This window comes from Pelmatolapia mariae, linkage group LG17, assembly GCF_036321145.2.
Source record: "Pelmatolapia mariae isolate MD_Pm_ZW linkage group LG17, Pm_UMD_F_2, whole genome shotgun sequence".
NCBI classification, from domain to species: Eukaryota; Metazoa; Chordata; class Actinopteri; order Cichliformes; family Cichlidae; genus Pelmatolapia; species Pelmatolapia mariae.
In genome coordinates, this window is record NC_086242.1 from 34,629,079 (window position 1) to 34,752,458 (window position 123,380).

The window sequence follows — 123,380 nt, forward strand, 5'->3', positions numbered from 1 at the left end:
TTGTCAAGACAGACCTATACAAAAGATATGGAGACAGACAACTACACTCTAAAAACTAAAACTGACATTTACTTAAAATTTTTGAGGCAACACTTTTACACTTAAAAATATTGAGTAGATTGGAAACCAGTCAAATCTGTTCAATATACTTGATCAATTGAATAACTAAAGCTTAAACAAATTAAGTTGAAATTATTAATTGTAGTTGTTACACAAACATGAAAATATTTAGTAAATATAACAGAAATCATGAGTTAAAAACAAATGTAAAGTTAAGTGAAAACCACACAAAAAAACTGAGTAAATAACACTGACATGCTTGGTCAATGTAACTGAAATATAGATGGTCAGTTAATCCAAAATTTTGTTCCATTTACTTAATTTTGTAAACTGAACTTAATCAAAATTGTACTTAAAATTAAATATGGTAAATGGCCTGTATTTGTATAGCGCTTTACTTAGTCCCTATGGACCCCAAAGCGCTTTACATTACATTCAGTCATCCACCCATTCACACACACATTCACACACTGGTGATGGCAAGCTGCATTGTTGCCACAGCTGCCCTGGGGCGCACTGACAGAGGCGAGGCTGCCGGACACTGGTGCCACCGGGCCCTCTAACCACCACCAGTAGGCAACGGATGAAGTGTCTTGCCCAAGGACACAACGACCGAAACTGCTGGAGCCGGAGCTCGAACCGGCAACCTTACGATTACAAGACGAACTGCCAACTCTTGAGCCACGATCGCCCCCTAACATTCAAATATGAATGTTATTGTATTTCACTGGTAGTCTAAGTCTAAAAAACCAAACAAACTAATATGTAGTTGTGTGTTTCATAATACATGTATGAAAAATGACCACGTTAACATTTTTCCAAATGAAAAATTTATTTTCATAAACATGGCAGTAACTCGAAATAAACAAGCACTAAAAAGACAAGAGCCTTTTCCCTTTTAGCTCAAAGCCTTACATACTTGAACGATAAATGGCAAACCAGGAGAGCAAACACAAAAGCTCAGATTATTTAAAAAAACAAAATGAACAAAATAATGAAAAAGGCTCATGGTTTATGTTCCATCCCCTAGTAAATTACACAAGAACTGTGATAACACAAGAACAAGCTTAGACCCTCCCTCAGGCTACTGGCCTGTATGAAAAACATCTTTCAGGTTATGGTTATTTTTTTAGAACAATTCCCTTTGTTTTTTTGACATATTTGAGATTTTGTTAGTCCAAAAATGCTTTCTCTACAATGGAAATGACATCACATCAAGGCAATGCATTAACCTTTTGATGGATGTCCATTCAAAAAGTCCCATTTTGTGAAATGTAGTCATCTACAATGCACAGAGGTGATTCTTCAGTCTCTGAACCTTGGCTGAAAGGTTTGCAGGATCCAGCTCCGGGAACACTTTTTGAAATACCTCGAAGCAATATTTGAGATTCTTGGGGTATTTCAGGTCCACAGCATACGCTAGTCCCAACAGATAGCAACAGGCTCTACTGAGATCCCCAAGATTACTGAGAACAGTTATGCCCTCAATAATGATCCCTACATCACACGGTTTGAGTGACCCATCTTGGTTCTCCAGCACGTAAATCTTCATCACCTCCTCAGCCAAAGCCTCTTCAACACAGACATCATCAGCATCCTCCTGTAGACATAAGGAACTAGAGTAAGCTTACTTTTATTCCACATATTTTAAGACATGGATACAAAAAGGCTGTTTTCACATGAAATCTGAAGCTACGAATTTGAACACTTAGATCCCAAATTTTAAGCAATTTGAAGTAAATGCTGTTCTCTGATATACTTCATAGCTTTAGTTTTTCCACTGGATAAGTGGTCTTTCTGTGTGAAATAATATGGGGGGAGTGGTTCTTTTGGAATAAGTGGGGGACGTCCAGCAGTGATACACAACATGATACAAAAAGTTACTGAACAGTTTCAGTCATCCAGTAGTTTGAGTGAAGGAAACTAGAGTTCTTTAGTTCCTTGAAGATGTTTCGCTTCTCATCTGAGGAGCTTTTTTTGCATATCTACTGGACTGAGGAGTCCAGTTTCCTTCACTCAAACCTACTACGAATTGTTAATGCTGCAGTGATGACATTTTCATGTCTGTCATGTTTTTAAATATATCCGCAACATTGATGGGCAAGTCTAAAGCAACATGGAGATTGGTAGTGCAATAACACTGTCTTTTTGTCCATTATTCAATGTGTCAGACTGACTGATCTTTGGATTATTATATACTTAATAATATATATATACACACACACACGCATATATATATATATATATATATATATATATGTATCGATATTGAACTGTTCGATAAAGTGCTTTCGGTTCGGTACACATACTGTATGTATCGAACAATACCAAATTTTTTATTTATTTTATCAACTTTTCTTCTGACGATGCTGTCTGTGTTGAGCGCTCAGTGGATCTGCGTTCGACTACTCCACCTAGGCTGCACTGTCGAGTGCAGATCCACTGAGCGCAGCGCAAGCTAGCAAAACAGAAGCTAAGCTCGTTGCAACATGGCAACTGCCTCAACGCTACCCGAAATTGAACCTCCCCCACCCTCATTCAGATCTGGCCTTTGAAACTATCTTGGTTTTATGTGAAGTATGACCCTGATGGTATGCGCGTCATGGACAAAAGTAAAACAGTATGTCGGATGTGCCACGCAATGCTCAACTGGTGGGAACTAGTGCGTTAGCGCAGTTAGCTCGTTAACGTGTTGACGCCGTCCAGCCCCAAGCACGGGGCGATCCGCGGTAACTTGTTAACGGAGATTTGCCGCGTTATGGCGTTAATGTCACTTTAACGAGATTAACGCTGACAGCACTAGTGGGAACAGAACGAATATGACTGCACATTTACGTCGACATCATCCTAGTGCAAAGACAAGTGGAAGCAGACAAAAACAACAAGCACGCATGCTACAAACTTTACCCGAGTCATTTAGACAGCCGTTAGCACATGATTCTCCTTATGGGGACCTGATATGTTTAATATGCTGCTGAGAATATAGCCCAGAAGAAGCGTATAGTATAGCTTTTATTTTGGAAAGAGCCATTTCTCTGTAATAAACTCTCTTTTCCAAAGATGAGTGATTTCTCGATCAGATAGATATATTTTTTTTATTATTTTGTTGTTTCAGCAACATTAAATTTAAAAACTGTACTTTTGAGTTAAAATATATATTTATAATTTTAATAAATGATAAATTAAAAAGGCATGAACATTTTTTTGTATCGAAAAAATATCGAACCGTGACACAAAAGTATCGAACCGAACCGTGAATCTTGTGTATCGTTGCACCCCTAATATGTGTATATATATATATATATATATATATATATATATATATATATATATATACACATACATATACACACACACACACACACACACATTTATATATACATATATATATATATGTGGAGCATCTGTTCTGTGGTTGAGAGTAACTTTTTGCATTAGGCTATACAAAAGTATTTACCGCACGGTTTAAATTGGTATTAAACAACAATTCAAATAATAAACCAAAAACCTGTAGAAAGTAAAGTAAAACATGCATTTTGCACACTAACTGTTCTTATGCTGGATGCTAAGCTTTAACGGCATGGGCGTTTTACTTTAGAGAACATTAGAAATCTGGACACACCGCCCACGCTGATGCCAATATGAAGCAATGAGGATGTGGCCGAGCAGCATCAGCTCACATGACAGTGACATGTGTTAACGGAATTCACTCATGCAAAATAACATGGAACAACCTTTTTATTATTTGTACTGATAGGGTAAAGATACCATTGTCTCCACCGAACAGGTTTTTCCGTGGTAACAAAAGATATAAACAGAAAAAAAGGCTCAACATACACAGACATTCAAGGAGAGAATCACCTTTGATAAATCGTGATGTGCTGTTATACACAGAATCAAGAGGCTTCAAGGTGGATGTAAAAATATTCATTTAACGATACCACCATAGTCAAGCGCAGAAAAATTGCATTGTACAATCTCATGATCTTTCGACTTGTGAAAGCGAAACAAGATTTGTTTGTACATAAAAACCCAATGATTGGCTCAAAGGTGTCTTCAAAGGCAGATGAAGGAAAGGCAGATAGATAGATGTGTGCATGTGTGTGTATGTGTGTGTGTGTGTGTCTATGTGACAAATTAAGAGCTTTTGGTTTTCATTTTACAGAGCACGACATGCAGTCGTGGGACCTCTCAGAGTTACCACCGCCAGCGCTGCTAATCCAGACCCCCCAGACTCCTCCACCCTCTCCACAATGCTTGCAGGACACCCTCGTATCAGACCTGTGTGAGGAAACAGTAATCGACATCAAGCTCGCAACTCTCCACCTGCTGATGTTGGCGCTGAATGAGTTTCTACAGGAGACGTGTTACGGATGTCAATAAGGTCATCCCAGTCAGGTGCAACACAGCTGCTTGCAGGAATTGCCTGAGTATTTCTTTGAGACCTACTATGATGATGTGATGCTAAGGCTCCAGACTGACCGATTCATCCCTGCCATCTGCCTGTTTGTACACTCATACACCGTAGATGGGACTGGAACACAAATCCGCAGGGTTGCAGAACACATCATGTGTGAACTGAAATCAGAGCGACATATAGTATGCGCCATTAACGACAACATCGCGCACCTGCTAGAAGCAAATCGTTGTGCCCGCCGTGTTAAACCAGCCATGCTTCGCATGATTGGAAACCACTGGGCTGGGTTACATCTGGTTTGATGTGTGTTGTTCAGTATTCATTGTCTATGTGTGTGTGTGTTTGTGTGTGTGTGAAAATTAAATAAAAAGACGTGTTAACATCAACATCTTAGTCATTTGTGGCTTGCACCGATCATGGAAAAATATATCATGATCCTGCCCATCCTGCAGGGTTGGCCAGTTTAAATAAGCTACGTATAGCGGCAGGGGAGGCATCAGGTGTAACGCCTCCACTATCTCAGGTAAAACATTATTTCGAACGAGACGACACTTACACACTCCATAAACCAGCAAGGATCCACTTCCCCAGAAAGAGAGTATTGGTGAATGGGCTCGACAAACAGTTTCAAGCTGATCTAGTTGACATGTCTGAATATGTGGCAGATAATGATAATGTGAGATACCTGTTAACATGTATAGATGCATTCTCAAAATATGCATGGGTTAGATGCCTCACAACCAAGACAGGGACCGCTGTATCAGCTGCTTTCGAGGATATACTTAGTGAGGGAAGGATCCCTATGAAACTACAAACAGATGAAGGCAAAGAGTTTTATAATACAACCTTTAAACAGCTAATGAAGCGATATAATATCAAACATTTCTCAACAGCTAGCGAGGTTAAATGTAGTATTGTCAAGAGATTCAATCGTAGCTTCAAGGGTAGAATGTGGAAGTACTTAACATCTGCCAACTCCCGGAGATATGTAGATGTCATATCTGATCTCATACGAGCATATAACAATGCTTATCACAGGTCTATCCAAATGGCTCCGGCAGAGGTGAATAAGGATAATGAGAAGTCGGTCTTTAACGCGTTGTACAAAACGAGGCCTCAGAGGGAACTGCGCTTTAAATTTAATGTTGGTGACACTGTACGAATATCAAAACTGAGAGGAGTGTTTCGAAAGGGATACGAGCAGACCTACACCGATGAGATTTTCACAGTCAATGAGCATATAGGGAGACACTCCCGCTGAAGGAGACAGAGGGCTCGCCGGTGCATCCACGGCGAGGCCAGCGTCATCCATGGCCTGCGACATGTCCAAATCTAGGGTCATCAATGTGGAGGTATGGTACAGACGACACAGGAGCTGCAACTTTCCATTCCGACTTTATTCATCTCCAAACTACAACTGGACACATTGCGCCAAAAACCAGCAGAACCCCTCCTCCCGACCTGGGTGTGAGTGGAGCCATCTGGTGGGCCACCACAGTATTGTCTTTATCCCTACCTGAACAATTTAACAGGGATGCGCAACCCCAGCCGGCGGACACTCCGCCTGTTTATGGTGATGCAGGGGTGAGGGATTTTGTTGAGGAGAATGTTTTGACACACATACCTAAAAGGAGTAGGAGGAATGCAGAACTTATTCTATCAGCGGTGAGCCGTTCGCCAGACTTGATTTCTTACAATGACAAAGGCGAAATTGTTTACACATTTATGACCTGATTAAAGCCGTCACAACCACGCACACACCTTCTGAGGGTTTGAGACCTATCGGCTGGACAGAGTTTTTAAAGGCTGTTTCAGATTTAAACATACCGTTATCAGCCATATCCAACACCGGCATACGTAATGCCCTCGCCATGTATATAACTGATCACACACTGCCTAAAGACCCTGGTTTTTTAAAACACACACCAAAAAAGAACACCCCTGGGGGACCGCTGCGACATAGTACATTAAAAAAAATAAAGAATAAAAAAAACAAATTAAAGGGGGGTCCTGTTGAGTGGTTGGATTTTTGAATTCAGACTTTTTTCTTATCACAGCTGAAATGTTTTTTGTTTTTTTTATTTCTGCTAAAAATATTTGCTGGTTGTTGTTTCTTCTACTGTAATGGGGGTTTTTTTCACTTATTGCTGCAAAATCGTTATCATTTATTGCTGTTAATATATGTTTTTTTCTTTTATTACTGCTAAATATATTATGTCTTTATTACAGCTTAATGTTTGTTTTTCTTTTATTACTGTAAAAAAAAGTTTTTCCTTTTTTTATTACTGTTAAATATTTTATGTCTTTTATTACTGTTTAATGTTTGATTTCTTTTATTACTGTTAAAACAAATTATGATGTGAATCTATAATATACGTGAAAATTGATAATAAATACCATTGACTCGATTAAATCATGCTCTCATATTGTTTTTATTATTCTCACTAGTACATATCAGTATGCGTGTTGCACGCACGCATAATCGCTGTATACAGCAACAGGCTGTATGTTGTTGAGAAATCGACACACCATAGCATCATTACAAATTAAATCAGTACCATACATGTTAAGCAAATGTGAATAAGATACACCATTTTGTATATGATATAAAAAAAAAAATACACAATGTTGACCGCATGTGATGGAGAAGTCGTTCTGCACTTGTTTTCCTGAATATAAAAAAGTGCAACAGTTTTTTAGAAGAAGCATCTTTATAGCTGGTGGAAAACTGTCTATTGAGTTTCCAAAACTATCAAAAAAAATAACTGTGTCTGTCTCCCAAAATATAATCAGCAAGCCAATGTTTCCCGGGCATTGTAGAAGATTGGGTGTTTACAATAGCCATAGCTGGGAGTCTTTGAAGCCGTCCAGTGGGTAGCTGATCGTAGGCTAACACGCCTAGGAAATGTGTGTTTTTATTGATAATCCTGCTGATCACGGCTGATAGTTCTATAGTGTTCATGACCGTTTTTGTCTCAATAGTAGTCCAAGAGCACCTGTCTCATGTTAGATATTTCAATGACTGAATCAAACACAGAATAGCACAAGAGGTTCATCGTACAGGGTAGTGGATTTCTGAAATGGGTTTCCAACCTCACGTTCCCAGTTTTAATTAACAACACATTCCCTGAATGTCCATCGTCAGCTTCCAGATTGAAACAGAATAAAGTGTAGCCGTTACCAAAGTCGTCACGTATTATGGCCAAGGGTCTGTCCTTTAAATGTCTTCCTGTGGTTTGTATCAGCTGGTAGAATTCTCTGGTATAGTGTTTTCTCTGGAAATTTGGCTGGAATGGTTTAGCAGGATAAGCCTGACTATCAGCATATAAAGACATATATTCTATATCGCAGTTTTCAAAATTAAACTACACCTGTAGCTTCCAGTGTATGCTTCATTCTCAATGAATGCAATGATGACAAATTTAGGTATCCTGCCCATAAATAAATTGTCATTAGTTGATATTCTAGCCCCGGCAGGTACGGAGAAGGTCTTTAAAGATACTCTGTCTACCGTGTATTTTGCGTTTGCATGCTGCAGCGCCTTGCCATGCACTAACCTGACACAGGGTGAGACAGTGACCTTTTCACAAACAAGCTGGCGGAGACAATTTTAACTCTATAGGCAGTGTCGGCCCCAGTCATGAGAGCAAATTCGTCTTCAGACAAATTTCAGCGACAGATTGATTCCATTAAGTAATAGTTTTTCTTGAAAAAACAGGTCTGCGTGTACTGGTGCAATCAATTCAACAATGCTGCTATTTGCTGTATAACCACCTCTGGTCACCAGCCCCTGGTTCTCTCCTTCTATAGATGTGTCATTCATGTGTGATGATGTATCTTTACAGAATAAACCCGTGCTGAACTGTGTGTCTAAAGTCTCATTATTATTATTCATAAGGCATTCTATTATGCCTCTGTATGGATACGTGTTGGATGATTGGCTTATAGGCCTATCGTCCAAATTTATATCTACTTGGGAAGATAGCGTACAGCTTGGATAATTAACAAATCCTACATCAGCGTCCCTAGCTAAGTTTGTGCCATCGGCGTTTGTGATTCTTACACGAGTATAGATATATGAGTAATTTAGATCCAGGTAATCTTCTCCGGACGATGAGATGTAAAACTCGTTCGGCCCTTCATCAGTGATTGCAGATACAGGCGGGATTTCGATAAATGTACTTTTCTCAATGCTGGTTTGTGTGTAGGGAACAGTAAACAGGTCCAGCTCTGTTTTTACACATTCTCCAGAATGACTGTGTAACAGCGCCATTTAGAATATGTCAAACGCTGCAGTTTTTGAACGACTGGTTCTGGGTCTTTTCACTCCGCGTGACGGTGTCCGTTTGGCAGGTCTCCCGGTAGGTTTTGTGGTTTTACGCTTTTTAGACAGCGGGTGCACTGTGGGTGGGGTCTTAGATGGCTTGGGCGTATACACATACAAGCCATTACCGTCCTGCTTAGTGGCCAACCCTGCAGGATGGGCAGGATCATGATATATTTTTCCATGATCGGTGCAAGCCACAAATGACTAAGATGTTGATGTTAACACGTCTTTTTATTTAATTTTCACACACACACACACAAACACACACACACACAGACAATGAATACTGAACAATGCACATCAAACCAGATGTAACCCAGCCCAGTAGTTTCCAATCATGCGAAGCATGGCTGGTTTAACACGGCGGGCACAACGACTTGCTTCTAGCAGGTGCGCGATGTTGTCGTTAATGGCGCATACTATATGTCGCTCTGATCTCAGTTCACACATGATGTGTTCTGCAACCCTGCGGATTTGTGTTCCAGTCCCATCTACGGTGTATGAGCGTACAAACAGGCGGATGGCAGGGATGAATCGGTCAGTCTGGAGCCTTAGCATCACATCATCATAGTAGGTCTCAAAGAAATACTCAGGCAATTCCTGCAAGCAGCTGTGTTGCACCTGACTGGGATGACCTTATTGACATCCGTAACACGTCTCCTGTAGAAACTCATTCAGCGCCAACATCAGCAGGTGGAGAGTTGCGAGCTTGATGTCGATTACTGCTTCCTCACACAGGTCTGATACGAGGGTGTCCTGCAAGCATTGTGGAGAGGGTGGAGGAGTCTGGGGGGGTCTGGATTAGTAGCGCTGACGGTGGTAACTCTGAGAGGTCCCACGACTGCATGTCGTGCTCTGTAAAATGAAAACCAAAAGCTCTTCGGTCGGTCAAAAGCTCACACACACACAAGCGCACACACCTGCACATTAAACCTACCAGTTCATTGTTTAGTTGTCGGACGGTGTTATGATTTTAGGTTTGCACAGGGTAGCAGGCAAACCAGTCTTCGGACAAGTCGCCAGATCGTCAAAAACAAGGCGTTTTCTAATACCCTCGTACGGTGTGTTGAGTCTGTCCCTCTTGATTGCATCATCAATCTGGCTAAACAGACGCGACAAACCTCTGTTGTGTCCACATACTATTACATTTGTTCTGTAGATGCATTCACCAGAAGCGCTAGAGGGCGCTAGTGAGTATGTTGTTGTTGTTGTGGTATTTGGGAAGAAGAAGAAGAAAAAAGAAAAATAAAGAAAGGAGTTATCTCCGGTGATCCTCTGTTCCTACCTGCGTGTGTGTGTAATGCCTGCTGAACTAACACCACACAACAACCTCTCAAGTCGCACCACTGTATAAAATACAAGTTCTTAAACCATCTTGTGCGCTTGTACGTCAGTATGAGCAAACAGCACGTAAGATGGCGGACTACAGGAACCACCTGAGATTCAGCCTCAGATGCCAACAAAACAGCATTACTCCTAAAAGTCTGCAAATGAGCTCTTCAGTTAAAGGCTTCCGGGCAACAAAAATCCTCCAGAAGGCACAGCATCAGTTGCTTAATGAACGGGTGAGGCAAACAAATTTTACCATCGACATGCTAAAATCTCAAGAGGAGCGGATCCGACAGAGACTGACAATGCTTTTAGATGAGAATACTCTTAAAAAGGTGTTTGACTTTACTGAGAAGGCTCGTCTAGCACAGCACAAGAAGTCTAAGACCAGGCAACAAAGGAAGTTTGACTTACTTGTTGTACGTCGGAAACCACCGCAAAATACGGAGAGTGTCCTCAGTGGCCAGAAGAGACAAGGAGGCGACACGGAGGATGTGGACAAGTGTGAGAAGAATTTGTCTGACAGACAACTCACCCAAACAGAGAAAAACATCCTTGCTAAAGGGTTGAATTTTGCTGTCACACCGAGACAAATCCCGCTAGTGGAGCTGATCACAGCCACAGAAACAGCAATTCGTAACAACAATATTGCAGAAGTGGAAGCAGAGCAACTACGGACGAAAGTTTCGGCCTGTCTCAGCAATGCAAAGCCCCCAGCATCCAACATCACCATGGAGGAGAGGAAGGCACTCACATCACTTAGTGATGACAACAACATTATCATCCTTCCGGCAGACAAGGGTAGGTGCACAGTATTGCTTAACCAGAAAGACTATCATGAGAAGATTTTGTCACTACTCAGTGATGAAAATACTTATGAGCCCCTGAAACGAGACCCAGGCAGTGGCTACAGGAAGAGGGTGATAGACTGTCAGAAGCAGTTAGAACGAGACAAGGCTATTGACCGGACCTCATACCACAGACTGTACCCAGGGGAGTCTACACCAAGTCTGTATGGTTTACCAAAGATACATAAACAGGGTGCACCTTTAAGACCGATTGTCTGCATGATCAACTCTGTCACCTATAACATCTCCAAGTTTCTGGCTTCGATCCTCAACCCGCTGGTGGGCAGCTCTGAACACCACATCCAGAACACCCTGGATTTTGTTGAGAAGGTGAGAGATGTCATTATGGAGGCAGATGAAACCATGGTCTCGTACGATGTTACATCTCTCTTCACTTGCATTCCAGTCACGGAAGCGTTGGAGGTAGTCCGTAAGAGATTACAGGATGACACCAACCTCAGCAACAGGACCACTCTCAGCATCGACCAAGTGTGTTTGCTTTTGGAACTGTGTCTTCATTTCACCTACTTCACATACAAGGGTCAGTTCTACAGGCAGAAACATGGGTGTGCCATGGGCTCCCCAGTTTCACCCATTGTGGCCAATTTGTACATGGAAGAAGTGGAAAAGGGGGCTTTGCTATCCTACCCTGGAACACCACCAAGCCATTGGTTCAGGTATGTGGATGACACCGGGGTGAAAATCAAATCTCAGAACGTACTACATTTCACGGATCACATTAACTGTCCACCGAGTTAATCAAATTCACCAGGGAGGATATGAAAAGTGGCAGGTTAGCCTTCTTAGACTGTGAGATTTCCATCAGTAATGGGGGACATCTAAAAGCTGACGTGTACCGTAAACCTACACATACGGATCAGTATTTAAGGTTTGACTCTCATCATCCACTGGAGCATAAACTGGGTATCATCAGGACGCTACAACATAGAGCCAACACCATCCCCACAGACACAGCGGCCAGGGAGGCAGAAGAACAGCACATCAAGAAGGCCCTGAGTAAATGTGGTTATCCCAGCTGGGAAGGCACCTAAAGAAAGCTCCAGCCGATCCAGAAGAGAAGGACAACCGCTGCCCAAGCAAAAACCTGTAGTGATCCCATATGTGTCAGGAGTATCGGAGCAGTTGAGATGCATTTTTTCGAAACACCGGGTCTCTGTGGCTTTTAAACCCCAAAACACGCTGCGCCAAGAATTGGTCCACCCCAAGGATCGGGTCTCCCGACACAAACAGAGTAACATAGTGTACGCTGTTAAGTGCCAGGAGGATTGCCAGGATTTATACATCGGGGAAACCAAACAACCTCTGGTGAAGCAGATGGCACAACACAGAAGAGCTACCTCGTCAGGCCAGGACTCTGCAGTCTATTTACACCTACAGGCCAGTGGACACTCTTTCAATGATGAGGATGTACACATCCTGGACAGGGAGGAACGCTGGTTTGAGCGTGGAGTCAAGGAGGCCATTTACGTGAAAAGGGAAAGACCATCTCTGAATCGAGGAGGGGGCCTAAGGGTACATCTTTCGCCATCTTACAATGCTGTGATTGCAGCCATTCCCCAACTCTCTGTGAATGGTACTCATGGCCATTGATCAGTGGGCTTTGATCAGTGGGCTTTGATCAGTGGTTGTTGATCAATGGTCATGAGAATTTGCATAATTATGATTAAGGAACTGACCTCCCAGCCCATTGTTCCTTCAGTGGGCTGGTTTCAGTCATTATGCAAATGTACTGTTTATAAGATTTGGGGAAACCTGCAGTCCGCTGAGACTGAAGAAGTCACTTGGATGAGTGACGAAACGTTTCTCCCACAAAACGCTACGTCCAGATGAACAGATTCAACTTTTGGAGATTTACTTTCCTGGATGATTGAGAATGCATCAAGACATCTTGTGCGCTCTTTGAGGTTTAGAGGGTAAGGATTTAACCTCCAGTTTTCAAGCCCTCTGGTAGCAATAAGACTATCCCTGTCATCACATACAGTGAGAAAAATAAAGTCGTCAGGGTTGCGATTGAAACGATCAGCCTCTACCCTGTAAAGCTCAGGGCCCGACGGGCTGTTCCACTGGGAAACATACAACAGCTCTGGGAAGCCCACATTGTCCAAGTCCGCACACACTACGGTACGGAAGAGCTTCCAGTTTTTAGTAGACATGACTCGTGGTTCCCCCCAAAACAATCCCTCATCACAATCTACACTAAGCACAACTGCTCCATTGGTATATTTAATGGCATACACATACCCTTCGGCGCCTCGATATTTTAACTTAAATACAGTCCCATCTACGGTGTTTTCACTGCGTTGCTTTTTACGTTGAGGACCCCGACTGCATACTCCTGTAGACGTACCTAGAGCGGCAGCGGCATGGGCAATGTCCTGGCTGGGCGTCATGGTTGATGCTGATGTCATCCTGAGCTCCTAGGTCGAGGTGTCGGGGATCCTTAGGTCGTGGTGGCGATGCTCCAAGAATGTGAAAGCACCACTTTTATACGTATACTACCTAGACCATCCCACTAGGAGGAGTCGTTACCGCCCAGAGGGGTGTTTCCACACACATGAACATGCATAACCCCGAGCACACCTGAATGCGCATATGCACGAAACCTGTCAAACAGGTTGTCAAACCAGTTTGGTTGGCCGCCATATTGGACTGCCGCATCTATATTACTGCTGACGTTCTTCGACTAGCCTGTGTTTATTTGGATAGATGTTTACCCCAAGCCCACCCATTTCATTTAGTTACCACATACATTTTCTAATGCACAGAGCATTACCAGCTACTAGAGAGGACAACGGCCAATCACAGAAGACCTGACCCTCTGTGTGGCTGACATAACCTGACAACAACAACTTGTTTAACAAAAACAACTCATTTAATTCAAAAATAAGTTTTCCACATGGAATTTGTTTACTGGCAAGCAGACGTTGTAACTCTGACTGCTTCCGGTGAGTAGTCTGTGTGATCACTTTTATTGTGAAAGATGCCACATTAGCTGAATGAGATGTCTTCTCCACGTTGCAGGAAGTGCTGACCATATTGAGCAGTCACTTATGAAATGAAATCTCTGGCTTAAAGCAAATCTTTCATTAAAATGCCGCTGTCTTGAATTTGACTTATTCTGTAAATGCCGTTGTTTATGAAAAGGAATGCTTAAACCTATGATCCTCTGAGTATTTGCACCATTCTAACCAGGAAGTCAGTCTGGGCGTGCACAGTGCAGTTTAACAAACTGTGCCCTTCATGCAGACTTACTGTTCTCATAAAATACGATTTTTATCAAGCAATGAAGTGCAGACGCTTGTGACACATTCAAATACAGATGAAATTTGACTGTCATGTTATTGTTAATGTATGTAAATTGAACAAATGCTCAAACATTACTTTCGGTAGTTTGAGTCAAAACTAAGCAAGCAAGATCATAGAAAGCATTTTGGAGTTTAGTCAAAACTTATGTGTTCTTTGAAAATTTTAGTTTCAGTATGATTTAGGATTACTTTTGTTTGTTTTTTAAAGCAAAAAGTAAAAGACGCAGAGCAGACGGCTTTACTGCTGCAGCTGCATGTGACTGCCGCTGCTTTGGGATCACTGTCTGTACACTGAGAACTAATGAGAACAGCAGCAAAGCCTCAGGTCCTGTACTACAAGGAAGTCTGGCATATCAAGGCTATTTTTTCTATTGTCTGGTTTCATTAAACCAGATGATGCAATAATGCTAAATGGTTGAGCGATAGTTGGTAAGTCCAACCAGGATTCTAGTTATGAGTGTGTTCTCATAAAACAGGTGGTGGTGACATTACATTACTAATCACTAGCTGAAAAGCTGTTAAATAATAATAATTGTAAATATAATGCAGAATTAAAGAAACAGTAATTCTACATCCAGGAAAATATTGTGATAAAATGTTGCTTAATAATAGTACTGACCCACTATTAAGGCAAATACATCTCATATTTTCAATTTTCAATTTTATTCCATTAAATTGATACAGTTGGGAATTAATGTTAAATTTGTAAGTTTGCTCACTTACAACGAAATAAACAATCTCTAATTGTATGGCAGCTTCATTTTAATGGAGATAAACAGAATATCAACCAAAAATCCAGAAAAAAAAACACGTTAGATAAAAGTTATAAATGTATTCATGCAAATTCATACAAAACATGAATTTGAACGACTATGAAACCCTTGTTGGCAACCACACTGGTAAGATGTTTCATGTAGTTCACCCGGTCACCAGGTTTGCACACGTCTCCGGAGGGACTTTGGCCCTCTTTGCAGAAGGTTTTAGGTTTCTTGGCTCCCTCTTAGCAATTCAAAGCTTCAGCTCCCTCCACAGATTTTCTATAGGATTGAGGTCTCTCGACCGACTGGGCCACTCCATGACCTTTTTAGCCAATCCTTTGTTCCCTTAGAGCAGGGGTCCCCAATCCCAGTCCACGAGGGCCGGTGTCCCTGCAGGTTTTAGATCTCACCCTGGGTCAACACACCTGAATCACATGATTAGTTCATTACCAGGCCTCTGGAGAACTTCAAGACATGTTGAGAAGGTAATTTATCCATTTAAATCAGCTGTGATGGATCAAGGACACATTTAAACCTGCAGGGACACCGGCCCTCATGGGCTGGGATTGGGGACCCCTGCCTTAGAGTAAGTTTTGGGTCGCTGACATGCTGCAAGGTCCGTCCACAGCCCTTTTTCAGTGTCCAAGATTTTATGGCCCCTCGGTGCAGTGAAGTCATCCTCTACCCTTAGCAGAAAAACAGACCGAAGCATAATGTTTCCACTTCTGTGCTCGACTGTGGAGATTGTGTTCATTGGCTCATACTTGAAATTCTCTTCCTCCAAACATGGCGGGTTGATTTTGGTTTCATCTGACCACTTTTCTGAGTCATTTATGTGTTCACTGGCAAACTTAAGCCAGGACTGTACAGGGCACTATTCAGGCACTGGCAGTTTTCAATCCATTATGGAGTGGTGTTCTTGGTGATTGTGGTCCCAGTTGCTTTCAGATCATTAATAAGCTCTGCCCCTGTAGTTTTAAGCTGATCCGCCACCTTTCTATTGATAATCCTTACCCCAAGAGACAAGACCTTGCATGGAGCTCCAGACCGAAGGTTACCAATGATCATTTTATATTTCTTCCATTTCTATAAAAAATGACACAAGTGGTTTTTCACCTCCTCACCAAACTTCTTGCTGATGGTCTTGTAGTCCATTGCAGCCTTGTAAAGGTCTAAAATCTCTTCCCATACATCCTTTGACAGCTCTTTGGTCTTGCCCATGATGGTGGAGAGGTTGGAATAGAAGAAACTGATTCTGTGGATAGATGTGTTGTATACACATAATGAGTTGAGATCAGCAGCATTGATTGACTTTAATCTGTGGGCTCACAGCCAATTTTTGAGAAACCCGCAATTCTGCCTGAATTGTAGAAAATCAAATGCTTATTTTACTCAATGACATGTAAAACAATTGTAATGTAATGTATTTTTTCTGGATTTTTGGTTGATCTCACGCTACTAAAATGAAGCTACCAATTCAGCAGAGCGTCAAATAATTATTTCCCCTACTGCATGTCGCTTTGATGTATTCTTATGGCGTGGATGACAGTCTTAGCTTTATGCTTTCAGCTCCAAACCAGGCAGTGTTAAATTTCTGGAGCAAATAAAGAACAGAAATAAAAACATAATTCACACTGGGAAGTAGGCTTACTAGCCGAGCTTTTAAGGTCAACAAGTTCAAGCCTATGGTGCTTTAATCAGGTTGTCCTCAGGATTAACTCACTTTCCATAGGCCTATAGAAAAATGGTCGGTAGATTTCTCCATAGAAGGTTTTGTTGGACTTTAGGACTTGCACACAGGCACATTTGCATAGGTTGCATACCCCTCTAACTGTAGTTAGAGAAATACCTAACTACAGTCTCTTGTTGGTTTTTTTTTGTCACCCAAAAACAAATCAAAAATTAAAAAATCGTGACACTACTCAATATTATTAGAGAACAACAATACTATATTAGAGAAATTCCAATCTATACAGTAGCAACACAAACAATTAGAAACCAGAAAGAGGGAAAACCAGAGGAACAATCCCTATAAATCTTTCCCTGAACAAACATTTCAGAGTCCAAGTTATTTTCACAACGTTTTTGCAAACGACAGTGAGAAAGTACCACCTGAGCTCCACCCTGATGCAGGTGAGAAGCATTTGTGATTTGAAGGATAATACAAAAAAGAGCTGGAAGAAAGCCAGTGATTAAATGCACTAGCCAACATGCTTAAAAAGTCATTGTTTCTCAGACCTTTTCTGTTTAATTAGGCTTTGTAACAGATTTGTAACAGTCAAATTTATCCACCACAACTTAATCCGTCTCTAATGGCAAGCTGCATGTGTCTCTAATTGCGGGGATCGCAAGTTCAATTCGCACCCGGTATCCAGTAAGGGTCCTGGCTAGACCCCGCATGCTAAAATCCAGCCCTGAAATGGCGCGGCTACGTCTGCAGCCTGTCCGCAGTTCAGGACACAAGCAGTTCACTATATGTTGTACTGTGTATGTGACAAATAAATTAAATATTTGTAAAAAGTCTCCTCCTTTGACTTCAAAACATGTGATAAATTAACCGACACACAAATCAGAGGGCTGAATATTTAGACGTGATAAGCCGGCACTCCCATGCGTTACATAACCACACCAAAACACTGCAGAGCTTCTCTGCACCTGGAAGCCCAGCTATATTTTCTCAGTCCCCTTGGAGACTCAGATCATCGGGGCCCAGACTTTGCCCCACTCCTTCACTTACAAACCTTGAAATTTCCAGTCACAACCAAACCAAGCTGCAAGGAGCTTTGTACTGATTGTGTGTAGTGTTATGATGACAGGGCAGACTACACATACACATGAATGTCCCTGTGAGATCGCAGCAGGTGTTTGAGCAGTTTGGTTTCTCTTTTTTTTTTACTTCCTTTTTTCCATTGCAACATCACTGCAGGGCAGACACGTGGTAACCCAGTCATGGTTGGACAGAGAAGGGGACACAGCGTGAGCATTTGGTAACATTCTGCGTAAAGATCACTTTAGGAATTGTTGTTGCTAAGTCACATGATTAGGTAATAATATGAAAATCACAGCACAACAGGTAAACTCAAGCATGCACTGAAAAAAAGGGATTGGCCAGCTCTTGGATTTATGTGAGCATCTTGCGTGTATTTAACACAATTGCCTCATGGTTTAAAGTTAAGTGTAACTATATAGTGTAGAAACTACGTAAAATGCAGAGCGGGTAGATTAAATTGTTCATATCATGTTCGAGTGAAGTAAGTCAATGATATAGCAATGTTAAATCTCGCAACACTGCACAGGATTTCAGTCGCATGCGCTTTGGATCGTGGTTTGAGGAAGGCATCCATCTCAGTCAAGTCGAACAGCCGCCTCTACTTTTTTTGGTATACCGAAAGAAGTAAATTGGGTGGTTGTTACATTAAAAAAAGTCTACCTTGTAATTTGAACACAATTTTCATGTTTCTGTCTTGAACGTAATTAAACCATGTAGGATCTGTACGAAATTCAACAACTTAATTTGTTCTTGTTGAGATGACATGATACAATCTAGTAGGAGTGGTTAGTTGCTGGACTCATGAAATTAACAAGATCACATGAGATTTCAAACTGCAGGAAAATCACTACAGTTATAAGAGTCAGATCACTACACACACACAATGTGTTTGCTATCGCTATTTATTGTGGTTTAACCTGTCAAGGACAAAAACGTACAGAAAATTCTGCATCAAGCCTTGAAATCATAGCTTTCCTACTTTTGTCAACCCTGGATTGGTGACATGGTGGTTAGCGCTGTTGCCTCACAGTAAGAAGGTCCTGGGTTCAAATCCACAATATGGCTAATTTGCACTGGTTTCTCTCTGGGTATTCTGGTGTCCTCCCACAGTTAAAAGTCATGCAGTTATTAGAGTTAGCTTAGGTTAATTGGTGATTCTAAATTCACTATGAATGTGGATGCAAATTGTTGTTTGTCTCTATGTGATTGACTGGTGAGCTGTCCAGTGTGTACCCTGCCTCGTAACCTAGCCCCCTGCAACCAGGATAAAGATAGGAGGATGTTAGTTGTTGTGGATCCATTCAACTTTTGTGTTAACCAGACTCTAGACTTTGTGATCAAGTAGTACTGTGGTAAAGGTTATTGAATAGTGTTGAAATAAAATGACAAAATTGTGAAGGATTAAACTATTCCAAGAGCTCAACTTACTTCATCTAAACATGTTTCAATCACGCTTTATGAACACAAAATGCACAGGTTTATTGAATATGAATAAGTTGTGTTGATTTAACTCAGTTGTTTAAGTTTCTGCCAAAGCAAAACATTTGTGTGCAACCAATGTCCACTATTGAATCAAGTAAATCCAACATGGCCTTTTTTTCAGTGTGAGGCACAAAACTAAATTACCTCCATGCTTCGGTTGTCTTTGTTGCAACACAGTAACAACTTTTGTCGTTTCCTGCTTTGCATTTTTGCAGCTTTATAATTACTTTGCAGAAAAAAGCAACATTTTATTATTTATATATTGTATATAATTTAGGTGCTGTTCATATATGAACTCTGTTTTATTTTATTTATTTAGCTTTACTTATGCATATATTTCATCCTATATTTCCATATTTCACACAGTTTCACTTTTGAAAATAATACCGGTAAAAAATTATGCTTTTTAATAATAAATAATAGCACACACAAATGTACTCATTAATATCAGGATTGGGCAAGTTTTTTCTACTAAATGACAGTTAGCTATAGCTATCTACTTATGAGAAAAATGTATCAAATCCTTCAAATGTCAAAGGGTTAAATGAGTAAATTAAATCTGACAGCTACAAATGAAACACATCTGCTTCTGTGAAGCACAACCAGGCTCATAGACATGCAAGCCTCTGGTGTAACTGACTGGAGGATGAAAAAAGAAAAAGAGAAGCACAGAGAACAAGAGGAGAGAACTTACAGAAGCAATAATTTAATAATTTTGCCAATTTTGCAAAAAAGAAAGATGCAGTGATGTTAGAGACAAGTTGCTGTCTCTGTTTACTATCACACTGTGTGCAGTATTGCATCACATGTCATTGTCCTGGCCTTTAACTTGTGGGGAGGTGTGTGTGTGTGTTTTGGCTTCATTAAAAAAGAAGTCTTGGGTCAATTTGACAAGGGTCATGGATACGCAGGCTGAGTGAAGACAACACATACTCATTTTAACAATTCTATCCATAAAAACTATGCAAGAAATAACACTTCATATTGATTCAGTGAGGGACAGTAACAGTTCATTTAAAGGGTCTGTTACCCTTGCTTTCGTCACATTCAAAAAGTTTAATGTACATTACACCAGGCTGGAATAGGGTCAGATAACAAAAGAAATGATGCCTGAACTCTTGTGACATCAGGCTATTCACTGCTAAAAGCTAAGTGCTGCTCCTTTTCATATTTGCTTGGGAAAACATTACATAATTCCAGTGTCTGGTTAAACCAGGACATCTGTAGCTAGTCCACACAACAGGCCTTGAGATAAAAGAGCAGGTTAACATGCACACTTGAAATCAGTCGGCGAGTTGTACTGTCACACTACTCTGCCAAATAGCTGCACTCATAGTAACACACATGCACAACAAACTGTGAGGACCTGCAGTTAGTCACTTTCAAAAATGGCTTATATAATACGACTAAAACAATATTGCTTGTGCCATAAACACCATTTGCCAAAGTAGTATTTGTGGCATAGCGCTGTTCTATGTTGCAACATTAATGATGTCTTCAAATGAAAGCACAATTCATGTTTGCTTAAACTTTAGTGACGCCAAAATGCAAATAAAAAAGAGATACATTAACCATATGAAGTTAGAGCCAAAAGAGGGTTAGCTTAACCTTGACAAGGAATGGCTGGCTTGGTTCTATACAAAGACTGGCATAAATGAATAAATACTAACTAAATGAATTACATAAAAAGCAAATTAATTTTAAAAAGGAACAGAAAATCAACTGGCAACCTTGCAGTGACACAAGGTGTTGAGCTGCTAGCTAAGACTTGCACATAGCTAAAATATCCTAGTTTTACCTTTTAACATTTCATTTACTGGTTAAGGTTAGTACAACTAATTAAAGAAGTCAGTTGTAAAGGTATAATTGGTGAATTATAGTTGTGCTATATTTGAATGGAGACCGGCCCAGCAGTTTTAGCTGCTTGTTTTTTCTTTGCTACGTTATGCTAGCTGTATCTTGGTTTTAGCTTTCTATGTTGGACAGACATGAGTGCTAGACTTTATTCTATGGATTCAGTTGTTTTATGGTCGCACTGAATTATATCTTCATAGCCTATTCATAGGTCTTAGCTGTTTTAGGTAGGGTTTCTTTAAATATATTTTTAAATATTTTAATATAAACCAACTCTCCAGATGTTTCTTCTTCTTCTATTTAATCATAGCAGTAGATGTTCTTAGTAAGGATGTGGTACTTATTGCAAAAGTGAGGGGGGGCTGAGGGACTAGGACTTGATGTCTAATTCTTTTTATATTCTTGTGTTAAGAGCCTCCCTTGAAATAACTTCCTGTTCTTAGAAAGTGGCTGCTGTTGTAGGTCTTTTCCAAGTAAGATAGACAATTCATCAAATAGTGTCTGGGGCCTTTTTATTTTACCTAAACTGCAGACTGCAGCAGGCCTTTATTCTTACTTTGCAGGTCTTTCCTTTTAACTCTCTCTGTTTGATTGGTTTGCTGTATTTTGTTAGCACAGTCCCACTGCTCTGTCAATATTTAAAACTGAAAGCCCTCTTGAGCTTCATTGTGAAACTTTGGCAATATGCTGCAACAGCTGCTCAGAATAAATGTATGAAACTGCATCACTGAGCCTGTGGAAGTTAAATAACACAACTTACTTTCAGAATGTGGTTAATTATAGGGACATTTTTAAGAAGACACCTCTTCCCAGCATCAGCATACTGACTGTGTACCGTTAACTTCAGTTCAAACAGGAAGCTGTCACAGTGAAGGCATTTCTTTAGTTTCCTGTGTTGGATTGAGCTGAGCCACACAGACCACACAGGAAACAAGATGCTCTCAGCAAGCTTTTTTAGCACTCTTGAAAACTTTATCTCAAATTCTGACAAAAGGAAACGACACTTTCGCCAAATCTCGTAAAGTACTACAAAAGTACTACACACATGACTGTGTCAGTACCCACCCAGACAACGCAGTCGTTAAGTTTGCAGATTATACCACTGTGGTGGGGCTCATGTCTGGGGGTGAATGAGATGGCATACAGAGCGGAGGCTCAGAGGCTGTCAGATTGGTGTGCAGACAACAGCTTGGACCTCAATACCACCAAGACAAAAGAGCTGGTAGTCAACTTCAGAAGGAGGAAGTCTGAGCTGCAGCCCATCAGCATCAATGGGGAGCACGTGGAAAGGGTGTCGAGGTTTCAAGTTCCTGGGTGTGCACATAGACACAGACCTCCACTGGAGCTCAAACACCTCGGCGTTTGCGAGGCCCAACAGGGTCTCCGTTTTCTAAAAATCCTCAGAAAAATGGACCTGAAGAAGGAGCTGCTGATCGTCTTCTACCGTTGCTCCATTGAAAGTGTGCTGACATCTCCATGGCACTCAAAAAGGCACTTCAGAGGGTCATCAATACAGCCCAAAAAATCATTGGACATCATCTTCCCTCCCTGAAAGACCTGTACAGCACTCGCTGTCTCAAGAGGGCACGCAGCATCCTACGGGACTGCACACCCCCAGGACACCGTGTGTTTAAGCTGCTGCTGTCTGGCAGAAGATTCAGGCTGCTGAGGTCACGGACAAACAGGCGCAAGGACAGCTTTTACAACAGGGCAATAGCCCTAATCAGTGCTAACAGCTGACCTGATTGGCTACCTCCCTGGACTTTTTGAGGGGGGCAATAATAACAATAACAACAATAATAATAACAACAATGTGCAATGAACATACACTCATTCTTTTATTTATTAAGTCATTCCTTTGCTCATACCTTTCTTGTACTTAAAAAAAAAACCCACCACTTTAAGTTAAGTTACTGTGTTGTGTTGTGTTGTGTTGTGTTGTGTTGTGTTGTGTTGTGTTTTGCATAGTGCCGAGGTGGGACAGTTTCCAATTTTGTTGTACTGTTGTACTAGGTATGACTGTGCAATGACAAAAAAGAGTTATGTTATCTTATCTCAAAAGTGCATAAAGAATTTTTCAACAAATGATTTTCACAGTGAGATTTTTGCTTGATCCTTATTATTGTACTCAAATACTGTACAATAAAACACTGTTTTTTGTTTAAAGGTACTGTAATAAGTGTACCTGTGAAACATTGCTGGCAGAGATGTGCCTTACACTCTGCCCTAATATATCAGCTGTAGGCTAAAAATGGACAGTGACAGTCACAAGTCTGTCATTGTACCTCATGTCTGACAAATAATACAGAACATTGCTAAACTCTTGACCCACCCCTTATTTCTTCGTAATTTCCAAGGAGGAGTAATTTATAGATATATGGGCAAGCATTCATTCAAATACAGTAAATAAGGTAAAAACAGTTTATATAATGATAATGAGCTTTAAAATCAATATTTGGTATGACTACTTTTATTCTTCAACACATCCTGAACTCTTGCATGCATGCTTTCTTGTCATTTCTTAAAGTAGTCTTCAGGAAGGACATTCAAAGCTCTTGTTTGGATGTTGGTTCCCTTTTGTTTGTTCTCAGTCAGGATGATGCCGTCATTCAATTCAATTCAATTCAATTCAATTTTATTTATATAGCGCCAAATCACAACAAAAGTCGCCTCAAGGCGCTTTATATTGTACAGTAGATCGCACAATAATAAATACAGAGAAAAACCCAACAATCATATGACCCCCTATGAGCAAGCACTTTGGCGACAGTGGGAAGGAAAACTCCCTTTTAACAGGAAGAAATCTCCGGCAGAACCAGGCTCAGGCAGGGGACGGCCATCTGCTGCGATCGGTTGGGGTGAGAGAAGGAAAACAGGATAAAGACATGCTGTGGAAGAGAGACAGAGATTAATAACAGATATGATTCGATGCAGAGAGGTCTATTAACACATAGTGAGTGAGAAAGGTGACTGGAAAGGAAAAACTCAATGCATCATGGGAATCCCCAGCAGCCCACGTCTATTGCAGCATAACTAAGGGAGGATTCAGGGTCACCTGGTCCAGCCCTAACTATATGCTTTAGCAAAAAGGAAAGTTTTAAGCCTAATCTTGAAAGTAGAGATAGTGTCTGTCTCCCGAATCCAAACTGGAAACTGGTTCCACAGAAGAGGAGCCTGAAAACTGAAGGCTCTGCCTCCCATTCTACTTTTAAATACCCCAGGGACAACAAGTAGGCCTGCAGAGCGAGAGCGAAGTGCTCTAATAGGGTGATATGGTACTACAAGGTCATTAAGATAAGATGGGGCCTGATTATTTAAGACCTTGTATGTGAGGAGCAGGATTTTGAATTCAATTCTGGATTTAACAGGAAGCCAATGAAGGGAAGCCAAAACAGGAGAAATATGCTCTCTCTTTCTAGTCCCTGTCAGTACTCTTGCACCATTTTGGATTAGCTGAAGGCTTTTCAGGGAGTTTTTAGGACATCCTGATAATAGTGAATTACAGTAGTCCAGCCTGGAAGTAATAAATGCATGAACTAGTTTTTCAGCGTCACGCTGAGACAGGATATTTCTAATTTTAGAGATGTTGCGCAAATGGAAGAAAGCAGTCTTACATATTCGTTTAATATGTGCGTTGAAGGACATGTCCTGGTCAAAAATGACTCCAAGGTTCCTCACAGTGTTACTGGAGGCCAAGGTAATGCCATCCAGAGTAAGAATCTGGTTAGATACCATATTTCTAAGATTTTCAGGGCCGAGTTCAATAACCTCAGTTTTATCTGAATTAAGAAGCAGAAAGTTAGCGGCCATCCAGGTCTTTATGTCTTTAAGACATTCCTGCAGTTTAACTAATTGGTGTGTGTTACCTGGCTTCATGGATAGATAGAGCTGCGTGTCATCTGCATAGCAGTGAAAATTTATGCTATGTCTTCTAATGATGCTGCCTAGGGGAAGCATGTATAATGTAAACAGAATTGGTCCTAGCACTGACCCCTGTGGAACACCATAATTGACCTTAGTGTGTGAAGAGGACTCTCCATTTACATGCACAAATTGGAGTCTATTAGATAGATATGATACAAACCACTGCAGTACCTGTAATACCTACAGCATGTTCTAATTGCGCTAATAGGATATTATGGTCGACAGTATCAAACGCTGCACTAAGGTCTAGCAGGACAAGCACAGAGATGAGTCCACTGTCAGAGGCCATAAGAAGATCATTTGTAACCTTCACTAAAGCTGTTTCTGTGCTGTGATGAGCTCTGAAACCTGACTGAAACTCTTCAAATAAGCCATTCCTCTGCAGATGATCTGTTAGCTGTTTGACAACTACTCTTTCAAGGATTTTTGATATGAAAGGAAGGTTGGAGATTGGCCTATAATTAGCTAAGACAGCTGGGTCTAGAGATGGCTTTTTAAGTAAAGGTTTAATTACAGCCAGCTTGAAGGCCTGTGGTACATAGCCGATTATTAGAGATAAGTTGATCATATTTAAGATTGAAGAATTAATTATTGGCAGGACTTCTTTGAGCAGTTTTGTAGGAATGGGGTCTAAAAGACACGTTGATGGTTTGGAGGAAGTAATTATTGAAGTTAACTCAGAAAGATCAATTGGAGAAAAAGAGTCTAACTTAACATTGATGGTACTAAAAGTAGCTGTAGATGATATTACATCTGTGGGATGATTATTGGTAATTTTTTCTCTAATGATAAAAATTTTATTTGTGAAGAAGTTCATGAAGTCATTACTAGTTAACGTTAAAGGGATTGTTGGCTCAATAGAGCTCTGACTTTTTGTCAGCCTGGCTACAGTGCTGAAGAGAAACCTGGGGTTGTTCTTATTTTCTTCAATCAGTGACGAATAGTAAGATGTTCTGGCTTTGCGGAGGGCTTTCTTATAAATCAGCAAACTATTTCTCCAGGCTAAATGATGATCTTCTAAATTTGTGACACGCCATTTCCTCTCCAGCTTACGAGTTATCTGCTTTAGGCTACGTGTTTGAGAATTATACCACGGAGTCAGGTACTTCGGATTTGAGACCTTAGTTTTCACAGGAGCTACAGTATCCAGAGTCGTACGTAGTGAGGAGGTAAAATTATTAACAAGATAATCGACCTCTGTTGGAGTAGCGTTCAGGTAGCTGCTCTGCTCTATGTTGGTACAGGGCATTGAAGATGATAACAGTGGGTGGATTATATTCTTAAACTTAGTTGCAGCGCTTTCAGAGAGGCATCTACTGTGATAAAGTCTACTCCCCACTGCTGTGTAATCAATTATTGTAAATGTAAATGTTATCAGGAAATGATCAGACAGCAGAGGGTTTTCAGGAAACACTGTTAAATGTTCAGTTTCTATGCCATATGTTAAAACAAGATCTAGAGTGTGATTAAAGTGGTGGGTGGGTTCTTTTACATTTTGAGAGAAACCAATTGAGTCTAATAACAGATTAAATGCCATGTTGAGGCTGTCATTTTTAGCATCTACATGGATGTTAAAATCACCCACAATAATTATTTTATCTGAGCTGAGCACTAAATCAGATAAAAAGTCTGAGAAATCAGAGAGAAACTCTGTGTAAGGCCCAGGTGGACGATAGATGATAACAAGTAAGACTGGTTTCTGAGTTTTACAGCTGGGGTGGACAAGGTTAAGCATCAGGCTTTCAAATGAATTAAAAGTCTGTCTTGGTCTTTCGTTGATTAATAGGCTGGTGTGAAAAATTGCTGCCACACCGCCACCTCGGCCTGTGCTTCGAGGTTTCTGGTAGTTAGAATGATTCGGGGGTGTTGATTCATTTAAACTAACATAATCATCCTGCTGCAACCAGGTTTCTGTAAGGCAGAGTAAATTGATTTGTTGGTCAATTATTAAGTCATGTACTAACAGAGACTTGGAGGAGAGAGACCTAATATTTAATAATCCACATTTCACTGTTTTCTCCTTGGTTCAGATGTGGATACTGTATTGTTCTTTCTTTGTGATTTTTTATGTTTAAATTGTTTATTGCTGGTTTTTAGTTTGTTTTTTGTCTGTTTGGGAGCTGACACAGTCTCAATGGAGATGGGTTTTTGGGGGGGTAGCAGGAGGAGAGAAGCTGCAGAGAGGCGTGTAAGACTGCAGCTCTGCTTCCTGGTCCCAACTCTGGGTAGTCATATTTTGGGGGGTTTAATAAATTGGTCCATATTTCTAGAAATGAGAGCTGCTCCATCCAAAGTGGGATGGATGCCGTCTCTCCTAACAAGACCAGGTTTCCTCCAGAAGGTTTGCCAATTATCTATGAAGCCCACATTGTTTCTGGGACACCACTCAGACAGCCAGCAATTTAAGGAGAACATGCGGCTAAACATGTCACTCCTTGCCTGATTGGGGAGGGGACATGGGGGTCATGCTTCAATAATGTTGCGTTTCAGCCACCTGATAGGCCGATCCCTGACATACATTGGCAGTGTATTTAGGATCACTGTCATGCTGAAACAAAAGAAACACTTTGCAGATGGTATTGTACGGTGGATCAAAACCTGATGGCTCTACTCTGCAACACCACTGGCTGAAAGGCAGCACCAAACCATGACAGAGCCTTCACCGTGTCACTGTTGTATCTCTCTCCTGATCTCTTCCATAGCCCTGTTGCCACTGATTTTTAGTCCTGTTTTTGTGTAATTTTGTAATTTCCCTTCCCTAAGAATACCTTTGACGGTCACCCCTCTGCTGAAACCACTAGAACATGTATCAACTGAAGAGTCAGATACATCTCTCGGGTACTGTGTCAAGTTTTTGCTGGAATTTTCCTTTTTCTTAAGGACATGACTTTCAGCTAGGTCAGTGTTAAAAGGCTTAATAAACAAAAAGACATTGCTTTGAAATCTTCACGTACAAAGACTGGACTGAAAATAAGTGAGAAACCAGACAGTGACCAAAGAAAACCTTTGAAAGACCTCCAGAATGCTTGCAGAGCCTATTGTTCAATATCACTTTTTTTAAAAGTTACTAGAAAGCCTGCCTCCTTGGAAGCAAAATGTTTATTTAAATAATAGGTGTCTCAATACTTTTGCACAGTAATGTATATGTGTTTGCTTTCAGTAAGTCCTGTACCCTATTATTCTAATCCTCCTGGTTGCTGCAGCGCCGCTAATTCCTGTGCCACAGCAGAGTCCTTACTTTCCCCTGCGCTGCGAACCGAATAACCTCTATATTTCCCAATTTCTTTTTCTCCCCGCTGGCAGTGTGAAACGTTAAGACTCGATTCATGTTTTAAAAGCTACTCTATCGTGCATAAGAGTACAAAGTTGCATGTACTGCCTTACAAAGCCACGCAGCTGGAGCTGTGTGAGTGGTGAAACTGAGATAACTAGCTCAAATTTTAGACCCATCGTCAACTAGCCAGCTGAGACACTGCACTATTGTGTTAGCTTCTCTTTTTTAACACAACAGGTTATTAGATATAAAAAGTGTAGTCACCATGAAGTCACCATCTTTGGATCTGACTGAGAAGTTGAAGCACTCTCCATGGGTGGGTAGTGACTTGTCAAAGAGGTAGCCCTGCTTTGGAGTAAACCATGATTTATCGCCCTTGTGGATGCAAATGTGGACCCAACTGAGCTTTGCGTTGCATGCAATAAGAATTAAAACTGAAACTTGAGCTCATAATCATCAAGAAATGGTTTACTTAGATCTCAGTAAGTGAGGTAAAGGCTATTTTCCAATAGACTTCTATAGAACCCCACTTTTTTATTGGACCAGGGGACTCCTCCCCAATATGACACCCAGTGTAAGGCATTATAAGGCGCTTCTGTGCAGGCTTAACCTTTCTGACAAAAGAGCTTTGTCCTTTTCCTCAGTCTGTGGTGGTTAGTCTGTGAACATAAAAACTTGAAGACAGTATCTTCCTGTTTCTGCTGGAACAAGGAAGAAAAACAGTAGGAATAAATGAATGCAGTCACTGTTGTGGTCATTTTTATTCTTCTTTGGTGTCGAAATCTTAACTGGATGAAACCTGTAAGGTAAAAACATGTTTGATGGTTAAATTGCGGCATGACCTTTGAAACAATTCTCCTCCGTTTATCTATGTCTTTCATTGCCTGTCTGTCACTGTATAAAACACACATCCCACAGCAGGGCAGCGGAGGCGAGCTGGGAGTCAGCGGGTTCACAGGGCTGACGGAGGTCCATCTCGGGTGGAAAGTTTTTTTGGTGAGGGAGACGAGCGCCCTCCCCTCCCCTCCGGGGCCCCTAAGGCTAACGTGATCCCCCCATTTGTGCGCCTGTCATAAAGAATGCACCCGCTAAACCACTTTCCCACCACTAAGAGGATTACCAAGGTAATGCTCCAGAATCAAGAGATGCTCCGGTACAAGCGGGCAATGGGCAGATGAATTTAATAACCCATGTACAGGGCTGGATTGAGTTCATCTCGGTGAATGAAACTGGCGCCTTACTTTGATGTTCAGTGTGGCTACCAGCTAGGCAGCCTAGGCAAGGAGGGAATTGGTGCTGATTTTGGACTTTAAACTAATTTTTGATGTCTTTTTCTAATGATTCAATTACAAAATTAGCTGATTGTGATTTCTTGTCATGGTTTATGCATTGTTGCCCTGAAAAAGAGTGCAGAAAGTAAACAGCAGTGCAGCAACAACAACAGCATCACCACTCAGTAGATTCCCACCAATCACTACTGCTATCTTAGGCCATTTGAACATTTTAAATGTTTTTTTAGTTGAGTTTTTTGAGCTCAAGCCAGTTTAAGCAGTGTATTAGTTCCTTGTTCTCATTAATCATCTATCATACCGAGAACATTTCCAGGTATCCATCTGAGTAATCACATACTTTGACATTTAAAGGAGCCAAGTTTTATTTCCTACCTAAAGTGGTTTCCAGAGCCAAATAGTGGTGAGAATTTACTAAAGACAGTGGGCAAGATTTTGCTGTTTCTTTGGATTTGGCAGGAAATTTATTGATAAAATCATATCAGTTTTTAGTGTCTTGTGCAGGAGTCAAACATTTGGCATATTAAAAACCCCTCACCACATTTTTAAGCAGATATGATGTGTAACGCACAACCCTAAATGCCTTGTGACACTCTGCAATATTTAAGCCAACAGTGGGATTGGACTGGCTTGGTTTGGCTTGGGAACCTGTCAGTAAAATTAAACTTGAATGCAGCATTAAAAGCAAATGTCCAAGAGCTCAGTACAAACTGTGAAGAGGCTCCCGCGATGGTTGTTAGACTTTATAGGTTTTCCCACTGTGTTAGGAGGTCGTGTTTAGCTAAGGAATGTTTACGTAGGGACCCTGATCCCGTCAGAGACCTCACGTCCGATCAGGATCAACTATGCCTCTGTTCGAGTGCGTGTATTTGTGCGTGTGTGTGTAGGCGACATGACAAGGTTTCCAAAAGATAACTCACTTCCTCTTCGGTGATTTGTTTGTCTTTCAGTCTGATGGCCACTGGCCTGTTTTGTGTCATCAACGTCTAAAGGCACCTAACATCGACCAAAAAAAGATGCACACACACACACACACACATACGCATGTGTAAAAGCACTTATAGAACAAGCAATCTAGGATGAAAGGAGGAGTTTACTTTATTAAAAATCTCTACTGAAAAAGGCCAAAATTCTACAGATTGTTGGGGGTCCATGGGAACAAATGCGCATAAATTCTTTCCAGGTTGACTCCTACAGTGTCTCCATCCCAGCTTATGCTGCACCCTTCTCTCTTGGTGGAAACAACCTGGTATCTCCTCGCTTTTTTGAAACCCGCCAATCCCTGCATTAACTTTTGTTCGCGCCAAGAACCCAAGGATGAAAAACCCGGTGACCTTTATTTTCTTAATAAAACTTGACCGATCATCAGATCTCCTTCTTGGAAAAGATAACAAATAAGAAAAAAGGCTGCCCGTCTATATTGTAATAAAGATCCTCCTTGGAGGTTAACCGTTCCAAGAACACTCGCAGTAGGGGTGGGGTGAGTAAGGTTGAAGAACAAGAAAATCCCAGTTTAATGTGAGGGAAAATAAAAAGTTAATAAGTATTGTCTTGAGGGATGGGGGAGCAGGTGGGGAGCAATAGTGTTAGTGATCCGGGCTGGTCTCAGGAAGGGGGCTTAGTGGGAGACTGGTGAGACTAAATGTAATGTACTGAGAGCTGTTCACTTGGCAGTGTGCGATGGACTTGCATAAGAAAATGGAAAGCTGCCTGAGAGGTGATTAGCTCAGGGGTGATCAGGTGCAGTGACTCCAGTGAAACGCAGGTATATGTAAAGTTCTACTAAACCAAGAATAGGTCATAAAGGTTAAATATTCTAGCTTTAACTATAACACATTCATGTTTAGAAGGTCACCAGCCCGCCTCTCTTTAACTTCAATCGGTGGGATGAAACTGGAGCACACCTGCTTTCAGCTTACCTTTGTGGCACATGTGCAGGTAGGGTACTTACTGGGTGGGAACTGTGCTTGTGGCCTGTCATTATGTGAAATGAACAATGCTTTAATGTTTTTGAACTTTACTCTGGCAAAAGAAAAGGCAACGCATTTTAGTACAGTTAGAACTTGTGGCTGACTTTAAGAAAACAAATCGTACTATTAGAGTAGGAAAGCAGAAATACTACACCTAAGCTACAACCAGGAACTACCGAACCAGTCAAACCAGCTGGATGCAAAAAAAAATAAAAAATTCCTGTTGTACCAGCACACTTTGTCTTTTATAACCTGCTGATGGTAAATGTTTGGAGCACACAAATGTTTACAGAGACGAGCCAAGCGAATACTTAAATTCATTGTTCAACCATTTTTAATGTGTGTCTTTTTTTTTAAATCCTGATTTCTGAACTGAATTGGAATCTGTTGGTACTTACTAAAGGCAGTCCTAGCATTGAAACAAACTATACCGACAAAAAGCACTACTGGATTTCTCTGTTTAATAGTTTGGGAAAGTTGCACATTCTTGCTAAGTTAGCTTGTATAAGCAGAAACTTGTTTCCTCTTGGAAACAGCTAGCTAAGTTAATCCTGAGTATGGTCTTATTATGGCCAAAGACGAAAGTAACACCAAACTCATACTTCAAAAAATGAAATCCCTTATTGTGTGAGCAGTGTTAGGTAACCATATCTCTCCCGTTAAGTAATCTTTATTTTTTTCTCTGTTACCGACTAAATGAGCAATGTTTCCTTTTGAACTCCTTTCACGAGGAACTGCTGTCACAGATCACGTTTCTCTGTGACACTGGCGCTTCTGAAAGGTCACAGTTCTTTGTGAAAAACAACTTGTGTTTCCTAGGAGGACATCAAAATTAAGATGACTCTGGACAGTTTAAAGAGATTTCTTTTAAAAGGGATTTAATTTGATTTATTTTTGTGAGTGAAATGTCAACATTTTTACACTCTGAGGCAAAAATGTAAACTTTGTCTTCTCATTCATGAAGACCTGTTATCAGTGCTTTACACCTTTATCTGCAAAGGTGTGTGTGCCGCTAAATCCCTCATGATTCGCTCCGAGCACATACACACGCCCATGCAACTTTGGTTTGTTGAATTGCATTGTTAGAGGCTTTGCAGACAGACAGCTCGTTTTTGCTACAGTACAGTGTCTCTGTCCAGTCACTCAGATCCAGTCATTGTTACAGTGAAAGCATTGTTTCTTTAACTTCTCAGAACTGGATCTAATTGAGCTGTCACATGCCAAAGTCAGCAGTTATAGTGGCAGCATCAGTGTTATCTCTTTACACCAAAAATAGTGTGAATTTAGGTTTATTTAAAATGCACATAAACCTGTTTCTGCTAAGACCGCCCATCCCTTTGTAGTTGTTTCTTTAAGTTCTTGAGGTTTAAGAAGAATTTAAAACTTAAAAATATATTTACTTTATAGTATATTCACTAATTGTACATTGTACATACAGAATAACATTAGCAAACTAATTTTCTCTTAACAAAAAAATACCTGTTTTTCACAGAGATGTCCCTATCACACCTGTTTAGGTTCCCTGTCCCTCAGTTTTAAAACCTCTTATACTATACTTTAATATTTTTACAGGAAGTTGTTTATTATTGTAATTGAAAATGGGAGATGTCATTACTCATTGGGTAATGACAATGAGTAATGACATCATTACTCATTGTGAAAGTGAGTGGAAGATGACCATCCACTCACTTTTTTCTGCTTAAAAGAAAATTTCTCCGCCCCATAGCCACCTCCACCGGCTTATCCAGGGAAGCATCAAGGCATTCCCAGGCCAGCCGACAGATGTCCTGGATCTATACAACTGCATACTTTCAGTCACTACCCAAATCGTGCGACCAGAGGTGAGTGGAGGCATAGACTGACTGGTAAATTGACACCTTTCCTTTTACGCTCAGCTCTCTTCACCACAATCTCCAGTGTAAGTTGGAGACCACCACCTGATGAAGCAAACAGAACCACATCATCCACAAAAAGCAGTGATGACATTCTGAGGCCATTAGAGTGGAATTCTTCCACCATGGATAGCAGTGTCCAACGTCCACCGAAAATGAGCCTGACTTATTGCTGGCAATGTGGTCCAAGCCCTTGCAACAGTTGCACAGGGACTGAAAAGCTCGTATCAATGGGCCAGAGCTTTTCGGTCCCTGTGCAACCGTTACAAGGGCTTGGACTGCATTGCCGGCAATAAGTCAGACTCATTCCCAGAGGATGTTGGACACTGCTATCCCATTCTTAGAAGCACGCCTAAAGGATATTCCGAGGCATACAGTCGAAAACACTAGTGGGCTAACTCCCACAAACCATGAAAGGATAAAGAGCTGGTCCGGTGTTCTTCAACCACGATATCTGCCAATCCAGAGGCACCACACCAAACCAACCAGAACAGCCTTACAAAGTACCCATATACCAAAAGGTCATAGCGGGGCCCTGGGTTTTGCTTTCCTGTCTACTCTACTGTGCACTTTAAAAATAAAGGCTAACGTGTCAATAAATAAATGTTGCTCATACAGCTGGTACAGTCAGTTCTCTCCCCTGGGGTGTCACTTAATTCTGTTTTGTAAATACTAGTGAAGCGGCTTATTTAGTACAAAGTGTTCTATTGTATTAGAGACACATGACTGTCACTCCCAGCTCATCATTTATCAAACAGCATAAAAGCCAGAAAATTAATGCAAACCACAATCTTCCTAAACCTGACCAAGTTTTTTTTTTAAGTTCAGTAAGTCAAAGAAAAAACAAGCAACAACAAAGTGTTAAACAAGTGAATCAGGAGATTCTGCTTGACAAACCTGCAATTTATGGTTTCTTTGAGAATAACTGCACACTGGAATCTAACAAGTCTGTCATTCAGTCCCTGACATGATAACATGCTTGTTTCATGTGTTCTTTTGTTTTTTGTCAGTGTCTTTGGATGGGGTAAAGCACCTCTGTCCCACTTCAATTTCCTGATCCGTCTTAGACCTGCAGGGTCGAGCCAAAGCCCCAAACAAAGGCTCACACAGAAAGCCACACACAGTCTCATTCTTGTTTGACTGAGAGCAGAGGAATGCAAATGTGTGAGTGTGGGCGAGAGAGGGAGAGAACAAGAGATTATGAAGAATAGTGAGTGAGAGCATCAGCAGAAGTTCTTTCATTCATGAATGTCTCGTCTTTACACCGAGAGTGTGAATATTTGTTCACTTTCTCTTTCATTCACAAGGAAATTACTGTAAACATTTGATTGTTTTTATGGTAAATGGACTGGTTCTTATGTAGCGCTCTTCTACTCTACCTGAGCACTCAAAGGTCTTTATACAACATACCACATTTACACAAGCACTTTTTCATTCTTTTTCTATGTAAGTGCTTTCTATCTAACATTTTAACACATTCATACTCCGATGGATGCATCAGAGAGCAAACTGGAGTAAGTATCTCGCCCCCAATGTTTGCCATGCAGACTTGACCAGCCAGGGATCAGACTACCAAGCCACACCTAAATATCATCTATATCTTTTATATTTTTTTATCAGATAAGTAATAGATAACTACAAGTCATAGAATGGAGTCAGACAAATTATTGAGACGCAGCAGCTGTTTTAGCTAGCATCTCTCTATTTTGTTTTTTTACTGTATACACACTCGGCCCACTTGTAGCGGTTGCATTCAAAAATTTACCATTACCTGTTTACCACTGGGTACAAGTGGAATACGTTGGAGAAAAATGGAAGTTTGCAGCTTGTATTATCTTGGAATGTGAGTAATTCAAAAAACTCTGAGTAATTTTAGACTAGTAGCTGGCTAAGCTAATGACAGTAGCATGCTAACCTTTGCTTTCTAGCAGCTAAATAGACCCATCATGCTAACATAATGGTTTAGCATTATTAACCACTGTGATGTTACCCATCGGTTTTAGTTTCTGATTGGCATGTTGTTTCTTTCTTTTTATTTATTTTATTTTATTTTTAGACAGAAGTCACTTTATATAGAAAAGTGCTGGTTTATCAAGCTAGCTAGCCTGATAAACAAGCTGCATCCATAAACAGTACTGGTGCACTGTACAGACAGTGTTGCCAACTCCTCAGTAAGGACAATCGCTATTGGCTGTCCTAAAAGTCGCTAGAAGTTGCTAAATGACGTCATTGCCTAATTTGTATAATAATAATAATAATAATAATGCATTGGATTTATATAGCGCTTTTCAAGGCACCCAAAGCGCTTTACAGTGACATTATTCATTCACGCTCACATTCACACACTGGTGGAGGCAAGATACGGTTGTAGCCACAGCTGCCCTGGGGCAGACTATAATTGGTCATGCTAATGTAATTGTAACCTATGTTGAAGGAGAAAAAAATAACATCGTGGAAGAGACATAAAGTGAGTAAAAAATGTCCTAAATGTATTTAGAATTTATTTAGAACTACATATTAAATTTCTTTTACCAATTATTGTTTTGTTAATGTCACAATTCCAACCCTACTCCTTTATCTGGCCTTGGACCTGCAAAAGTGACCCGAAATAGGCACTCTGGTGGAGTTACTTTGTGCCTGTGTGTTTATAAGTAGTTTTAAACCTTGTGATCCACAAAACAACATAACAGTAAAAGAAGAACTGACTGCGTTACAGTCAGTGCGGGAGCAGCGGCTTCGTTCAAGCGCAATTCATTTGCAGTTTGGCCGCATAGGTGTGAACATCTCCTGCCCTGATAGCAGCTGGGGGAGGACTATTCTCTGCCCGTGAGCGCTTTAGCTCGGGCGAGGTGCCCACCGCAGCACCCGCTGCTTGTTCAGACTAAGAGTGATACGCGCTTTCACGTCAAAAAGTGGTCATAAATAAGTTTCCAATAAAACCAGAAAAAGTCACCAGATTTGTCGCTAGTCGCTTTTTAGAAAAAAAGTTGCTAAGGAGGTCTGAAAACTCGTTAAAAAAAAGGTCGCTAAGTTGGAAACACTGTGTACAGATATGCATATAATAAGTATTTGGTAACAGACTAATGCAACTCTAGCATTTCACTCACCCAAACTGAAATCTAAAGTTTTGGGTGAGTCCGTACCACAAAGAAAGCCATAATATTAGTTAGATAATTTATTAAAAATGCAGCAAAAAGAACCAGCATTACAAACACGGTGGAGTGACTCGAACACAGCTGACTACAGACGTATTAACTAGACAAGACAAGATGCAGAAAGTCATGGAGAACTGAGAGATCAGACAGACACGGGGGCATGACCAGGCAGACAGAACATATAACAAAACATGGAGATGAGACTAGGACAGACTGGACTCGAAAGGGGCATTCCCATACTAAAAACAAAACATAAACATTTCAGAAATTCGAAGGAACGACTAAAGCGTCGTTCAAACTCAAAAACTGGCTGAACAACTCAGGACCATGACAATCAGTGGCTAACACCTTGATAAGCCACTAGCCAGAGGACCAGTAACACCAAACACCAAGATAGCAATGCTGAAAACCAATCTTCAAAATTTCACAAACCAGTGTGTGACGTCACAGTAGCTGGATCCGTCTTTTATAAAGTCTGGGGGGACTGACTCTGTTTTGGCTAATATGACACCTGACTGGGGAATCAACTTCAGTCAATAATAGCTGAATACATGGATGTTTGTATATGCCCATTTCCAGAATAAACTAAGCTGTCGCTTTCCTGCTTTGTGCCTTTTTTTACTGAAAATGTGGCTTTAGATAATCGAATTCGCTGCAGCTTTCACAGGCTGTTTTTATTCCCTCCCAGTGTCCCTCATCAGGCTGTAAATCGGTTCACTCTTAACAGAAGTGGAATGTGTGTAATTCAAACTTGTGTCACAAGATCACAAAGCCAAAGTAAATGTGAGGCCATGAACATATTGGAGAGCAGCTCAGGGTGTAAAGAGATAATAACGTTGCATAATGTGTAGGAGAAGAAAGATCTCTTTACATGCTGCTCCTAACATTTCCCCTCCAGCTGAGACATTGACTGCGCACTGGACTTGCTTTTTGCTTGTTGTAAACAGGTATTACAGACAACTTGTTCCTTTTTTTGCAATTCAGATCAGCTTCATGAATCACTAAATTCCACTGAAGATGTTTAACCATAAAAACCTGAAGTTGACCTCTAATTCCACTTTAAAGGGAGGACAAATAACCACAGACAACTCCCAACAGAAGTCACACTCAGCACACTGTGTTTAAAAATATCCACAGTAGTCACTGTAGTATTATAAGTAGTAATACAAATCCAGGCAATACCTTTTCTAAAAATTGTTAGATGTTGCACAGCTGGTAGTTGCAATCCAATCTTAATCTTAATCCAATAATACCTCTTGTATTATTTCAGTTGTATTACTGATAGTCATGGTTCAATGAATAGTATTAGCCATATGAGTAAGCAACTGGGTGGCAATGAGACAGCACAAGAAGGTGTAATAAGCAGTTTTAAAAGTAATATTACCAATAAAAACAATCTACAAGGTGCTAAGAGTAACAGTAGGAAGTCCAGTTAATGCAGTGGTATAATGCTATGTTTTTTGTACGTTAAGTAGTTATAGTAGGAAGTGCTTATCCCTGAGCCTGGTTCTCCTGGAGGTTTCTTCCTGTTAAGAGAAGAGAGTTCTTCCTGCCAAATGCTTAGTTGCTGGGGTTTCTCCTCCATCACTGTAGGGCCCTAACCTTAGAATAAAAAGCACCTCAAGTGAACTGTTTTGGTAATTTGGTGCTATATAAATACAACTGAATTAAATTGTATTGAATAGTATAAAGTTGATAGCGGTATTACAATTTGACTATTAGATAGTAGTAACTCATTTTATAAGTAGTATAACCTGTACAAAGTGTCTATTAGATGGAAGTAGTAAAAGTAAAGGGCTGCAAACACTACTACAACTAGTATGTGTACTTCTTGCAATGCTTCTATTTGGACTTTTTACTTTTTACCACATATTAATACTACTACCTTTATGTTGTGGCAAAAATCGTTAATAAATTTTAACAGTACAACTAGTTCTGCACATGCATCAGTACATTTAGTGGTTTTATATATAGAAACAGTACTCTGGTAGAAGTAGTACTAGTACAAGAACTACTGAGAGTAGCACTGATGCAGGTAGTAGATCTTGTAGTAATGGATATGTTGTCCACACCCCACCAGGTGTGGTTCTGAACCTCACTAGCATATTCTAGTATGTTATGTATTGAAGGGTGTCATTGAGCTGGCTGTTGACCTGTTGGTTGGAATATGACGTGCATGTGGTCGGCTAATCAATGTTTGGCGGTACAGTTGTATCAGTACAATCAGTTCTCATCTTCTAGGCGTCAGTTAATGTTGCTGCTTCACAGCCTCTGGAACGAGTTGTTCTTTGGGCCGTATTTAAGGGCTTATGGCATTGGCAAGACGGGGATGTCATTCCAACTCGCCAACTTTACCAATAAGCATGGTTCCTGCTGCAAAGGGATCAAACCCAGTGGGTGAAAATGAAAAAACCAAAGTGAGTAAAAACAAATCCATTGAGATAGTGGGGGGAAAGCCAAACAATGCACAAAGCACAAAAAAGGTCAGTGGGACGTTAAGTGGGTGTATTGACTAAAAGAAATTTTAAATCCAATTCACATTTTCTTTGAGAATAACTAAAGATGAACTGCACCCGTCTCTCACTCAGTAACCACATGCCTGATTATGGGTTTATTGCTTTATACTGTTTAAACAAATAAGAGAAGGACAGAAGAAACAGTTGAAAATCCAACACATGTAAGAGTAATGATAATACTGTAGCAGTGAGCATAATCTAAATAGAGGGTAGTGAACAGCACAGTGCTAATGCAAGTACTGCCTTCCACGTGTTGTATATGACTTCTGTTTGGACTGTTATTGGGGGTTTTTTTTTATAACCGTAAAAAATGGTACAAAGGGAAAAAAAACTTGTACTAATAAAACTAATTCTTCGGTAAAACCGATACTTTTAGTAGGTTTATAAGTAGCATTCACAGGAAAAGCAGAATAGTAATGCAGATAGAAGTAACACAAGTAGTCAGTAGCAGCTAGTAGTAGCGAATGCAGTTTCAGTCGTAGTTGTGTGACAACAGTATAATGGGGGTAGTAAAAACAAAGTCACAATGCTAGTGAATTGCATTGTAATAATGACTATCAGAGGTGTTAGTGTAGTAGTAACAATGAAGTGTAGCAACAGAAGGAAATGTTTTATCTGACAGGTAAGTCAAAGGCCAGACCATAAACTGTACTGTTCTCAGTCAGCATTAATAATAAACTTGAAACCCGAGCAGTAGAAGATTATACACCACACACACACACACACACACACACACACACACACACCTGACCTGGCAAGATGAGCCAGCAGCGTGAATAAGGATCAGGATAACCGTCACATGATGGCGTTTGTGCGTAATCTCCTTCAGACGGGGAGGTCTGCTTTGAAGCTCCGCGCACATCCTGATCTAGACTGACACTCCGGCCCTCAGAGTGCACTCTGAGTCTTCACTTTACCTTAATTTTTTTAAAAAGCGTTTAACTAGCTTCACAGTGTATCTGTGGGGTTCAGCGAGGCCAAGTTCTGCTTTCAAAACAGAGCAATCCTAATCGCACAAAAAAGCCATGAGAGAGTTCCAGCGTAGAGCTACTTGAGAGTAAAAATAAAATAAAACAAAAGTAATGAGAACGTTTAAATGGAAAATTCTGAACTGATATACATGTTACTATAAAAAAATAAAGTAAAGCCTAGTTATCCACGGATTTAGACATTTGTGTGTGTTCTGTAGCACTGGTGTAGTGTTTATGTGGTTTGACTATTGTAAATGTATCAGAGAGCGCCCGTGGTTTTCCAGCGAGGGAAAGTCAATCTGTTTGTACACAAACCGACGTCACTGTGCGTAAAAGGTCTCCACCCTCTTCCTCCCTCTTTGCTGGTTTAGGCTGATGCAATGTTCATCTATAAAAGGAAGAGCCCTCGCCCCTTTTTCTAGCAGAACAGAGTTTTCTCTCCGAGCGCGCCGCGTTTCTTGGACTTTGATTCAAATAGTCAATACATCGAAATTCTTTTCGCGTTTTTGCTTCGGTTTATTTATCTTTTTGCTCTTTGACCTGTTTCTGTTTCTGCTTTTTAAAGTCACATCTGGTCTACTAATAGGCCCATTCATTCATTCATTTAAAATTTCAGTCTTTGTAAATATATATATATATATATATATAAAACCTCAGTCTTCTCAAGGATCAGCTGATTTTTGTAAAGAAATCGTCTGGACGTTTTTTTCTTCTTACTGAAAGGATTTTTCAGGCATCCTAAGACACCTTCAAAAGGTAAGAATGTCGACATTCTCGTTATCGTCAGAGGGAAAATTGGCGGATGTGGGCGGAACAGTATTTGAAATTTAGAAAATCAAATCTTTACAAGATTTAACACACTGCACAGTTTCTGTTTGCACATTATTACAACATTTTATGTCTTTACCTTTTTATTTTTAACGAGAGGTATTTTTAAAAAATTAAAAATCGTCTGTTATCGGGTGTTAAAAGCTAATCAGTGTGAAACAGAATGATTTCCTGTCACAGTACATGTGCAGATCTCTCACTAAAGACTCATAACATGTCATTGTCTGAGAATCCCGAGGCGTTTTCTCTTATTAGGCTAGCCCTGATCCAAATAAATGAATAATGGAGTGTCCGCTTGACAGTGATGCTGCAGTGCTGGGCATGTATTAGGACACGGGCTTTTTACTGCCACACAGATCACAAAACACACACAGTGCGAAATGGAAGACATAGAAAAGTGTATCTTGTGTGTAATCTGAAAAGGCTCTAAAGATAACCCTGCGCCTGAGCCACGGCCGCTGCGCAAAATGGGAGAGCCATGCCCATAAGGGGACAACACGTGTCATTGTTTCCAGTGGAGCCGGTCGGGTCATGGGAATAATGGCATTAAATGGCTCTGACCATTTAATGCCATTGTGGCTCTGTTTGGATCTTCATGTGCGTAAAAGTCATCCAAGAAGGTTATTTTACTATATGCCCGATTTAGACCGCTATGTCTGATTGTCACCTCGTTTTTGTTTCATTGGCAGTTTCTAAAATGTGATGTTTCAAGAAAAAGGAAAGTGAAAAGTCCAGATTTTAAAACGATTTTTAAGGGGGAAATGTGCGCAAAGTGTCACATTTGTCCGCGTGTACTGCGGCTTTTTTCTTTTGTATGTGTGTGTGCCATTCAGTATCTATGGAAGAGTTGGGGTGATGCCGGTCTGGTATTTTTCCACTGCCGGTGCGTCACCCCTCCTCCCTCCTCTCTTCTTCCTCATCTGACTCCGCCGTAGCTAAAGCATGGTCACGTGGTCTCAGATTCCTGAGTAACGCTGCGGCGGAGCCACTATAATATTGATTATTCTCAAGGCAACGTGAACGCGCACAGCTAGAAATGGGGGGAAAAGACTGAGGAAATGACGCAGTATACAGAAATATAAGAAATACAGTTAATTAACAGTTAAAATAACCTTTTTTATTTTATTTTTTTTAGCTTTAAAATGCCCGAGATGAGAGATTTCAACAATGCTCCAGAAGATGACAGCAGCAGCTCAAACAGCAGTGAATACCCATGCCCAAAGAAGGTGCCACTGGATGGGTAAGGCTCACTTCACACACACTATAGTGAAAAATATATACTTAAGAACTGAAAACTAGACATGGTATAAACCACACTTTACAAAAATAACTCTTGATTCTTCTCTTTTCTTTTAAAGCCAATACCCCGATTTTGACGCAGAGTGCCAAAACTTCCTCCCTGAACACACGGGCAAGAAGAAGTATGCTACTGAATCTGTAAGAGCTTCTCTTTTTCCTCCAGCACATTTATCTTTCTCCTTTAACCAGTGATGTGATGTCTCATCTTGTCCTAACCGTCCTGCGTCTTTTCCACAGCACCAGGGTAGTGCCTCCTTTGGCATGTCCGTCTTCAACCTGGGCAACGCCATCATGGGCAGTGGCATCCTGGGTCTGTCCTTTGCCATGGCCAACACTGGTATCGCCCTGTTTGTGTAAGCATCTATTACTTACATCTATCCAATAGAAAGAGGCAATAGGAAACAAACAAAGAAACTCCTTAAGCTAACACCAGAGTCAAGAGGTTAAGATGTAAAGAAAACCAAATAAGCATGACTCAGAACTGGTGTGTTTTTATTTCATAATCCGCATTCAGCTCAGACGAGCACGGGCAGGTATGGCTTTGTCTGTTGCGTTGGTGTGACAGCTTGTGCTGTAGAGCATCTCTGCACGGCGACTTTTCGCCGCCAGCAGAGTGTTTATGTGTCCTTTATGCAGCTGCTCGACCCTGAGAGCCAGGGTTGAAAGTTTACAATTGTTCAAATGTTGCTCAGCTGAAGTACCAGCAATCTTGAGATTTTTTTTAAAGTGCATCTCATTGTGAGTGATAGTGCCCCCTGCTGGTTATTCAGCACATTATTTGTGTGTGTGGAAACACTGAAGCCACCTTGCATCAGCCGCGTGCTGCATTTCTTAATTTTTCCTTTTTAGCCCTCTGTTTCTCACTCACGCTGGCAGCATCTGCTGGAACTTTTCACAATCAGCCTGTCAGCAACCAACTGAAAGAAATCAGATTATTGGGTCCAAAAAAAAGAAAAATCAAATATTTTTTAGAGTCCAGAAACAAAAGGGAGTGGCAGGAAAAGCAGCTAAGTCGAGGTAATCCTGCTGCTCCACGCACGAGTTACGTAAATGGAGAGATAATGTACGCTTGCAGGAGATCATGAATGGAGCTCCAGCTGACCAGTCTGATCCCTGCATCTGCAGGAAGCTGGGGATTACAAACACCTAATGGCTCCTACCCAGCTGACTACCTGCTCCTTATGTCTCTGTGTTTATATGCTGAAGTACTGTCTAGTGCTAGTAAAGCAGATCAAGCCTTTGCAAACTGAGATGAGACAGAATAAGGACGTCATAGACAGACGAGCAGCCACCAAAGCAGCTGGACACACAGCTGAACGTTGCATTTATCAAAGACAAGTCTCAGAAGGCCAAGAGATTTACTTTCATCTGAACTATTAATAACACAGAGTGTACAGTGCTGCCTCTGCAGCATCCTAGGGGCAGGGAAACCTTTCGTCCTTTGCATTCCTGCTGATGCTGCTTGTGACTCAAAGAACTTAGAGTTCTGGGTTTGTTTTTGACAAGGCAGATTGCAAACTTGCACACGCTCAGGTCTCGAAGGAAACACTAAAGCTACTGACACTTTGCTCTTGGTGCAGAAATCGTCCTAACGGCAAATTCTCCCAAAACACACGAGATCTGAGCCATCACAAGAGAGAAGGGATGTGAGACATGATCAGTAGACCCAGCACAGCAATATGTGACCTTCACGTCAGCCAAATGTCAATGTGTTTGTTCACCAGTCAGGAAAATACATTTGTCATTCAACTGGCCTTCAAAGGCCCATGTTCAGCACTTCAGCCTTGATCAGAACATCGTTGATTTTTCTGCTTTTCTTTTTTTAAATCTCCTAATTATATCAAAGTCGCAGGTAAACATACAGCTAAAGCTCTCCCTTGTCTGTTTACAGGATTCTTCTCGCGTCTGTCGCCATCTTCTCCTTGTATTCTGTTCACTTGTTGCTGAAGACGGCCAATGAAGGGGGTAAGTCTATCAGACAAACATCCCCAAATGCCAAATGTGTATTTTTTAAAAATATTATTGTTCTAAATCCACAATTCTTTGTGTATTTAGGCGCACTGGTGTACGAGCAGTTGGGTTACAAAGCCTTCGGGACACCGGGGAAACTCGCAGCCTCCCTCTCCATCACCATGCAGAACATTGGAGGTAAGAAAAATGAATGTTACGTAACTGTAATAGATCCAACATGTGCTCACTCAGAAAGCTAAAACACTGCTCCTCTGTGTCTGCAATGAGAGCATAGAGGGGGGAGGCACGGGGGGAAACCTTGGTTGATGGAAACCAGCTTGTTTGGGTTTTTTTTGTAGCTTCCAGTAAAACCTTGAGTCATTTTACAAGCATGCCGTGATTCTTTTCTTTGGAACATCTGAGCCCCTTGCCAAATATTAGAGCTCGCTATTTTTATGGCAGAGTTTCCTCCTTTTCTTTTTTCTCCCACGGTTTTACAGGACTTTTACAGACTTTTTGACCTGCTGCCCTCTGGCAGACGGTACAGAAGCCTGCAAACCAAGACCACCCGACACAGGAACACTTTCTTTCCCCTCGCCATCTCCCTCCTAAACAGTTGACCTGTCACACTGCTTCCCACTTCCCACTGCCAGACTGCAACTGCACCTTATGTACATTCTGTAGTATTCATTCCACCTCATTTCATTTCTGTATTTTATGTACATAAGTTTAGTTATTTATAGTTGGTTCACACAGCTTTGTGTATGTATGTGTATGCATGCGTAATGTACATATAGGTGTGTGTGTGTGTGTGTGTGTGTGTGTGTGTGTGTGTGTGTGTGTGTGTGTGTGTGTTTTTACATTGCTGTGCTTGAGAGCCACCATCTACCGGAACCAAATTCCTTGTATTTGTCTGCACATATACTTGGCCAATAAACACGATTCTGATTCTGATTCTGATTCTGAAAATGTGCTAACTGCTGTTGTTTTTTGTTTTTCTGTTTTTTCCCCAACAGCCATGTCGAGCTACCTCTACATCGTGAAATACGAGCTGCCCACCGTTATAAAAGCTTTCACAGGAGCCAACGACGAGTGAGTGACTTTGATATTTTAGCAGCTTCCACACACAAACGCAGGTCTGGAAAAGTTAGAAATGACTGAATGTCTGTGCGCACCGTTCCAACAGACACAGCGCCTCAAACCAGCCAACGTGACCTCTTTAAAGGCACCGTGTGGTGTTTTCTTGTAAACAAACATAAGCTGTGTTTACATGAAGAGGGGAAAGTCATACAAACACTGCTGGATGGCTCCACTAGCAGCTAAACGCTCTGCTTGGTGGCTTTGAATTTTCAAGCTTTATAGTAATACTAGCAATTTCTTTCTTTTTCATGTTTCACTGCTTTATTTCACCTAACACAAGAAACACTGCTGAAACTGGCACATTACTTATATAAATACTTTTAACAAATCAAATGATGAACCTGGAGGTTGTAGACTTATTTCCAAGAAATCTGAGGACAAATCAGTCAAGCTGGCCTCTGTCCAAGGAACATCTGATTCGATTTTGGTAGTGGTTCAGATCAGACCACCAGACCATTTGTAGTGCAGCCAAAGATGTAGACTAAATGTCAATACAGCATGGTTTACTCGCCCCAATAGGAATGTTTGCTGGTTGCACTAAGACTACAAAAGTGAGGTGTTGGTGTTGGTGAAAAAAGAAATTCCCAGAAGGAATGAAAGAGAACCGGAATGCCCGAAAGAAGCACTCGAGGTGGACATGTTAAGCAAAATGGCTGCCAGTTGTTTTTCAAGTGCTGAGTGTCGGGGAAGGTGAAGCAGCGCCTTTGTCGCTCTGCTTGGAGCACAGGCGGGATGTGTAGGAGGACTGTCTGGCTGTTTTTAAATGGACGGACAGTGTTCTGTCTTTCTGAGCGGCTCTTTCAAAGAGCCCTTTTAGAAAATGCAGCTGGTGCCGCACAGAGATGGAGCGCGGGATGATCTCACCGCCACCCAGCTTCGAGTTTAAAAAATTGATGTAGTTCGCTCTCCTCTGTGCCGCTTTGTTACGTCTATTTTTGTAAGCTATGCAGTCATGCTTGCGGAGGCCAGTTCTTGTCAGCTAGCGCGTAGAGGCCTGGCAAGACGTGTCAGAGCAGCAGCTGAGAGGTTTGATCAGCCCTAAAAGCTGCAGAGGATTTCACAGGAAAGTAGATTCAGCGTGCTGCTTTCGGCATCACGGAGCTAATTAAATTACTTGTGGTCCTGGTTCATCAGTTTGTGATAAGATCAAAGCTTCTTAATATGCAAGATATACACAAGAAAGACGATAAGACTAAGAAAAAATTCTAACTCATTGACAGTAGATTTCACAGTAGAACACTGCAAAACAACCTGTGTTGCCCCTTTAATACAGCTACAGAAATCTTTACCTACATGATGATTCATTGGTGATCTCCATTAGCTAACACTGACATGCTCTGTCTTGTATTTCAGGCAATGGTACGTCAACGGTGACTACCTGGTGTTGCTGGTTAGTGTTGCCATTATCCTGCCCCTGTCGCTGCTAAAGAACTTAGGTAAGGAAAGTGTGTGTGTGTGTGTGTTTGTGTGTGTGTGTGTGTGTGTGTGTGTGTGTGTGTGTGTGTGTGTGTGTGTGTGTGTGTGTGTGTGTGTGTGTGTGTGTGTGTTTTGTGGGTGGGTGCTGTGAGTCAGATGCATTTCTGAACAGGGTTGGGCTCAAAGTCAGTGACGCACTTGCACACGTGCAAGATCTCAAAAGCTTTAAAATCTTAATAGCGTAGCGTGACGTGATAAAGGAGGGCATCACTAATGATTGTGTTTTTCACTCTTTCAGGTTACCTTGGTTACACAAGTGGTCTGTCACTGCTGTGCATGGTCTTTTTTCTGATTGTGGTGAGTATGACACACCTTTCCTCATTCCTCATGTTAGCGTACATCCTTTATGCACATCCTTTGGCAAATGCCTGTTCTTGTTTTGCCAATTGAGTTTCAGTCTTCCAGTGAAATCCCTTCCTCCTACACAACAGAGCGGGATTCCTTTGTTTTAAAAATGTAGTCAAATGAATTCATTTAATAGTGAAACAGGACAGCACAACAACAGTCAAGTCTTTGTTTCTGATCATGCTGTAAATGTGGTTTTAATGAACCTTTGCTTCTTTACAATAAGGAGCTAAAATGGGAAATATGCTCTCTGCTCCTTCAAGGTGATCATCAAAAAGTTCCAGATCCCATGCCCTCTCCCTGACATTCACGACGACAACTCGACTCATTTGTTGAACATCTCACACAGCTTACACAGCGACAATACTTCTGACGAGGACACCTGCAAGCCAAAATACTTTATCGTCAACTCACAGGTAAAGACTTAGAACATCTGTAGAACTGAAATAAACCATAATGGAATCATTTTTACTGTTTAAACGTCAGTTATTAATTAATTTTTTTTACCTCCCTAGACTGTTTATGCTGTCCCTATTATTACTTTCGCCTTTGTGTGCCACCCCGCCATCCTGCCCATGTACGACGAGCTCAAAGAGTGAGTATACACTGCCATCTTTTTAAATTTCCCTGACATATAAAACACAATTTACAACTTTTTTACTGTCATTTTTGTCTGCTGTCTAAATAAAACATGTCTTCAACTCTCTGCTGAACAGCCGTTCCCGCAGGAAGATGCAGAATGTCGCCAATGTTTCTTTCCTGGCTATGTTCATCATGTACCTGCTGGCTGCCCTTTTCGGATACCTGACTTTTAACCGTAAGTCAAGACAGGAAAAATGTAAATATGTACACAAATTTTTTACGTGGGGAAAAAATGTAACCAAATTTAGTTTCTTGAGGCAGTTAATGTCAACACACACCTATACCAGTTCACAAGAAGTTATACGAAATGTTAAATGGGCTCTGTCATCTAAGGTTAAGCGAGAAACTTTCAGGAACAGTAGTTATGCAAGACTGTGAAAAAACCCACCTGATGCCACTGAGCAGTGTGCTAGCATGTTTGTGTTCCCGCGCGTCATGACAAAAACAACTGATAGACCACCAAGAAATGTTCCTGGAACTTAACAGCAGTTACACAAGAGAGTGATAGTGAAAACTGTGACAGTGTGGCGTGCCCCCCCCTACCAGTTTGTAGTCGGGATGAGTCGACATTGCGAAATGATATTTGTTTGACCTACTTAAATACTCCTAAAACAACATAGAAGTCGCCAAAGAATTTAGGTGGTGTGTGGAAGTAAACCTCTTTTGCTTAAATATACATGTAACAAAAAATTTGCTTTTTTGTTCTAGTAAAACACTTATTTTACATTAAAATATCATAACAGGGTGTTTAAAATGAAACAAAATGCTTTTTGTTGCTGTGCATGATAATGTCAACCTGCAAACCTTTGTAAAAGCACAAGGGTTAGCAAACCATTGTTTCAGTTAGCTTAGCTTGCTGTTTACTTAAGCCACTTGGCTACATGTTTATTATGTGGAACATAAATTTTAAATAGGGAAAATTTAAAAAATCTGAATAAGCACACAGCTTAAGGCAAAGAAAAATGTAAAAACTAGACCCCAAAAAACGGAGCATTTTTCTCATTATTTTACTATTTATGTAGTACAGATTCTTAAAAACATGAATAGTGTGTAACCAAATTACTATACTAAGATAAGCTAATTAGCAGCTACTCCCAGCTTTATACTGATTGCAAAGATATGAAAGCGGAATTTAGCTTGTCATGAAGCTAATTTTTATGCTATTAATCCTAATGGCACATATACACATATAAATATGGGTGATATAATATATAAGGTTTTACTTACTTTACGTTTATAGAACTTCATAATAAAAAATCTTTGACTAACAATGCAAATTTACATTTTTGTGAAAATTTAATTTATAAAATGGTGTCAGGTTCTAACCATTAGTTATTCATGTACAGTCCATTAGATGAGTAGATGACTTTAACCCTGACTTAAGTGGAGGACATCTGTTGTCTTTCTCTATAGAGCACGTGGGAGATGAGCTGCTGCATACCTACACCAGGGTCTACAAGTTTGATGTGCTCCTGTTGATTGTCCGTCTGGCCGTGCTGACCGCCGTCACCCTTACTGTCCCTGTTGTCCTCTTCCCTGTAAGTTTGAAAAAAATGTCACAGAGATTCTAAAATGTGAATTACTACAAATAATAGGTCATGTGGAATAACCTCCCTGTGTCTCTCTCATTGTGCAGATTCGTACCACTGTCAACCACCTCCTGTGTCCTTCTAAGGGATTCAGCTGGATTCGCCACATTACCATCACTGTGTTCTTGCTGGCTGGCACAAATGCCATGGTTATTTTCGTTCCCACCATCAGGGACATCTTTGGCTTTATAGGTATGTGTCTGCATACAAGATATTGTAATAACATCTTAAAAAGCAACAGTAAAAGAAAGGATTGTGACTAAAATGCCAAATATCTTTACTCTGTCAGGCGCTTCTGCTGCTGCCATGCTCATCTTCATCCTGCCTTCAGCTTTCTACATCAGACTGGTCAAGAAAGAGTCCATGAAGTCTCCGCAAAAGATCGGGGTAAGATGAAGTTCGATGAAATGAACAGTTTTGGAACTTTACACTTATTTGTTTCCTTGCCAAGTATTGGATATGGTTGTAGCTGCAGTTATTAGCCCTTTAGTTTAACTTCATATTAAGCAAACACTCTAATCTTATGTTTTTTCATTAATTCTCATATTTTTAACTAAAGGATAACAAAAATAGTGCAACAAATGAGCTTTATCTTCTGCATTGCTAAGCTAAAGTCTTCCGCATTGCTAAGCTAATTTGTTAAAGACAACAAATTACACATTTGTTGAACTGTGAAAGGTTTCATTTAACTTGGTGTGAATGAACACATTAGCTAACTGTGATTTTATTTTCCTCTCTAGGCATTAGTCTTCCTCATTCTCGGTATCGTGGTCATGTTTGGCAGCATGACCCTCATCATCCTGGACTGGATCAAGAACGCCACAAGCGACAGCGGACACTAAACCTCCAGCTCTCCTGCTGTGTGCTGCTGGCTCTTCGACACCCTTGTAAACCAACATCAAACCTATTGTAAACAAAGAAAAACACAAGAACTCACTTCATGTTCAGCATTGACTCGCTGAGCGACGGACCATGCCATTCCAAGAGAATGTATCTGAACTTTGTACAGTATGCTGTGATAGACCACAACGTCGGCGTTTTACTTTTTTTTTTTTGTTTGTTCCTCTTTTGATTGCAACTTTTTTCATTGTCATTTTTGCTCGTTTTTATTCTTCGTGTTTTGATAGTTTGAGGTATGGGGCTTTGTTTCGCTTTTATTTTTGAATAGTTACTAAAGGTACAGCTGAAAACAAAATTCTTTTAACGTGCCTCACGCCACAGAAGAAATAGTCATAGAGTTCAAAATAGAGCTTACGCTCAGGTACGCTGCAACTGTGTCCTCTGAGCTCGGCAACAATAGATCCTGCTGACAAAACAAAAGAAAAACCTTGTGAATTTTCCAAATCCTGACAAGTGGGAACAGACTTGAAAGTTTAACCTTCTTAGTTACGTTTCTTACAACAGCTTTTCTTTTTTTTTAACTTTGCCAAAACTGTGTTTGTAAAGCATAATTATATAGTGAAAAGCACTTAAAATCAGCACACTTGTCAGTTTTCACAGGCAAGGCCTAACACAGCCTATTTCAGTATTTGTACCAAGTCTCTGCAACCTTGCTAACAGTGTCAGCTTTCCTTGTAAAACTGTGCATCACTCAACAGAACCTGCCCTTTCAAACCCAGCACTGGGCGCTGCAGAGGTTCTTGCGTGAGGTCTCTCCTGAAACTGTATTTAGTCTTTATAACCTGCTGAAGGTCTGCGCAGCGACGACACTACTGCTTTGAGAAGGCCTGCGAGCCTCCCGGTTCCACTTCCCCCACTCAGGGGTTGTGGGAAACTTGAAATTTTTTCTTTATGGGAGAATACTTTGAATTTTGACCACATGCTGTGGTTATAAGATACCTGTTAAACTTGCAAAAAAAAAAACTAAGAAACAACTAAAAACAGGTTGCGCTCTTGAACACCTTCAACCAAACACCAACGAACAAGAGAGCTCGGTGCGGATTCCTTCCCACCGAGCGGAGAGCCTGTCGTAGATGGCACACTGTGCTTCCAACATTCACACGTCACCGAAATGTTGTCATCTATTTATGGAAGACCGTGAAATCAATGTAATTTAAAATATTTTACTATATTTATATAATATTGTACGTGTACATGTATATGTGTATATATATATATATATATATATCTATTGAGTTCACCTGTAAATATGCTTTTTTTTTGTACAATGTTGTATTGGAGCTGTAAAACAAAACAAATCCCAAGGTGGTTAATACCGAATTTGTTTCAGTGCATCGGAGCTTCAGCGGTTCATCTCCGTTAAGACTGACTGAAATTCTCGTTTAGGAACTGTGTAAAAGCCCCGTTGTTGAGCGGTATCAGTCTTCTTTTCCTTTTTGGCCCCTGAACACAAACACAGCAAAATGTTGTTTCTGCACATCTCCGCTTGAGAGTACGTCAACCATCTCTTGACCTCAGGAGCAAAGAGAGCTTTGCCCACCAGTGTTACACTGTTGTTTCAATGAAACACTATGTATATCCTGTAATTACTGTCCAAATAAATCAAAGACAAATGGTAACTTGAGCTGTGAACACTCTTTCTTGTCCTCTGTCGGGCTGGTTTTTTGTTTTGTCTTTTTGACTTGTGGCCTAAGAACCTAAAAAACCCTCCAAGCTAAAGCCAACAACAGAATGTGGAAGAACTACTATCTTTAGTTTTTTTATGTCCAAAACACCTATGCACCATGCTAAAGAGAGAGACCAGGTTCGGCTTAGAGCCAGGCCATATTTTGCTGTAATGCCATTCTGCACCATAAGATGGTGCAGCAGGTCAATGTAAACTTTATTATCAATGAAAATACATTTTTATTTACAACAGTGTGAGAAAAGGAAAAGCTTCATGAGGGGAAAAGTGCAGCTAAAAAAAAAGAAAAATAAGAAGAACAAAATCTGTCAAAAAAAATCAAACCCCCCCCCCCAAAAAAACAGCAAAAGCCATTTAAAAAATTAAAAACACTGCCCACTGGTGGATGAAGTTTTAGTTGCAATTTGCAAAAAGTACCTTTGAGGGCTTTGTTTTAGAAATGTAAGCCAATCAATGCCTGTAGGAGGCAGTGTTTAATTCAAATAAAAGAAAAGTTAAAACACACACACGTCTTTCAGATTCTTTAGTATTTAACAAAGTGAGTGTTTGTTCACATGGAGACAACTTTAACTCTGCTGTCTTTTAAAAATGAAGCAATGGGCTCAGATAATTTCGAGTTTTAGTTTATTTCTCCAGAGAAAGATTTCTGCAGATCTGAAACGCCAGCTTGACAATGCTGCCCCCAAGCTGACGGAGGTTGACTTTGTGCTCCAAGGATCAGACACCGAGGTTCATCCATGGCACCAATTCAGTTGGCTTAAGCACTCTCTCAGTGTGTGTGTGCGTGTGTGTAGGCCAAGGAAGACGAGTTTTTCACTGCAACTTGTTTTACTGAAGCTATGCAAGTTTGTTGAGACTTCATTTCAGGATTTGTGGGGTGTGTACGCTGCATAGTTTTAAGGGGCAGAAACTTCATTCTGATGCAAGAATACCTTTGACAGCTGGTCAACTCAACACCTCAAAGACCAAGGAACTGGTTGTGGACTTCGGGAGGTCCAGACCAGGTCCACTGCCAGTTCAGATAGAGAGACAGGAGGTGGAGGTGGTCAACGCATACAAGTACCTCGGGCTGTGGGTGGACAACAAGCTGGACTGGTCATGCAACACAGAGCACCTGTATAAAAAAAGGCCAAAGCAGACTGTACTTCCTCAGGAGGCTGAGGTCCTTCAACATCTGCAGGAAGCTCCTGAGGATGTTTTACCAGTCTGTGGTTGCTGGAGTACTGTTCTATGCTGTGGTGTGCTGGGTGAGCAGCACAGCAAAGGAGGACTCATCCAGGCTGGAAAAACTGATCAGGAAGGCTGGCTCTGTGGCCGGCATGAAGCTGGACACTCTGGTGACAGTGGCAGAGAAAAGGACACAAAAGAAACTGCTGGACATTATGGACAATGCTGGGCATCCTCTGCACACGGCCATACACAACCAGAGGAGTCTGTTCAGGGACAAGTTGCTTCTCCCAAAGACAAGAACCAACAGACTTAAAAACTTCTTTGTCCCACACGCCATCAAACTGTTTAACTCCTCTCTGGAGGGGAAACAGGAGGACAAAGGAGGGGGGAGGACTGTAGTGCCTTTTCACTGTGCAACACTTTTTGTTAATATCCAACGGTGCAATAGACTCACAATACGTGAAATGTGCAATTCCCTTGCATTCTTATTCCTATTTATTCTATTTATCCCTTTTTTATACTCTGTATTTATATATGTCTCTGTATTTATATATGTGTATATATGGTATATTTCTGCTCACATTCTGTAACTTCTGTCGGTGCTGTGCTATTGGAAACCGAATTTCCCGGAGGAACCCACCCAAAGGATTAATAAAGTTTTATCTAATCTAATCTAATGTGTGACTGTTTTACAGTACTGTGCAAAAATCTTGTTTCCAAAGAGCCAGACTGCATTGTAATTTTGTTAAAAGCAGTCATTAGCAACAGCATTTTAACACTGCTTTAACACTGACTTATGAATTATTCAAGCATAACTCAAGGGATGAACCAGTGTTGTGTCTACAGAGTAACAGACAACTTAGCAAAGAACCCATTTTAACTTCTTTAAGCACTTAGATACTTGCAGCCTGTTGCAAAAAGAATTTTTCCCCAATTTCTTTAGCGTATCTATAAAGCTGAAAAGATGAAACCATTTGACAGCCCCCCAAAAAAACAAAACAAAACAAACCCAGGAAAAATAGTATCGCTAGTAGCTGGAAAAACTGGCAAATCCCAGTCGATATAAGGACACACAGACGTTTAGTGTGTCCTTCTACAAATTTGAGGAAACTTGACACGTGGAGAACAAAAGCAGCCAAAGAAGACTTAAGGAAAGCCTAAAAACTGTTCTACAGCAGATGAACAGTATTCTGAAAGGCATGTCCTTAAAAGAAAAATCCATCCGTCTACTGTTCACTTACACCTCATTAGAAACAGGGAAGGGAAACAGGGAGAAAAGACTGAGGGTATGCCAAATTACTCAAGAGCTGGACTGAAAATCAGGTCTTATTGAGATGTTAATTCCACATTCCTGCTTTAAATTATTGTCACTAAGCACAGACAGGATAAAACAGTGAGTGTCTACAAGCATGTGTAAAACACAGGGGAGGCTTTGGTTTTGAGGTGCTTGTCAGCCAGTGGTGTTGGTGATGTTCCCGCTCCATCATGGTGATGATCCCAAACACACTGCTAATACAGTAAAAGCAAAGACAGAAAAAGACACTGGAACAGTCAGACTCACAGTCAGCTTTTTTGTTTAGACCCAGTATGTATCCATGTATGTCTACACGTTTCAATACATTGTTGGCTGTAGACTTTTGCACAGTACTGTAAAAGAAACCTAAGAAAAAGAGCATTTCTCTTTTGCTGTTCTCCAACGACCATGAACGCACCAACGCTGTTGGTCACTCTACATAGCTAACTTGATATTGTTTATTAGATTCATGTCACACCGTGTAGCCTGCAATTAAATCTTACAGTGACCCGGCGCTCTAACAGGAAGTCTTTCATGCAACTCCTGTGACAAACACACAGAAGCACGTTAGGAGGCAGCTAATTTATTCAACTACTCTCTGGATAGCTTCCACAGTTCATGTATACTCAGACACTTATTACACATTCAAGCAAGGGGGTGGAGTTTCTAAACTACCCCCTCCCACCCAGGAGCTACAGCTCACATTATACACTCACTGCTGATTGGTTAACCCAGTTTGGGTCCAATCAGGGCCCTGATTACAATCACGTTCATTAGATTCCAGCCCATCACTGGGCCACACAGATTGATAAAGGCAATAAACTAGGATCTCATCTGAAATATTATTTAACATTTAAAAAAAGGACACTGACAATATTCAGTTCAGAAGCGATCAGGATGCCCTAACAGAGAAATTCGTTGTACCAGCCGGCACCCTGGAAATGTCTTTCACTGAGCGGTGCATCTTTAACATCATCCACCCCACCCACCCCCTCTCCCCACACTAGCCTGCGCTCTTTACAGTAGTTCCCAAGTCACATGATCTATGCAAAATAAAGGGCTCTTGCATTACAATTTCTGATTGGGTTGTTCTTTTCTGACAAAATATGAAAATCTATAGAAAAAAATCTTCATCATTCAATAAAAGGTAGAGATATCAAAAAAAGAAAAGAAAAGGGAAAAAAAAGCTGGCTCTCCATCATCTTTCAGCTCGGAGGCCAAATTCCAAGGAGAAGAAATTGCACTTGAGCAGCTCAATGGGTCTTTGAGGGCTTTTGCCACCTCAGCAGCAGGGCGACGTTTCATTTCTTGCGGGCATGCTTGTATTTGTCCACGTAGGCCTTCACCAGGTTGGCCACCTTACCAGAGTTCACCTCCCCACTCTTGCTGTGACACACCTGAAGTGGAAGAAAAGCCAAACACAAAGTCAGGAAATACTGATCCCTAAATGTAACAGTCTGTATGTGGTTGCTTTAAAAAGCAGCAGGCTTTTATTTGGCCTTCACAAAACCAAAAATATCGAATGTTAGCAGCAACTGTTGGCAAATACACTCAATAATGATAACAATAATAATAATAAGCTAGCTGCTCTCAGAGTTTGTGTGAACATTACACCTGGTTACCACACAGCTAGGTATCTGTATTCAATATAATTTAAAGGCTGTGTATTGGGCTCTGATTGCATTAAAAATGCAGGTGACAGTAAAAGAAATCTGAGGGTTTACCTTCTCTACTGCCTTGCGCACTATCTCCTTGTACTCCTCCTTTGTAATCTCCTTCTTTTGGTAAAATGGTTTGATGGCTGTCTTCACTTCATTTATAGCTTTCTCTTGGATCTGTTGTTTCTGCAACAGTAAGAGGAACTTGGATTATCCAAAAGACAACAAACAGAAAAGGGCAGAGAAGAAACAAAACTTTACTGAATGACCTTTGATGGAGTGACAGATCAGTTACCTTTTCTTTTTTGGAGCTGTCAGCCTGGGCCTTGTTATGCTGGCCGGGCTGAGTTGTAGAGGATGGCAGCGCCTGGCTTGGTGCCGGCTGGCCTTGTGTCACTGCTACAACCCCAGCTTTGGTTGGGGTTGGAAGCAGGACTGGTTTCACAAAACTCACCTTGGTATTGGCCATCTAATGCAAAATGGAAAAAATCACAGAGAGAATTATGGGAAGAACTGCTTGGAGACAGTTATTGTGCCCATTTATAAAATAAATAAATAAAAACATTAGACATTCAGGAATTGGAAACTAATCCTGCCCAAGACTACCATACCTGTGCAGCGTGGCCGTCTGGCTGAACCGCTGCCGTCTGGCTGCCTTGCTGCATTGGTGGAGGTGGTGGAGGAGGAGGTGGGAGGCCCTGAGCACCCACAGCGGGCACCTGCAGCAGCGGCACAGCAGGGTGGAGATGCATGGGGACCTGAGGAGGCATGGCATAGGGTGCTGCAGGCTGCAAGCTGACCGGCAGGGCTCCTTGTGGGGCCTGCATGGGGTAGTGATGAATAACATTAAGCTGCGGAGGATGAGGTGGAATCACGTTCATCAGAGGCACCGGAGCATTACCAGGGACTGCCTGGAGAGGAGGATCGCTTTTTGGAGGATCTGGAGAACAAGGACCACAAATAATAATGAAAAAATGTGAGGGGGCAGTGAATCATCATGTGTGAGAGGCTAAATAAAACTCTGTCTGTGCTTATTCACGTAGGTTTATATATAAAAAAGTGCAGGAGAGGATTCGCAGAAGGCAGAATGAAAAGAGCCCCCTTATATCAAAAATAGATGCTGTGAGACTTTCAAAGGAATAAATTAACTTCAAAGAAATCAGTTTCATCTAAATCGAATAGAGTGCAGGTACCTGGGGGTAATTTCTAGTTGTTCTCTCCTCACACATGAACTAAAATTATCTTCTTCTTGTTGGCTCAAAGAGAATATTCAACACATACCACCATAATGTATAGCATGCTTCTTTACTTTTCAACTCTGCAGTGCAGACAACACAGTGATGCCTGATTTTTTGGAGGTGTGTCGACAAAATAAAGAGGTCTCACCTGCTGCAGCTGGTGGCTGCTGCTCTTCCTCCTGCCGGCTCCAGATGCCCGGGCCTCTCTCCCTTTTTGAGTAATAGTCTTGAACATCTGCAGGCAGTGTCCTCCTGACAGCCCAGCTGGATGCAGAGGACCAGCCTGAGCGGTCGACCATAGGCTCGCCTGACTCAGGCTCTTTCCTGCGCCCGCCGCCACGGTTTTCATTGAAGCGGCTATATGCGTCGTTCCCTGAATTGTTGCCTGTACCTGAGAAGTTGTTCCTCGACTGCCAGCGGCTGTCAGACATTTCTTCCTGTTGGTTGTAAAAGTTGCGGTTGCCACCACCACGTCCTCCGCCCCGGCCACGTTCAAACCCTCCAGGGCCCCCTCGGCTTCGTAGTTCTCCTCTGTTCCCACCACTTCCACGATGGTCTTCCCAGCGTGAGCTGCTGCTGTACCCGAAGTCCCGGTTCCTTCCATCAGCATCTCCTCGAGTCTTTTCTGTAACCCAATCGGGATTGTCTGAGCTCTGGCGATCAGGAGAACTTTCTGCAGGAACACCATTTTCACAGTGACCAGCGCTGCCATGATACCTCCGTCCTTCACTGCCAGACCCACCACCGGCTCCAGATCTCCAGCTTCTACGCTCCTTCCTCTGAGGAGACTGCTCTCTAGATGTCGACCATTCAGGGCTGGGCCCTCGTCTGTGTGATCTTGTTCTAGATCGAGATCTAGACCGGGACCTTGACCGGGATCTTGAGCGGGACCGTCGCCTCCTTCTGTCCCGACTACGATCTCTCCTAGAATAGTCTCTGTCTCCATCCCGGTCCCTGTCTCTTTCTCTGCTGCGAGCCCGTGAAGAGCGCCTCGGGGAAGGGCTGCTGTCACGTTCTCTAGACCGTGAGCGCGAACGCCTGGATGTTTCTCTCTTTGAGTCCCTCTTAGGTGACCACGTGGAAGTTGGAGAGTGGAAGCGAGATCTCCGCTGCTTGCCATTCTTCCTCTCTTGGCTCCTGTCTCTCTCCCTTTTGTCCTTGGCGCCTTCATCTTTGGCGACGTGGGTTTCAGAAGTTGTAGGAGGTGGTTTTACAGGAGCAGGGGAAGCAGTCTCACTCGGAAGTTCCAAAACGGGGTTGTTCCCATGCTCGCTCGTGGGTGAACTGCAGTCCATGGGGACAACACTTGTGTCATCCTTGGATCCTTCCACAGAGTTGTCGACTCCTGAATGCTCTATTGATGCCAGCATTTCTGCCTCAATGACCTCTGAAGCTTTCGCTTCTTGGTCAGCTACATTTTCCTCTCGAGCAGAGGGAGAACCAGGTTGTGCTAAACTCCCACATGATTCAGCCTTCACTTTCTTTGAAGATTCTTCATTGTTGGCATCTTCTGACTCTGCACAAATGTCCATTTCATCATCCTGCTCCACCTTCTCGTCACACTGTGGAGACACTGCATCTTCCAGAGCATTCTGGGTGGAGGAGTGGGATGGGGATGGCGAAGTCCTTTCCTCTGGATGCTTTTCTCCAGAGGAAACTGGACTGGCCTGCTCTTCCTCCTCTTTTTTGCTCTCGACTCCTTCAGAGCACAAACCAGGGCTGCTAACAGCTGACCCTGAGGGACATGAGACGTCACTCTCACCTTCGTCGGCTTTCTCTTCTTGCTCGTGTTCATCACTTTGTTCCTGAGCTTCCTCACTCTCCTGTCCCACATCATTCATAGCTCCTCCGGCTCCCTGCTCATCAGAGGAATTGAAACCATCCTGTTCCTCATTGAGACTATCTTCAGCATCAGACTGCTGCTGTTCTGAGTGACTTCCATCCTGCTCTTGTTCAGTTTTATCTTCCTCTTCTTCCTCCTCCTCCTCTCTGTTTTGACTCACGTCATTTTCCTCCTCCTGTGATGCTTCCTGTGCCTCTACCTGTGCTTCCTCCTGCACTTCCTCACATGCCTCTTCCACTGTGTCCTCCTGTGCTTCCTCCTCGCTAGCTGCTGGACTGTTAACAACTTCCGGAGAGCTTTTTTTTCTCGTTGTAGCTTTCCGTTTGCCGCTAGCCTTTCGGTTTGTTACTCGTTTCCCTTTCCTCTTGGCCGGCACCTGAGAAGCCTTGCCAGGCCTTGTGGACTGGCTAGCAGATGAGTCGGAGTCTGACAAACTGGACTGTGGAGGTGTTGAAGGGTCAGATGCAGGAGTCTCTTCTTGAGTTTTGCTGCTGTTGCGTCCTGATCGTCTCGACGGTAGAGGCTCTGTCTCTTTGGTGGGGGCTTTGGAGGTTGAAGCTCGGCCACCTCTCTTCTCTCCTCCTTTGGGACACGTGATGGCACAGACAACACCCTGAAACACTACACGGGAGAGAGACTGGTTATAGAAGCCTGTGATTCATTATTATTTTGGTCCAGTGTTTCCTATAAACAGCAGCTGCCGTTTGAATACAGTCATTTGATTTTACTTCTTACTGATATCTAGTTCAAGACTTTAATGGTTCTTCTACATTTCATCCATCCATACAGTCACTACAGTCACCTAGAGACCGTACAACATTAAAAAGAAAACCCCAACAAACAGACAATCCCCTATGAGAAAGAACTTGGCAACAGTGGGAAGGAAAAACTCTTTTAACACAAAGTGTTTGAACTTAATAGCAAACATTAAATGTGGGGGCAGAGCAGGTTATCCACTAAAGTCAGTGGTTCAAAAAAACTGAAATCCATATTGCCATCACTGTGTGACAGTGTAGGCAGTATTTGCATAAACATTTAACAGAAAAGAATAAAGCTCTGTATCATGTGTACGAATGGAACGCTATAAAAGTAATAGTCTAACTAAACGAGACATGTTCACTATGATCATAGAAAAAAGTCAACTGTGTCGGATGTGTCTCACCAAAGTTGCTCGGGGTGAACGGTGAGCTGGAGGTAAATGGAAATGAGCCAAATCCAAATGGAAACGTGTTGTGATTCCAACTGGTTCCATGGAAACTCTGCCTGTAAAACCAACAAACAGCTAGAGGTCAGATTTTATCTCAGTGCGTTCTTCATTCTTACTTTTGCACAATTTTAAAGTCCCAAAAACCCAAAGAAGAACTCATTCTAATGTCCTGTTTGAATGGACCCCAATCAATGTTACGAAAACAAACTTTTCAAGAATTTACCAAATGAAACATTTCAGTGTGCAGTTTTAAAGCTCCTGTGTTTTATACTCAGGACAATTACTTGTGTGTGCTGTTCTATAGTCCTGACTGACAGACTAAACCACAAGTGTCAAACTGAGGCTGTGGATAGGATCTAATGAAAGATGTTGTCAGTTTGTGAAACGGTCACAGCAGTGGGAATTTTATTACCTTGAGGTGCCATTAGCAGGGATGGGAGCAGCAGGAGAGAGCCAGGGACAGTGCTGCACCTGGGGCTTGCACTGCTTGAGTCCAGTGTCATATGGTATATCTTCTGCCAGCCACTCAGGATCTGCACTGCAGGACAGTGAAAGCAGGGTAAGAGTTACAAAAGTGTTTTCTACACAGCACTAATTTGAATTTCAGATGTAAAGTTATAGTCCAAAATAAATGGTTCCCAGGTACCCAAAATATCTCATGTTCAGAAGCAGATTTACCCATCTTACCTGCCATCCTGCTTCTGAACATGAGATTTGGTTTCTACAGTTAAAGTTAGGTCTAAACTGTAATCTGTCAATTATTTGATGTTACCTATTCTTAGAAGAAGCAGACTTTATATCTGTAAAAAGGTCTATACTTACAGCTAATTTTACAAGTTAAATCCCTGACTTTTTAAGTGCTCCTCAATACCACTTTATGATGCAGCAATGACCAAGATCGCCATGGAAACACAAACGTAAAAAACATCTGTCTAATTTCCATGTAATACACTGATGATAGTTCAAAAATAAAAGCAAGAAGCTAAAGTATGTGGTTAAATTTAACAACATTTTTCCAACTTGTTTATCAGTGTGAAAAGAAAAAAAAAATCACTGTGGCTCCAAACGATATCCGAACCGAAACATCTTCAACACACAGTGTGGGGAGTTTCAGAAACGCTTTCAGGCACCAGCTTTAACCACCACGAGTTGTGGTTTTCTTCAGGAGTGTCATTAAACTTGCACCTTCCCATATCCAAACACCAACTTTTTCTGGTATGTCTGCCTGAAGTCAAATTTGTGTGAACTGAAGGTCAGCACATTACAAAATCAATGTTTATTCATCTTAGTTTCCCTGATGTTTCCACCTTCAGTGGCTCTATCCCCAGTGGGTTGAAAACCACGGGAATAAAGCAGTTCCACTGACGGAGTTGGTAAGGATGTTTTCTTTATCGTTTTCAGGGTTTTTCAGGGTTTCGATCTATACACTGCAGCCTCAGGAGACCCTCTGCCAGCATCGAGAATTTTGTACTTTAAGTTTTTTCCTTTTTTTTTTTTTTTTAAAGACATGAGCTCAAACTGTTAAGCTACAATGTATCAGTCTACTCTTACAGTTAATCCTGCTTACACATAAAAAGTCAACATTTGGTTGTTTAGGTGACATGTTAATAGTGCACAGTTAGCACAATAATTCATCACTGCACGTGAATGAAGTTAACCACGATTCAGAGCTGTCCTATCAATAAAGCCTTACTGACATAGAATGTGAAACATAGTCTGGCCTGTTTCTAAAACAGCAAGACGTTAATGCATGCAATATGTCGAAGAGGCACTGTGTGCTGGAGTTTTGTGCAGTGACTCCACTAATAACTTTTAATGTTAATGTGTTTAATACCATAAAACTTTTTAAAGATCCACCTACTATGTTTAGAATTCAACCCAATTTTTTGACTTCTCCAACTGATCGACTGAGCGCACTTTAAACATGATTGCTGTAAGCACCTTTTTAAAAAATCCTGACAAAGAGTACAAACTATAAAAAACTACTAACATATTATTTCATTAAATCAGTGTCACTTACACGTCCTGTGCTGACGTGACTAATGAAACACAGGGAGGAGGTGACCACGTACAGCAGTCTGTTCCTCTCACCTGAAGAGAGAGAAATGCAAAGAATCAACAGTGACATCAAACCTAACAGTGAAACATGCGTGTGGGACAGAATTAAAAAAACAAAGCCGCTACCTTTTTTCTGCTCAGTGAGGAGGGATCCTCATCGTTACCTGGAAACACATTTAAAGACGTGAGATTGCTGACACAATGTGGGAAAAGGCTAGCCACATTTCTGGGGCAGAAACGCTCTAACATACATTTCCTCACAAGTCCTTTTGTTTTAGCACCTGCCGTCCTCTCCACCTTTTGCCGTCTCAACCTTCTTGTGGGCTTGCTTCTGAAAAGATAACCATTTTATCAGTTCTTGGTTGCACTCACAGTCAAATGGCAAGGGCCGGCCTAAGGGGCGACCCAGTAATTTAAGTAAGAAACAGTCTAACACTCACTTGAGACAGACTTTTTGTTTAGGGTTTCTACAGCAGCAGTTCTCAGCATCACTTTGAGACAGTCGCTTCCTCACAGGGACCTTTGAGGATAGAAGCATGTTTATTTAATATTTTATTTATTTTTTAAGTACATATAAAGACAAAGGTCATGTGAGGCAGTGTGGTGGCTTGACAGCTGGTCTACATGTGACTTGGAAACAAAACTAATTTTGACTGCTGGCTTTACCTTCTAGGTCAATCTCAGGCTACCTCAAAACCACTTCAACCAAATTTTTTTTTCAGCTGTTAAAATTCTTCTTAAATACACTTCAAATAAACTGACATCACGGAAAAATAACGCTCCGTATTTCTCGTTAACAGGAGGCAGCGGGTGTCTCAGCTTTACAGCGCAGGAAATTTCAACAAAGCTTAAAACAACAGCAGTAAACAGAGAAAGCAGCACACTGACCTGCACACAGCCAAGAATCCTGTCCCATCTGTAAACATGACTGAAAGGTCTTCTATCCACGGGGCAGGAAGGAGCCATCTGCAGCTTCAAATTAAAGCAAACAAAACATCATTAGTACACTAATACGAATGAAAGGCATGCATGCTTAAAGGCTTACGGGCTTTTCCAGTCTGACATGAGGGAAATCACTAAATGCTATTTTTGGCATGAGTACTGGCACAAGAATATCATTGCTAACACCTTTGAACTTTTCCCTCTGTACTCAAGGCTTTTCACTGCCAAGTTTAAAGAGAATAAACATAACTAAAATCATCAGACCTTCCCCAACTTCCCTGGTTTCCTCCAACAGCATGTGGACCGGGGCCCAGTGTCAAAGCTGAGCAACACTAGCTAAATGTAGCTCAAAAATCCACTAATCACTAATGTCAACAAACACCCAAAAACCTTGTTATAAGGAGAAAAAATAATTAATACAGCTTCAGGTAACATTTTTCCTGCAACAACTTTAGTGAGGAAGTAAACTAAGGTTAGCCTGTAAGCTGTTACGCTGATATGTGTCTTTGCTAGCAAGTAACGTTAGCCAACATTAACAAAAAGAAAGCCAGTTTTAGCACATCAAACCGGGCTTTGATGGCATTGGTTGTTTTCTCACATCCCAAGTCACCTTTGTTGTCAATGCACTAATACTCATTAAAATATCATTCTGGATCTAAGACAGAATATAGTGATTAATTCACAGACAGACCAGATATATAATTGTTCACTACACATGATATGACCTAAAATCACTTCCACTTAGATAACGCTAATATAGTAGTGGAAGTGAGTGTCACCTCTGCCCATGTGAGGAGGCATCTGAGGCAGAAGACATGGCAGCAGCTATCAGGCATGGCGAGTTCGCCTCCAGCCAGGACGCCCAGGCAGATAGGACACCTCTCCGCCTCCTCGCCGTCTGCCCCATCAGGCGGGCCCTGGCCGCCTGTATACGCCGCAGAGGAGACACACAAGTATGAAAAATATTTACTTACACCAATCAGTCTTAAAAAAATAGTCTGCTATGTTTATGCAACATGCAGCTAAACGAAGGTTAAAATTTCTCACCGCTTCCAGCTCCAATCATGTCCGGCCCCTGGCTGTCGTGATCCCCACTACAACAGAGGGAAGGTGACAGAAATGAAGGGTTGCTGATAGGAAAGAAAGGGGCACAGCTTATGACATCATCAGGTTAGATACTGCAAGATACTGAATGTAGCATGTAACAAAACAATCTCTTTTTCCCCCCACAGAAGGTTAATGGTAGATAAACAGCCTTAGTTATCAGTTATCAGTTTACTATGAAGCGTCTTTGTTAAAGATTTGAATTTTTATCAAATCCTCTGAACAAACCTGTCAGACACTTCCTACTAGCAGGTCCCTTGAATTTTGACAAATAAATAATAAAAATTACAAATGAACTGCAGAGAAAAACTCCCACCTGGCTCTAAACAATATAAGACAAGATTGAGGTAAGCCTCTTTCTTATTTTAGAAATAAGCAATGATGTCCAAGCTCAGTTTTCTCTGGGAATCAACTGTGCACATCACACCTGGTTCACGCTGCAGAATAGAGACATGCAGGTAGTGCTGGGCGATATGGAAAAAATATTTATCACGATATGAATTATTTTATATCACGATAACGATATATATCACGATATACCACCTGACCTGTGGTCGTCTGGAAAGTATGCGGTCTTTAAACAGCGAGTGGAGAGGGTGCAGTCTTTGTTTGAGTTACTGTAAAGCATGTCGCAAATCCGGGTGCACGTAAAGCAGCACCATGTTGCAAAACAACAAGACAGAGTTTCTTTGTGAAAAATGTCATTTTTTTATACTTTATTTTCTCTTGCATAAAGTTAAGAGTATGTAAAGTGAGAAGACAACATTAATATATTTGCACAGGCTATTTAACCCTTTAAGACCTACCATAGAACCAAGTCCACCAGAGCTTATCTTAAAATTTATTTATTTTGAGTGTCTTCATAGTTTTATTTTTGAGATACACAAATTTTTATATACTACAGGAAAAATGAAAATAAATAAATGCAAATTTGCAAAAACACAGCATGTGCATCAAAATAAACGATTTACAGCAGTGTAATTTGACTTCTAAGCATCCCAGAAACGATACAGAAGAACATAAAGTCAAACATGACTTTTAAAAACACCAACATAGGCTTTGAAGCTTAAAAAACTACATTTTCCGCGAAAATGACATCACTTCCGGTTTCGGACACGTAATGGCGGACATGCGATAGTTCGCACTGAGTTATATTCCAACGTAGGAAGTGTTATGAACAGCTGACCGGATCGGCAAAGCCTGTTTCTGGAATATTATGTTTTTGTTGCTGCAAGTCTGGAATATTATGTTTTTGTTGCTGGAAGTGCTTTTTATGCAATTTTTGCAAAGCTATATGTGGAAGGAAGCCGTGACCTAGAGCAAGCTAATGGAATAAGATGTAAGTACAACTCCTACCGTTTCATATGCAAAAAAACCCATTATTGCGCTACCTTACGTGGTTACAGTTCTACAGGGATTTAAAAATAGTTAGGGAAAACGGAGTTTGCCTGCTCCGACCGGTTTAATGGGGTTAATGATATATTTTATGTAATAATTTGTAAAATTCGGGTTAGAAACGATAGAAACGATAGAAGACAAATGGCACGATAGACACTTTTCTATCGTCCACACGATATATATCGTCATATCGCCCAGCACTACATGCAGGTATATTTACGTTTTAGGATGATTACATTATGCTGGATCAACATCCTGCACATGACTTTGCGCAATGCAATTAAAGAATACTGTCCTTTCTGGAAGAGGTACATTCACTTTTAAATCCACACTTATTCAGTCTTACACAAAAACAAAATCTGTCAATGCAACATCAGCTTAGTGGAAATACAGCAAGTCTACCCATGGTGACACACCAAACTGCCACTTTCACACAACACATTCTGCAGAATAAGCAACACTAAAGTAGAAATCTTTATGACAAGTTTCAACCTGAGCTTGTGTGATTTACACTGCCATCATATTTTTGCAAAGTTCTGTATATATTTTTAGGGCCCATTAGCTGGTTCCAGGACTGAGAGAGAATGCTTTAACACTGTCCTATTTTACAGAGGAGGCAAGAAAAAAAAAAAAAAAAAAAACAAGGACTAAAAGCGTTCCAGACCTGCACACAAAGCAACGCGCTTTATAATGAGACTGACAAGACTAAAAAGAACCAACATCAACCACGATTTTCAGTGGCTCATTTGAGGTTGGCATCTTTCACGGCTCTGCATCGATCCGTATCTGAGAACGGTGCCTCCAAATGTTTGCATGCAGAGTTTGCATGTTATCACACAACAAAAACATTTCTTTGTGTCTTCACAGCTAGGGCTGTTCGATATAACGATATATATCGGATGACGATATAAAAACGTCTATCGTTTCATTTTACGCTATCGTTTGTTTCGTGGTGTCGCAAAATAAACCGTTTACGGCAATATTTTTTCATTATTTTGATGGTCACTGTAGTGGCTATATTAATTTCTTAAAGTTCTCTCTTTCTCTTATATTTATTATAACAACACTACAGATGGACAAGCACCTGTTTTTATGCGTTGTCGTTAGCAACAACGACAGTAAAACCAATGTGTGTCCACTTGTTTACTTTCCACATAAACCTTTCACAATAAAGCTCAAGATCCTGTTGAGACTTTTCAAAATAAACTGAATCACGTGAAAGATGCAGAGTATTTACGGATGAGAAGCAAAAAAGAGCCGTCAGGTGCTAAAAAATAAACCTTAGACTCAAACGTTTGAACAGGCTTTTCCCCGCAGCACGCTGTGTAATAAATACTCACAAAGAAAACGGCGGCCGTTACAACTTATGTCTAAAAATGTATAGTTTCATACATCAGTTAAAACACTCGACTCCAGGTACGCGACGCCCAGCTGGAAACACTTCACGCAAGTCGAGCTGCCCGAGATTCACAGAATTTACAGAAAATGTTACATTTTTGTGATTTATATCGTTATCGAGATATGAGATTTTGGTCATATCGCACAGCCCTATTCACAGCAAATTTGTGAATGAACACGGTGTTCAACATGACTGAAAAGCTCGGTCAATGGCTCTTTCCCTCTCGCTCTCTCATCATATTATCACAGGTTTACCGCTTAACACAAAGCTTTGACTTAGCTGGATTCAATTCAGTTAACATTGTCATTGCTTCTCATGTATCAGCTCAACTCTTCGTGCATGAGCAGGTGTGCTAAATCGCTAAATCAGCACTCAATAGATACTAAAACACAAATAAACGCAGCCTGGCCAGAGAAACTCCTATACGACAAAAAATACTGGAACCATTTAAGGGCTGTATCTTTAATATTTAATCAAAACAGACGGCAGAAAAAGGAGAATCAAGCATGACCATAACAAAACAGCATAAGGGAATAAGGACTCTTAATGTCTGTGAAGGTTCTCAGTCATCCAGGTCATCGTAGTTAAAGGACTCTTAATGCTAAGCATAAGTATAAAGCATAATTTTTATGCTTAGTTTTTTCCATGTTTGTTACATTTTCTTGTAAAAGGTCCAGAATGAAACATGCCTGCGGAGGCAGATGTTGCCTTGCAGATTAAAGAATGATTCACCGTCTATTCCTCTCAGTGAAGAAAACAGTTTGTTGATCTAACACGGAGGGATTCGTACTTTGTATGAGCAGATCCCAAAGCCAAGGTGTATTTATAAGGAGTGGAAGTTAAGTGCATCCCACTAATAACTGTAGAGACTGAGTGAATGGTGACACTTTCTGTGAACTTTTGAGTTGTTTGTTTACTGAGACAATCAAAACTTGTTTGACTGTCTTATTGATTAAAACTTTGAGTTTGAGAGAGTTGATTCTCTCAAATAAAAGAGTACAGTTAGAGTACTCGATTGGATTGGAAGCAGTAAAGTAGGAGAAGTAAAGTTGCTAAAGTCTTAACAATACAATCAAGACGTGACTGAAGTCCTGACTTTCTGTTGAGTTCAAGGGGTTTAGCAGAAGTACTGGATTAACTGTTTAGGAATTACAACCATTTTTATACATAGTCCTAATACTTCCCAGATACTCTGTCAGGCTTTTACTGTAGCCACCTTCAGCTGCTGTGTGTTTGTGGGTCTCTCTGCCTTCAGTTTTGTCATCAGTAACTGTTGCGTTAAGGTGATTAAATGAAATTGAAGAATATCCCATTTCTTTGTCTTGACAAACTCTTGGGTTGCTTTTGCAGTATGCTTTGGGTCATTATCCATTTGTACTGTAAAGCACTGCCTCATCAGTTTTACAGCATTTGACGCAATCTGAGCAGAGCGTACAGCTCTGTACACTCACAACTCCTCCTGCCACTTCTATCAGCAGTCACACCATCAATAAACAGTAGTGACCCGTTTCTCGGCTGCTCTCAACTTGGCTACAGATTATGACGTTATCTTGCACTTTTTTGGGGCCACAATCTACCCCAGATTTTATCTCCTTTATTTCTTTTGAAATAACAAAGCGATAAGCCTCACATGCCAATGAAACTGCTTGTCAGTCAATAAAATAATTCCTAAACAGAGAATACAATACTTTCGCTGAAATCCCTGAATAAATAATTTATCAGAAGAAAAATAGCCACTGTGCAATATGACCTAATCATAGATAATACACCCCTCTACTGCTGTAATAGAACTAAAAAAAAAAAGGTGGAGTACCATTAAAGAACTGAGTATCTCTTGCAAAAAGATTGTAGCTTAGTCACACCTGTCAAGTGGAAAAAAACTACTTTTGCAATTCACATCTATTTTTAAATAAGATGTGTATTAAAGCAATAATCTATCTAACAATGTAAAATCAGAAATTCTAATAAGTGTTGTAAGAACTAACCAATCAAAACTCAGTCAATAACAATATGATACCCAAAAATGCAATAACAACATATCGGTGGGACTGTCAAAAGCTAAATGTGTTTTATCAGTTGTGACATGGTACAGATTTGTATTTCTCGTAAGTTTTATTGTTAGCATTCTAGTGAGAAAGGCATCGTGCCAAAAAGTGATTTCTGTTTTTATGTGTAATGTCTTTTCTTATATTGGTAAAAAAGACTGTAGTCATCAGGGTTTATGGAGGGATAATATATCACTTAAAATATGTTTATACAACTATTATGTTATATTTGTTGCAACTTCTGCTGCCCTCTTGGTCAGATCACTCTTATAAAATACATTTTTTTTAATGTAAATAAGACGGTTTAGGTGAATGAAGGATGTATAAAATCCACTTTCAAAAAAACTAACTGCAGCTTCTACCTTGTGACAGGAATGTTGTTTGTGGCTCAAAATGACTTGGTATCATTCATGACATAGGGTTTGACAGGTTTCACAAATTATAGGACAACAAGTCAGTGACAACTGTCTGAACACAAGCAATCTTTTTTTTTTTTTTTTTTTGGGGGGGGGGGGGGGGGGGGGAATACCGGAAATCACTTTTTTGCCACAACAGGGGAGTGAAAGGTTCATTAAAGGCCCCACAGACACAATTAAAGCAACAAGGAATCCCCCCCCCCCCCTTTTTTTTTAAATTACTCCATAATATTCATCTGTGTTGTGCTCATTTGGGCTGATATCTTGGCGTGGTAGATGTATTTTTGGAACTGATGAGGGAATTTTTCACTACTTTACTATTACAAACCTACTACTGTTAGTTACAATCACCACTATAGATTGTGTTGCACTCAGGCCAAGAAGTGAAAGTGAAATGGTTTAGATTTGATTTATTCCGGCACGCTTGGTTGGGTAACAGTTGCCTAAAACCAATACAAACAGGTACAGACAAGATTTTTGACCAAGTCCATGTTATAGCGTCTATCAGTTGAAGGAATGTTTGTAGCCTTCAGGCTTCAATGTCCTGAACGCACACTTGAGTGTAACTAACAGTCTGAGTCACTGTGAACAAACCGAACTCCGCCAGGCCACCACACTTCTGAGAGTCTCCCATAACTGACCCAGAATCAGTCTGGACATTCCTATCCTCCAAATATGAACACTTATAATTTGTTTGGCTGAAGCCCCTGCAACGGACTTAGAACACAGCCGCATTACTGAACAATTCAAACAAACGAAGTCAACACAGGCCATTTCAAGTGTTTCCACTCGGAACACCGGTTAACTGCGAAGCCCGAAGGCAGCTTCAAAGTCAGTCTTTTAAATGTAAATGCTAACTTAGTTTAAAAGTCGTACTGCATCAGTAAAAGGTGGGGTATTTGAAAAGCTTGTTGCGTGTTTTTGCCAGTACGGCCTGGCTGCTGGAGACACAAAATTAGCTCCAACTTGTTCAACCAGTGCCAACACGACGGCCACAACACGGTTGTTGTTGGTTAGCTAGCGAGCTACTGCTAGCTAAAAACACAGCTACATTTGGAGCTAGCAGACTGTTAGCACGGCAGTAAATAAGGCTAACTACCGTTTAATATCAGCCACGATGATTGCACTGAAGGTCACAAGTTAGCTAGCGAGTTTAGCTGAGAGCTAACTAGCGGCTTTGAACAACAGCACCTGCTTACGTTGCTTTTAGCCTCCTAGCAGCTAGCTCCGCTTAGCTAACGTCAGGTGTCGTTACTCACCGTTTGAGCGCAGCTGCGGCTGGTTTGCGCCTAGTAAACGGCTTTTTAGCGTGCAAACTCCTGCTAGGGAATGCTGACCAGTCACACAATCTGGGAATTGTTTTGGACTAAAGAGCGAGTGTAGCTTTCCGAAAGTCCCAGCCACATGTCTTGCAGTCGGGCTGCGAGTTGGTGCCGTTGACGCCCCCTATGGGAACCGCCGAATATCACAAAGGGAATACCTTCTATCTGGCATTTATTTACATGGAAAGAGAAGCAGCAACAGGTGGATGAGAAAGCAGACTTTTTTCAGCATTCACTTACGCTTTCTTTGACGTTATAGGGACTTTCGCCTATATTGCTGATTTATCTCATTAATCCAATAACTCCAAATGATTAATCCAAATAAATCAGTACACAATTATAATAACACTCTTACTATAATTTAAAATGTGAATAAATACATATGAAACTTAAATACAATCAAACACACATGATAAGTCATGATGCAGAACAGAGAGCTGAAGTTTAGTAGAGTTAGTCCAAAGTCCCAGGTCCTATCAAAGATACATTTTATACTGACTCTGTCCAGTCTGTTGAAAACAACGTAATAGCAATGTACAGATGTCTGTTTTTACACAGGCGTCTATTTCTCTGCCCGCCTACTTTAGAAAAACACATCTACACAAACCATCGCTTACTCGCTTAATGTTACCTGAGGCAGAGCATGTGCTAGTAGTAAAAACAAATGTAGGTATAAGCCAGAAATTTTAATCAACCACAAATTCTGTGCTTATAATCACGCAACCTTGACTGAAATGAGATTATTTGTTTGGAACAAAGACCACAACAGTCAAAACACTGCCAGCACTTTCTAACTGACTGAAACTTTATAGCAGGGAGCAGAGGTGTGTTTAAGGATGAGCTGGGGTGTGGCTGCACACTCCGAGGAAACATCTGCCCACCCACTGAAACCTCTCAAAATAAATTACAGTGTTATCTGTCATTTTGTTTTCTGTCATTTTGTCTTTGGACTAGAAAAACCAACAAGAGTTCTATTTGCCATTTTAAAGTTTTAGTGTGCTTAATCAGTTTGGCATTTCCGTTTCACGATCCCCACACACATGACTATTATAAATAAGGGTATTAAAAGTCCATTTCTACCCTAAACGTACACATAAACTTCATAAAGAAGTCTTGATATTGTTGTGTTTATTTTGTTTTTGGGGGTGTGGCAGTAGTTATAGTAGTAACTTCTTCCCCCTGAGCCTGGTTCTTTTGGAGGTTTCTTTCTCACTGTTGCCAAGTGCTTGCTCACAGAATGTTGTCTGATTGTAAAGGTTTTCTCTGTATTGTTTTAGGGTCTTTACCTTACAATATAAAACACCTTGAGATCGCTGTTGTTGTGACTTGGCATTACTTTTAGAAAATTGAATTGAATTGCTAGAGGAACTACTGAAACCTACCAAAGATCCAAACCACAAGATTAGTGGCACAGTTGCATTGCCTGTTGCTAAACTAAACCTACATTTATGTAATCTAAAACCAACATTTTTCTTGTTGCCCACACAAATATCATAAGGACAACAATCAGGTTAGCGCCTCAGCTGGGCACTGAGCAGAATAAAAAACCAACACAAAGTGTCAGATTACTGCTGAATGCCCCAACACAGTGTGATTTTTGATGAATCCTGAAAGCTTTCTGCAGTGTCACATTATGCACAAAAGATGTTTTGGGAGCTGTGGGAAGTGGAGCGCTGAGCAAAGTCATTAACTATTCAATTATGTTAAAAGGATCAAGCCAAGAGAAGTGTCCGGTGGTTAAACGGAACAAAAGGTTGAGCTCGCCAGCAAATGGAGGTTGTTGGGTTGTATCAGAAAAGAGTGCTGTTTGAAGTCCCAGCAACCAAGCATGAAAACAGAGAGTTGAATATTAAAAGCACTGGCATCTGTTCAGATCTCTCTGAACAGAGAGACGGGCCCAGGGAAGGAGTCGTCTGAGGTTGGTCTAAACCAATTGTTTAGATCTGTTTTTAACAGACTGTCATGTCCCTCATTGTAGATCATTTAGATGGGTTTGGAGTAACAGGAGCAGGATCCTTCCACTCTTTGATTCTTTTATGTTTTTTTCCCCACTCTTTCATTCATTACTATTCTCCTCCCTCTCACTGATTACATCTTTGAATTGCATCTGTTTGAAGTCATTCCTTTGAAAATTATCTGTGGTTGTATGAATTTTTCAGCCTTTTCTGTTTCTTGTTTCAGTATGCAGTTACCACTCAGTCGATTGATATACTTTTCCTTCCATTATTCTACATATATAATGACATTCATAACTATTTTTGATGGATGTGTTCAAGCTCAGTCAGGTTGGATGGGAAGTGCTCATACTCAGCATTTTTCCCAAAGCCTGTGGAAGTTTCCTGAAGATTCCTCTTTTCCTCTCCCCTGATGTCTCCCTGCCACAGCTGCAGGAAGCCATCATCACCATGATCCTGCTACCACTGTGTCTTACTATAAGGATGCTATTTCCTGCTCAGTGTCTGTTGTTTGCTTGTTTATTTTCTATATGCCACTGGGAATTGTGGTCAAATAGCTCAATCTTTGTTTCATCAGAATGGAGGATTGTACTCTTCGTGCTGGTTCGTGGGCTTTTTGCTATCTCTTAGCAGCCTGTCACGTGCCTTTTAGTGAAAAATTCTTTCAACTGGGACATTACTGTAAAGGTCATTTTGGTGAAACACTGCACTGGTGTTCTCTCATGCCTACAAAGGAACTCAGTGACTATGCTGTTCGTTCAGGTTCTGGGTTACCTGTCTGAAAAAAAGGCTCTTTGTCCTAAGCACTCTGTTTGGCTGGGCAGCCAGATCTGGGGAAACTGGTATTTGACAGCAAAAATGTAATGATAATTGGAAGGCTCCAGACTTCACCCGTTTCAGAATAATGGAGGCCAGTGAGCTCTTGGGTATTTTCTGTATTCCTTTGTATCTCCAGTTTGTTCCTTGGCATAAGCTTGTTTCCAAATCTACAGACAATTCGTTTGACCTCATGCCTTTCCCTCTAACCTGATGGACGTACGTGTGTGTGTGTGTGTGTGTGTGTGTGTGTGTGTGTGTGTGTGTGTGTGTGTGTGGCTTTTTGCATCTAGTGCTTGACATTAGGCACAGGTAGACTCAAGGAACTAATAAGAATGTCAAAACAGCTCATGTTGATATAAATTCAATTAACAAAACAAATAACAGTGCAGGTTTTATTTTGCCTTTATTGATTCGAGTGCAGATTGAGAAATGAATTGAATACATGTTAAGAAGAATATTACTTTGTTCATTTATCAATTATATTTTTTTCCCCAGTGAGGTTTGGTTAAAATATATATATTTAGGATTACCCAATTTCTTAACTATTCATTGCTAACTTTTAGCATTCAGTTTATCCACTGTTTATTCATAACCATAAGCTAACAATATATACTTAGAACATTTGGTAGTCTCTTTCAATAAGCTGTGATGGAGACAAATTTGTTTGGGCAAGCAGCATGAGAAATTTTCCCCATCAAAGATGTGGAGCTACCCGCTGCGGGTAACCACTTTAACCATTTATCCATGAGTCTTACAAGAAAGGCTTTGTGTGACCCTGACAAAAAACAAAAACAGCAGAGCTACCCAAGTGTCAGAATTTTAAATATTAGAAACGACCTTCTAGACTTTTGCTAGTCTGTTTCAACAATTGACCCTCTTTATTGTTATCCACTACTCTTGGCTGACCGCTTAAGTATAATTTTCACACTTTATTAAAAGCATTTCATATTTAGTTTATTCACTGTCAGTTAATTTTAGCTACCTTACAGATAAAGTTAGTGTAAATTACTTCCGCATTAACCAAACCAAAACGTAACTGATAGCCTTGAGTTTGAAAATGTCTTGTAACATGTGCCATTTACGTATTACTCCGCGAGGCTCCTGACTACAGTAGCCGTAATGCTCTAACAATACATCAAGCGGTGCAGCTTCGTAGCTTACCAAAGTTGTACTAAAACATATTTTGACAGATTTTCGAGCGCCGTGTACCACAAAAAAACGATTTCTTGGTCAGTAAGCACAACCATAATTAATACATAGGGTGCACTGTCGATTTTTGAGAAAATTAAAGGATTTTAAGTGCACCTTAGTGTCTTAATTTTTAATTCTTGTCTTATATATAACAACAGTATAACCACAAACTGTTGAGCAACTAAGTATTGTTTTAGTATTTTAAATGTTCACCTACAATTTTCAGCAATTTAACCCTTTGCTCACTTGTAACTAAATGTAGACTCACCAACAGTCTTTACACATGCTCAATCACAGTACTAGAACCATCTCAATAAATGGTATTATAAAAAAATATATAATTTTATTAAATTTAAATAATTGTTGTTCAATTTAATCCACATCCGTAACACACCGAACGCAGGAAGTATACGTAGTGCTAATCATGGCAATCAGTGCTAAAGTGGGAGAAAATGAAGCAAGAAACAAGAGTAAAACAAAACAAAATGTTCAGTGTTTTATTTAAAAACTATAAACAGTCACCAAAGTAAATAAAGCCAATCTCTAACAGACTGTTAGGTCTATGTATAGTCACACATCCTACTGACACCGCAGAAATGAGGATGGTTGGGTTGCCCCGGTCAGATGCTAATACGACAGGCAGTCATAAATGTTACACAACACACGGTAGAGAGGACAGTCTGAGGACGTGAGCCGGAATGTGGCATGGTATTAAGAATGAAAAAATAGTACAATAAAACTCCACACTATATTAAGATAGAAAAAAGTAGTGAAGAAAATATCATACCTGCACATAAAGCAAAGAACACAGGAGAAAACCTGTATAAAAACTCCATGTATTTAAACCAATTTACAAATACAAAAAAATTTTGGTACGCGCACTGTGCCCGTACAATGACAAAACGCTTACAGTGGATATATGTTACTTGTTTGTGTGTCTGTGTGTGTGTGTCTGTGTGCGAGTTGAGGGGAGGGTGTGCGAGGGAAGAGGAAGGGAGGAGAATAACTTCAATATTTTTTTTTCTTCTACAAAATGACATGAGATATATTATTCCATACTCTTTCAGCCAGCAAAATGAGTTCTACAAGGTATTATAATACAAAAAATGTCACAGTTCCACAAAAAACTGTTTTCCCCCTCCCTAAGCTTTACAGCATCAGTACCTTTGCAGAATTATTTACAGGTTTTTAAGTACATTCATCCACTGCTGAGTATAGAATCACATTAGATACAAGTGACCAGGGATCATAAAAAAAGCAAAAAACAAAACAAAAACATACTACTTTATTCAATCCTGCCAAAGTAATGCTTCTATTACTCCACAGAGCAAGATCTCCAGTGGCTGCATCGGCATGAAAGAGGATCTTCTTTATATATATTCACAACATATTTACAAGATTCTTTTTCATTAATTGTAATGGTATTTATTTCAATAATAAATAAGTGAAAATATATTGACTCAAGTAAGAAAACCAAGCTACCAAGTGTCTAAAGAAAAACAAACAAACAAAAAAACAAATAAAAAAATTCTCTGCGCCAGTTGCCAGCCGAGTCCTCCTCCACCCGACCCAGTAGGACACCTTCAGTAGCCCTGCCCCTTGTTCGACTCCCCGCCCACCCGTAATCTTCAGTCAACCGCCGCTCACGCCACACATTAGCTCACGTGACAAAGAGAGAGAAAAAAAAAAAAAGAATTACGATAAAATAAGAAAAATAAAACTTGAACAGAATGTGCTCGTGTTTGGGGTTTCGTCGGTGGAGTCCCGTCGGTGAAGCAGTCTTAATGAGCTCCCCCTGGTGGACAGCTGGTGGAAGACCCCATGGCAGTTTTTTTGTTTTTTTTCTCCCCCCTTTGTGTGTGTGTGTGTTTGCATGTGTGGAGATGGAGGAGGGCGGGGGTTGTGAAACACAGGTTCAGCAAGGAGGGGAGGGGCGTGATTTGGGGCGGGGGGGCCGGCAGACGTGGCAGAAGGAGGGTTCTTTGTTCCGCTTCCCACCCTCTGCTCTCCCCCTGCGGACCCGCTACGGCTCACCGGCGGCTTGCTCCTCTCGTCACAGGAGAGGGACGGGTGGGTCGGTGGGGGATCAGAGAGTTGTAGAGGTTGTCCTTTTGCCGTCAAGCCTGGAGCGAGCGCGTCAGTTCGTAAAGGCATTTGGCGAGCGTGGTGGAAACCTCCATGTTACTTAGCGCGAGTACGGAGAGGTGCGTCTCATGCCTCTTTAACAACCTGAAACAAAGAAGAAAAGCCTTCAGCTTCATTTTTTTTTTGGGAGGGGGGGTATGCTGAATTCACTTAATGCAGCAGGTTACTCACGTGCGACCAGAGTCAGAGTGCTTGGCGATGTTCTTTAACGTTAAGGCAGCAGTAAGTCGTATGTGTTTGGTCACTGGTCCCTCTTTCTCATCCTAGGAGAGGAAACGGTTAAGAAATAGAGTCATGTACTTATACACTAGAACATAAATTATGATAAAATATACTGACACTTTTGCCAGCAAATAAAAATAAGATACAAAATTTTCAGAACAGACGAGATCCAATCTGAACTAGTAAGTTGTCTATAAAGGCGGGACAAGTTTGGAAGTGATCCAATCAGAAGTCTGCCCTCGGGATCAGTACACCTGGCTCATGAAAACATGACAAAATATCAACACTTAGCAGGAAGAGAAGAGCAAATAAGAACTCTCATCTTAGTTGCTGAATAAGTTCAGATTTAGTCTATTATAATCTTATGACATTTAATCGACTAAAACTAAAGGAATTTAGATACCTCAATCATGACTAAAAGAAAACAAGTGTCAACTTGAGCTTCTCCAACCCCTCACAGAATAGAAAACTACCAAATTGCTTTAGCCTCGGATTTCCAGTCAATCATAAGCAGCGAGGTAATGGAAGCTTCAGAGCAGCTTAAGTCCTCCTCAGTCAAACAAAAGTGTGTGTGTGTGTGTGTGTGTGTGTGTGTGTATGTATATATGCAGGGAGAGATGAAGGTACGCGTCAGCCTTGTTCTACTCACAGTGAAGTCCCTGAAGACCAGGTTTCGAGAGCCTCTGCGTAGGGCCATGAGAGCTGCGCTCGGATGATTGACGATTGCTTTCGGTGCTCGTGGTGCCGGAGTGCTGCCTGCCGCTGGCGGGGTCCTTCACAACACATCAGGCATTAATATTTTTCGAGCAGCGTGACATTTCCTTCTATGTTGAACACGATTTGTCTTTTAGTCTTACACATTATGATAAACAGAGACGGGTGTACATACTGGGAAGAAGTCTGATTGGGACTTTGCGCCTGCTGCTCCTCTAGTTTGAGTCCGGCTAGCAAAGCCTCTCGAGAACAGTGCTTATCCTGGGAACACAAGGAGCAGAAGCTTAATTTCATATTTTTTTTAAAAAGCCACTATCAAATAAGTAACAGCTAAAAAGTGCAAGAAATAGAAAGGAAGGAAATTTACCTGCAGATGTGTGATGAAGGACAGTCTCTGCCGGGGAAAAGGTTCACACCCTTCCCACCGACACTGCCCTCCATACACATCTTTCCCCCCGTGTTGCGTTGCTGCGTGGTAAAACACTTGGGAAGGTGTTTCAAACCACCTGAATAGGAGAAATTTGGAATAAATGAGGAGAAGCCTGAAAAAAGCTCAGTGAAAGTTAACAAGAGTGTGTCTGTAGGGTAAATGCCCGTACCGTTTACAGGACTGCCACAGACACTTAAAGTTCTGCCCTGCTTTCCGGCTTTGCTCTGGCGGCACTGCAGAGGCTTGCTGCGCTGGGAGGTGAGGGCTGTGGTTACCCGCTGGTGCAGGCTGGGACGTGAGGGGCGGGGACGGGATAACAGCAGGCTGCGGAAGAGAGAGGGTTTCAGAAAAGCTGCTCCATTAGAAGAACGCTGCGGGCAGCATCACAGACAGCAGCTCATTTCAGCGAGAAAGAAACGAAGGGCGCCGTCGCGATTGTTGGCTGAGATGTAACCACGGCCGGCTAATGGCAGGAGTTGTTCTCTCAGCCGCTTTGCTGTGGGAGGTGGGTATCAGCGAGAGCCACATGGTCTTAACTGGCCTCACCTTCTTAACCTCCAAAAATTCAGCGCTTTCAGAATTGGGTTTTCTGGTCTATGAAACTATGAGAAGCTTTACACTGAGCAGCAGCTTAAACGAGCAGGGTAACCTGTATCCACCTGCTGCTACCTACTGTCAGACATTACTCTTATCCTAATGTAATGTGCACTCAAATTGTATACATACAGTTACAGCGCCAACTTAAAATAAAATAAATAAAATCTTAAGCTTTTGACCAGCATATACTAGCAAGAACATAACGAGGGAACCTTTTTACAATGTTCTAGGGCTGTTCGATATAACGATATATATCGGATGACGATATAAAAACGTCCATCGTTTCATTTTACGCTATCGTTTGTTTCGTGGTGTCGCAAAATAAACTGTTTACAGCAATATTTTTCACCGTTTTGATGGTCACTGTAGAGGCTATATTAATTTCTTAAAGTTCTCTCTTTCTCTTATATTTAATATAACCACACTGCGGACAGACAAGCGCCTGTTTTTATGCGTTGTCGTTAGCAACAATGACGGTAAAACCATCACGTGTCCGCTTGTTTATTTTCCACATAAACCTTTCACAATAAAGCTCAAGATCCTGTTGAGACTTTTCAGAATAAACTGAATCACGTGAAAGAGTATGCAGAGTATTTACAGATGAGAAGCAAAAAAGAGCCGTCAGGTGCTAAAAAATAAACCTCAGACTCAAACGTTAGAACAGAACATTTCCCCGCAGCACGCTGTGTAATAAATACAAAGAAAACTGCGGCCATTACAACTTATGTCTAAAAATGTATCGTTTCATGCATCGGTTAAAAACACTCGACTCTAGGTAAAGGACGCCCAGTTGGAAACACTTCACGCAAGTCGAGCTGCCCGAGATTCACAGAATTTACAGAAAATGTTAAATTTTTGTGATTTATATCGTTATCGAGACGATAGATGTCTTATATCGGGATATGAGATTTTGGTCATATCGCACAGCCCTACAATGTTCTACATGACAGTCATTGAAGCGTCTTATAGTACTTCACAGTCACAGAGATCAAGAACAAACATAATTTCAGGCATTTCAGGCTCATTTGTCATCCAGCAGAGGCATTTGGTATCATGTATTTGGCAAGAAAGAAAGCAATGCAGAATAAAAAGCAAATGTTCTTCCAGTCACTTTCTCTGCCCATCTGTACCATGTTTTGAAGCAGGAGATTTGAAAGAGTAAATGTAACTTTTTAAGTGAAGCTGACACAGGATTTAACAAAAGACAAGCTACTGACACAAGACTTGCTGATACAAATGCTTTAGTATTTACTTAGCGTGACAGAAAAATCAAGACACATTTTTGTGCCAGACCTAACACAGTCACACTACGAGAAGACGGCGTGGATAAAAGCGGTTTGTGGCGACACTAACCCTACAAGTGACTCACCGCTTTGCCAGCTGCCTGTGTGGGCGAGCAGTTCCTCTGCTGAGTGGCGTTCTCTATTGCTACTTTGGCTACTGTGCTTGGGTCTGTGCCTGCTGGCACCGCCACCATCGTGGCACTGCTGCCGGCATTGTTGGGGTCGCTGATGGTGATGATGCGCACTCCCACTTTGTTGGGGATCCCCGAGGACGCCGTCGTTGCGCTGCGGTCCTCGTTCTCGGCCGGCCTCTTGAGGCCTCGAGCCTCGGGGGCCACCCCATTAGCAGGAGAGGCTGCAAGACTCTGGGAGGTAACAGTAACAGAAGGAGGGAGGGATGAATTGGGGAGCAGTTGCTGTCTTAGCACAGGGGCAGCATGGGCCGGCCCCAAAGGTCCATTGGTTAATTCCGAGGGGGGCCTGTTGCCTATTGCCTGGGGTCCGTTGGCCAGGCGCTCAGCCTGCTGGGCTTTGGCAGTGTCCTGCTGCGGTGGGGGAGGACTAGGAAGAGGGGGATCTGAGCTGTTGGCTTTCTCAGAGGGGCCCACCTCCCCATTCCCCCAGTACTGTTTGGAAGCGATGTGATTTGGAATGTTTTTGTTAAAGTTGCCGCCACTGTCACTCCGATCAAAGTCACACACCCCATTGACAAGAGTCTTTTTGGGGTCGGGGGTTCCCTCGGGAGGGGTGTTTGGGCCTGGAGAGAGAGCCTGCTTCCCGTTAGCAGGGTGACTCTCCGTAGCGGGGCCATTGAGTGCTCCCTGGCTGTTCCCTGAGTGGTATGGAGGTAGATTCGACTCCATGCACTTCCGACCATTTAGCAGCTTGGCACCTTCCGCAACGTCACCGTTACTGGTTTTGCCCTTGGAGGCGTCTCCTTCTGCCAACGAGGAGTTCTCCATCACCTCTATCTTCCTCTCATGGACGTGCAGCCCTGTGGCGTCTTTGGCCTCCTCCTCCTTTTGACAAATGATTTTGTCTCCTCTGAGTGGAGCTGGCAGTGGCGGTGGCGGTGGGGGCGGCGGCGGAGGTGGAGGAGCTGCCGGGGCATGTTGGGGCACAGTTCCAGTCGAGAATGGAGGAGGAGGGACGCCTGGGGCCACAGCTCCCTGGCTGACAGCAGCAACAGCAGCAGTAGAAGTGGTGAAGCCAGTGTTGGGGACCACGGTGAATGTGACTTGTCCAGGAGGGGCAGGGCCCTGAATGATAGTAGCTCCCCCTGGACTGCTTGCAGAAATAAGCTGGCCTGGCAAAAGCTGAACCGTCTGGAGGCCCGGAGCTCCAGCAGCTGGAAGCTGACCAGGTACTAGCTGAACATTGAGCTGCTGAGGTTGAGACGAAGGATTTTGGGTGGTGTAGCCTTTCTGATAGATGACCGGTGAACTGGGGGTTATCGTGTTGTTGGGAGGGGGCACCTGTGGAGCAGGTAGGATTAGCTTTCCTCCTGGAGTAGAAGGTCCCCGCTTTGGAAGCAGTAGCTGTTTGATCAAGCTGGACTCAGTGGAGGTAGGCTGAGAGGAAGGAGGCTGGGAAATAAGCTGGAGAGGTGGCTGTTGTTGGTGCTGCTGTTGCTGCTGCTGAAGCCGTTTCATGGACAGTGCGTGGCTGACAGTTTGACTGGGCTGGACCAGGGTGTTGGAGTGAGAGGTGGGAGGTGGGCATGGATTGGAAGAAGCCCCGGGTTGCCCTGCTAGCTGGATAGTTTGGGTGCCAGGGATGGCAGAGGGGTTGGTGAGAACAATCTGGTGGATGGCAGGGGTGTAGGCTGGGCTCTGCTGGGGGTTGGGACTGACTATTACTACACTCTGCGCCTGCTGCTGAGGCTGCTGGTTGGGAGTAGCTATCGTGGCTGCTGGTCCACCTGACTGGTTTGGAGCTGGTTTGGGGGCGATATTCTGAAATGTGACTCGTGACCCCTGGGAATTGGGCACGTTTGTAATACTCAACGCCTGAGCAGCTCCCACCTGGATGGAAGAGGCGGGTGTGGATGCAGCCGCAGCAGCACACTGAGGTTCTACCTGGGGAGCTCCACCCTGAGGCCCAGTCAGAGGAGGTGTTTGAGGCAGGGGTGGGTGCTGAGTCACGCCTTGTACCCTGGCGGTGAGGATGTGGCCCTGTGGTACCTGCTGAAATAGCGTGACAGGCGCACCCGTGGGGAGCATGGGGGAGTGTTGCTGCTGCTGTTGTTGCTGGGCCGCTGCTGGAGGGGCGGGGTTTTGAGGGGCGCGGTTTTGGGTGGCCGGTGCTGATGTTGGAACCTGGACCACTGGACCAGGCCGGACCTGCTGTGGCTGCAGTGCTGCCAGAGGATTTGGTGGCATCTGTGGAGGCACCTGCGGGGGCACCGGGTGTCGGGGAACAGTCGGGTGGCTTGCGTGGGGAGGTTCCTGTGCTGTGGAGGCCATGGATGGGGTGGAAACACCGGGGTTGAGGCTGGGGCCTGGAGGCCGGACGAACTGGGGCCCGGGAGGCAAGCCTGGTAACAAATGAACAGAGAAATACAAAAACATTGAGGAACAGGGTGAAACTTGTGTCCTATTTACTTACAGTATAAACCAGTAAATAAACTGCCTCCCATGACCTCCAATTAACGCAAGGAAGACATTTCTGTTCAACACGCATCATCGTTTGATTAATCACCCCGTAAGCCATATTTTGTGATTACAGTTTCCCCATTCAGCACCAGCTGTAGTGTCTGTGATGTTCAGAAGCGCCCCACAATTTCAACAAAATCCTTAAAACAAAAGGGGATAGTGTAGTTTTGGTCATTTGGGCAGGCTTTACACCTGCAAAAGAGAAAACAGCAGTGCCTGTTCAGGGACAACTTAAAAGACATGTCCTAAATGCGTCTCTCTCACACACACACACACACACACACACACACACACACACACTAACTCAGTGGGGACACTCACTGAAATAGCATGTGTGTGTCATTTTGCTAGGGCCAGTTCAAAACAGGCAGTTTGCGAGTTGCAGCATTCTCAAGAAGCACTTACAGAAACAACAGTGATGCAAGTGTTTAGTTAGCACAAACCACTGACAAATAAGAATTACAAGGAAGAAAAATATGTCCAGCTATCTTTAGAAAACCAGTTTGAGTGTTACACAATTAAAATGATTAAATGCCAGTTTTTTTTTACAACTCTCACAAGGCTCGTTTCAGGATCATCTTGGTTCTCGGGTTAAAGCTCGAAGTAAGTTTAAGTTAGTGTAAAGACTTCAAACTTAGATGTAAGACTCTACGCTACGAATTTAATTAAAATCAGTTAAATCCGTTATTCATTTAGCGTCAAATGAGTCATACGGAGAAAACAATCAGATGACCACTTTTGGGCAAGCGCTTGGCAACAGTGGGAAGGAAAAATAAATAAATAAAATGAAATAAACTAAAATACAACTCAGTCAAACAGAATGTTGGGAATGCATCAGTAGAGCAGCAGACACACTGCTTACAAATCAACTTTTAGCCAAAAGATGAGAGCTGCTCATCCAAACAGCCTCAAAGTTAGCATTGCGCTAATGCAGGCCCTCAATAAATCTGCCAAGCTGGATGTGGATCAGGCAAACAGTTAAAGAAACAGAGACTGACACGTTACAATAGTTATCAGCAAGAGTGTAAAAGACTAGCTCTAAATAACGTCTTCACTGTTCATTTCATGACCTGACACAGCCAAGCTGCACTCTCTCAATTTCACTAGCCAGCTCCTCCAACTAACTTCTTTTCCTTTGATCATTTCCTCAATATATTTGCTTTTGTAATTAGTTCAGCCATCTCGGTCCCAGCGGTCCCAGCTCTGCTCTCTACAACCCCGCCAGCATCCACCTCTGCACTATCACTATTCTGGTGTGTGTTTATAGCTCCTGTGACATTTAGATGTTTTCTGAGTTGTTGACCAAAACCTTTTTCTATTTTTTCCCCCCTCTCTGAATCCCATCAAGTCTGAGCCACAGGCAAACAAATATTAAGGTCAGCATGTAAAGTGAGAAAGCAAAAGCTGGCTCTGTGTACAGGTTTATGTGTAGCTTTTATGTGAAAGTGATTCACTGTTATAGCTTTACCTGGGGGTGGGGCCTGAGGGTCTCCAGGTGCATCGTGTCGGGCTGCTGGAGGTGGCAGCGCCGATGCTGCTGCTGCTGGAACCGGCTGTTGCTGCTGCTGAGGCTGCTGGTAGTACAGCTGGATGGGCAGGGGGATCGACCGCCGCCTTAGCCCCACCAGGAGGATCTGAACTTGCCCGTTGGCCTTTGGCTCTTCTTGCCTCCGCATCGTGTGGTTGGGGAACACAGTCCTGTGGTGGCAGGAGTAAAGACACCCATAGAATTCTAATACTTGATTTGTGTATCTACACATCCATCTTTGAGTAAATCAGACATTTAAAGCATACAATTTTCACATTTTCTGCTCCTTCAAACCATGAAGAAACTTGTGTCCTACAAAGCTGGAGGATGCATGTAATTATTACTTAAACTGATTTATTAAAGTTGCTCTATAAAATGAGAAAACTGTAGAGAATCTGTTGTGGCTCATCTCTGTTCAAAACACAGACATTAAATGGTGTTTTACGCTGGAGCAACATAGAAAGGATCAGACAGAAGGAGGAATCAGGACTGACCGCAGGCATTTGAGAAAGCCGGTGGAGTTCAAGATGTTGCTGCGGCCCATTTTACTGCATGTGGCCAGGTACTCGGAGTACATTTCAGATCGAGACACAGAGCCCTCTGGGTTTGTCTCAAAGTGTGCATTTAGCCTGTTTGGAAGAAGCAGAGAGCATCGACGGAGAGGGTTTAAAGCAGGGAGACACAGCAGCTCCTTCCTCACACTAAACTCTGTTTTTCCTTTATTCAAATTAAGACTGTGCACGACTAGGAATACATTCATCTCACCACTGCAGTGTAAACTTCTCCCCGTCCAGTTCAACAATGCCAGGCGGAGGTTGAGAGGATTGAACTGGAACTCTTGTTACTGAGGAGATAAAAATGGAAAAACCCATTTACATTAGAAACTGATTTAATGCTACAAACTGCACTGCAAAGCAAAAGGAAAATATGCATCGACTCAATTAATTTCAAGAAGGTAGTGCTACCCAGGCGAACCACTAGATGGCAGCAAAGTGATAACTTTGCAGTAGCAGCCCTGCAGAGTACAGCTTAGGAATGACACGGCCAAGGTTAGAAGGGTTTCTCACACACACACACACACACACACACACACACACACACACACACACACACACATGTCTGGTTTGCTATCCTCGTGGGGACATCCCATTGACATAATGCTTTCCCTAGCCCCTTACCCTAACCCTAACCATTAAAAATGAATGCCTAACCCTAACCCTTACCCTAAACCTAACCATAACCTAATTGTAACCCTGACAGTAAAACCGCATTTTGAGTGTGAAAATTGCTTTCAACCCCGAGGGGACCTGGATTTTGGTCCCCACGGTGCAGAAAGTCCCCACCAGGATAGTAAAAGTCAGATTTTGGTCCCCACCAGGATAGTACGAACCCGTACACACACACACACACACACACACACACACACACACACACACACACACACGGTACTCTGAGGAGTTGTTGCAGTTGTTTTACATGTGCACTGCCTTTTTCCTGACACAAAGACGCGTGTGGTAAAAACGCAACCCCGCATTTATTTTTAGATAAATCAGTGACTTTCTGAAGTGTTGCATGTTTGTTTTACTTAAAGTTTGCATTTTATTGTCTGCTTCAATATACTGGTTTCACCACAGACACACAGAAAAAGCTCAAAAACATTTTACAATAGCTTCTTGAGTTGTTTTTTTTTTTTTAAACTGTGCCCACTCTGCCATGGAGAAAACTGCAGGCCTGCTTTCAGTACTCATTGTGTAAAACATGATGTAAAATGATGCAAACAGACTTCTGTTTGGTTTCCTGTTGGGTTCGTGCTGGTGAAGCTGCACTCCAGTAACTCACACGTACAGCTCACAGTTCTGAGGAATTATCCAGTACCCTCTATCTGTACAGCACACCAACGACAGAGTAATCTCTGGTGGATTTAGTGGTGGTGCTTTGAGGTCATTTGCATTATCTAGACGGCTTTCTATGCTCTTTTTGCATAAAAACTCCTCTTCCATCTCGACCCCTTAGTATCAGATGAAAATGATACACAGGCATACCAATTGTATTGACTTAAATTCCAGCTGTTAAAAGTTTTGATGCCGTCTAAAAATATCTTGTGTGAAGATTTTGAAAAAGGCCAATAGCGATGCAACAGCTGTTCTTCAGCAAGCATGGTGTTTACTGCTACGTCAGTCTTTGTTGCCAGCAGCACATGGCTTCTCTGTAGTTTGCAGACACTATAGAGGATCAATGCAAAACCCGATGAGGTTACGGATCTGATGTGCCAATCAGATCCGTGGTTTGATCCCTGGCTCGTACAGGCCGCGTGCTGAACTAAGAGTCCCTGGGCAAAATACTGAACCCCTTAATTGCCCCGGATTCATCCATCAGAGTACAAACACTCTATACAAGAACCATTCCATTTACCATAACATCTACTAAGAAACAAGCTACCTGCTTTGAGATGGGTAAACATCAGAAAACAATAAGAGGAAAATGTGGAAAGACTTCACGAGTAAGCAGGAGAAAAACGAAACCATTCCTCTTTAAAAAGAATAAAAAACCCATCAAAGAGGCTTGTGTCCTCTCTGTGAAACACTGCTATACACAGATGTAATTACTCATGCTGGCAGAGGTCTGCAGGATCTCTCACAGCTCTTCATCAAGTTCAAACAGGAAACCCCTCCACCATCTCCTCTGTGTGTGTCCAGCGGACCTCTTTTGACCGTCCTGTCTCAAAGTCTGCTTATTGTTTACAGACTCTTACAAGCTGTACAGTAACGACCTGTATCTGCACTTTTTCCCTGGATGATGCAGCTGGCATAAATATTAAGTTGGACCCAGAACGGTGATGTATGACTGACAGCCTAAGACCAGGTGAACTAACTGACAGCTCCAGATCAGGTGGCCACACTCAGCATCTTCACCATTTCCATCTGTTTGCTCTACATCACAGCACTGAATGCAAATCAAAGCAAAACAAGCTCTTTTTAAATCTCCCCTCTCACTTCCGGGTGTGACTCTATTAAGCCATTCAGCTGTGTCAGACCACTGCTCACCTGGTGCTGGAGCTCCCTGCACGGCCGCGGGTACCTGCTCAACCAGCTGTGGTCGGACCTCAGCTGCCTGGTCGGCGTTCGCCTGATGCTCAATCAACCGCACCGCTGTTAGGGCGTCAGGTCCAAACGTATGAAGGTCTACAGATACTAACCGAACCAACAAGTCTGAGCAGGAGAAGAAAGAACATGGGGAAAAAAAGATTAAATAAGGAACTGTGATTCATGAACAGCTACTTTAGTACAAGTCCTCCTTCTTTTGGCTGCTCCCTTTAGAGGTTGCCTCCATCTGACACCATCCCCAGCATCCTCATCTGTCACACCAACCCTCTGCATGTCCTCCTTTATCACATTCATGAATACATTTTAGAGCTGGAAATGAGCCTTCTTTAACAGTCAGGCTAGCGTGACAAATTGGGAAGCAGACATTACCACAAGTGGCCTCCTTGAGTTAGAAAGCACGAGATAACAGTCGATTTGTACCTATGCTGTGGTCAACGAAGGCAATCTTGCTGCATGGGATCTCTCCGAGCTGTGCCAGCAGGTATAGCACCTCCAAGGAGGCCATGAGGAGCATGAGGTCCGGCAGGGTGAGGAGCAACATGACCTCCCTGTACGAGTCCTGGTCCACGTACTCACAGATTAGCACACCATTGTCCTCCACTTTGCTGAGGTTACCCAGGATCTCCATGGCTAAAAGACGCACAAAACACACACGCAGTTATTTAACCCAAGATCCTTTGTACACAAAAATACTTTGCTAGAGGCAGAAACTCAAGTAGCAAACACCCACCTCTCATTTTGAGAAACCTGTCCCTGGACATCAAGCATTTGGTGATCGTGTGAAAGATCAGATGTGTTGTCCGAAAGTCAACGGGATCCAGCTGGAGCTACAAGAAGTCAGACAAGATTTATACAACGGTGCCACCATCATTCCAGCAAGTCAGCTGGCAAGACCTGCAACATTCATTAAAGACATTTTACAGAGTGGACTCGCTGCCCCGCCGTGCTGAGAGCATAGGAGGAGACAGGAGAGCCAACATTCAAATATTAAGTGCACTCAATCAAATCAAAGCACAAAGTTACTGTAATTTAAAAAAGAAAAAAAAAGTACAAGGACACATGAATTCCATGATGGCAGCCACGATGTATTGAGTATAACATATTAGGAAAGAGAAAGTGTTTGAAAATGTTCATATTTACATTCTTGCAGTATCACATCTAAACCCAGCCACTCAATTAATGACATCAAAAGCTCAACTGTCTCTGTGAGGCACACAGTTTCCACTAAATATGGGCCACACGGACATGTTTTTTATACCAATAAACATTCAGTTTAAAAGGAAACAGGCTGTGGCCAGTGGCCAGGCTGTGATGCTCACTGCGGCCACTGCTTCCATTCTCACAACTCTCTTTGAAATATTTCTGCATGTTGAGTCTTCAGTATTTGTCTAAAGCCGATAAAAAAAAAAAATATGAGAATTCACCCCGGTCTAATAAATATGTAAATGTTATGCTGAAAGGCCAACAGTGTGGAAATGATGCTGATACACCATCTGTTGTCGTTTCTCCTGGAAACCTACAGCTACAGCTGATACACCACGTGTCTTCTAAATGAATCTAGTAGATATGTCCGCATATTTATGAGCAGGAACTAATTTAATCATTAATCCATCTGATTTTGGAAGAATATAAGCATGTTAGCCTGTTCAGCAAGTGAAAGTTCGACAACAGTCACTGCTGAAGTCCAGGAGCTGGCAGCGGTTAAGCTATTCTGGTATTCTTTATTTTTTGTCATTTATACACTCACAGGGCATTTTATTATTAGGGGGTACCGGGTGGGACCTCCTATTGCTTCAGAACTGACTTAATCATTTTCAGCAAGGTGCTGGAAACACAGGCCAAAACCACTATACTGGATCTTGTGGCTGTGGAAACCTATTTGAGTGCAGTGAACTCATTGTCATATTGAAGAATCAAGTTTGAGATGATTTGAGTCACTGTGAACTATAGCCTCGGTTTCCTGTTCTTTGCTAACAAGAGTGGCTTCTGTAGCTCATCTGCTTCAAGGTTCGATGCGTCGAGCTTTCAGAGACGCTGTTTTTCATACTTTGGTTGTAGTGAGTTGAGTGAGCCTTCCTATTAGTTTACAGTCCATCAGCAGTCTCTGAAATACTCAAAAGCCTGTCTGGCACCATCAACCAAAAATAATAATACAAAAAATTCACCTTTCTTCAATATTCTGACGCTTGGTTTTAAAGTCAGCAGGTCATCTTAAACATGCCTGAATGTTTAAATGAGTTGCTACTATGTTATTGGCTGATTAAATAGCTGTGTCAGTGAGCATGTGAACAGGTGTACTTAATAAAGTGGCTGGTGAGTATATATACTGCTACAACAGTGGACACTCATTAACCACGGGCAAAGTTTCAGATAATAAGGCTAGCATGCATGGAAGTAATCCTTGCCTCTAGTAAGGTCAAAACATAAAATCACTTAGCTGGAAATGATCCCAGACTTTAAATATGCGGCTAACTAATGTCGGATACACCCGTCACGCTTTCATTTCTTGCATGCCACACTGGCCGTTTAAAAGAGAGAAATTGCAGATTGAACTAGAGTCTATATATTTTTGCTGCTGTGTTTTGGTAAGGCTACAAAAAAAAAAGAAAAAAAACAACAACACCTACACAAATCAAATATAGAGCACTGCTTTTACTACAGCCTAACATGTGCCACTTCAATGAGGCGAAACCCACAGCTCCACAGATCTGCTGGCCACAGATGCTGCTGTTATGACTGGACAATCGCTGCAGAGGGGAGGGGTTTAGCTAACACATGAACTGCACTGAAGGACGCCATCACACTAACATCAACTCAACTTGCTGTTCTCAAGCTCCACTGAAGTATTTTGCGTAAGAAATGACAACTCGGTGTGTCACAGTGACCTACATTTGAAAGCAAATTTCCTTCATTTAGTGTTCAGCTTAACTACTTCACTGATCTGACACATATCCCTGACACGAGAAAGGGTACCTCCACGTGAAGCTATTTTTAGCACACTGTACCATCACAAACCCACACCTACCTCGGCAGCCACGTTGCCCAAAGTGTCCAGTCCGAGCTGTCGGAGTGAGATGAGGTTACAGTGGGCGCAGAGCAAAAGGAAGCGCAGGCACGTTCGGTTGGCCGCCAGCAGCTTGACGTTGGCCTCCTCGAAAGAGAGGTTACGCAGGATGACGGCAATCTGCAGCACCCGCTGGGCCTCCATGTCGCTGATGCCCGCGGTCCGCGGAGGGTGGAAGAGGCTCTGCCAGCGCTCCGCGCACGACGTACCATCTGCGGAGAGAACAGGAACGACTTACAGCGGGTGAGGGTATAAGCACATAGTGTATGAATGGGAGGGGTGCTCAAAGGAGGGACACGTGTACTGTATAAGTGTGCATTTACCTTGTGCTGGGTTGCTCTTGTCCCAGATCAGCTCCCTGACTTCAGCGTCCTCCACCACCTCTTTCCAGAACTGTGAACAAATAGAAGCTCTTAGCTGTGCGCTCCAAATTCAGCTAATAATGCAGCTGGATCCAAATTCAGCAGCAGTGAGTTTTTGGGATGGTCAGACTGCCTCGAACAGCCCTGATAAATCTGCAGCTACCACAGCGTGAGCATAAAAATAAACTAAGCTGGGGTATGAATAAGTCAGTTAGACTTACTTAAGGAACAACTTTAAAAAGAGGGTGACCTCTGTGGTTGCAAAACAAACTTGAACTTTATAAAAGTGCAAGAAAGAAAAAAGACTATACTGCTCTCATGATTTATGCTAGTAAACATTGTCGGTGGCATAGATCAGATCAGCTCACCGTGAAGCTGTAATCTGACACAAGACCTGCTGCCAGTCTTGTGGCGTGATTGAAATATTACAAAAACAGCCTGGCTCAAGACTTTTGCACAAGACTGTACAGTTTCAAAATAAATAAAAACAAGTCTTCAGTAAATTCAGAACAACTTGTAGATGTATTGTTGATTTGAGGTCAGCCTTCCAACTGGATACAAAGTATCTTTGACCTCACTGTGACCTCGTGACTTGGAGCCAAAGTAAAGCCCGTATGACTGAGGCGAAATTAAATCCTACGGTGCATTATTTGTCAGTCCTGACTTGACTTTTATAAATGCCTCTTAAATCGACTGAGATCAAAGTCATTTGACCTCCATTCTGTCTTAAAAATGCCTCAGAGAAATCCCTTTGTCAGGATTAACTGCTGGATTCCTGCCAATCTTCACACTGTACAGAGTCACATGTGCTCTGTGGCTTCTCAGTATAAGCAGCGCACATTTAGCAGAAAAAGGTCGGAGAACATTAGACTTTTTGTAAAAAATAAATTAAAAATGTAGAACTTACCCTGACGAAGTCTCGGGAGGTTTTCTCCTTCCAGTCCGTCCCAAACACCCCGGAGAAGCTGCCTAGCGCTGCAAAGACACAGAGGGATGTTAGAGGGAGCGCCTGGGCTTAGCATGGTATTATCCCTCTCTTTTCCCTTCTTCTTCAATTCCCCTTTGACAAATTATATTTAGGGGGTGCTAAGAAGACAGAACCTTTGATCCTAGAACAAAGAGGTGAGAGGGGAGGCGGCAAACTGGGAAAATATTTGGAGATTCATGCCCACAGAATAATTGCTCCTCTTTAGGGAAGCACAATTAAAATGAAAATGCTTTTTTACTAAACCAAGGTAAACAACCTCAGTCTTTTTATCTAAATGTTATAATGCTACTGTTCAGTATGTGAAGAGCTGAGGAACGTACAGTCATCGAAGACGCCGGCGTGTGCCAGAAGCAACGTGACCAGTTTGGGGTCCTTGTCCAGCTGCATGGCGTGCTTGCTCTCGTTGGAAAGCAGCGTGCAAACGTTAACGGCAAAGTCCACTTCATTGGGTAGGCCCGAAAGGAGAGACAGCACCAGTTTGTTGTAGTCACATGGTGGAACGAAGTCCGTAGACAGTCCATAGCTTTGGCGGAGATAGTCTGAAGGACAAAAAACCACAAAACGAGAATTAAATATCAGTGAGGTGGGAGAAATGTCACATACCTGCTTTGTATAGCAACCTCAAGCAAACAAACTCAGTTGAGGTTATACAAGTGCTGTACAGGTTATACAAAATATATTCTATACATAACAGTCACAAAGTCACAATAAACACACTAAAAATCATCTAAACAAAGTAAATAAGACTGTTTGCTCTTTGTTAAGTAAGGTGTCGCCACCTTACTTAACAGATCCTGGATCCTGAAACTGATTGGAAGTTGGAGCGAAGAGGCCAGCGTAGGTGTGATGTGATCCGGCCGTTTCTCCCTGTCAAAACACGAGCTGCTGCAATTTTGTGCAGCCAGGCGACAAAATAACGAGCGATCAGAGCCAACATATGAAGAATTCCAAGAGGTAATAAAAGCATGAATTACTCTGTCAAAGTCTTATGGCAGGAGCTAGGCCTTCACCTCACTGAGGAGCCTTAGCGGCCTTATTCGCTGTAGTCATTTTTACACGTGCTCTGTAGCCCTGAACCTTTCCAGGAGAGAGTGGGAACAAGCGCTCAACACCTACACTGAAGCGTCTTTAGCTCGCCAGCTTTGTGGTACAAAGTCTGTGTGCTGATGTGAGAGCAGTGCAGGTCACACAGCAGTGAAGCGGTGAGCACTGTGGCCTCACAGTGTGGAGTCTGTATGACACCCTCCCCCTGCAGTCCAAAGACAGCCATGTTAAGATAAATAGTGACTGGCAATCTGTCTAGCTCACGACCCTGACTTTGACAAGCAGTTAAGATGCCGGATGGGTGGATGGAGAACATGGCTGACAAAAAGTAATGCCGTGTGCTACATTTTTACAAAAGGGTAAGTTCAGACTGTGTCGTGACATTTTTCAGAGTTCAAGTATGAGATCAGCTTCTGATTTAGCTGCGGCGCTGTAAAGTAATGTCACTTGTGACATAAAAGAAGACGCAGTGATAGTCACGACACGAGCGGGTGACAAGTGTGAAAGAAGCCAAAGTGTTAATTAGGAGGTTTAAAGTCAGGTAAGGTTCATCATGGGCCTCCTGTCAACAGCCATCAGTGACTTTGCAGTGGGTTTGGAGTTTTATTTGAATTTAAATGATCAACAATGAAGCAGGCCAGCACATTGTATGAGTGTTTTTAAAGTAATGACAACATCATGTAAATCTGAGCAGTGAGAAGGCGGTGGCCTTCAGCTGGTCCCTCAGATGACTACATTTGCCTGCACACTTTCAGCAAGTTCAGCTCCTGTTTCCATTTCCTTTAACTGAAGTTTCAGCAAACGAAATGGGCACGAAGCTGTTTTTAGCTCAGATTAGTCTGATGTGTCTGGTCTCGACTTGTGAACACCCTTTAACTTTTAATTGCATCTGAATGTGAATCAGTCAGCCTCCATGATGAAGATTTTATAATCAAAAGACTTGTAATCCCAACTGCTAGCTGTGTGGGGAAAACAAGGCCCGATTTCACTATTATTACTGAGAGGCTCTCCGGTGTGGAGGTGCAATCATTTTGTAAGCAAAGACCTGAGATTCCTCCCTGTGCTATTGCCGGATTTTCTGCCATCCATCATTTTGTGTGCATAGGTGTCATTTCCCTCCCCCAAACAGTGGCTATTTCACTGTGGTGCAGGGTCTTTGTAGACTGCTGCCTCTGGAAACCAATCATAACAGAGAGAGAGAGGGGGGGAGTCCTGCTGAGTGAATCTGATTTCCATGCTGAAAAGGTTTGTGAAGCCAAATGTAATTCAGCTGAGCTGCCATTATAGCAGCTACGGCTCTATTCAGAAGCTGCCTGCCTGAGCTTGTCCTCCAGCACCTGCAGCGAGCCGGCCGCCGAACAGAGGCACAGAGAACTGATAGACATCGGCTGGTCTGACGGGTGCAGGCTTTATGAGCAGGAATGAATTAACAGTTGTCGCGGGCCTCAGAGACAACAGCGTAAAGAGAGGCTCGGTGAGAGGTTTCCAGAAAAGCTGACAAATAATTACCGCTCACTATGCAGTATAGTTATATTTAAATTCAGGGCCTGTGGTACAAGTGGACTTCATTTCTCAAAGCTCTACCAGAGGCAGTGCACAAAAATCAGCCAGTATCCGCTCACTGCAGACACATCAGTGTCATTGTGAATAAAAGATACCTTTTTGCCATCAAGTATGTAAGGGATCTTCATGATCACACCAACGGGACGCTAATATCGGTCTTCATAAACAATTTTATGGTAGCTCCAGCTTCAGTAAGTGTTGCAATGATAACACGAGGGCCATCCCACGTGCGCCAAAGCTTTGCTGTCACGATGGAAACTGTCAGCTGATAAATCAGCCACACATTGTAAACACACATTCTAAACCAGCCAATAGCAGCCTTGTTAATTGTTACTGGCCTAGCAGCGAATCAGACGGCAGCGGCTAATTGGAATCTGTTGTGTCAAATCAGTTTTACAGCAGTTAAATGTTCAAAGATGGCATGATTTCAAATGTTGGAGTTTACAACCAGCGTCAAAATGTTTAAGTAAAAACAAAAATTCTAAATCAGCTCATAAAAGAAGGTAAAGAAATGCACATTTACCATTTATCGCTATGACTCTTAAATAATATAGCCAAGATGACCATGTGCCAAGCCTACAAGCATGCTAGCAACCTGTCAACAGTCTCAACTTCAGGTTTTGCAAAGATGATTCCCAAAACGTTGAGGGCCAGACGTTAAACCAAAGAGTTTGGTGCATGGCAGCAAACATTCATGCCACCTTAAAAGGCCTCATAGTTCCATATTATCCTACTAGAGCACATTAAATTCACTTAAAACTTACTTGTGATTCCTAAAGTTTCTAAAAGCAGAGCCCTTTAATCATGAGCCCCCTGTTCTGTGGAAACAGAGCTCATAGTTTGCATTTGGGCAACAGACGGTACTTTTACAGGCTCTACGTTTTCTACTTTTTTTTTTAGGCTCAAAACTTTATTTTCATAAAGCTTCTGTAAACTCAATTCTGAAAATGTTGGAACGATGTAAAAAATTTAAATAAAACCAATTAAATGATTAAAAAAAGCTCATAAACCCATAAACGTTTTCACAATAGAATAAAGAAAACATGTTTAAACAGATGTTTTACCATTTAATGGGGAAAAAAAAGAATTCTAAGGCAGCAACACAAGGCTAGAAAACTAAGATATCCAAAAAAAAAGACACAGCTGGACAAAGATTTTGCAACTATTTAGATTAACTGGCAGCAAGTCAGTAACATGCCTGGGTATAAAAAGAGCATCTTAGAGACCCAGAGTTCCACTCATCTGCAAAAAACTGTCTATAAATTGTAGAACACTTGTGTTCCTTAACATAAAATTGCAAAGCCTTTGATCATCTCATCATCTACAGCAAATACCATCAAAAGATTTAAGAGAATATGGAGAAATCTCTGTGCGCACCGAGCAAATGAATACCGGATGCCTGTCATCTTTAGTCCCTCAAACAGATGTGACTCTGACGTGGAAATCACCGCATGGGCTGTTTAATGCTGCAATTAGCAGAGCAACAAACTGATGAATTCATTAATCTTCTGTAATCTATTTTCTTCTTAAATATACAACTTGTCAAATGTGTTGATGAAAATATTTTCCAATTCATTTGTAAGTTAAGTGCTAATTTATAGGCAAAACCTGAGAAATTAAGCCAACAATGAAGCCAAGATGAAACTGGTGGTTGCAGCTCTAACTTTGTGGTGGTCAGGTTATTGCCACCTTTGTGTGCTGCTTGAAGTTGGGTGAATGTACAGCTGCTGTTTCGACCTTTAATGGTGAAAACAACACGCTGAGAGAACCACAAGCATAAAAAGTGTGGGCGTCAAAAATAAAAGTCGCCGTAAAGCTACGCAGAACTGTTACACTTTGTCATCATGAGCTCTCCTTCCATCATACAGATTACAACTGATTTAAAATTAATGGTTTGAGCCAAGGGCATGCAAGAGCGTTTGAGTATTACAAGCACAGAATTAGTGAATCATCACCGCTCAATACGATATAATACTTACAATCACAAGCTTTAGAAAAAAAAAGCAGGAATAAAAGTGTTGTGCAACAAGTATTATGGGGGAGTAACTGTGTTCTTTGGCTAGTGAATGAAGGTGGAAGGGGGGGGAAAAAAAACAAAAAAACAAAACCCTTACAAGCCGCAGTTAAGTTCACCACCATTTGTCGTGTTTTCGGCCCCTCCGTAGTTGTGTTTTGGAGTCAATTAGCTCAGCGGGCAGCGAGGAAAGAGCCTGCGACTGAAAGGCTGGAGACTCTAATCTAAAGTGAGGCAAAGGGAAAACCAACAAGTGCTTCCCTCTTCCCTTCATCAATAACTGTTGTCAGGACAGTCAATTACCTCTGAGAGCAGCCCAGCGGTCAGCTCTACAACGTTGTGAGGCTAATGGATATCTCACACTGTGTGTGTGAGCGCCGCCTGACAAAACAGACAAGAGGCCGGCCTTGGATGCATACGCAGAAACATTTTGTGTGAAATATAATGCGACTCTTCAGGGGCCGCTTTTTGTTAAGAAAGTGGCTGCATGCCTGGCTTTGAAAAATAATTAGTCAACGCTTAGGTGTGTGTAAGCAACTTCCAAGAAAATGAAAAAGGCACAGACAAATCACTGCACGCTTCGCAGGCTCAGCTCAAACAGCAGCACTTAGCAAGGTGAAAACTGAATTAAATGAGTCACTGTGTAACAAAAGGGATTAAATGAAAAGTACAATAAAGCAGAGTCGTGAATTGGACCAACAGCAGAGAGGCTCGACTATCCCACAGGTCGTTTACTTTAGTTATCCTGACGCAAGACCAAAATGCAGATTTCTGCTAAAATAACGCACATTGGTCTCATTGGTTTTACTCGTACACAGACCAATCATGCTTAGATTGCTAGTCAACCTCTAAAGGAACAAAACACTCATATTTTAGAGTCTTTGAGCCTCTCATCATGCCATCTTTCTCAGCAACAAATTGATTAGCCATCACAGATCAACAGTGACCGGCTGGTAGATGTCATTAGGTTTGCAGATAGAGGTTAACAAGGCAGACACCGACTGTCTGAAGAAGTAACTGAAAGACTGAGACTGAGCTACGCCTCAAGAGCAACCTGGCAGGCGAGCCGGTCCGTTCTCTCAATTGGACCAAAAACTACATAAGTCACCAAATACACTCGTTAAGAACAGTTCACGCACCTGTGCAGCCAAGCCAAGCAAAGTCTATGTGTGGGGTAAACTGGGCTGACACCAATGTCTGGCTTTTCCTGGCAAAGAATAGACCTTCACTGAGTAACTACACGTAGCAGTAAAGAGACAACACAGGGTGTTTGCAATCCTGTAATATACTACAGCCAACCCTGCCAGGAGAATCAGGACTGAGGAGGTTTCCTGTGTAGTATTTGGACTGCAGAGAGTATAAAGTCTTGATTATATGCAGTCGTCGACACCTAGTTATTCAATGGCTGAGCAGTCATTCCTACTATACTTCTCTGAAGTCCATTCAAAGTCTGCTGCCATGGGTAGTTGAACTATAATGTAAATTATCCACAGTCAGGAAAACAACCAGGCACGAGGTCATCTGCGTTAAGTCTGGCGATCACTGTAATTCTACATCAGACGGACCCAAGTGGATCCTGGTGGACTTGAGGTATAGTTGAGCCTTAACAGACCCAGTCTAAACAAAAACCCTGCATCTTAGCAGGCAGATCTGGCGTCTGTGTAAAACACAAAGGCTGTGGATGAAGGGAGAGCTGACTGCCGAGAAACACACATAAAGATGCCCTACGCATGCTTAAAGGCTCAGACGTTTAAAACTAGAAAATTACAATTAGACATTTTACAAAAGGCTGTATCACATTAGCTCATTAGTGTTTCTAACCTCCACAGCAGAACGAGGAAATGAAGCCTGCTTGATGCCAGAACATGAAAAGCTCACATGAATTTGTAACGCACCACAGTGTGTTATCTAACACTATCTGAGACAAAGCTCTCCGATTCGTCACAATAAATTCAACTGATGAAAACAAAAATCCTAGAAACAAATGGCTACAGCAGAGTCGTATTTCTGTGCATATGCTTGACCTGAGGGCTGATCAGCTCTGCATTTGTTGCACACACCCAGCGCTGATGAAGTGATGCGCTGCTGCAATCATGCATGTGAGGACTGAGTGCTTGAGTTAGCCAAAGGGCAGAGAGAGACCGAGACACAGACGGGATGAACTTCAGAGAAAATAACAAGTGAGAAAGAAAACGTATGCAAGCAGAAACTGGACACCCGTACGTGACACAGACGTGACAGAGAAACACAGTGATCACAGACAGGACTTTACCTGATACAATGTGTTGCTGGTAGTTATAAGAGTTGGGAATTGCACCGATTGGAAGAGAGGCTTTGGGATTCCCTGGCTGCGCTTCCTCGTCATCCTCGCCGAAGTGGTGGACTTTCTCATACTTCTCCAAGTATCTGTGCGGCGGGAAGAGACAGAGAGAGGGAAAAGAGGATAAGCAAACATCTGAGCTACTTCCTTTTCAAGGTGCAAGGTATGTTTTTTTTAAATGCACACGGGCAGATTTTTGAGAGCACAGAAGGGCTGAAGTCGATGTTTTAGAGTTTTAAGTTAGTTGTTGGCTGAAGCTGTTCTAAGAATGAGGGCAAACAAAATTCCAGATTAGCTGGAAAACGCATTAGTCTGCGATTTTCTCTGTTTCCTTCAGCAGCTCCTGGTCATACTGAAGAAGCTACAAACACACTCAAAATGCCACTAACAGCTAAATGGGTTAAAGTATGCTATAAAGCAGAGGTGTCAGACATAAGGCCTGGGGGCCAGAATCAGTCCGCTGGCCGACTGGACTGCTTTAGAAAATGTGAAGGAGAACTTTATTACTCTTAACTGCATTTTCATAAGTTATACTTCTTTTCCTGCTGACAAAGGCCTCCACCCATTCATGCTACAAAGTGAATGCGTAATGCAACAATTAAATGACAGAAAGTTCCTGTTTTTTCAGTATCCACTATAGAAATGTATGACTTTCACAGTAGGTTCACAAAACACACACACACACACACACACACACACACACAAAAAGACAGTCTGTGCAATGAGCTAACAGAACTTTTTCAATAATGTTACACATTTATTTCTTACACTTTAAGCCCAAAGCATAATTTCTTTATCATGTCGAAAAGCAGAGATATCATTTTCTACTTCTTTTTCTGATATTTAAAAATACCTGAGGGATTAAATGTGTCGCTAAACTTCTTTACACTGACAGAAAGGAGAGCTTACGCTGGTCTGGCCCGCATAAGATCAAAGAGGGTCCGATGTGTGCCACAGTGTAAAATCAGTCTGACATCCCAGCTCTAAAGCTTTAGGAAACAGAGGCAACGCAAAGACCGTTTTCAATTTCAGCTTTTTCTAAATCCGGATCTCTGAGTCGGAGAACAAAACAACAAATAACTTTTCTTCATACACAAATTTCCTTCAGTGATACGGCTTTACATAGCTCGTCGAGAAGAAGCCACAAAACAAAAGAGTAGCCGTGATGGCAAAGATAGAAAGGGCACAACTGGCAATGATTTGTTTATATAATAAAAAAAGAAGAAAAGAAAAACCCCAACACAAATAATGCCCTGTGATAATCACACACTCTTGCATGGTGAAAAGTCCACTCTTGAATTTTCAGATAGTGTTAAACATGTGCAACTATGCCCGATAAAAAAAACAAACAAACAAACAAACAGTAAAACTAAAAGGAATGAAAGAAAATAACACTGTTTGTAGTTACTTCTCATAGTTGCGTTGGAGTAGGTTTATATTGTAAAGTGCCAAACTGTGTACACGACTCACTGAAGTACTACCATCCTTAAAGACACAGCTACTAGACCAGGGGTGGGCAATCTCAGTCCACGAGGGCCGGTGTCCCTGCAGGTTTTAGAGCTCACCTTGGGTCAACACACCTGAATCACATGATTAGTTCGTTACCAGGCCTCTGGAGAACTTCAGGACATGTTGAGGAGCTAATTTAGCCATTTAAATCAGCTGTGTTGGTTCGAGGACACATCTAAAACCTGCAGGGACACCGGCCCTCGTGGACTGAGATTGCCCACCCCTGTACTGGACGATACAGCCGACCGCATCCACAGTAATCTCTCACTGAGCAAAAAGCCACTGATTGGAAGAAGAACCCACAAGCATAGGAGAAACTACACGTGGAAGACAGCAACTAGTGTGGCTGCCGACACAGATCTGAACAGACTGGCTGATAAGAAGAGAGTCGGGTACGGAAGCACTTTGCGTTTGAAGCGGATAACCACTGGCTGATAACTGATTCTCAAATGATAACATGCAAATGATGCAATCATCCTTTTTCAGACCACATAAGAAAATGCTTCAAATTTAGTAAAGCACCTAAAAGATCTCACAGAACTCAAGGTGAATGAGTTTCAGTTTGTATTAACATTATTCTCATGTCATCCTTAAACACACTTTAGCATTTTGTTGACATTCCTGCTGTGAAGTCAGCCGTGACCCCCTGTGTTTACAATGGCTAACGTAAGATAAATGCTTAAAGCTAATGTACTGTAACTAACATTACACCTTGTAGTCACATCAGTAAGCTACTCAGCAACCATCCTAGCATTTCAGTCTGTGTCCTGTCAGCAAAACATATTCTTAACATTTCCTGTTATGGCCTATACCGGTGTTACTTTAATTTACAGATGAATGCTTTTATGTCCATTTTTGTGATTTATTTAGGCTAATAAGTCTAGCAGATGGAGGGGATTTAGGGCAGTGTGTCAGATTCAGTTAATCTAGAGCTAAAGCAGAGTCTCTTTGAGGAATGTCCACATCGTTTCTGCAGACTCTCCTTGCTGCTGTTATGCATGTTGCAGACAGACGATTCACAGCTGATCCAGCTGAAGAACTAAAAATGCATGGGTTGAGTGTCACTGCGTCTCCTACTAGGATGAGAAAACGTTGATGTGATCGACTCTGGACATCTCTGTGGGAAATGTGTTACAATAAACTATTTGGGAGATACTAGAGCAGCGGTCCCCAACCTTTTTTGCGCCACGGACCGGTTTATGCCCGACAATATTTTCACGGACCGGCCTTTAAGGTGTCGCGGATAAATACAACAAAATAAAACTAGTACCGGTACCGAAAAAAAGAAGATTTATTCATAACACACGTGAAAAGACCCAGGAAAACCGAGTTAACGATAAAAACGATAACAAAATAACGCTGAAAACCGATAAAAACCCTGAAAACCATACATTTCACACCTGAGCCTCAACTCTCGCGGCCCGGTACCAAACGACTCACGGACCGGTACCGGTCCGAGGCCCGGGGGTTGGGGACCGCTGTACTAGAGTGAAGTAACTACATGAATACTGGGCCATAAGGGAAATATGTCAATTAACGTAACACACTTCAAATTACAAGCAGAGTTGAAGAATGATGGAAGTAGGATCAACACCTGCTTTCACTGGAAACAATAAAAATTTATATAAATAATGTGCTCAAATTAAACTTAAATTTGGGGTCACTTTACTGCCATTAAAACTATGTTATGTTACAGCATTACCTGCTGGTGTTATTATGAGGAGTGCTTTGTGTCATCAAAAGGAAACGCCCCTTTGCAATTAAACTCTCTCGAGGGTGTGCAGCCTACTACCCATTTACCTTTCAGTGATCTGACTTTACCTCATTGCACAACAAGGTGATATAGGCAGTATTTCCTCTAATGTAAAACTAGGACCGAGTTTGTTTGTTCCCTGAGTGTGGCAGCTAAAAGCAAATGTCTGCAACACCAGCATCACAAACAGGCCAACACGGCAGTGCTGCGGCCCTCAAACCGGTTCTTTAAAATGTGAAGTCAAGCTCCTTACTGTGTGACTTATCACCCTGGCACCGAATCATGTAAATACTCAACTAGCTCCCAGCTCGCCAAAGGAAAAGGCAACACAATAAACACACCAGATTTCTCCCCCCTCCCACAAAAATGCAAGAGTTCATGTTCACTCCTAAACTGCCCTGCAAGCACAAGAACTGCAGAAACAAAGCAGGAAATGAAAGGAGCTAAACATCCTTTTATGGGCTCTGAAGTCTTAAGTAAAGAATGACGTACAATGGAAATAAGCACACAAAAAGAAAGTACCGTCTTTGCATAACATGCACACCTCTCACAGTCATATAAAGGGGGGCTTTGCATGCTTTCTTAAATTTTAAATGCCGCACTTTCCATGCACCTGAACTGCCGGTTGTTAGGCAACTTTGATTTCAAATGAATGAGCTACACCCACATTTTCCTCACTTTTACCTGCTAAAAATCTAAGGTAGAAGCAGCTGCAAGCCGACATCCAGCAAATTCCCTCTCATTCTTGGGAACTTCTCACTCAACTTGCATGGAAAAGAAAAACCGTTCTGAATGAGCATGTGACTGCAGATTCAGACTTTCTTACATATCATAAATACCTCGTAAAAATGTGCACAAACTGCACACACACACACACACACACACACACAAAGTAAAATACCTTAGTATTACCAGTGTGGCAAGCCCAGCTTGTGTGGCTGTGAGTCACCGAGCGAGTGCTGTTTCTGAATTAGGCTCTGCTAGTTCATCGTGGCCGAGGTAATCCCCCGTTCGCTGGCTGCCGGGTGACACGCTGGACTATAAATACACTCAGCCTTCATTTGCAAGAGAGAGAGAGAGAGAAAGTGAGGGAGGGAGGAAGAGCAGGAGAGCGATAGGGCCTACTCCCGACTGCAGCGTCATCAACCGCTGTCTGAGTACAAGCATGAAGAAAGGGAAAAAAAAAAAAAAGGCGGGGGGGCATGGGAAGAGGGGAGAGGAATCGGCTGCAGATGCTTGTGCCTTCACTTCCCCTTTTTCCCCACCCTCATGCGCGCATTTTGAGAGAAACATCAGTCCCCTGCAGCTTCAGTAGCACGCGACCACCAGGCAGCACAAACCGCTGGGGCTTGCCTCAATATTACTACAACCGTTTAGGGAAGTGTGTGCATGTTTTTTTTGTTGTTGTCACAGAGCGCCTATTTTCCCTCCAAAATAAATGGACTGAGCACGCTGGCATGGGGGAAACTCGCAAAGCGTGAGCAGTGATGAGCAGACGCCGGCGCAGACAGCTACTGTCATTAGCGCGGCGTTATTTACGGACATCTGGATCAGGGATTGGGCACTCTAGTCTTCAGTTACTCTCAACTACCCAAATGCCCCCAGTGCGTGTCAGTGTATGAGAGTGGACTGCCCCCTGCTGGACGAGGATGCTGAGATTACAAATACACACAAAGTGAAAGTTTCTGCAGAGAAATGTTTGCTGGGGTTTAATGGAGTTGGCTGCCCAGCACAGGCTGAGGGTGGTTTACTTTGTCAATAATCACGGGAGCGATTATGGAGGTCACTGAGCCAACTGAGAGTGGGATCACTGACAGCACTGACCACTTGTTCAACTTAAAGCCAGTACAGAGCATGCATGTCAACTGACTCATGATGATGCAAAATGGCTTAAAGAAGACCAATCTTTTCCTCACTTTCTAACATGCATATAGCGTATATAAAAAAAGGGTGGAGACACCTTAAAAAAATTGCCAAAATTTCAAGTATTGATATCAGCAAACTTTTTCTCCTTTTGGCGCTGAAAGATGTCAGTAAGCGCAGAAATCCTCATATGGTCATTTCATGCACTGCTTTGTTTACGAGTGGTGGACAGTCAGAAGAAAGCTGCCTTAAAAGCAGAGCAGCTAAAGCAGAGGAGATGTATCGATGCCCAGTATGAGACATATAAAGATTATTTTGAACTGTGAGTCATGCAAAGCCACTCCTGTAGAATCCACTAATAAAAACATGGCACTGAGAATGAAAAGCGCCACATTGGCACTGTGCTCTGCTGAATGGAACCAATGCAAGTCAAGCGCATCACTGTTAGAAGGGTTTCGCTTTATCAGTCTGGCCAATCAGAGTGGGATAGTAACTCAGAGCAAAGCAGCGTTTCCTGGGCCCACACTCTTTACTTTTGCAGTTCCTCCAGAAACACCGCTAACTCAGGTGCCGCTTGTCAAGGAAAAGTGTGACCCGAGTGTCTCTATCTTTTTTTGGAAAATCCTGACATGAGCTGTTAAAGGGTCCTTTCCACTGAGAAGGATGCCTCGGCTACGTCGGACTTTGCGATGATAGCTTTTCACCATGCAGGCACATCATCGCCTTGAAAATGGAAATGGTGACCACTCACACATTTAGTCTAAAACCAGTTATTTTGTAACACTATAAATAGTAGGATGAATCACTGGTATGGCTGTATATTCAGAACATGCTAAAGTGTGATCCATCCAAACTGCAGCTGTGATTGGTTTTGTGGGTTTCACTATTGCCCCGACAAGAAGAAATCAAAAAGTATTTCTATTTTTTTCCCCAAAACAATCACCCTAATTTCATTGCTAAGGACATTTGTTTATATAATAAATGTAAAAAGCTGCAATATTACACTGAGGGATTTTCTAGGCTGTTAACTGTCTGGCTGATAAAATTGGAGGGAAAACAAAAATCTGCCTAAGTGATTAGTCTGAATGTAAGAAAACAGTTCAAACTGAGCACAGTCTAATGGATGAGGTTAGAGACAGTCTGTGCAAATATTGTGTGTTCATTTAAGAGTAATTTGAAACAGTTAATTACATTCTTCAGTAAACCAGTCGTATTTTAAATGCAGTTCATACATGTGGCACTTTAAGCTGTGCATAACACGATGACACATGTTTACTATGTGTGGCCAACGCGATCAGAACGACAAGAGTCATTTAAAATAAATAAATTAAAACCTTCCCAAAAAGCAGACACATTTTCTCGTTTGGCTCCGAAGTTATCCGCTTTCATTTCTTCATCACATCCCATCTGCCTTCACGGGTCCTGAATGCAGCAACGAGACCCTTTTAGACACTTAAGGGGGATCCACACAGCAAGCGCGGGGCAAGTGGGACCAGCAAGTGGGCTGGTCGCTAACTGACCCATCAGGTTCTGGTCGACAAGGTAACCCTACTAATATGTCAATCATTATTTTCCTTCACTCTTATTGGTAGATGCTTCGATCACTTGTGTCAAAGCTGTGGAAAGCTTAATCTGGGAGGCACGCCAGCAGAATAATGACTTTGGTCAGACAGACAGGTATCTGTAGGTGACACTTTGGAATCATCGGTTAACTCAAGCTGTACACTGACTCATACTTCTAGGGGTCGACAAGCAACATGCAGTTTACCTGTATGGTTGACTAGTGGCCCACATTCCTAAAACACAACATGCTAAAAAAAAAAAAATTATTGAAGTCAGTGCTACTTCAGCTTACTGGGAGCGTGCTCAGCTTTAGGTTGCCAACTGGCTCTGGCGCTCTTGTAATTTGCCTCCCCCACCCCTCCTCACTCAGACCATCAGTCTATAGATCTTCTCTGCACAAGGTGCTTTGACTGCTCACGACTTTGAAACCACATCTATTAATGATGGCTCAGTTCACTTCAGTAAGATGTGACGGTTAACCTGCATGCCACCTTCCCTCAATTTGAATGCAGCCATCAGTGATATGTCTGTGCCTCCCCAGGTCAAAGTCTCCCGTGAGAAGGCCTATGAAAACAATAACACTTGTATGGGCTTATAAAGTGTTTCTTACTAGTGCTTGCTTTAATTGTCTATATAGCATGTACATAATCTTATCATGGGTGTCTTCCAGCACTAGAACATTAGAGATTAACTCTTTAGAGAGCTTACTCTTTTAAGACACGGGTTGCTATTGACTTGGGATTGACTAAAATACAGAGAATAAACTCCAGTTAAAAACAAACCGCAAGCTAAGTCATGCAGTTCTGCTAAAGAGCTTAAGAAAATGGTAAAGTCTGGCTGTGGGTCTGTCAAATACATCTGCCTGTTAGCAAGGAAACTGAGAGAAGGAGATTAGGCTATCAGTGGTGGCCAACACTGCCGGAGGGCAGGTCAAATTACAGACAGACCCCAAAAAAATAAAAAAGTCCCAAGAGCCTTCAGATGTTATCTGTGATAGAAGGTTTGCTCTTGTATTGTGCAACATCTTCTACTAATGCGTATAAAACCACAGGAGGCGGCACTGGTCCACATGCCTCTCTCGATAACTCATCTTCATTTAGGCGACCCTGAGCAGCAGCTAGGATGGAGCAGGAGGAATACAAAGAGCTAATGCAAGCCAGATCAAACGCCACTTCATCCAGATGTTTCAGGAGAACTTACAGGAGGCTGTGCAGCATGGCACAGGAAGCAGAGTGGCACCAAACAGCCATCACGGTGCATGGCATAATCTGATAAAAAGGTGTGAAAATTAACACCTGCTAGAAAAATATGTGTGCAGTCCAAAAGCTGGGCAATAGTTCAATGTTGTGTTTTCATTGGTTTGTTGCCTTCCAGAAACAGGAATATCACGTGTGTAAAGCTGAAGACCTGATGTTTAACGAACTGCACAGATATGTGTCGTTAGCGGTGATTCCACACACTTTATCTGGAAGATCCGTGTAGAATGTGTAACAGCTGATTTACTGGACATTCCTCAACTCGTTTGTTTTTACCATTAACCATTACTCTAAGAGGTCACCACCATTTGAGATTTATTTAATAGATCCTCATAGGCCCTTCTCACCCTTATTCTGCAAGTTACTGCTAACCAGCTAACCTCAGCCTGTCCCATTTTATATTTTCCCTGACCAGTATCAGCCCTTAACTGCTTCCCCAAAGAGGATTTCGCCCTATACCGGACATACTCCAGCTCCACCAGCTCTGAAAAGCCATTCTAACCGGAACCTGCAGCAGGTGGAGAACTGGTTCATGTGTCATGCTCACCAAAGCTACAATAGCAGAGGAAGAGTCCATACATGGCTACAAATAAAAAAAAAAACAAAACAGGTGTGATTTCATATTTAATTTGAGAATGCATGCATGTCTCCTGTTGCAGTGCACATGCACTCAAATGCAACCTACCATAAATAACACATCAATCTAAACCGATTGCCACCATAGACAGTACAAAAGATTGCTTTTCAGACCCAAAAGCTACATCAAAGTCAAGGTAGGGCTGCTCGATTATGGCAAAAATGATAATCACGATTATTTTCACTGAAATTGAGATCTCGATTATTTGACGATATTTATTTAACAATAACAATGTATTGAATAATGGCTTTAAAGATGTCAAAAAATAATATAAAATAGTGTGCAAATACTGATAACAGTGCAAATGTTTGCAATATAAAAAATAAATGAAAAATGTAAACATCTATGTTTAGTGAACTTCAAAATACTGCATAATACTGGTTGTTCACTGTGTTAATTGAGCAGTGGTCTTTGGCGAGGAAAAACGTTACCGCATTTGTTATCTCCTTGTGTCTCTGGGAGCTGGTGGGATGTTTAGTCGCGTTGTACAGGGTAGCGTGAATGGAAGTCTGTGAGGATGAAGCAGGTGTTGTCAAGAGTTTTTTCTCTATGTTCCTTCATTGTTTGATCGTATGTCACTTTGTGAGCGGTCTTCAAATGATTGAATAAATTTGTATTGTTCCTCTGTGTTGCAGCTACGACACCGTAGCAAAGTTTCCACACTATGTCTACTTGATCCACGTCTGACTCCGCGAACCCAAAATGTTTCCACACCACTTAAGTCGTTTTACCTCTCTTTTCAACCAACGGCATTCTTTCTTCAGCAGCCATTATCCTCTCCTCACCAAATAACTTCTGCTTAGCTTTCCGAGCTTCCCTCGGGTCCTCTTAATTGTTGTGACGCGTGTTCGAAACGCAGAGAGGTGCGCTCGATTTGCCACACGGAGCAGCGCGAGAGGAGGAGCTAATAATCGGCTCAGTCATTTTTAATGATCGTTGAAAGCCCAGATCGTAATCACGATTAAAATTCGATTAATTGAGCAGCCCTAAGTCAAGGTACAAGTGCCTTACACATACATCCTTTCAGTGCACACCAGGGGGTGATCCCCGGGGTGGGGGTGGGGGGGGCCAAAAAGACTAACCAGAACATAAAGTCCATGTTGTGAATTTTGGTCATTTTAAGAGTCAGAAAACGTGTGACCGACAATTCATTAACCAATGAGTTTTAGTCATATCCATTCCTACTCGTCACATCTAGTTTAAAAACACCAACACGGCAGCGGTGAAAGTATCCCAAACCAAAAGCAATGTCTATATTTCATTCTTCGACTGCAATGTAGATCTATTAACAGATGTTATCCCTGAAAGTTGCAGTTATTTCAAAAGGTTTCAGTCTCTTTGGGCAAAGCATGGTTCACTATGCAGACAGAGTGACAGGACACAAGATCCCCAAGGCTGATACGATTCTATTCATTTGACACTGTCTCCTAAGAACATACATTCAAATAAGCATAAATTTGCATTAATCATAATCCACTAGCAGTGATGTCATGCTCACATGACTGTACCACCTTCTAATTGTAAGGGTCTAAAAGAAGGGTCACAAGGCAGAAACGAGAAATGCACAGCTAACAGAAGAAGACTTGATGTGAAACATCCTACTACTGAGTGAAATGAGTAAACCCATGAGCGGGATTGCACCTGCTTCTCCGTGTTGCTGTTAGCTTTTAAAGAGTGGTCTGCACAAGAAGCACCCTGCTGAACTCTGGAGACAGATCGCTTAGTGTTGGCTGATTCAGCATCAAGCAGTATACACAAAGACCTGTTTCTGTTTGTCTAACCACAGTATTAAAAAAAAAAGCAAAAAAGCAAACTCATAAGCATAGCATGAGTCAAAAGGTGAATCCAATTTGAAACACTCATGAATGAATGTGTCAACAGATCACTGTCACGTGTGCTCATCAAATCAGACTTATGATTTCAAAATAAATGCATTTTTAAAGAAAGCATTTGGATAAGTAAATATAACACGAGGGGCTTTCTGAAAACTCTCCCCATTTAACAGTTTAAATGTGTTACTGAAAGCCAGAATAAGCCATAAGTACAAAAGAAACAACTGATGAATTGTCCATTTGAGCTTTTGCAGAAGCTGGAGTGAATGTTCCTTGATGTCAGGCTCAAGGGCCCCATTTCCTCCCAATGGGGTTGCAGCAGCGAGGGCAAACAAAGGTTAAAGCGGGGTATCCGTCACCTGACTTGGTTTCTAGGTACAGCACGCCTCAGTTTGGGAACAAAAAGTAGTCGAAGACTAAAGCAACACCAGGAGAGGCCTTATTTCAAAACACTCTTCATTCACTCTCAAATTACAGAGTTTGCCTGAACAAACTGCATGATGGTGTTTTAGTGGGAACAAAAAAAAAACAAAAAAAAAAAAACCCAAGGTTGTGAAGGTTCAAAGTTTGCTCCAAACCACTTCCAAATAATATGAAACTACTAATGGAAGAGAAAACCGTGGGAGATGTGAAATTGTGTTGACTGAGAATCAGTTGAATCGTTGCAGCCATGGGAAAAAGTGGAAGCAGTGTTGAGTAACTGGAAGCCAATCCAGCAAAATTCAGGGTAGAGTACATAAAGATATGCCAAATTATAGAAGGGGAAAAAAGGTAGCAGGCTGATAGGAACAGATTTGGAGGGGAAACGTATAAACTGGCTGCAGTGATGTAGCAGACTGTCCTATTATCTCCCCAAACTCCTTAAATCCCTTTAAATTTTCACACTTTTTCATGTTGTGTACAAGTCCTGGCCATATTCAATATATTATTTAACACTCTCCTTCACCGCCCACCCTTGGACAACATCCTTCTGTATGTCTGACTGACTGATCAGGGATTTTCTTAATGTCGCACCTCTTATTTACATATGTATCTCATGCCCCGACACTGCCAGTAAACGAGGCCGAAAACAGAGCTGCGTCTTGACTGCGCCCTCAGAGTGTCAGAGTGATCTGAAGCTGGCGCTTTGATCCAGACGCAAATCCGTCCACCCCTGAAGTTGAAATGAAATCAGCGCCATTGGTGAGGATTGATGTCAAAGCAGCGCTCACAACACGTTGAAAACGAGCTGGAAAAATGTTTCTGGCACGTGTCGCTCACTTATTACAGTGACATTCAGATATCAAATAGATGGCAGTGGGAGCTGGCACTGAACTTCAGCGCTGCTTATTACTCTGCGCTGACCAGAGAGAGGGGCCACATCGTGATCGTCCCATTCATTCAGAGAAAAGAAGTCAGGGCGACAGGCGGCGCGATCCTGGTGAAGATTTTCAGAGCTGTACTTTTCTACCTGCGAACTCTTGGAAAATAATTCAGAGAGTGGATAAAATAAATAAGGAATGAACACTTTAAGATGGGCCTGTTTAAGACAGCAGACTAAAAAAAAACAACAAAAAAAACAACTAAACTGCACCCAACCTGACAATGCCCTTAATCATCACTTATAAAACACAAACTGTTGCCTGTGTGTTCACAATAGTTAAAGGAGCAAACATTGCTCACAAAATGCCAGGCTGTCAGTGGTTACAGCTGGTCATTCAACTGGATAATCAAGGTTAACTGATATTAGCAAACATCCACCCAGCTCAAGTGTCCTTGAGAGAGAGAGAGAGAGAGAGAGACAGACAGACAGACACTGAATCTGAACCCTGTGTACCTGCCTGTGACCTCTGAACCCCCCGCGAGACAGCCAAAGAGAAATTTCCTCCACAGCGTTTACAACATTCACCCACTTTTTGCCAGGCAAAACTAAAGAGAGGGGGAAAAAAACAGCACGCAGGGAAGAGAGAATGGTCTCTTCATTATCAGCGGCAGTTGAAGCAAGACAAGCCCTTGCTGCCCGCTGCCTCTGACATCCACTACACCGAGCCGCCTCAGATAAACTTTAGAAAGCAACTCCGAAGGCTCTCGTGACACAAGAGCGCGGCAGCTGTAAGCGAGGCCTCCTTTCCTCTATGTCTCATCTTCCTTCCCAATATTATAGGCAATAATTACAGTGACTAAGCTCAGCGAGACAGGTGAAAGAGTCTCAGATGGCCGTAACGTTTATTTATATCATTTTCTGACTCAAGTTTGCATCTGGTATTTATGAATGTGGTGTTGACATAAAATAACAGCTGCATTTATTGCTCAAATTGTCCACGCAAAGCAAACTTAAAGAAATTCAAAAGCTGTTTAATACTAAACCTGTTAGACACAGGCAAAAAAATTAAAAAAAAAGGGGGGGGGATTCTCATGTCTGTTAAGTTTTACTTAGGCTGTGAGGATATCTGCATAAATCCCAGCACAGAAAACCAAACAACTTTGCACTGCAGCTACTCGCACTGTAGTAGGAGGAGGACAAGAGACGACTAACTGCTGCCTTGTCAGAGGTCAGGGCTTCCTAGTGGACCATTGCGCCAAATCACATGATCGTTTGTTTGAGAAAAGCTGTCTTGTAACGCATTCTGCCATTAACACTGATATGTAGCAGGTTAACACTTTGTAACCAAGGTGGTATTAAGACTTTGACCAATTCTAACTGCATCCATAACTGTGGGTAATCTGTGAACTAGCAGCAGATAACTTGTTGACATAGAAACTTGCAAAATATCCACGAGCGGATTACAAGTGTTTCACTGCAGGTGTGATCCCTCGTAGGCAGGTGCTGGTGAGGGGAACAATCGTTGCATGCATGAGGAAAGGAGTACAGCGAAAGAAGCCAGCACCAAAACCACAAATGCCAGCTGTTGGAGAAGGCAGACTCTCATCATGACAGATAACTTGGGTTAAGAGTTTTGGAGGGGGGGCTGTGTGAAATGCACATCACAGCCCACAGATCTGCTCAGTGGTGCATCAAAACCAAATGTCCTCTCCTGGCTACAACATTTTCACCAGTTTGACATACAAAAATCCTGCTTTAAATCGTGCTCCAAAAAAACAAAAAACAAAGCTACGATCCACACTTGACAGCCCTCACATTTCAGACTGGTGTTCTTATCTAGCCCTGCCACAGCAAAAGTACACAATAGAAACTTAAGCTGCCTGACACAATGTTGTCCTAGTGCAGCTTCCCAGCAGAGAGGCGCAGAGAGGGCTGGATCCTGCATGCTGACTCCATCTCTACATTTGTAAACACTTCCCACATGCTACCTGAGAGGACAAGAGCTGCATGCTCCGTGCCACTTACCGAAGGTAGTACTGTTTTAAAGCGAATGCAGCGTTGGAACAACTCCTCGGAAAGTTAAACTCCTCTCCAAGTTCAATCCATTGGTTTTTGTCAGATACCTGAAAAGAAGAAATGAGTTCGTTAAGAGATGAAAAACACCGGCGAACCACAAACAAAAAAGAGCGGTTACACCGACAGCAAGCCATCTGGTCTGCCACAGGTTCCCCCCGCAAAAAAAAAAAAATGAGGCAACACTAAAATCATTAATCAATAACTTTTGGAAACTGCTCTAAAATATTTTAGGAGGAGGGAAGAAAAAAAACACCAGAGTGTTTGGTATAAAATTATTATTTTTATAAGTTTAGCCTCATGTGTTTATTAGCCGTGCTTATTTACAATTGAGTACAATAGGTACAACTGCCTGACTCCCTTTAGGACATTATCGTTACTGTTCAGGCTAGTTAGCACTGTAGCTAACGAGCTAACTTGACTTTCCTCATTTTTTTGGCGTTAAAACCTAGCGGGGCTAAACTCCAGCAAACTGCCCCCGGCGGTAAACAAATGCTTTAGCTTGAGGCGACCCGTTTGAATTAGGAGTGGGCTTTTGGTAGCGTCTACTGTATGCACTGCATGGGCCTGTGAGGCCTACATTTTGTCATCAGCCATGAAGCCGAAGAAAGATGGCTATGGCGAGAAAGAAAATTCAGGCTTCCCCCCCCCCTCCCGGGTGAAAACTACCGGTAAAACCCCGGGCGAGACGCCGCGACCTAAGCGGTGTTTTCCGAGGCCGGGCTGCGAGCCGATAATCGATGTTAAACGTGCCCGCTAATTTTGAGTCGCTCCAACTGCACTCTGACTCGGAGCGGTTGTACTCTCAATTCAAACCACACACAACAACACAAGCCACCACATTACATAGAGATACATGGCAAACTAGCACAAGGCCAACACCGACCCACTAACGCTGTTCTGGAAGCTTACACTTGTCCCGTGTTACCCATACGGAGTTGTGGAGTGGTCCACCGGGAAGTCCACGGAAGGCAGAGTGTGGAGAAAATAACACTTTTAGTTCGCACTCACCTTAGCAAAGCCACCTAAAGAGACGACTCTGATATAGAGAGCATTCAGATCCAGCTCTTTCCCACCCACGATAGGAATCTTCTTGAACGGCGATCTGTTGGGAAAACACAAGAAATAAATCCACATTTGTTTAAATAACACTTCTGGCAAACTCGCCGCTGCATGCAATGGTGATTTAAAGTTATATTTCTTGGAAATAAAGACGCCCCAATCTCACCCTCTGCTTTGGTGAAATTGCCGCAGCTCGTCCAGGAAAGCCTGTCCTTTCCTTCGCTGATCTAGTAGATTTTTCCCCGTCGAATTTGCCATTGTTTTTGCATGCAAAAACGGTTATACCCCACTTCAGTCGCTTCTTAAGACACCAAGGATCCCATACTCCGCCGGCGCTCAGTCATTCGCCAAGCTGAGTGTTTAAAAAAGTTAAAGAAATAGCTGATAGCAAGAAGAGCGGCAGCTCGCTAATAAAGACTGATGCACACAGAAAGCAAGCCCGATTCAAGCCCGTACTAAGTTCCAGCGAACAGTCGCAAATACGACCGATTTACCGGCAGGTTAGAAACGCCATGGCAGAAGGTGCTGAATTAATGCTTTTGGTCGCGGTTGTATTCGTTTGGAGTGGTTTGACAGTGTGTTACGGACGCAGCTCCGAGGCTATCGCACACACTGTAGAGCGGCAGAGGGATCCAGTTCTCAGACAAAAAGATGTGAAGGCCGCGGAGGCCGGCCTACCATGCGTGCAGCGACCTCTATGCCCGAAAGAGGAACTGCACCGTCCAGAACCGAGCGACCGCTGGAACAATAGAGACTGTTTTCTTTTTTAGGGACCGTCTGCCCTCTTCCCTCCGTGTGGAAAACGGGTCAGGAGGTACTTGGAAATGTCCCGTGGGGGAGGGGATAATACTAATTAATTGAGCACCCTTATTTTACCAATAAAATACGAGAACATATTAATCGCTGAATATTTTTATAAAAGAAAAAAAATGCAGTAAAATTATTTCAAAATAGCCTTTACAGAAACTCTTTATAAACTGACAAGATATTTTTATTATGCTTTTCTACAGTATAATAAGAAGATACACTGTTGATCTCCTTCAGAAATGAATGAATATAGCGATCAAGATATCAGTAAATTAATAATAGTCTTTATATATGTTTTTTTTAAATCCTGTAAACAATTTCCCTTTTAATGGTGATATTACCTAAATTTTTACATTGCACAGTATCCTGGTGCAGAGATCAGGAAAATCTGATATGTTCACAGTGACTGTGTAGCATTTATGGTGGTGCAAAATTTCCCTGCACACTGTGATTGCTAACTTTAAAGTTAAAGTTTTTGGTAGTTTGCATATCTTCAATACAGTCTTCAAGTGTGTGTTTTTTTTCCTGCCATGCTGCTTTCTTTTTTCTCTTTCTTTTTCTGGTAAGCTGCCACTATCCCTTGCTGACCACTTCACAACGACTTTATCTCACGGGATGGTTGGAAATTACTCCTGATCCCTTTTTCCTGCAACTGCCAAGCGGATATCTTCTTGATGGGGTTACATTCAACCATTACACGTACCCCTTTGCTCAATGAAAAACCTGTCACAAAATGGCGGAGACGTACGTTAGCAGACCCCATTTTGAGGAATTGACACTAGACAGTGGAAAAGTGCATGTCCCTGCGCGTGGTTTTCGAAATTGGGCTCTTTTTTGCAAACAATGTGCGGCGCAGCGGAGCTCACCTCGCGCCTGTTTGGACTCCCCACCCGTCAACCGAATTCTGGGCTAACGTGTCGGTTAGGCGCTAGCCCGTTAGCTTTAGCGAGCGTTAGCAAAATTCGCCACTAATCTTTTCTGAGGGAATCGCGCAAAGCCAGCTACTCTGTCACATTTTACGCCAACGTGAAATCTAGTTCTACTCTTTTTCTCTGCTACTTGATAATAAGCGCTTTTTCTGGAAAGAAATTGTTGCCTCCGTGAACTCTTTGGATGGTAGCGGTGCCTGCTTCCTACTTTAGCCTGTCAGATTCCAATCCCCTGTAATCACTGCTAACAAAGTTATCTCCGTATGCCAGCTGCTTACATAGAAGCTCATAAGCAGGCAACAAGGATGCATATTTTCCCTACATTCATCAACCGCTAAAACCCTTTTATTACTCTCAAGAGATTTGAAGAAAGGCTAACACTGTTAAAGGCGTGCTAAGTTTTGTAGTTAACAGGCTAGCCGTGGTGGGTGCGATCACAGAGCAGTTGTAGCTAAGCCAAACAGCATTTAACACTTAATTTTAACAGTCGAAAATTGTCAGTAAAATGTTTTTTATTATATTTGGGTTTTTGGGGTTAATGCTACCACCACCGACCGGTTTTGCCGAGATAGCAAATGTAAATGCAGAGCGAAATGGTCGTTTATTATGCGTTGTCAGTAAAATGGATCTCTGCTAACTTTTAGGGCAGAAACGTTCGTAAATGCTGTGACAGTTTACTGTCAAACACCGAAATGTTTATTCTGTGCATTTGAGTGTCATAAGTAAACGAAAACCAGCGGAAATGATTAACAGCTAATAAAGAGTGGAATTGTTGGAAGCTGCGTTCAAATTTTAGAACAGTAGTTAAGATTTTAACAGAGCCGGCGTTAGTGGCTTTATTCTTATAGTGAAGTACGTTTGAGGATTTTATTTGGACTAAACAAGTGAATAAATACTACTTCTAAAGATTAGCTGTTTGTGTTTGTTCTACTAAATCCTTAGCCTGTTGTATGATAAATCACAGGAACCTTGAAATGCTTGCATGGTTCAAGAAAGTCAATCACCTTATACTTGTTTATAAGTAGAAAAGCTTTATCAGCTAATCTCCAGCTCATTTCCTTCCTCCCACAATCATAAATGTACCAACTAAGGTGAAAGAAAAATACTACAAATCACATTCACCATTATTAATTCATATCCCTAAAGCGCACATTGGGGAACAACGTAGCTCTGTCTTTCCTCCATTTATTATAATACATTAATGAAGCGATGAACAGTGTGCTGTGGCTGCATTTGAAAGCTCCACAATCAGTTATGCCATCACTACAGAGGTCCTCATGTGATGTGACAGTCAGGCCTCTCATGACATATGGCGCAAATGGGGGCAGTTAGCCCAAGCTGCCTGCAAGCACGCAGACAAAAGATCCCAGTGGGATGCTAACCGCATGTAACGTCCTTACACTTCCCTCCACCCTGTGGCCCCTGCCTGAGCTCTTATTGCACAGGAGTCCTAGTGTTGAGGAGCCGTTTGGTGGAAAAGGGCTCCATCTTCTGGTAGACAGGCATTGTGTGGAGGGGTAGTGAAGAGTCCCCTCATTGCCTTAGGAACATAATGAGGGATCAGTTGAGAGATTTTAAACTGGATACAGTGCTACAGTTGGAACAGGATGCATGCTGGGAGATTAAGGGAGGGAGCTGCATGGGGTGGAGACTGATCCTAATGCAGATGGAAAGAGTGTAATTTGAAAAGTTGGTTGTAGAATGAAAATAAGTGCTTTAATTTTGGTTATTGATCAGGTTGCATATTTGTGTTAGTATGTGAATCAGTGAGACAACAGGCCTGTCTGTTTACTGTGAACATGACTTCAAAAATCCCTCCAAGATGGAAATAAAAGGACGTTGTGGAGGACGATGGAGTCGGATGATTCTCTGCGACACAGATACATTGTATCATAGTTGGTGATAATATGTAACATTAAAGTGTTTCCATATCTGTTTCGTGGCAGCAGACCTGAGTCAGTGATCCACTGCCTGTCAAGTAAGTGGTGCAGGAGGCGGTCAGGATTAGTCATGGCAATTTTATTTATATAGCACATTTCATTACGTGTCAGCTCAGTGTGCTTAACGTAAAAGATAAAAGCCTATATAGATCTAATATACCTTAAAGCAATAAAAACAACAATAAAACCTTGCCAAGAATCCTGGGAAGAGTTGAAAGATGTGCAGCTGATGATCTGAGAGGTTTGATTGGGTTATAGACAGCAAGTCAGAGATCTACTGTGGTGCAAACCACTGAGTGGTTTATGAAGTAATACAGGTATTTTTAAAGGAAATTCTGTATTCATGAAGTAATGTTGATGTGTTTAAAGTTCTGTACATTCTGAACAAGCTGATGTCGTTCTACTGATGGATATACATGACGAATGACTGTTCAGGGACCTCCTCTCATGATTCAAAAAGCATTTCAGAGTTGCTCTGTTGGAGTCACCGTCTCTGATGATGCTTCGCCAGCAGATGGAGAAACTGAAAAACTGAAGCTCAGTAAAGAGAAAAAAACTTGCACTAGAACAATAAGCTAAACTCTCCTCCCCAAGCTGCCAAGGAGGAAAGATGTTATTCACATGATTCTTCTCTACGGATACAATAGTTTGGTATTTTACTTTGGTAAAAAAAAAAAAACAACAACATAAAATTCAATGTTTTCATGCTGTTAATTTTTTGGGTGATGCAGTATCAAATATGTATATTTTTTAAGATGTACTGATTAGTTGATAAACTCATTAATATATATATTTATTATAAAAATATATATAATAATGTGAATAAAACTTATTTTAAAAAGGTTCTGACATATTTGTGTCACAGCTAAGGGAGGGTCAGTGCCACCCCAAGGCCTCCTTTAGACACCCTGCTGTGCATTACCCACACTCCACCATTGCTGTAGAGTGATCCAAATGTAATAAAATCACAATGTTGTAGATACAACTTAATGATTTTAGCATTACAAGGATCATTCCTCCTTACAAAACAGTTAGAGCTTGCATCAAATCATATTACTGCCTTTCAAATGAATTAAAAACCGGGATATGGACCCAGCCATCCAAAAAACATGGCCCTTCTTTTTTAACCATTTTGCTGTTGTCTAACTTGTGCCCTTTGGGTCACTGCCTCTCTTTGCAAGATAACGTGGAGGTTCAGTGGTTGCACTGCTGGTTTTACAGGAAAAGTGTCCCAGGTCATGGTCTGCACTTGTTAGGTTGAGTTAGGCAGGCATAGTTCCTCCTGTGGGCGGAGCCTCGTCTTCCCGCTCTTAGGCCACCACACCTGTTGCTCACCTGCCGCCTCATTTAACTGAATTTTTTGAACCAGCCCCTGGATCGAGCCTCTGCCTGGATAGTCTGTGTGGTAATTGGACTCCTCAAGTGTTCCTGACATTAATGTCTTTGTTTCCTTGCAATCCAGAGCTCTCTGTGTGGCTGAGGAGTGGCCTTCTCGCTGGATCTACTCTCTTGCTGAAGCCAAGCTGGTTCATTCCGTCTGAAATCTCCCATTAGTTCACTCCCTGCCTTCATCCACCTACCTGCCCACCCTCCTGTCTCCTCCAACACCACCCTCAAGCAAACTAGTGCCGCTCACAGGAGTCTAAGCTTATTTTAGATTGCTAACAATCTAAAATAAGCTTTTCCTTACACATCTAATCTTTAACCTTTAAAAGGATCGGAAATTGTCACAACAGGTTACGATGGGGGAGATCTTAAAGGCGTGGTAGAATTGCTATGACTGCTTTTAATGTTGCTCTTTTAGTGATATGTTATTGCACATGACGCACATGTTAGTGTTCACTTATCTGTACTGAATATCAGTTGTGTTTTCTTATTATTGTATGTTGCAACATCTGCTGCCCTTTAGACCAGGTGTCTCTTGAAAAATACATTTTAATGTCAAGGAAGCTTTGATGTGGACAAATGAAGGATAATTATCCCAAAAGCAAATTTAAAAAGATGAGATTGGAAGTGCTTTGTAAAAAGAAATCACTGAATGCACAGATCTCAGCCTTAGAAGGAGAAAGTGCCAGAGTCTGGCAGACAGTGTTGCAAAATCTGTGTCCCCTTTGGTGCTTGTCTAAAAAGTCAAAACCGGAATCTTAATCCTGAATTTTCTGTCTTGGCTTTTTCATCTGATTTCACAAGAAATGTTGAGGCAGTCCTAAAATAACGCTTGTGCATTTGGACACAAAATTTAGCCCAGACTGGGAACCTCTCACCCAATGGCAGACAGGCTGGCTGATGGGGATAGGCTCACTAACCCCGAATTGTATAAGTGATGGACATTAAATGTAATTTCTTCCATTAAACTTTACCATCAGAAAGTGAAAGCATAAAGCGAATAAGAATGCAATTTGCAGAAATAATAAAGTGCAGTAATAAAGTTTTAAAAGGTTCAAGGTAGAATCTAGTGTTTTGCGCTATTATAAAATGTCACGCCTCTTTAAGTGAATTTCTTACTCTAGAAGCACAAACTAAAAGGAAAAAGCAGCACAAAAATGATGCTCCCTCCACCATGCTCTCCTCACAAATGTGGTTTGGTCTCTTTTTGTCCTCTTTTTCAGAGAGATTAGCAGCAGACAGTAGGATTTGTAGACAGGTGCTGTTATTAGGACTGTTGAACACTCACTTTCTGTATTTTCTGTAGTCTTTTCCACTTTTGCAGGGACTCTTCGATGGTCCTGTGAAAGTTTTTGCAATCCACATATGATCCACACCAGCCATTCTTTCTAGAAAAGAGTAAACTTTGTCAGTAAACAGACTTGAGCTTTTTTTTTTTTTAAAGTGGGATGATCTCTACAAACCAGTTTTTTGAATTATTGGATCACTGGACTCTCAGTAGCTTATGGAGGAGCTGTTTTTTCGGAATTCAGATACCTTTCCATGCATCAAAATTCTGTGAAATTCCAGTAATCCCAAATGCTTCACAAACATTTTGTCCCCGTTGGACACTGATTTAATGTCACAATATTGTGGCAATCCCTTTTGGCCTTGAATGATTAGCTGAGCGCAGCTATGAAGAGGATGAAAAGTGGAAAGGTTTTTGGTGCAGGTGACATACCTGTGGAGGGATGAAGATTTGTAGGAGAGAGATCAGTGGACTTTCTAACCAGACTGTTTAAGACAATCCTGGAGAGTTAGGATGACTGAAGAATGGAGAAGAAGTGTACTGACTGATGTGCAGAGCTGTAGTAACTAAAGAGGGTTAGAGGGAAGTTGCTTAACCAAATCATGAAGCTGTGGGGAAGAGCTGTTGAAGCTAGGCTCAGAACAAAGGTGACAATCAGTGAATAGCAGTATGACTTCATACTAAAAAAGAAAGAGTGTACAGATGTGATGTTTGCTTTGAGTTTGATGGAGAAGTATAAGAAAGCAGAAGGAGCTGTGCTATATCTTTGTAGATGAAAGAAAGAGTATGATAGGGTACCAAGACAGGAAGTCAGGAGTGGCAGAGGAGTATGAGGACGGTGAGACAGTATGGAGGTGTGTGACAGGAGTGACAGATGGGTTCAAGGTGCTGCTGGTGGGATTATATCAGGGATCTGCTCTGACCCCCTTCTTGTTTGCAGCGGTGATGGGCATGCTGACAGTTAACGTCAGGCAGGATTCTCTGTGGACTATGATATTTGTAGATTGTGATCTATAGTGAGATTAGGGGGCAGGTGGAAGAGAGGTTGCAGAGGCGGAGTTATGCACTGAAGACAGAATACATGTGTGTGAATGACACGGAGACCGATGGAAAGGTGAACATGTAAGGAGCAGAGATCTTTAAGGTAGATTTAAATCCCTGGGGTCAACCATCCAAGGCAATGAACAGCAAACAGGAGAGGTAAGGAAGAAAGCATAGGTAGGATGTAGTAAGTGAAGCAAACTCAGAAAAGAATGAATACCTGTATGTCATCTCTGTTGAAGTGCAGACAAAATGTTTGTATGCAATGACAACTGTTCACTGTCACTAGGTGGCACTTGTGTTTCACTGGTAGTTTCCCTGTGGTTCCCTGATATTCTGGTCTTACGAATGGTTTACAGTCTGACTTAACTGGAGTGGATAATCATTACTAATATCAGTAACAGCTCTGTTCTCATAAAGTGTTAAGCTGAAACTGGCACGCCCGAGTAAAATCCAGAAATTGATTGTTAAACGTCTGAATTGCCACCATAAAAAGGCTGATCTGGCAGTAAAAGAACACCCTCTGAGTCACCCTCTTACTGCCAACCGGCACTTTCCTGGTTTGTAGGAAGTAACTGTGGCTCACTTGTAATAACAGAAACACACAGATTTGAACAAACAGTGAAAAAACATCACAATGCAGAAAGACCTCAGCAATGAGGAGTGAAACATGGATTGGAAAACAGACTTTGTCCTCGGCTTCAACTAGTATTACAAGGCTGTTTCAAGTTTATTAATAACACCTGGTTTGGCTTGAATTATGGTAGTATTAGCAAATATTGTATGGCCATCATGAAATTTCATGATTAAAAATGAGCAGCTTGTTGTGAAATGTCAAAATCCATTACACCAGTAGGATTTAACAAGCTTCACGTGTGTTTTCTACTTGACAACTGAACATTATTCAGTTTCAGGAAACTTAAAAAGGGCATCTGACAAGGGTGTGGCTGAAACTCAACACAAACTTGACCTCTTTTCCCCTCAGGAGACCCTGAATAGTACATGAAAAAATACTTTGATGTGAAGGGACTCATCCTCTTATTGTTGGCTACAAAGTAGGGCAATGTTTGTTTTTCTTCTTCTTCATGTGTTTGACACATATCAACCAGGACTGGCACACTTTTCAGGGACTCCAAAACATCAAGGGGCCCTTCAAGCTAGATGTCTGCCTTTGCATCTCCCACATTTTTCAAAATAATATTTTTATTTGCTAATCCTGTAGTGAACATGTTTAAATTAACCCTCATTCACCATTTACCTTACAATTTCTATGTTTGAATTGCCACTCTACTGCCATGTGAACTATGTGCCACCAATAACAGCACAATACACTTGTTTGTTGTTGTAATGTTTAATTACTTCCTGTTAAAACATCGGTGCCCCAGCATTTATCTTCTTCTCAGTCTTGCCATCTTAATACAGAATCAGCTGGCTTCGCTCAGCATTTCAATGTATTTACTGTGAGCAGATCAATGTAAATATCGATAGCAATCCTGGTATTGGTATCAGATTGATACTAGTGCGATAGGATCGATACTGTCAAGAATCGGCTGTGCACAGCAGGCAGGAAAGGACCCAAACGCAGACTCGCAGATGGAATGTGAACTCAAAACAAACCTTTATTTGCTTAAAGGAAAGTAATACAAAACTATACTGGGAAATTATATGAACTGAACACACAGAGAGGCACACAGGGAAACACACAACCATTAGGGAAAGCGTGGAGACGCTGACAAAAATAATTTGCTGTATTGCACACCAATACCATGTGCACCAGTATTTCTACCACCTGTCTGTATCTTTGAGAGAAAAAAATGCACACAATGAAACTCAGTGATGAAATGTTTGTACTTTGGAGCAAGCAAGCCCATTTTATCACAATATTAAAGGAGCTGGAGTATTGGACTTAATGTGACGTATAGGTTTCTATATGTTTGCGTTTAAGAGGGAAGCTGGAAGAGGGAAGCTGGAAAAATGGGCCTGAGCCCTCAAAATCCCCTAACAGTATAAAAAATTGGATTATAGAATACTA

At 41.9% G+C, this 123,380-nt stretch overlaps 3 protein-coding genes across 5 annotated transcripts; 1 reads left to right on the forward strand and 2 right to left on the reverse strand.

The window, feature by feature from the left end:
* Window positions 1-40,575: 40,575 nt before the first annotated feature.
* On the forward strand, window positions 40,576-51,955 carry slc38a2 (solute carrier family 38 member 2). Its single transcript, XM_063500865.1, has 16 exons — window positions 40,576-40,918; window positions 42,126-42,230; window positions 42,349-42,427; window positions 42,527-42,642; window positions 44,181-44,254; window positions 44,345-44,437; window positions 45,256-45,331; window positions 46,733-46,815; window positions 47,094-47,152; window positions 47,464-47,616; window positions 47,716-47,795; window positions 47,917-48,017; window positions 49,256-49,380; window positions 49,479-49,623; window positions 49,721-49,818; window positions 50,172-51,955. The coding sequence occupies exons 2-16, from the start codon at window positions 42,133-42,135 to the stop codon at window positions 50,271-50,273; spliced, it is 1,482 nt and encodes a 493-aa protein (XP_063356935.1). The 5' UTR covers window positions 40,576-40,918; window positions 42,126-42,132; the 3' UTR covers window positions 50,274-51,955.
* A 2,426-nt stretch (window positions 51,956-54,381) lies between these two features.
* Window positions 54,382-71,223, reverse strand: scaf11 (SR-related CTD-associated factor 11). Of its 3 annotated transcripts, none has more exons than XM_063501191.1 (15): window positions 71,047-71,223; window positions 64,473-64,519; window positions 64,205-64,350; window positions 63,372-63,449; window positions 62,924-63,003; window positions 62,735-62,814; window positions 62,610-62,647; window positions 62,446-62,516; window positions 60,838-60,963; window positions 60,381-60,481; window positions 57,524-59,839; window positions 56,749-57,077; window positions 56,433-56,606; window positions 56,204-56,323; window positions 54,382-55,876 (listed from the first exon to the last, which is right to left on the reverse strand). In XM_063501191.1, exons 2-15 carry the CDS (start codon window positions 64,489-64,491, stop codon window positions 55,781-55,783), a joined length of 3,774 nt encoding a protein of 1,257 aa, XP_063357261.1. In that variant the 5' UTR covers window positions 64,492-64,519; window positions 71,047-71,223; the 3' UTR covers window positions 54,382-55,780. The 3 variants fall into 3 exon arrangements, with proteins under 3 accessions (XP_063357261.1, XP_063357260.1, XP_063357262.1); XM_063501190.1 differs by having other exon boundaries at window positions 54,385-55,876; window positions 63,372-63,455; XM_063501192.1 differs by lacking the exons at window positions 54,382-55,876; window positions 56,204-56,323 and having other exon boundaries at window positions 56,749-56,958; window positions 57,039-57,077; window positions 63,372-63,455.
* A 4,334-nt stretch (window positions 71,224-75,557) lies between these two features.
* arid2 (AT-rich interactive domain 2) lies at window positions 75,558-114,663 on the reverse strand. Its single transcript, XM_063500735.1, has 21 exons — window positions 114,124-114,663; window positions 113,907-114,000; window positions 112,848-112,945; window positions 99,059-99,192; window positions 92,486-92,704; window positions 92,085-92,152; window positions 91,139-91,208; window positions 90,777-91,027; window positions 88,482-88,578; window positions 88,172-88,381; window positions 87,692-87,856; window positions 85,413-85,491; window positions 85,142-85,276; window positions 84,588-84,817; window positions 80,552-83,001; window positions 78,755-78,909; window positions 78,523-78,661; window positions 78,331-78,416; window positions 78,091-78,214; window positions 77,391-77,482; window positions 75,558-77,303 (listed from the first exon to the last, which is right to left on the reverse strand). The coding sequence occupies exons 1-21, from the start codon at window positions 114,213-114,215 to the stop codon at window positions 77,192-77,194; spliced, it is 5,100 nt and encodes a 1,699-aa protein (XP_063356805.1). The 5' UTR covers window positions 114,216-114,663; the 3' UTR covers window positions 75,558-77,191.
* Between the last annotated feature and the right edge of the window lie 8,717 nt (window positions 114,664-123,380).

Coding starts and splice junctions, on each gene's coding strand:
- arid2 (XM_063500735.1), bottom strand. CDS start 114,215: ATGGCAAATTCGACGGGGAAAAATCTACTAGATCAGCGAAGGAAAGGA. Junction 88,382..88,481: donor CAGGTTTCTCAAAATGAGAG/GTGGGTGTTTGC, acceptor TGCGTCTTTTAG/CCATGGAGATCCTGGGTAAC. Junction 83,002..84,587: donor CCCTCAGGCCCCACCCCCAG/GTAAAGCTATAA, acceptor ATTTGTTACCAG/GCTTGCCTCCCGGGCCCCAG.
- scaf11 (XM_063501190.1), bottom strand. Junction 59,840..60,380: donor GTTCACCCCGAGCAACTTTG/GTGAGACACATC, acceptor TCTCCCGTGTAG/TGTTTCAGGGTGTTGTCTGT. Junction 56,607..56,748: donor CAGACGGCCACGCTGCACAG/GTATGGTAGTCT, acceptor ATTTTGCATTAG/ATGGCCAATACCAAGGTGAG.
- slc38a2 (XM_063500865.1), top strand. CDS start 42,133: ATGCCCGAGATGAGAGATTTCAACAATGCTCCAGAAGATGACAGCAGC. Junction 47,796..47,916: donor ATGTACGACGAGCTCAAAGA/GTGAGTATACAC, acceptor TCTGCTGAACAG/CCGTTCCCGCAGGAAGATGC. Junction 49,819..50,171: donor AGTCTCCGCAAAAGATCGGG/GTAAGATGAAGT, acceptor TTTCCTCTCTAG/GCATTAGTCTTCCTCATTCT.